Genomic DNA, 144179 nt, shown 5'->3' with positions numbered 1-144179 from the left:
ACACTAAACTTTCGAATCTCCGAGCATGGAACAGCAAAATTATAGAAAAAAAGTGTTTTTTTTTTCTAATAGCAGTTGCCCTCGGCAGGCAATGGCAAGCCACCGAGTGTATTTCTGCCGTGAAAAACCTCCTCATAAAAATAATGTGACATTCGGAGTCGGCTTAAAACTGTAAGTCCCTCCAATTGTGGAACAACATCAAGCGCACACCACAAAAAGGAGTAGAAGCTCAGCCAAATACCTAACAGAAGTGTACGCACCAATTACTTATTTTTTATTTTTAACAAAAGTCGGAGTACCTATAAATTTATAGAATTCCGGTTTCATTCAATAAAACTCATATTTTCTACTTATTTACATACATAAAGTATCGCAGAGCTATGGAAGCAGCATAAACTTTGAGGAGAGCACAAAACGATGTGCCTCTTGTCATCAAAGAAACAATCGGCGCACTCGCGTATCGGCACCCACGTCGCTGTTGACAGTCATGATTTTGAGGTTGTAAAAAACTTATTTATTTAGGAACCAGCATTAACACTGTTAACAATGTCAGCCTGGAAATCCAACGTAGAATCTCTCTTGCCAACAAGTGCTACTTTGGGCTGAGTAAGCAATTGAGTAGTAAAGTCCTCTGTCGATGAACACAACTAGCTGGAAGGAAAAGGTGGAGAAGGAGAAAGAAACTTTAAGGAAGTGTGGCCGTTGAAATCCATTTCAGAATCGAAAAAGCCGAAATCGGATAGCCGATTAGATACTCAACATAGAAAAATTAGAAGGTAAACTAAATAATTAGAATAACTAAAAATTTAAAAAACTAAAAAAAAACAATAGAAAAATAAGAAAAATAAGCAAAAATAACAAAACATATAAAAACGAAACAAAAAAAATAAATAAATAAAAAAAATTTAAAAAAAATTAAAAAAAAATAAAAAGAAAAAAATAAAATAAGTTAAAACAAATTTAAAAATACGAAAACATTAAAAAATATATAAAAAAGAATGAAAAATAAAAAATTAAAAAAAAAATAAGAATAAAACATTTTAAAGTATAATAATACAAAAATTAAAAATATAATATATAAAAAATTAACAAAAAAAAAAAATAGAAATAGTAAAAAACAATAGAAAAATACCAAAAAATTCTGAATAATAATAGAATAAAAAAATGTTTAAGTAAACAAAAATATAAAAAAATTAAGATTAAAAACAAAAACGTAAAAAATGAAGAATAATGAAAAATAATGAAAAATAAAAACAAATACACAAAAAAAAAAAAATTAAACATAAAATATAAAAAATTAACACAAATATGAAAAAATTCACAAAAATATAAAAATTAGAAATATTAAAAAAAATATAAAAAATCCAAAAAAATTAAGAATAAGAAAGAAATTTAAAAACTTAAAAAAAATTAAGAATATTGAAAAAACTAGATAAAAAAATAAGGTAACAAATTAAATTAATTTTACCTGCACTTCCCAGCACTTTTCAGAGTAATTATGGGAATAGATCAGATCTAATCAGCTCTAATAGCATCTCTACAGCAATACTAAGTTTTAAAAAATTTAAATCACCAGGTCCTGACAACATCATTCCAGCAGAACTTCAAGAAGGACTAGAAATTCTGCTGCCTTGGTTAACAAGGATCTTTAACAAGTGTTTAAATCTCTCTTACCTTCCGACAATTTGGAAGAAATCGAAGGTAGTATTCATTCCGAAAACGGGGAAGCCTTCACACTGCAAACCAAACGACTTCAGGCCCATTAGCCTAACCTCTTTTTGCTTAAAGGCTTTTGAAAAAGTCTTAGATGAGCAAATCAAAACCCAACTTGATACTAAGTTGATCTCTGAGGCACAACATGCCTACACTAAAGGGAAATCGACTGAAACGGCACTTCTTTCACTGGTGCAAACAGTGGAAACTTCCCTTCACAATAAGGAGTACTCTCTTGTCGCATTTATGGACATAGAAGGTGCTTTTAATAATATTGAACCCAACGCTATTTTGTCTGAAATTGGGTATTAATTACTCCATCCGAAAGATGATCGAACAAATGCTCCAAAATAGAATAATCACTTCAGAGCTTGGGTTAAGCCGCATGAGAATGTACGCCGTCAAAGGCACTCCTCAAGGCGGAGTACTTTCACCCCTTCTCTGGAATCTCGCTGTAAACAGTTTGCTTCGAAATCTCGAAAAAGCAGGCTGCAAGGTTGTAGCCTATGCAGATGATATTGCTCTCTGCGTGTCAAGCAAACACCTGAATACCCTCACTGAGCTCATGCAACGCTCAATCAATATTCTGTCAACATGGTGCACCGAATGCGGACTAAATGCAAATCCAGCAAAGACAGATCTTGTTCTCTTCAATAGGAAACAACAATCTCCTCCACTGCAAACAATAACTTAAAAAGGGGAATCATTACTCATATCTGATTCAGCTAAGTATCTAGGAGTTATTCTAGATAGGAAGTTGAGTTGGAAATTGAACATCGAAAACAGATGTAAAAAAGCTTTCATAGCTCTTTATACTTGTAAGAAAGCTATAGGCAAAACCTGGGGTTTTTCACCTCGGATCATTTATTGGATATATACCTCGATCATCAAACCGATACTCTTCTACGGTGTGGTTGTATGGTGGACAGCACTCGAAAAACGGTGTAGAGTAGCCACAATTGATCGAGTCCAAAGTACAGCCTGCCTCCTGATAACAGGATGCTTAAGTACAACACCTACTAAGGCTCTAAATACGTTGCTTCACTTGTTCCCTTTCGATCTGGCTGGCAAAGCGATTGCAGCGAAAGCAGCGACTCGCATGAATGCTATATCGAAATGGAATAAGTATATTGGCCATTCGGCCATACTGAACAGGAACACTGTTATCTCTTCCCACATAGACTATCATGTAAGTCTTCCATCACCACCCTTGCTATTCTCCTGTTCTCTCCCAACTAGGGAAGAATGGAAGACAAATCTAACCGAAATCGATGGCCCTCTGATTATATATACAGATGGTTCAAAACAAGACGGCAAAGTGGGATTTGGAAACTTTTCCAATTCCCCTCACATCAATCTATCATTTAGATTACCCGACTACTGTAGTGTATTCCAAGCGGAAGTATGCGCTATCTGGTATGCTGCGAAAACTCTCTTAGAAAATAGAATATCACTAGAGGATATCCGCTTTTTCACTGACAGTCAAGCGGCCGTTCGAGCACTCAGCTCCTCTTATACCCACTCAGATGTGGTTCGATCCTGTCTCTTATCTCTTAACGAGATAAGTGTTCAGAATTCTGTCCAAGTTATCTGGATACCGGGTCACACTGGATTCGAAGGTAACTGCAAAGCTGATGAGCTCGCAAGAGCTGGAGCTGCGCAATCAAATGTTAGTAACTTACCCACAATCCACATTCCGCTCTCAACATGTAAATTACTCATTGATCGAGAATTTCACAGCATTGCTGATCGGAGGTGGCGAGTGGAAACTACTTGCGTCACGACCAGACAAATCTGGCCATCCTACAATCTGAAACAGACAAAAACCCTTATAAGTCTTTCGAAACACGAACTAAGGCATATAATATCTCTTATCACCGGCCCCTGCCTTTTGGGCACTCACGCACGTCGGCTCGGGATTCCTCAAAACTACCTGTGCAGATACTGCGAGGACGAAGATGAGGAAGTAGCGAGCAGACATTTGCTGTGCAGTTGTCCCGGTCTAGCCAGAAGTCGACTCGCTCTTCTAGGCTCTCCAACAATTGACAATCTTTCAGTACTCTCGAACCTGAAAATTGAATCTCTCATCAAATTCTCGAAACGAATTAATATCTTTGACCAAAATCTACAATAAAAATCTCGGTTAGGTGGGGAAATCATATAACATAATGAGCTCTAGGGCAACACAACGGACCCAACTTGCGGTCTATGTGGCACTCCGATGCGGGGTCACCCAACCAACCAACCAAACAAAAATATAAAAAAATTAAGAATAATGAAAAATAAAAACAAATACACAAAAATAAAAAAAAATATGAAAAATATAAAATATAAAAAAATTAAAAGCAAAATATAAAAAATTAACACAAATATAAAAAACTTAACAAAAATATAAAAATTAACACAAATATAAAAAATTAACAAAAATATAAAAAATTAGAAATAGTAAAAAAAAAATATAAAAAATACAAAAAACAAAAAAATTAAGAATAAGAAAGAAATTTAAAAACTTAAAAAAAATTAAGAATATTGAAAAAATTAGATTAAAAAAAATAAAATACAATAACAAATTAAAAATTATAAAAAAAAAATAAAATAAAAAGTGAACAACATTTTAGAAAATTTTAGTCTTTCAGAAAAAACCACTCGGTTGCGTTTTTTTTTTTGTAGATATGTAAACTATTTTTTTCTTTTAGATTTTCGATAGCCCTCTAAAAAGCTGTGAAAAACTAAGTAGGCGTTAAAGCCACTATAAACAAAAGGCCGGTAATAAAAAATAAAAATTAAAAAAATTTTAAAATAAAGAATATATAAAAAATTTTGAATAAAAAATATGAAAAAAATTTAAGAACAATGAAAAACTAAAAAAAAATATAAAAAAACTAAAAAACAATATATAAAATATAAAATATAAAGAAATTAAGAAAAATATAAAAAAATTAACAATAATTTAAAAAATTAACAATAATTTAAAAAATTAACAATAATTTAAAAAATTAACAAAAATATAAAAACTAACAATAATATACAAAAATAGAAATAGTAAAAAAAACACATAAGATAAAAAAATATACAAAAAAAATTAGGAGCAATAAAAAAATGTAGAAAATTAAAAAAATATAAAAAATTTACAATAAACAAAACGATTAAAAATAAATAAAAACAAATATAAAAAAAATAAAAAAATTAAATGAAACAAGTGAACAGCATTTTAGACAATTTTGGTGTTTCAGAAAAAAACCATTCGGTTGCGTTTTTTTTTTTGTGCGTATGAAAAATATTTTTTTATTTTGGATTTTCGATAGCCCTCTAAAAAGCTGTAAACACTAAGTAGGCGTTAAAGCCGTTATAAACAAAAGGCAACAAAAAATATGTACTCATACACCTTAATAACTTATAAAAAAATTATTATTCACCAAATATAACTTTAATGTTTTTATATTAGCTGCATTCGTGAGGGTCCAGTAATGCTTAGATCTGAACATTTTGGCCGCATGCTCTAATGGCAGTCATAAAAAGTGAATGCCATATAACGAAAACAAACACACAATCAGCCAGTCAAAGCAATTTATAAAGCACTAAAATTACAAAAACAAAAACAACCTTAAAATGTTGGAGACATTGGCTGGTGTCATTTACTTTTTAATGTTGTGAATAGTTTTACAAGCTAAAAATATGTATACAAACATAAGTAACGGGTGTTTTTGCAGGCGTATACATATATAGATCAAGCTAGCACTTTGAATAAAAAAATAGTGTTTCTGAAATGTTTTAGTTCACTAAATTCTGGCAAATTACCAAGCAAGGAATTACACTCGAAATATCAAGTGATTAAAAGTATAGTCCATTTTCATCAAGAACTTAACTGCAGTTAAGAAATAGATAACAAATAAAGTTCAACTGCAATACAGGTAACTAAAACAGCTGATTTTGGTTTACACTTGAGGTTAGAATGCTAGTAGAGGAGCATCTTCCAGATTCATGTTTCCAGTTAGCTACCTTAGTATTCATTATTTCCAAGAAAGTCAAATATCAGAGAAAATATGTATGTATATCAGTTATTTATGGTGAAAATGAAAGGCAAAATCAATTTAAAGCTGCATCGCTGTATCTGAGGAATCTTGTAAGAAAAAAGTTGATATTTGCACTGTTAGCATAACATTTTCTGTTAAGTCAGTTCAGTTGGATAGCTACTTCTCTGAGAGTGTTTAAGAGCTGTTTTACACAAGTCATTACATGGGAAAAGCATTCACCCACCTTGATCAAAAAGTTCCCGGAATATATTCAGAAAAGGAAGGCACCTTGAGATCGCTCTTATTTGGGTTATTTATTATTGATATCTATAATTTACTAAATTGTTGCTTTATGCTAATGATTTCAAGATCTTCCCCGCGATCAGGACTCAAGAGGATGCCATTAACCTTAATGGTAGATATACCTATGAAATGAGACTATCAGCTATTAGTCCTTAGATGTCACTAGGAATATTTTTAAACCTTCCTAAATGTCTTGTTTTTTTTCGTCTGTCATCGGTCAACAATATTCGGTTCATTGTTTGTTATGTTTCATACAACAATGCATTTTGGTTGCTCTTAAAAATGTCGAATTTCGTGCCTACAAACTACGATTTGCGGACATCGTTGATTTTCTGTTATCAATTGAAGAAAAACACTTGTCAAGCTCATCAAATGCTTATAGAAGCTTATGGTGGACATGCTCTAAGTAGAGCACAGTGCTTCAGGTGGTCTGAAAAATTTCTAAGTGGAGATTTAAGCGTGGGGAACGAGGATCGTGGCCGGCCACCGAAAAAGTTTGAGGACGCCGAATTGCAAGCATTGTTGGATGAAGATGATGGTCAAACGCAAGAGATGATGGCAGAGCAGTTGGGAGTGACCCAAAAACCCTTTTCCAAACGTTTGAAAGACATGGGCATGATTTTAAAGGTCGGAAGATGGTTGCCGCATGAACTAACAATGTGACAATGCACCGCCACATCGAACAAAAGCGACCCAGGAATTGGTGGAGACGTACGATTGGGAGCCGCTGGCGCATGCGGCTTACTCACCAGACTTGGCGCCTTCCGATTATCATTTATTTGCATCGATGGGCCACGCACTTTCCGAGCAGCGCTTCAATTCCCACGAAGAAGCCAAAAAATGGCTCGATGATTGGTTTACGGCCAAAGACGGCCAATTTTTTTGGCGTGGTATCTAAAAATTGCCTGAGAGATGGAAAAATTTATCGCTAGCGATAGATATTATTTTGAAAATTAAATTTGTAACCATTTTTTGTTAATAAACGTTGGAAATTGAAAAAAAAGTCTCATTTCATAAGTATATATGTTTCTGGTAGATAGGTTTTACTTGTGGTACCAGAATTCACGTCTTTCGCTGAACGTCTCCAAGTGGTTTGAAATGTCTTACATGAAAACATCTAACATTTTGTACACTAAGTACAGTACGTCGACTTGTGTCCTGCAGAGTGTTAGTGAGTTTAAGGACCTTGGCGCTGTCTTTGATAACAAATTTTCCTTTAATAACCACATAAATTATATTACTTCAAAATCTTTCTTTATGTTGGGCTTCGTCAGACGGAATGCCACCAAGTTCTCTGATCCACATACCATCAAGTTACTCTGTACATCATTTGTTAGGTCTCATTTGGAATATGCTGTTTTTTTTTTGGAGCCAATGTTGTCAGCAAGCTATCAAGAGAATACGGCGTGTGCAAAAAAAATTTAACTCAAATGTGCCCCTTCAGTCTCTGAACTTTATTGATCCTGGCATATTCTGCTCGTCTCATGCTTTTAAGACTCAAATCCTTAGAAATTCGTAGGTCCTTTGGGTAGGTGTCTTTACTCATAATATTATTACTGGATTACATTAATTGTCCCTACTTGTTGGAAAGGATTCGATTGAATGATCCCCAGCGATCTCTTAGGAACTTTTACCCTTTTTATGTGGAAAACTTTAAAACTAAGAATACCAGGACTGCTCCCATGACTCGTTCTTTGCGTTAATTAAATTCCATTATTAATAATGTTATTCTCGATTTTTCGCTTTCCAAGGTTATTTTTTTAAATCTCTTGAATTCCGATGGCACTTTGCGTCGGTGCCTTATCAGGTTTCAAGATCTACGATTTGTTTTCCCACAAATCCTTTCTTTTTTGGCGAATCGCTTCACGTAAACATTTCATAACGCCTAAATTATTTTCCTTATTAACTACCTGACCTTCTGGCAAAAGTTCGGGTGTGCAATACCGTTGTAATCTATAAGAATCGTTGTAATCCATAAAAATCGTGAGCATCTGTTTCTTTTTTGACTGAAAACGACGTGGTCTTTTTGGTCTTCACTTACTTGCCTGATGTCTGGATTGCGTGTCGTACTCATAAACCTACGTCTCGTCTCCAGTAGAGAAGCGTTTGATGAATGTTGGGTCGGACTCAGCCAAGGAGATCACGTCTTTGGCGATATCAACGCGGTCCTGTTTTTGCATGAAATTTGGGTCTTTTGGGACCAACTTTGCAACAAACAACCAAATTCGTTAATTGCAAAGTCCTGAACGGATCCATAAGCAATTTCCAAGTCCTCTGTCAGCTCTCTGATACTTAATTTGCGGGTATTGATCAACTTTTCTCTCACTTTATTCATTTTTTCATTAGTTTTCACCTTCTACTACGTTCGTCATCCTCGATTTACTCAGGATATCTTCTGAAGCGTTCATGCCACTCGTGAAAGGCTGTTTTTTTCGCAAAATTTAACTCGTTGTTGCGAATTCAAAGTCATTTTTGAAACTGGAAAAATCGAAAACACATGCAAAGGTAGATTTACTCAGTTACGGCGTAACTTTTACAAATGTCAAGCAAAGGCGATAAAATTTGGGGAGGAATGTGGCAACTTGACAAAAAAGACAGAACTCAAATCAGTTGACTTAGAGCGTCACCTGGGGGTTCTTCCGGGAACTTTTTTATTAAGTTAGTATTTAGTTGAGTTCGTGTGAAGCTGATCTCCTATGAGAAAGGCTGCTAAAAGTCAGTCATGTTTACTCCGCATTGTTCTAAGTCATGCAAACTACCAAAAGAGGACAAGTGGACCATCAATTCCATCACTGATGACAGAGTAGATATAGAAATAAAGCAGAGGGAAAGAATAATCCGTCTATTTTGTGCAGGCTTAAGACTTAATTAAATCACATCTTGCACCATACGAAGAAATCGGATCAACAAAATGAAGCGAGTTGAGAGCGAAACAAAGAAAAAATTTGAATTTGATTTTATTAATTAATAATAATTGTTAATATGAAGGCAAGCTAAAAAAAACGATAGCTCATAGTGTAATTTAATAACTACCGATTGAGATTTGCGTGTCGCGTCGAGACAATGCAGATAGTTTTGCTTTTAGGGAGAGCAGCCTCCCCGCAAGGGAGCCGAGATCGTGAGCGACCAAAAAACACTTGGAGAAGGTGGATGCTGTGCGAACTAGCAGATGCCGACATCCCATGGGACGGTGCAAAAACAACAGTACAGAACCGTGTACGATGGAAGAGTCTTAAGAGCCCTATGCTCCCGAGAAAAGTGAACAAGAAAAAAAAACAAAATTAATTTCATAAGTCGGTTGAGAATTGCACGCAAATGCAGTAGGCTAATGAAATAATAAGCAAATTCATTAATAAGCAATTTACTTAAACGGCAGACAACGTAGAAATTTGGAAAAAATATGAAAAAGTAGTTTAAATTAAGAAACTTATATGAAATTCATTAAAAACAAAATTACTTAAAAGCTATTGACTCACCCTGTACATGCCTTTTGTATCCATAAAAATTATATCGCATTTATGTACTAAACATATGTACGTGCATACTTACACATATGTATATATGCCTGCGCCTGAGACAGTCGAAGTGCGAACTGTTGAGATTTTTGATGTCTTAATAAATTCTAATTTCATTTTCCGCCAAAGTGCCATAAGAGAGCGCCATTTATGGCTATGTATGTAGAAACAAGTGTATTTCCTTACATACACACAAATACATTGCAGTTTGGTACGGGGTTCATAAGAACCAAGTCTACACAGACCGACCACAAACTTGCAGCCGCGTAGTAGCGTAGAGCACTAAGGCAGTTAAGGCACTCAACAGAGCAAAGCCTTTATGGCTGAGCTTTAAATAACAAAATAAAATAAAAAAACTCGTAAAAAAGCAACATTCCATATGTTGTTGTTCTTATTGTATGCTTTTGTGTTTTTCAGTGTTAACAATATTTTGTGAGCATATAATTCTTTTACGATAGCAATTCTGGCGACAAACGCAAATACTGGGTGGCACAAAAAGCATGCATACACACACACACACACATACACACGTTAAATTTCCCCTCACTCGTTCAAAGCTGCTAACAACTCGATTACCCGTACTACCTACACAAACGACTGCATGCATGGAAGCTCTGCGCCTAGTCTAGTGCGTTCGACCTCCTCTACCCCTACGCTGATTGATCCTTTCCCCAGCGCTGCATTGGCGCTTAAGCGCGTACGAGTATGTGGCCGTAATATCACAGGTCGTCTTTGCCATTGTCGCCGTCGCCATTGACTCGTTTAACGACGCACTAACCTCGCAAAATGGTTGCGGGCTTGTGTGGCGCCAATGTTTTCTTCTTGTATTTAGTATATTTTCCATTATTTCTTACTACTGCATATTAAAGATAGCAGATAGAGGTGCCCAGAACGTGAGTTTGCTGCTTTTAAGCATCTAAAAGGCTCCAAAAAAAAAAGCAAAAGTTATCACATTGAGGTCAGGTTAAAATTGGAAGAACAAAATATTGTGGAATGCATTCAAGCGTTGAGTATAAGTTTTTAAAGTTTTGTTGACTCTGATATAGCAGCAACTTTTGTATATCATTAATTATGAACTTTTATTAATATCGCCAGCAAAAGTTTTTGGCGCATTCAGTGGGATTATCTTAAATTTCCTACAATTTCTTTTTTTCTTCTTCTTCTTCGTTACTGCCTTGTTGGAAGTTATCAAATCAAATCAATCGCGCTCACCATGAAAAAATACATTTTCGGTCGTAACGGCTCTGGTGCCATTTATGCCGAATCAGGCATTTATGGTACTAAACGTGCAGCAATTTTAAATAACAGGCACAAAAGGGCTTAAAATGGAATTGAGTCTACACTACTGTAGCATAAGAAGTCTTGTGGAAAGAGCACGTGTATGCAAAGGGAAGGGATTGCAAAAGTTTCTGAGCCAAAATAAATATTTAAAAAATCCTTATAGTATGCAACTGTTCATTACTGCCTTAATATCTACTCTTTTAGGTCCAGTTTTTCAGTGCTAGTTTTCTAGTATAAACTTTCCAGTTATACTCAATTTAAATGCCCAATTTAGCAGTCTTAAACTCCGAGGCCCTCCCAAGCCATAAGGCTTAATAATTTAACAATCAAGAAGAAGATAATAAATCCATATTTCCTCTGGGTTTAACACTTCTTTTTGCACATTTTGATGCGTCAAAAAATATAACTTCCCCTTATTTCATAGCAAAACTTCATGAAAATGCGATTATGAGAATATCCAGATTGCAATTTTAGTGCATACGCACAATCCAAAGATGGACAGACACTTGCCAAACTAAACAGCTTTCCACAAACGAGCATTGAGAAGTATAAAAAGTACTTACATTTTATCAAAGCAGTAGTGATTTGGCATACAGAAATAAGATTACGGAACTTTTTCATTCAACTGCTTTCAAAATGCCTTGGACTACTGTGTACATACATACTTCTCTTCTTCTTCTTCAACAAAAAATGTTGCTCATTCATTTTTCTCCCCCAACAGCATTTTCCTCAGCAGTAAGGCATATAATTTAATTTCAATCAAAACTGTCAAAAGCGCAGCTCAAATGTCACAAAATTGCACCCTTCCTCAACTCGCTATCATTCGCAACTCACTGCATAACAGTTGTGCGTGTTTGTTGTTGTCGTTGCACTGTATAGTTGTATTCATTGTAACAACATTCAAACTGTCATAAAGTCAGTGTCAATTAAAAACGGCCAAAGTGAAGTGAAAATGAACTGAAAATGGAGAAGAAAACAGAAAAGGGGAAAAACAAAAAAAATAGTGAAATAAATGAAATAAAACAGGAGTGCATGCAGATTCGAAACTATCAAAACAAAACGGCAATGATATTGTCAAACAAAAACAAGAGAAGAAGGCGAGGGTGAGCATGACAACCAAGCAGCTATTGAATTAGGGGTGTAGGTGGGGCAAGTATTAATTCCGCACATGTAAGCAGAATGTTATCGAGTGCTTCTTCTACACAAGCAGGAAATATACACATTAATTACGCCGAGAACTATTCTGGATAGCTTGACTTTTCGGCTGTTAAAGCATCTTTAAAGAACTTGTGCTAATAAACATCTTTGCATAACCTGCCTTGGTTAAACAGAGGTATCCCAGATACTTTGATGTCGCAGCCTATCAAACGCCTTGTCAAAATCCACAAAAACAACGTGAAGGGGTAGCTGCAATTCGGGGAGTTCCTGCAGCCACAAGAAACGCGTCGCAGGGGGCGCCCAAAAGCATCTTGGCGACGTAGCTTTAATGAGAAGTTTTTAGAAATTGACGAATCTCTCTCATCGACTGAAATTAAGACGAAACTGAGAAGGAGATTACATAGGCGAATATTTGCTGGCGCTTACACCCTGCTCCTATTTGTGGAGTGTGTCTTGATGTTGTTCCACAAATGGAGGGAACTACAGTTTTAAGCCGACTCCGAACAGCAAATGGTTTTTTATGAAGAGCTCTTTCATGGCACAAATACACTCGGAGGTTTGCCTTCGTTACAGATCAAATGACAAACTAGGCAGCGACAAAGGAATTAAGACCGTCACATGTAAGGAAAATTGAAGAGGGCTCCTTGAACGCAAAATCTGGACTACTCACTACGCCAGAGTATGCGTACAAGTTGATATTGACTGCAATTCTGTTTTTTCTGTGTGAAGAATAACTGCATGGCAAAAACCATTTTTGACAATTCAATAACAAAAGCAACAACAGCAACAACAACAAAAAAGTACACACAAAGCATAACCTTGCCTGCCTGCCATATGCATCAAAAATGCGTTGCACGCAAAGTACATAACTGAGATATCAGGATGATATGCCTGCGAATTTTTCGTGTTGTGTTGTTGTTTGCTGTCACGGCCGCTGCATGTCAAAAAATTGTAAGTGCGACTGATGTCTGTCAAAAAGGTCAGTCAATGTGATGCTTGCTTGCACGACAAGCAGGTCAGTCAGCAGAGGCTATTGAATTACCAAACACCCAGGCGCAAACAGACTGAATGCAACAGAAAGCAAGCGAGGTAGGAGGGAAAAAATATAACAGCAGCTTGGATGTACATATCTACGAATTGATTTAAAGCTATGGGGAATACAAGCGCATACATTTACGAGTATACGAGTACCAACAACTCACAACTCAATTCAGCTCGACATTGACTTACCGATTTCAAATAAAAATGAAATACAACAACACAAACGAGTGAAATGCACTTTGGTCATTTCATCAGAGATTCAGTGAGGGAAACGTGATAAAGTTGGAGCGGGAGCGGGAGAATAAGATGAGCAACGAGGCTGTTACGGCAGCAGTAGCGGTATATCAAAGCGTCCAAGAAAATTAAATCTCGTTGCAACGCATCAAAGGCAAAGGATAATAGGGGAAAAAAGTGTGTTGGGCGAAAAAAAACAACATGAAAAGACTGCATACACAGAGGTTGTCGAGATGTTCGAGCGAGTCAAGAAGTGTGACAAGTAGTATTTCGCTGGCAGTATTTTAAGTGCGCCATATGTATATGTATATGTGTGCACGCACGTACACGCCTATTCACATACACTTTAATGAGTGGGTGCTCAAATTAATGCTCTTCAACTGACCAATCAGGAGCCAATATGCACTGCAAAGCACACAAAAGCTTAACAGTCTGAGAGTCAAGCACTTGCTGACGTAAAACGCGTTTTGAAGGCTCCCTCTTACACCACAGCGAGAGGATGATGGAGGAAAGTAACGAAGGGTGCCTTGAGCGTGTTCATAACAAAATAGCCGAATTTTAGGTTATTTAATTAGTTTCGATTAGTTTTTCAATAGTTTATCAAAATAAAAAATTATGATTACTCAGTGTTGTGAATTTCGTGATGTGTGAGTTCGGAGAAATGAAAGAAGTTCATAGTTAACGAAAAAGCTATCGAGACAAAATTAGTACCGAGTACAACAAAAAAACAAAAAAACGAGTAAACCAGGATTTTTAATGACGCTCGATACTCCGAAAAGTGGGGAATGACTTCAAATTAAAGACACTTAAACATTGTGGTTTCTGATGTTTCTGCACATATGGAAGTTTTCTGTACCAATAAAAAAGAAGATACAGCTGTTGTCAGCTAATTAGAAACGCTCCCTTTTGATAAACGCTTGATGAGCATAATATTAAACTGTTTAAATTTACCGTTATCTTTTCTCTTAAAATCATTTGCATTGCTTTTGTTACTCTATTTACTACCCAATGCGCCTAGTTTTGTAGTTGTGAAATTGAAGTACCGTTAATATTATCCAACGCAGTGCATGGGTTACTTAGTTCAAGGCAAATAAACTGAGACGAGTAATTAGAAACAGTTGTTCAATGGAAGCATATTCGGCAAGTTGTGTTATTTTAATAGTAATATAATCGACTTTTTGGTATGTATATATTTTAAATTGGTTGTTTAAAAGCAACTAAAATATTCGTCTTCAAGATGTGTAATGGGAAAAAGCAGCAGCTGTACACCTGCCCTGCGGAGCTCCAATTTTTAACCTTCGTAAAGCTGGAAAGTCGTACAGTGAAATTTCTAAGCAAGTCAAATTCTCAAAAAAATGGTTTTTAATGCCTTAAAGCATATCCAACTTTTTAAGACTGTTGACAATGTTCCACGTAAGAAAAGGCCCCGGAAAACTTCAGCAGAAATTGACCGCAAGATAGCAATCATCTCCAAAAGAGACCCAAAAAAGACTTCCACTGACATCCAACGGGAAATTCAGGATCAATATAATTTCGAAATATCCAAGAGGACAATTGCTCGGCGTCTGGTCGTTTGGAGCGATGAAACCAAGATAAATCGCATAGGCCCAGATGGTAAAAGGTATGTTCGACGGCCAATCAACCAAGAATTCAATACTCGCTACGTTTCACGGGTAGTGAAGCATTGTGGAGGATCAATCATGGTGTGGGGATGTTTCTGGTGGAATGGTGTTGGCCCAATCCATAGGATTTATGGAAATTTAAATAAGGAGAAACACGTCGATATACTAAAAAATGTAATGTTGCCGTGGGCTGAGGAAAATTTGCCTGTTATATGGAAGTTTCAACAGGATAATGATCCAAAGCACACGGCAAAGTTGACGAATTGTTTTCAATTGTTTCAATTGTTTTCCACTAGTTTTTAAGTTTATCATATGTTTAAATAAAATTGGCAAAAAGTTATGAAAATACGTGTTTAAAAGGAAAATGGAAAATTTATTTTGAAATAAGTGTCGCTTCAACAGCTGTATATTGTAGAAGCTAGAGAGTAACACGCCGGCATAGTCCAAATATCGAACGGTTAGAAAACTTTTATAAAAATGATTTTTTTTTTGATTATCAATTATCAAAAAAAAAAAATAAAAAATAAAATATTTTAACTAATACTAAAAGCTTGTTCCCTTAATTTATACGATTTTTTTATTTGTAACAAAACTTATGTAAAAGCAAGTATTTATGTGTGTGCCACTTATTCTCGTGAAATCCGTTTTCCTGATTTTTTTTGCACACATATTGACATTTTCCATTCACTGGCTCATAAATTTCTCCAAAGTCGTCTTAAATCACTTTAATCCCCCGAAACAATTACCAGCAACCGTAAAAGTGCAATGTTAATAACTGTTGTATGTAATTGAAATTTCGCGCTAAATATACACTTACGCGCATGTGCATATATGCAGCTCTCAATCCCTCAGCCCATAATGCTGCCTCTAACCGCCAACCCCGCGCTTACTTTGTGCGCGTAAACATTATTTCTGCAACATTGCACCCATTCAAGTACTTATCGTGTTAACTTACCAGCACGACGCAGGGCTTTTGTGCTCGGCTAGACTATGCGTGCTCTATAAATTACCAACAAATGCCACAACAACAGCAACAACAACGCCAAGTAACTGCCAGTAATAAGGGTGCTAAGTCAAAGCAGCGGGAGTGTTCCGCTGTTGCTGGTCAATAAAAGAGAAAGGAAAAAAAAAACACATCGACAATTACAACATCATCAACATCAGCCAAGGATACGCACACATACATACATACATGCAAGCATATATGCATAGTGTAAAAGTGTATCAAATCATTAACATTAATAAGATTGCTAGCATTTTTGTAGCCAGTTAGAATGCAAAGCGTCAGTTGGTCACAGCAGCAGGAGCAGCAGGAGCAGCAGGAGTAGCAACAGCGGGTGGTGTGGCCTGCGCTGACGGCAACGCGACTAGTGTGTTGTATTTGTGTAATATTTTGGTGAGTGTCCTTTTTTGTTTTTTGGATTTTGCATCGCGGCGACAGATGGTTTTGTTGTGTTTGTGCCTATCTCTTTATTTTGCTCTAATTTAAAGCACCCGCTCAGCGGTATCTGTTTGCGTTTGCTAAGCCTACCAAAAATTGTGATTTGATTGACTACAGATCGGCGTTTGTCCCGCTGTTATTGTTGCTGTAATACGGCATATAACACTGTTAAAAAAAAAAAAAACTTTTATGGAGTCCTGCCACAAGTTGTAGGGCCTATAAAATTAAGAAAAAAGTTATACGCGAAATTTTCCATACATCACATCCAAACTCTGTTTCATTAACATCTTGGAGGTATAAGTAATCCAAATAAGTCACCTAAACTTCCAATTGACAGACCAAATTCTTGAGAAGCTTCGTTCGCGAAAAGGCCACACCAATACACTGATGGTTTCAAACGCTGCATGGTTAGTTTAGAATTAACATAAAGAATTACTCAGAAAAATCGCGGATAAAAAAAGTAGTGAAAAATTATGACAAAATACATGCCGGCGAAGTGTTTTTTTTTTTTGCAAATATGTAAAGGGTGGGTAAGTTTCAAGGGCCGGTGTTGATTTTGAATAAAATACAACTAGTATGTAACCCCCGAAAATCGGGTGTGCTTTTTTCCCACGGAAAGTAAACAGCATATGTGACACTTTTATAGGTATATTAAAAGTGATGATGATTAGAAAAGTGTATATTTTTATTCATTTGTAATATGTAAGAACTTATGCATATAACATTTTTAAAATTTTTTTCAGTTAAATCACTAATTTTTTTTTAAATTACTTCATTTTAAACTACATTCAACGTCAAGTTTTCGTTATTGCCCATTTGCACTCGTATATTTTCCCAGGATCTAACCCGGCTTAACGCAACATAAAGTTGGTCGTGAGCAAAGCAATCCTCCTTTAAATGAAGCCCCACCCTTGATAATGTTTGCCCCTGGGCCTTATTTATTATTATGGCGAAGGCTTTTGTAATGGGAAATTGGCGGCGCTTCAACGTAAAAGGAAGCGTGGTTTCGCTCGGCTGCAAAATTATACGAGGCAATAGAAATCGCCTTCCCTGAGCCTCTCCGCACAACACTTCCGCGTGCAAACAATTCGGATGCATTTGTTTTATGATAAGTCGTGTGCCATTCACCAACACAATCATACAATTTTTTGCCATTCGTAAAATTTCTTGGATTTGCAAAAGTAAAAATTTTTTTTCACAGATCTCTACGTTTTAAAAAATTTTAAGAAGAATGGTAATAAAAATGTTCAAAGTTCATATTCATATATGATTTGAAAATGGCTGCATACATAAAAATATACATGTACACACATAGAATACAATACAAAGAAAACAAAAAAACACTTAAAAATGTATATCTGTGTCAAAAAGTTCGTTGATTTGATGGGTAATAGTGTTCTTTTAAATGGCGTTGGGCATCGTCTATTACTATAAAATTTGTCCGAGAATAGCCCAAATACAGTTTACCTTTGAAATAGTATGAAATAAATAACAAATTTGTCTCTCTCTCCTCATTTTTTAAAACTATTTAAAATTTTGAGTTTTGCAAAAATGATCAAACGCACACAAAATTTTTAAATACATACATACGTTTATATATTGTAATTCAATTGTACCATATATGAACGAAAACAAAAGTGGATGCTTCTACCAATCATATCCAATACGTGACGTTTCAAAGATTTATCACTTACTTACTTGCTGTATTCCTCCACTTAAAGTAGGAACTCTTCTACGAAATCTTCTTGGTCGTCCTCTAGGCATATTTTAAAGTTAAATATGGATGTACTTTTTTCTTAAATTAAATTATTTTTTGCGTCTGTCCAAAACTCTTTCTAATTTGCACTGTTACCGTTTTTTTAAGTAAATTAACAAATTTTAAGTCAATTGTCAATTCATACCAATTATTGCCATCACAACAAAATTTTGAAAAAAATTCGCAGCACCCGTTGGGACTATGCTCATGAATACATATTTATTAGTAAAGAGAACAAAACAAAACAATTATTGAGAAATGTATACAATGCTGTGCTCATTAGAAAGAGAGCTAAACAAAGCAAACGTACTCATATATGTATATGCGTATATTTGTGTGTCATCCCGCTTTGCATAGACATCGCTGTTATCAATATGAAAATTTTGATAACTTTACACGCAAATATTTCATGAACAAATTAACCAATTTTAATTTTTATAATTTTCCGGAAATATGCTCATCAAAACCTTTCTTTTGATATATGTATATTTCATATCTGTACATATTGTAGTTTAGTCAGAATAAGCGCCATGTTTTAAAATAATACTATAGATTCGTTTTTGAAATTATTGTCATTTCTCTTTATTATGATAATATTGGTATAGCTCAATTACGTATGGAATAAAATATCGGCCAAATGGCATCCGATGGTCCAAATTTTCGATGACGCCAAATGATAATTGAGGTTCTATGCCATTAATGTGACGAATTTTCTTATCCTTTAGCTCTCGAATTGTTGCTGGCTTATCGACGTACACCTTTTCTTTCAAATAACCCCAAAGAAAGAAGTTCAACGGTGTCGTTGACGTTTAGGTGTGGTTCACATTCAACATCGGGGCTTGAAATTTAACCACCCTTTATATTGCAGTGCAAAGTCTTCGGGGAGTATCCTCCGTTAACCGTTTGGTGAAAATCCACTTGAAATTGCTCCACAAATCTGCTTATTTCCTTCGTCTTTAAATGTTTTTATTACGGTTAAGTGGCGTTGATGCTTCTCAGGATCATTTTCATTTGAAAATAGCTACAGCAGTGCAAAAATTGTTAACTTTTCAAAAAGCAGTTTTTGGGAGTATATTAAAATTCCGTAAAAATAAACCAAACGCGAATTTGAAGAATAAGCAGTAAGTCACAGTGAAAATCATAACAATCCTAACAAGGCTGACTTTGCACGGACTTTTTTAACATCTCTCGTACGCTCATTTTACTTTTTGGAACTAAGACGACTTTTGACCTATTCTTCCATGTGTTTGAACGTCACTTTTTTTGTTGTTGTTTTTATTCAACAAAACATCAACCTGAAACATAAAACTCACCCTGTATTTATTCATTCAACTACAAAGCCAAATTACAACATAAAACCAAAGTGACATTTGTGCTAAATTCTATGAAGACTTAACAAATTTCTCTAAGCATCAAACTATTAGATTTCATTGTTAACATTTGCTTAGATCGCCTATTGTTCGTTGCACATTTTGTTTGTTTAGAGTCGAATAGAGACGTGGCAATAGGGGGCTTGTGGCAGCCACATATGTATGAGGTATACAGAGTCTATTCTACTTGGTAAGTATGCACGCCATTTTTTTGAATTTGTATTGAAATCGATGCGATGTTTTTGCGTTGAATTCGCACACAAAGCTGCAAGTATACTAACAAAACAGAAAACAAAACAACAACAAAAAAGTATTGGTAATATAATATGCCGCGTGACTTTTGCAGGGACTACAAGGAGGCATCGCCTTTTCGACAAAACTACCAAGTTTGCACTCACATTTAAACGTTGTGTTGATATCGGGAAAAGTTCCATTAACGAACTAGTTCTTCAGGACACAATATGTAACTAGTGTCAAATGGATGAAGAGTGGGCATAGCCGAAACGTTATGGCACAAATATGTAGATCTAGACGAGTAAGTCGATAGTTTACTACTTTCTCTTCTGCCGAAAGCTATTGATTGCTGATTCAAATAAATACAAGTTTACGCAGATTGAAATCGATTTTTAAGAGTTTATTTGTTATGACGTAATTTTCGAATGGAGAAGAGAAAGAAGAGAAGAAGAAGAAGTAGTTTTAGAAGAGCCAAGAGAGAAAACTGAATGTAAAATGTTTTAATGCTTAACCGAATGGTTGGTGCGTGACTACCATTCATGAGTGCGTAGGTTCGAAGCTCCGTGCATGGAACAGCAAAATGACAGAATAAAGTTTTTTCTAATAACGGTCGCCCCTCGGAAGGCAATGGCAAACCTCCGAGTGTATTTCTGCCAGAAAAAAGCTCTTCATAAAAAACCATTTGCCGTTCGGAGTCGGCTTAAGCACCCGGTTCTGGCCCTTTTTCGCCCTCTTCGAGGATCCTTTTTAAGAGGTTATACCCATAAATTGATAGAAAATTAAATTTTAAGAAGCTATGAACCTGGAAGCTCAAGTCTTTTAATATAATAAAAATATATTAAATTCACGCCCAAAGTCGAAAAAGTCTGGCCAGAACCGGTTGCCCAATGGAGAGTTACAATTGTAGGTCCCTCAATTTGTGGAACAGCATCAAAACTTACACCATAAACAGGAGGAGGAGCTCGGCCAAACACATAACAAAAGTGTACATGCAAATTATTTATTTATTTTTATTTAATAAAACGTTGAAGGCCAAAAATTACGAAAATCACTAATGAGGATCGTAGGATTTGGTAACAAAAATCGAATATTGAAAGATGGAAAACAAACAGGCCATCTTAAAGGCTTGAAGTTTGCTAATCTGCTGTTTATGCGATGTCGATGGCCTTCGTCAGGCCTTCTATTTTGTTGAAGTACTTCCCTTTTGTTGAAGGCTGTTAAAGCCTTTGTTATTCAGACAGTCCAAAAACTAGTCAGGCCCTTAAGACTAACGCAATTAAGTCAGTAGAGTGAGATAGAACCAACAGGACCTTAGAAAACCTGGATAACAGATGTGAACGGATACGAGGAAAAGACCAGAGCGAGTATCAAAAGATTCTAACGGTAAATATATTTCGACTTTAATGATATTTTACATACTCGAGCCCAAGCACAAAAGAAAACGGCCTGCTTACGTAATGTAGGATCTCTGGGGATTGTGTGTTCCAAAATAGCTTTTTTTTTTCGGGACAAGTAGAACGTACAGCACTCAGGCAGCATTAAGTCTATTGTACTGTACAGGATACTCGAGCGCAGTAATTTAATTTTCTTTAAATCTACCCAACCTCCGAAGAAATCTGAGTAGATCTTGTCAAAGACCAGTAGATCAGTGCCAAAGACCTCGAGCTTGATTCGAGAGAAGGCCGGGCAAAGCCACAAGAAGTGGTCCGCGATCTCATCCTCCTCTCCACATGCTGAGCAGAGTGCACTGTCTAAGATGGCTAACTTTTCCATATGCATCGCCCATCTAAAGTGGTCCGTCATCAGTCCAACCAGTCTGCTTAATGGTAGGAAGATCTGCGACATTCGGTCGGACATGAGAGTTAACATCCGTTTTGTACATCTGGTGATGATGTCATAAGATCTGAGCGCCTTGATGTCTTTAGTGAGTCGAATTTCATTCGATTCGCTTCCTACTATGTGTTAAGTTAGCCAAGTTGCTTGCCTAAGACAGCACACTCGGCCCTAAAGCACATTTTGATACCTGCATTTGATTTCCATGCCCTAACTAAGTTACTTAAACCACTTAGATCTTTTTAAGTCCCTCCAGACAGACATTTTGCAAATTTCCCAGGTCATCAAAGAAATAATCGCCAAAATATTTGGCACGGCTTCTTTGAAGTGCAGGTCATTCAATGAGGAGATGTTGTGCCGACTCGATTTCTTCTTCATCTCCACAACTCCTGCAGAATTCAGTGTGAGGTACACCCATTTTACTGGCTAGGGTGCCAATAGCTCAGTGATCCGTTATAACACCGGTGTGGACGCTGGTAGTTGGTCTGTTGAATCCAAGCAGACATTTTGTCCTTTTAAGATTCCATTTTGGTCAGAGCACTTTGGAGACCTTACAGTTAATAGTCAGAGACTACTTTCTATCGGTTTCCGCGATTACGTTCAAGCCAATCGCAATGTATAATTCATTTAGAGGAATGGTTATGTCCTCTATCACTCGCTGAAGGTCGAGCTTAGAGCCTTTCCTCGCACACTCATGCGCTCTTTCATTTCCCCTCAGAATAGCCGAGAACCCAACAATGTGTATTATTGAATCAGCGAGAGCGACCTCCTGCATTCATTAGCACATCTTGAATTGATGCACGTTGAGGCCGGTGCCTTGATCGCTGCGTGACTATCAAGAAAAATGGTAAGGTTTGGCGGAGGTAAGTCCATTAGTCTTATCGTTTTTGCTGCTTTGTCTATAGCGCAGATCTCAGCTTGGAAGACGCGAGACCGCCTTGAGAGTGCGAGTCTAAAAGAGCAATTTAAGGATAATTGTTCCAAGTACACTCCCGATTCAGTGCCAATATCTATCTTTGAGCGGTCGGTATAAATATAGTGACTACTATCATCTGATTTGTCACAGGTCTGCCTATCCTGTCTGTCGGGTATTCGTAGTTTATAGTTTTTGTTCAAATCAATAAGACGATTTAAAAATGGTATTACAAGAAATCGTTTCTAAATGCAGCTGAGTAAAGAAAAAATTTGATGCATTTTACAATTCCACTATGGCCAAAGTGAAAGAAAGTAGGAGCAGGTGGTCAAATAAATTTGTGCTGTTTGTGAAAATTCAACGATTCCAACAATTCTATTTTTGTACTATGGATGTCGAAGATGAGGCACACTCTGATAGGCCAGTCGTATCGATAAAACCATTTCATTGCCTAGGATTCGAAATACCTTCGGAGATTTACCATTGCCTACCGAGAAGCGGTTGCTACTAGAAAAATCTTTTTCTGTCACACACAGAAACCCAACCTGTACACTTGCGAATGGTAGTCACGCACCCAGCCATTCGACTACGGTTGTAGGATAAGAGGCGAAGAATATTAAAACAAAAAAATAATAATTTAGTGAAAGAAGAGCCTCAGCGCACCTCCATATCTTCACAACAGAGAAAACCACTAAACGGGAGCGTACTAAAAAAAAGTCCAATTTCAGCGATCTCCGCAGTTTCTATAAGTACCATTTTGACCCTTGTGATCATGGTAATATGAAGAATGGATGACGAACTGTAACCATACGAAATCTAGTGAATTCCGTCCCATTTTGGAAATAATACAATTTACTACAGGGTAATCATGAATGTTGCTATGGCTGGGTAGCATACATTTTGGGTGCGTTACAACCGTCGTGTAGTGGAGGATCTCACTATGGGACTGACTGCACAATTTCAATATTTACCTAACAGTATTGAATGGTTGCCACAACAGTGGTGCATGCAACATTGACTTGCCCGAGCGACCGCCTATGTACCGCTACGGTAATATGTATTTATGTATGTACTTGCATAGGTACACGAAGCCATGTCAGACGCCTTCACCAATTCATTTTTTGTTTCTATACTTTTTTTTTTTGTTTATTTTGCTTATTTTTCTTCTCTTTTTTTGTTTGTTTTTCTTTTCTTTTTTTGTTTGTTTTGTTGCATGCACATTCCACGTTGCTCCTTTCTTGTCCCCTTCCTCTCTTCCGCTCTGCCATTTTGGTTGCACTCTGCGGATAGTATGCAAGTATGAAAAAAAGTATTATTTTACCTTGCTGTCTATTGTCATCTGCTCCGCTATAGTCCAAATAGTCCATAGTTTATAGTCTACTTTCTATTATACTTTACTGCGTTGCATGTGTCTTCGCTCGTGGCAAGACGACTAACATACGAGGGGCGCACACGTCATAGTACACTCACCTTCATTTTTCTCTTTTTTCCTCCTTTTGTTTGCTACTTCTCGGTCGCTTTTATCCTTTTGTTATTGTTCTGCTTTATTTGTATCTTCTGTCCACTGCACTTCCGCCGTTGTGTTTTCACGCTTTTGTTGTCCCGCTGTAGCTTTGTGCGCTTTGTTTATTGTTAATATTCTTTGCGCTTCTGTTTATTATTTTTGGCCATTTTTTATTATTATTATTTTTGTGCAAGTTGGCGACTTTTTTCTTGACTTCAATTTTATGACTGTTTTGAGGTTTACATTAAATATCTAGTTTCAATTTTCATTCTTGTTGATTTTTCAGCAAAACATTGTTCCAAGTGGACAAAGGTGCACACATTCATACATATATAAATACATACATATTCACATGCACACATATACCCATAGTATATATAGTGGGGTATACAAAAAAAAAATACGGTTATGGAAGTGGTTCGCCTCGTTTAAGTTGGAGAAGAAGATTACTTAGAGAGACTTGAATCTTTATTTAAAGATGTACCGTTAGCTGAAAATTACAACAAAAAAACAGCAATGTAAAACACAAATAAAATTAAGATTTCCACTGATTAGCGATGCCGTTTTTTGAAGGTTCCGTGAAAAACTTCTATTAATATAATAGGTATAGGGTGGTCCTTTTCAAAATATAGTGTTTTCCAATAACAGGTGTTATTGGTGAATGGATTGCGCTATCGAGAGATGATTAACGAATTTTTATGGCCGGAATTGGATGGTATTGATCTGGACCACGTTTATTTTCAACAAGACGGCGCTACTCGCCACACAAGCAACGAAACCATTGATTTTTTACCCGAAAAGTTTCCGAACCGTGTTATCTCTTGAAGAGGCTATCTCAATTGGCCACCGAGATTTTGTGATTTAACACCTTGTGACTTTTTTCTTTGGTGCCACGTGAAAGAGAAGGTCTATGCCAACAGGCCACAGTCGGTTCAAGACCTCAAAGGTGGATTTGTGAGGCTATCGAGGACATAGGACAACCACTTTGCAATTCGGTTATGGAAAATTTCATGAAAAGGATATTGTCCTGTAAGCGATGGTGATAATTTGCCTACTACCGGCATACCTTCCTCTTTATGACGAAATAATCATCCGACCATTTAAATATATTAAAAAATAGCATTTTTCTTTGAATATCCAAATAACACCTCTGTTCGGAATACCCTATACATATAATATATAAAAATTAAGAAAAATAATTTTTTTCCAAAGAGCAAAAAGCATTCCCATTACCATTATTTATCGAAATTAACGTGGCTGCCTTTACCGACTTCGCAATAGCACACCCTGTTAACCCAGTTTTCTAAGACCTTAGTCACGGTTTCTGGCTCTATCTCCTGAATGACATGCTCGATATTCACCTTAAGAGCCTGAATCGTCAATAGATTGTTCGCATAACATCGTTTCTACACGGCATCTCCCGGCGCCAAATCGCATCTACGAAGTAGCCAATTGACATGGGCGAGGTGGCTGATAACACGATTTCCAGGCTTGGTGCGCAGAAGACAGATTGTGAGATACGCTATGTGGCATGGCGCGCCATTCCGCTGACACCACGGACCGCCCACCAAAGTCCATATCTTCAATAATCGGCCACAACAAGTCGTTTATCATGCCCCTGCAGCGCTCACCAATGATTGAAATTGCATTTTCAACAAATTTATCAAAGAAAAAAGGGTCAATGATGCGCTAGCGCTCCAAAGGCCGTACCAAACTGTCGCTCTCTGAGGATGTATTGGATTCCCGATGATCACGTGCCAGAAAAATTTGATTTTGACTTCTTAGCAATAAACGCCGCATTGTTAGGGCTATCCAAAGACTTTAAACTATTGGTTGAAGGGCTGACGGGACACTTTCTCACCCCACATCATGCAGCCGAAATGGGATTAGTCCAGAGCGATGCGTGTAACACATGCAACGAAGCGAACGCTAGGGGTACTTTGGGACACCCACTTTGCCACTGCCCAGTTCTTTGTAGGACCTGTGATGAACATATTTTCCATCGCTGAAGGATATTGCTGACAAAAGGCTGAACGGCTTGTCAAAACTCGCGAAGACGTACATTAAGAATAACATAAAATAATATCTTCAACTCTATATGAATAGCACTGTCAACACAACAGACCCTAAATGTCTAAGTGGGTTCTTACAGAGACCAGCCAACACTACCTAACCTAACCGAAGGTTATACAATCGAGATTTTGGAAATAAGTTTGGAATATTTTCCAATATTTTTTAAACGCAAAGCGATAGACTTCGTTCCGCGGAGATATGATACTGACTTTATGTCAAGATTTCCAGCGGGAAAGAGCTTTTGCTGTCCAAATGGCAAATAGTGAAAAAAACACTACATGAACTATCTTATATATTGGCGCCATTTTGGAAAACATCGTTACTAGATCAAGAAGATCAGTGTTCCATTGTATGAAATAATGGCCCCACCGGTATCTTTAATTATTTCGAAAAACTGAAAAAGCTCCTCGCTTAACGAGAAGCAAAACGTTGGTACAGAACTGTGGCGCAACCTAAAAAAATGTAAAATTCATGGCAAGGAAAGTCCCGAATGTGAGATTGGCCTTGATGAACTTAATGACTACTTTATTAGTGTTGGTAAGAAAACTAATTGTGCTCCTATTTTAAAAGATTCCTCATCTTGTACTACTCTAAAAGAACAGTTTTAATTGTGTGACAGTTAGTGAGGTAGATGTCCTAAAAGCTCTAACCAAAATAAAGTTTAATGCTGATGATGGCATCTCACTAAAATTCGTCCGTATAGTCATCCAATATACTCGTATATGTAATAGGACCCCTTACCCATATAATAAACCATTGCTTGACTAGTTCATGTTTCCCAGCAGTATGGAAAAAAAAGATATACAGGGTGGGCCACATAGCGTTTGCTTTTTGAATCACCTATTTTTTTGAGAATGGTAACACAAATGGCATGTCAAATGTGTTCATAATTTACTTAAAGGTTTGACATTTACGAAATGGGACGCTATACGCTTGAATGCTTGAACAAAATAGGGAAATATTGAAAACCTATTTCCAGAGTGCTAAGTCTTCTTCTTCTTCCGCGGTTACAGTAAATGGCGAGCGTTACCGTGACATGCTCAACGAGTTTTTGTTTCCAAAAATTGAAGAGGATGACATGGACGACATTTGGTTTCAACAGGACGGTGCAACTTGGCACACTGCCAAAGTTACACTCGAACTTTTGGTTACCGTTTTTGAAAACCGAATAATCAGCCGAAATTCCGATATCAATTAGCCGCCTCGGAGCTGTGATTTAAGCCCGTTGTACTATTTTTTGTGGGGAGCCGTTAAGGACAAATGCTATGCGAACCATCCAGAGTCGATTGATGCTTTAAAACACGAAATCGAAGTTGCCATTCATGAAATTGGAGTCCAAACAAACGAAAATGTGCTTAAAAATTGGGTTGATCGAATGGCCTACGGTGAAGCCAGTCGTGGCAGTCATTCGAACGATATTATTTTTCATTCATAAATGACAATGTTCACTCTTCCAAATAAAAAAAAAAAGTTTGAAAAAATATTGATTAGTTTTTTTTATAGCCGATTCAAAAAGCAAATTTTACATGGCCCACCCTATAGTTCTCCCAGTCGCAAAACAGGCAAATGCTATTTATGCTGGTGACTATAGACCTATCAGCATACTGCCCACATTTTCCAAAGTTTGCGAAAACTTGATGGCCACTCAAATTTCATCATTTGTACAGGAAAATTGTCTATTCTCTCCACTACAATCTGACTTCAAGCAAAATCACAATTACTCGACAGCAATGATTAAAATACTGGACGATATTAGTATTAATTTTGACAATGGAGACTTGACTTTACTTTGTTTACTTGATTTTTCTAAAACATTTGAGTCTGTGAATCTCAAATTGTTATGTTTGAAGCTAAAACACTATTTCGGCTTCAAAGGCAGTGCGGTGAAGCTCATGCCCAGCTACCAGTAAATGCACAAAAAACTGAAGTGGAAAAAAAACGGCAAGCAATGTGAAAAAGGAGCCATTTATCGAATTATATTGATATAGAAACAAGCACGTACATTAGACCTTGTGGGAGGTTTCATTAAAATATCAGGTCAGTCCATAAGTTCGTGCGTTTTTTAAAGATGGTTTTAAAATTAATAAAAAAGATGTTTAAAGTATTTATTAATCAATAATATATTTTCCTTCATTATTTACAATGTCTTCCCAACGTTTAGGCAAATTTTTAATTCACTGCTCAAAAAATTGTTTGTACTTGGAGCCAAAATACGCTTCGATGTCCCTTTTTATAGCTTCTTTTGAGGAGTAGTTCTTGTTACTCATATGGGATTGAAGTCCTCGGAAAAGGTGATAATCACAAGGTGCAATATCCAGAGAGTATGGTGGATGCGGCATTAGCTCCCATCCGAGCTCGTTCAGCTTGCCTAATGTTTGCCTTGCGGTATGGGATCTTGCGTTGTCGTGGTGAAACAAAACTTTGCGTCTATTCACTAAAGACGGTCGATTTTTGTTTAGTGCCTCATTCAGGTTTGATAGCTGGTGGGAATAATAATCAGCAGTTATCGTCTGGTTTGGTTCCGGAAGTTCATAATAAACAATACCGGCCATATCCCACCAAATAGACAGGGGTAAAGGCCATCTCTAGAGGTCGGTTCTGGTGTTTCATTTTTATCTAGCAATTGGCGTTTGCGAACAGAATTATTGTAAAGGACCCATTTTTCATCACCAGTAACGATACGGTTCAAAAAACTTTCATTTGCAAGCCGTTACAGCAGCTGAGAATAGACTTTCACTCTCTGCTGAAGGTTGGCGACGGAAAGTCTATGCGGAACCCATTTTCCCAGCTTTGAAACCTTTTCCAACTGAACCAGGCACCTGTGAACTGTTCCATGCGATCAATTTAACCTCTCAGCTATCATATCGACTGTGAAATTTGGCTCAGCTTCCACGAGTTCGAGCAAGGCGTCGGAGTTAAAGACTTCAGAACGCAGCGCGCGGAGCATACTCCACGTCGCAGTTACCACTTCGGAGTTTTGAAAACCACTTTTGCGCAGTCCTTCCACTCCCGGTATCCTCTCCGTGAACAGTGTTTATTTCTACAGCAGCAGTTGTCGCATTTTTACCACTTTTATAAAAAAAAATACAAAATATGGCTCTTATACTCGTTGGAAGATTCCATTTTATTTTTTAACAGCACGTGCTTCTATCCGCGATTGAAATCACTTGTTGAATGCACGATATATCAAAGAAAATATAAATAGTTCCTTATATTCCGCGAATAATTTGTTGTATGCGAAAATCGTACAAAAGTGATATTATGGGTAAAATACGCACGAACTTATGGACTGACCTGATATCAACAATTTTTATTTTTGTTGTGTTTTTTTTTTAATTTGAAATAGTGCTTTTTTAATAAGGGTTTCCTTATAAAAAAACTCGCAAAGTTCCTTCGCATTTTGTAAGCAACGGTCAAAAGTGCAATAAAATGGATTTTTAAACCTGGAAGTGATAATACCTCAGAAAAGCGCCAATGTAACGCAAAAAACTAAGTGCAACAAAGATTACGCAAACCCATATTAGCTTGTCCAAAAAAAAAGGAAAATATTCGTTGGCCTGAAGAATTTTAAGAGTTAAAAACTCACAATTTTAGCTCAGAGCGAAGCGTTCAACAGATTAGAAATTGTGGCGCGAACAAAAAGTCTCGATCCATCGAACAGTGATGAATTATGCCAACTTATGGAGACTTCTTGAAACATATCTACTACGGTCTTCCCTCTGCCAAAACTGCCCAGATGATTTCATCTAATGCTCAAGAAAATGTTTTGCTTTGAAAACATTAAACGGGAAAATGAAACTATTAGCGATACACAAAAATGTAAAAAAAAGAGGTTGTCTGTAAAGTCGGTTTACTGACGATAGTTTAACGTGATAACGTCATAAGAAAATTCTGATTGAATGGTTGCATTTTTCAAAAGAAAATTTTAATTTTATTTGTTTGATAGATATTTTGTATGGATATAAAGAATGAGTTAACATTAACAGAACATAATATACTTTAACATAACATAATTAACATAACATAACATAACATAACATAACATAACACAACATAACATAACATAACATAACTTAACATAACATAACATAACATAACATAACATAACATAACATAACATAACATAACATAACATAACATAACATAACATAACATAACATAACATAACATAACATAACATAACATAACATAACATAACATAACATAACATAACATAACATAACATAACATAACATAACATAACATAACATAACATAACATAACATAATATAACATAACATAACATAACATAACATAACCTAACCTAACATAACATAACATAACATAACATAACATAACATAACATAACATAACATAACATAACATAACATAACATAACATAACATAACATAACATAACATAACATAACATAACATAACATAACATAACATAACATAACATAACATAACATAACATAACATAACATAACATAACATAACATAACATAACATAACATAACATAACATAACATAACATAACATAACATAACATAACATAACATAACATAACATAACATAACATAACATAACATAACATAACATAACATAACATAACATAACATAACATAACATAACATAACATAACATAACATAACATAACATAACATAACATAACATAACATAACATAACATAACATAACATAACATAACATAACATAACATAACATAACATAACATAACATAACATAACATAACATATCATATCATAAAGCATTCACCAACAGCTTTCATTTGATACCCATATTGTACATACACGTCCGAAGGTTACCCGGGTCCACGTTTTGACCTATATCTCGAGACCCTATCTACCAATAGGAATTCAAACTACACGGAAATCATCTTCAATACCTACTTAACAATGTGTGTAAATTTGGTTTAATTCGGTTCAAAGACACGGCGGGTCCACGTTTTGGCATATATTTCGAGACCCTAGTCATCAATAGGTATGAAAATTACCCCGTATTAAAGCACTTATCAACAGCTTTCATTTGATATCCATATTGTACAAACACATTCTAGGGTCCACGTTTTGGTCTCTATCTCGAGACCCTAGTCACGGAGCGGATGGAAATACTCTGAACTAAAGCATTCACCAACAGCTTCCATTTGATACCCATATTGTACATACACATCCGAAGGTTACCCGGGTCCACGTTTTGACCTATATCTCGAGACCCTATCTACCAATAGGTATTCAAACTATATGGAAATCATCTTCAATACCTACTTAACAATGTGTGTAAGTTTGGTTTAATTCGGTTCAAAGACACGGCGGGTCCACGTTTTGGCATATATTTCGAGACCCTAGTCATCAATAGGTATGAAAATTACCCCGTATTAAAGCACTTATCAACAGCTTTCATTTGATACCCATATTGTACATATATAATAAAAAAATTAATAATAATAACATTAAAACAACAGGTATTATTAACAAACTTGGTTTTATTTTAAATTCTTCAAGTGAATCAAATGAATAATAATCAATAAGAAGGCATATGCAAATACAAATACGTGAACTTATATATGTACATATGCGCATATACATACATATATACGCTCACTTAAGTAGGAGAGAGCAAGATGTCGAACGTTGCCGTTCGTTTGCTTTGTTTGCTTTGTCGTTCGTTCCGCGCTTTCGCTTGCATTTCATTCAATGCAATGAGCAAGGTAACGACAAATGAGCAAGGTAACGGCAATGAGCAAGGTAACGACATATGAGCAAGGTAACACTAATGAGCAAGGTAACGACACATTTTTTCGTGCGTGCAGCCTGTTAAATCGAATTATAAGACGTTATCACGTCAAAAAGAGATAACCTAACCGATTTAGAGGAAGCTGATTTTTTCCTCCCGGTAGAGATTTGCGGTACCGCTGCGCTTGGTATTTTTTGAGCTGTGTGTGCATTCAAAAAAACAGGTATTTGGAGCAAATTCTTAAAGTGCCAAATTCAAATGCAGATTGGTGAGCACAAAGAAGGTGGCGCAAACACTATGGTTTTAGTAAGTCAATGTTTACACACTTTTCCGTTACGGGCTATTCAACTGCGCCACCCATTTAATGGCAGCCAATTTGTATTTTTATGCACAGTTTTCCGTTGTTTTTTTTTCTTTTTGCCTCTGGAAATATTCCCAAAAAAGCGCACAAATACAATCCCTCGTATCTGCGTAACTAAAATTTTTATTTGAAAACAAAATAAACCACCATTTTTGCTATTATTTGGTCAGCGCGCCTTATTGTTATGACAAAATTATTCAATTTGTTATTTACGCTTTCAAGCAACGTCCTCCTATTGTGATTTTGTACACTACGTGCAATCAAATTTCATTACAAAAGGCGCTGAAAATTTCTAGGCTTTGTTCGCTGCGGACTGAAGACTGAAAGGAGGAAAGAAAAACTGAATGAGAAAATAAGGGAACAACTTAAACAGAAAAATGTTATTGAACTGAAAAGAAAAGAAAATATGCTTATTGACTTCAATAAAGTAAGAGAATAAATTGAATAAAACCGAATTTCTTTTCTGCAGTCCAAAAAAAACAAAAAACAAAACTTGACACACATATTTTTAAGGACTAAAACACGATGTGCTGGTGTGTCAGCGGAAAATAAATATTCTAATAATACCAATGACAAACGCCCTGCAAAGCAGTAGGACAAGTATGAAACATTAAAATATAAAAAAGTGGAAAATATTATTTGGGGGAAAAAAATTCATTATTTTTAGGTAAAATTTTTGTGCAAATGGTTTAAAACTGTTTTATGAACGATCCTTAGCTCCTGAGCGATGCGACGGCTACTAACATGTCGGTCAACTTCGATTATTTCTGTGATTTTATTGACAATTTCGACGACGGATCTACATATGCGAGGGACATCTTTAACATCGCTAATGTCTGAACGAATTCGACGAAACCAAAATTGCACGAAATTAGTTGTTAGAGTATCGGCCCCACAACCACCATTCGCAATTTCAGCGGCCTGGCTTGCATTTTCGCCTTTATCAAAGAAAAACTGTAAAATGTACAGAATTACCTTTTTGTTGACTTCCATTTGTTAACACCCTGTAACTCACAATTTTTTTAATGTGAAATGCCACGTTGACAACGACATTTTCAATTGCCTGATCGATGCTTTACGAGACATCGATCAGTACAAATATCTACCGTGAAAATAATGGCATTCTTTCTTCTGTTTCTATCTCATTTTTTCAAAAATATTTTGAAACATGAAAATAAATAAACTTCAAAGCCACAGGCTGTCCGGTTGCCGAATTAGGTTTTAAATTCAAATTTGTCCATAAGTGCTGAGCGCATGAGCGGCGAATGCACCGCGTTAGCTTCGTGCGGGTTATTTGGTCACAATGTCGCAGTGGACGGGTGAACAACGATCGCTGGCAATCGAAGCATATTTCAGAGCCAATGATTCGTGTGAAACTGCTCGTCATAGATTTGGTGCACCTTACAATATTCGACGTTTACGTGATGCCCTCTCAAGTGCAGGTTTGATTCGTTCATGGGTGCGAACATTCCGAGCAACAAGCAGCCCTCGTCCGGGGCCCAAACGGACATCGAAAACAGATGAAAATATTAAACTCGTCGCTACAAGTTCGTGCCATAATCCGCAACAGTCTGTGTGCAAGATACCGGCTGCCTGGGGACTTCAAGAAATTATTGCGCATGAAATATTAGGAAAAATCTTAGACTCATCCCCTTCAAAATTAAAATCATACAAGCGCTTGATTACAATTTGCGTAAAAATGTCTGCGATACAAGGTTGTACCGAATTTGTGTACGGTAAACACTATCTGGGGGAGACACATAGAGACAACGATGCCACTTAGACCACGAAATGGATCCGTTGTGAGCCGCAGGGCTGGACTACATTTCCCTTTCCATATTGCACCATCATGAGCGTTTGACAAAGCGTGAAAAGTGGTTGATACCTAAAGTGTATAGATTATCTATATTCGTTAAGTAGGATTTTAAATATCGATTCCTGCTTCTGGCTAGAGCCGGGTATGTGCAAAAAAGGTGTTGAATTGTTTCCAACTCCTCATTTCTTCAGCTACGAAAGAAATCATGCATGTAAACGCCTAGTCTCCTTACACGATTTCCCATGAGACAATGTCCTGTTAGGCCCCCTACTAAAGTCGTAATTAGAAGTCTACTCAATTTTATAATATCCGTGGACAGACGTAGATTTTGCCTTGGCCATGTTTGTAGCATTTTCTCAGGTATTGGCACTAATCCATCTTTGATTTACATAACTGATTAGTGCGTCCATAACAAGAAACTTATAAGTTGCGAGAGGTATCTCCATAAAATAATTTATGTTTGGCATACAGGCACCTTCTCTTGCAAGTTAGTCAGCCCTACAGTTCCCTGGTATATCTCTGCGGCCTGGAACCCAGAATATGATAATACGATATTGTTTAGCCACCTCATTAAGAGATTGATGGCGACAATGTAGACACTCCTTGATGTTATTTGGAATGCATCCAGGGTCCGTAGGGCAGCTTGGCTGTCTGAATCTGTTGATGGTATTCTGTTACCCTCTAAGGAGTCCGCTTAAAAAGCACTACACTGATCCCGTAGTTTAAAGGATTGACTGATAGAAAGCTCTTTGCAATATAACCCTGATCCTACACCGGTGTCCATTTTAGATCCGTGTAGATCTTAACGGGTGCGTGTAGATCTTAACGGGTGTGTTGGGTGATGGATCTTCTTCAAGCCATTCCAGTCTAGAAGGGATTTTCATTAAGAAATTCCTTTCGAAGCAGAGAATGGGATGGTGATAATCACAATTACTCACAATCCGTATAGGAGTCTAAGATGGTTGAATGTCCATTGTGACAGTCTTCCATTGTGAGCCCGCTCTTTTTTTTGAAAATCGTCGAGGTCAAGCAATTTCTGTGGACGCCGCGCACGGTCACAAAGACCATGGCGATACTTCGTAATTGCTTCCCTAACAAACTGATAAACCATTTCGGTGCCATATTCTTGCTACCCTTGCTCGCCCGTTGGCTAAACTTGGCTAGTGCTGAGAGACCTCACGTTTGACGCAACTCAGGGATAAAATAATATATTCTACCTCTGGAATCTCCTGGATATTCCCTGAACCGTCATTTCGGTCATTTCATTATCAAGAATGTGACAATGCCCGCCCAATATCCGGCTAATTCATGGTAACGTTACGCCGGCAGCCTAAATCCAGCTCGAGTCCGTATCGCTGATTATCTATCCAAAAATATGGCAATACCAGTCACGCGCTATTCCGAGGATTTGCCTCCCAAATGGCAAAGACTTCCACTAAATCATGCTTGTTGTTGTTGTAGCATCGTAAAATATTCACCATACATTTTTGGAAGCAGCATTCCAAAAGGCGCTCGATGAGACTGCTAATCGACTACGCTTCTCAATGGGAATGGACTCCAGTAGTTACTCCAGAGTTCATTTTGGAGTCATCGGTGAAGTTAGATGCCACGCTACCCGAAAACCTTTATAAAGGGAACGTCTTGCAAACTAATAAAACCAAAATATAAATTATTTCATTACCTTTTTCTCATTTTGTTAAAAAAAATGCTATACCTCTAAAAACAATACCCGTTAATTAGAAAATATACGCTTTCAAAATGTGGAAATTTTCTTAGAAGAAAAGAAATCTATTGAAGTGTTGAAGAAGACGCCGAAATGTCGATTCGTCGTCGTCCGCTACTTATTGGCCTTTGTCCTTCGACTACGTTGAAAGTTTTACGTAAGCATTCTGGCTTACATGGCTATAAAATACAGCTCGTACAAGAGCTCAGCTAAGATTTCGCTCATGACCATCGCTTGCGACACATTTTTGCGGCTTCTTTGCATTTATTATTGACATTTATTGGAAAAATTAGTCGAATATTTAATTGAACGAATGGGCATGTAACTCGTAGTCGCGACGGACATATGCCGGATATCATATTAAAAAATAATTGCCATGAAATTATCTACCAGATTATCAGATTATAATAAAAAATAGTGCGTGTAGCGTAGTACACATAACAGAAGTGAAAGAGGGAGAGACCCGAGAGAGAATGAGAGAAAGAGAGAGAAAGAATATATATCTAAATAAATTCAGAACATTTTCAGAGAATACAAATAGACAAAATTTACAAACAAGGGAGAAGGGTCGACCGATGTAGGTGAACGCCGGACATAAACCGTGGCAACAATGCGCCAAAAAGTAAGCACCAAAAACAAACGCCAAAAAATTGGAACCAAAAAACGCACCAAAAAGTAGGCACCAAAATTATATTTCCTACAAGTTTGCGCCAACCAACAAGTGCCAAAAAGTAGGCAGTGTTATTTCTCACTAGAACTTAGGAGGCGTCCATAAATTACGTGAGATGTTTAAAAAAGTATACTATTTTGGTCCATTATCCAAATTGTACATGCTTAAGATTTAATCTTAAGCGTAATCGTAGTATGATTAAGATCATTCACTAATTCGTTCGAAAGAAAATAATTTCATTCATACTTCGACGTTATATGTACATTACTACTGTCAAACCACCAAAGTTGTTTTATACCAAATAGCCCAATTTAATCTGAATTTACGGTACAGTGTAGCCCGTCGTTTGTTTTCGCGCCACTATCAGCCGAACGCGCGACTCAATGAACAAGAGCGTACGAGCTGAGTGGCAGCGACACACGGACAGGTTCCAACCTTCTTTGTTTACTCTTGTAAATGTTTTACTCGACTCAGTTAATGCTCTTACTAATTTAAAATGAGTTATCAAGATTTTTATAACGCATACGTCAAAAGGTACGTCTATAAGGCGAAGAAGTCCTGCCACGACGATATGATAAAATTATGAAGAAGAGTTAATACATCACATTAAACATGAGATTGAACGGCTTCTCAGGGAAGCCACTGAGAGAAAAGTTCGGTCTACTTTAGCATTCCTTCAAAAGGTAGGTTAAATATATATTTTTTTAAGAAAATACTTTTTTTATATAAAGTTTATTGTTACAATTAATAGCATAAAAAAACTGAAACAGTGAAATTCTTGATAAAATATGCTAAAATCATAACTACAAAATATTAGCGCGGTCATTTCCTTCACTGTTTTCACATAATTCAAAATCAGCTTCTTGTGATCAGCGATGATGTGGATGAAGCTATGTCGAACACTACACCATCTAACGTACGTCCCACTCCAGCACAAGATACTATGAAGAAACAGATTGCTAAGCTGCATATGGAGCTTGACCTAAGTGCTGCAGCGCACGCCGGAGTGATCTGCATATGATTCTTCACGACCGTTTTCTGCCACCTCCATACCCTATCACTCAGGTTGATGGACGTTTGACAATTTCGGACTTTAAAGAACATGACGGAAAGTCATTCGCTCCATTTCGAATACGCCTACCAATTCAACCGCTGAATGCCTTCATCAGCACGCCTTATGATCTCTATTGCCCAAGTATACGTGATAATTTAGAGAAAAGATGCTGCAGTACATGCGGTATTTACTTCGCTGCAGAGCACAGGCGAGCAGCTCACATTGCACCAGCTAAGCAAGCGACCCTCACGGATTGTCACAAGACGAGCTAATGAGTTACTGTGCGCAAGCGTCAACGGCTTAGAGTGGCTAGATCAGAACGAAGTTGAAGGAGCAGATGATTTTACTGAAAATCATATGGACATGTTGGTCCCAATAGTCTCGCTTGAAACCGCGCATGATTCTCCATGGACTGAATTAGAGTAGATATTCTTTTTTTAATCGCAGTAGTTACGATTTAAGTCTTCTATTGTTAAATTTTTATTACACTTATAACTCTCAGCAATATTGATTACTAGTCTTAACTAATTGTAAATAAAAGCACGAAGCAATTTTTTTTTCTCTTTTTACAATAACAATCCAACGCGTTTACATAAGAAACCCACATTTTGAAAAATCTCACGTGAGATTGGGGGATGGGGGAGGGGGTTGAATAAAATCTCACGACATCTCACCAGGGGGGGAGGGAGGTATAGAAAATTAAAAAAAACACCTCACGTAATTTATGGACGCCCCCTTAGCAACCACAAGAAAAAACTCAGGAAAATAGCCTAAAGTGTATCTACGATATATACAAGGTATAACTCTCTCTCCTTTTCCTCTACGTTATATCTTTTTTCTTCTCTCGAAAATGCCCAAAACGTTGCATGGCCTTGAAATTTTACTCTCCATTCTCGCTCGTCCATCAACGTCTAAAAAGTTTCACTTCAAAAATTCATTCCAACAATATTTCTGTTTTTTATTATCATCCTAAGTTTTTAAGCTCTAAAAAAAACATCCGATGAATGCGCATTTATTTCAACAAAATATATAAATTTAAGTATCATCCACCATCAAATCAGCAATATGCTGAAATTCGATGCGGTTATTCAAAGGGTGGTTCGGTTTAATTAATTTATTGCTCCTTAATAATCATTGGAACACAGATCAAAGTTGCGGGCTTCAGTTTGTCCTTTAGATATGCTGTGGTCTGTTTTTTACTATCCTAGCAGACCTTCTTACGTTTTTATATTCATAAAGAAAATTGAATTAGCTCACACCTATCGCGTGCCAAATCATCATTATTTGTATAAAATTAATGATTAAAGCATGATTGAAATATTTACCGCACAAAAATATTAAGGTTCGAAAAATAAGGGTTGCTGCAATTCAGGAAAATTGTAATAAGTGGCAATATGATAAATTGTAGGAAGGCTTTAAGTATGAAGGATGCAAAAGAGGGGTTGTTGTTACAAAGCAAAAAAAAAATTAATAAGGTTAAATAATAGAAAAAATGCATACTTAATAAATGATTACCAGCAAAAATTAAGAACAAAAAAACATGTAAACTGCATTCCTTATGGCATAATTGAATACAAGAAATAATGATTTAAGCGCAAGCAACTAAAATGGTCAACCTCTCCAAAGGTCAACCGTATAAAAGTGCGAAAGTTGGGGTGGATAGCCGACACACTGCGAAGGATGCAACGGAAGTCTATCGATTGGAAAGCCGCAAGATGGGCCGACCTAAGACTACAGGGAGAAGGCGCTACATCAAAGAAGCCGATTAATGCGGGAAATCGTGGAGCGAACTAAAGTTGCTAGCCAAAAACAGGACCAGGTTGAAATGCTTTATTGGGGCCCTATACTCCAATGGAAGATAAAGGAAATGATGATGATGATAATGATGATGAATCTAAAACATCCTTATGACACTTCTGGACATTAAAAACACGAATCAGGTTTCATAGCAAAACTCCTACTGCTCGTGCTACGGTAAGGTCAAATAGAGGCAGAGTCCTTAACATTACAGTAAGCATTGTCTGATGGATACAGAGAGAATAGAGGAAAACCAGTTCGCCTTCTAGGAAATATTCATGTAAGCTGGATGGAACAATAGGTAAATTTTGAACCCTGGGATCTCGCTAAAGATCTGAGACCTAGTTTCATTCATTAAAGCATAAAACAACTGACAAAGAGCACATAAATTCCCGAATTGCAAATTAAGTTAATTCACGCGCCAAAAAAAATAAGAAAATACAAACATTGGGCCGCTAGACATTTGGATTAGAAGACAAAAATGGAATGGATTGGTCATACTTTACGCAAAGAAGACGGTAACATAGCAAAGAAGGTAATGGAATGAAACCCATTCACATCGAGAGGAAAGCGCTGGCAGGCCAAGGGAAACCTGGAAAAGAACTGGGTATCGGGAGACAGCTCAACTCTGGTTAAGCTGGAAACAGGAGAAGGCGATCGTTAGATATATAAAATTTGATGTAGCAGAAAACGAAAAGGCACTGCTCTTTGGTTGCCCAAGACGCCTTCAGCATCCCTTACGAGCACTAACAGCTCAGCCGTTCGTCTATAAAGAAGTTGGAAGTGTTTTAATATTTACCTGGTTGGGTATTTACAAAAAGAATGTTTATGGATGTCTCATCCACCTTAAGAGAAACCCGCCACCCTACCCCAATAGACAGGCCTTACCGGAGAGTAGCCTAATGTCAGCCCTACTTAACGATTCAATGGATAACTGAATAGCTTCATCTATCTAAGATCCCTATTGTACCGCAGTGGATAGCGAGGGCTCTAGTAAATTGTAAATTGAATACCTCCAGTGAATTGTACATCTGGAAGATGACCAGTTAAGCCTATAGAAAGGTTTTGGTTCATAATGAGGGCCTCGATACTGGTGCAGGTCGAGATCGCTAACTGACCAGTTAAGCTTACAGAATGGTTTTGGTTCGATAACGAGGGCCTTGATGCTGACAAAAGTCGAGCTTGCTGGCACTTAAGCTTGAATCACGGTGACACCTAGGCGAATTACAAAGGAAAGTTTGACGTTTGATTCATATATACCTGCTACTCATCCAACCTTAACACAACCCTGTTCTATTCAACCTATCTGGATCTAAAACCTGTATTTAGCAACCGGTTTTTCAACCGATCTCGATCTTTGTATTTCATGCGAAATCACTCACCGCCAGTCAGCTTTTGCGCGTCCAAAAGAGATTTCCACTCAAAAGAGGGTCACTTCTTCCGATACATAAGATTTGGTATAGAAAAATATGTCCGCTCAAGGGAGGTGTCCGACTAACAGAGTTGTCCATTGGGAGAGGTTACACTGTAAATATGCAAATCTTCATCAGTTTAGTGAGTTCTCTTTAACTCCTTGAACGACAGTTCAGCCAGTGGTTGTAGTCTGTTTATTTAACTGTAGTTTAGCGATTTTTTAATATTTTCACCCATGAAACGACGAAAGCTGTAACAATTGGGCAGAAGATAGCTTCACGAGAATGGCACTGGACTGGAACCCGCAAGAGAGCAGAGGTCGCGGTCGACCAAAAAACACTCGGAGAAGGTCGATGCTGCGCGAACTAGCAGATGCACAGAACCGCGTACGTGGAAGAGTCTTGACGAGGCCCAATGCTCCCGAGAGGAGTGAACAAGGAAAAAAACACAAGATTTATGTCGCAAACATAATCGAATTAAGGTTAGGTTTATATTTTCTTGTAAACTTCTTTCGTGTTTTCACTGAGATCCTCCTAGGCCAACCACGCGAACCAAAGATAATAGGAAAACCCATCTTAGCCAGCCAATCCAATGGCGCATCGCTCTTGCCAAAAAGTAAAAGATCTCATCAAACGGGCACAACTTACAAATTTACATACATACATTCACATTCATAATTTAATAATAAAAAAAATATAACAAACATAAATTAGAAGGAAAACATGAAATTCTTGTAAATGTAAAGAAATTACGCTTTTAATCAAACAAATAGCATTACGAAATTTTCGGCTCAACATTGAAAGTTTTTCAATTTTATTTGCTAACTAAATTTGTTATGAAGCAAGACAGCTATACGCATAGCAGCAAAAACAACAACAACAACAAAAGTGATAAGAAAGAAAAACATAAAACTTCAAAGACATTTATTACGACTAAAAATGCAAAGTGAAATTTAATATTCATAAACAAAAAATATGCGCCATGAAATAGTGCAAAGAAAAACTGTGGAAAGTAGCTTCAAGCTTCAAGTTTCAAGTTTAGCACAAAAGCGTCGAAATTTGCTTTGAGAAATAACTGAATAACCGAATGAAATAAAATCGTATTTTAGTCAAAACTTTACTGGCAACCAAAAGACAAAGTGGACGCCGGAAGGAGGTGCGTTGTTGGGGAGCTGCTGCTATAAACAAAAGGCTCAAACCATATCAATGGTCGCCCCACCCACTCCCCTGCTTGGGAGTCTATGACCAAATCGTATTGTTGGGCAAATAAAAGCGCAACAAAATGCCTGCCTTCCGCCCTTCCCCCTACCAGTCCCGCTGGTGTGGTACAGTAAATTTAATCTAGTTACCAAAACAAAAATCTCAGCTACAAAACAACAACAAAAATAGTTGAATGGCAGCAAGAAGCAGCAGCTTAAAATATATAGTATATATAAATATATAGAAATATACAGTAAACGACAAAAAGCTGGAGTATAAAATATTTTAAAGAAATTTAAAGGAATGTTTTTTTAAAGAAATTTGAAGAAATGCAGCAATGCAGTGGTGCGAAATATACAGTAAACGACAAAAAGCTGGAGTATAAAATATTTTTAAGAAATTTAAAGGAATTTTTTTTAAAGAAATTTCAAGAAATGTTTTTTAGAAAAAGTACAGCCAGATGTACACAACGGTTAATTATTTTGTTTTCGTCAAAATTTTTTTTAACGTACCAAAGCACAGCTATGAGCTGTGACCCACAACGTTGGATTCTATGTTACTGGCATGAACCGAATTTATATCAGGCCAAACACTGTCGCTTTCGAAAATATATGGGGCATGTTTTATATTATTATTGTACAATAGCAACAACAACCGTAACGATTAGCATTATTTTATCACAATTTTGTTCGTTTCTTCGAAGTTTTACTGTGTTATGAGGAGATTAATCAAATAATATTTTGGCAAATAAGAAAATCTCAGATAATTAGGCATAGTATTAGAATTAATTTATATTCATAGGGTCTTTAAAAAGTAATGCTTAGATGTCAGTGGTGAATAATTCCTAGGCGGCAACATTTTATGTCATCTTGACTTCAAAGTGTAAGGATCGGAAGCGTAAAATCGGAAGCAAAACGCCGAATGAAGGCAAGTGTAGAATATGATTTGGCGATGACAAAATTCAAATGATTAAGAAACTCAAAAGTGGAGTCAAATATTGCTCCCAAATCAGTAATTTCATTAAGAGTATTTAGACGCGAATTCTTTATAAAATATGAGGTAGAGATGAAAGGCTTTGACTTAGAAAATGGCACATGAGAACATTTCTTAATGTTTGGTTGAAGTAGACTCCTTCTCTCACACCATGCCACAACGTTGTTGAGGCCTTATTGAAGGTTGTATGAATCAGAAAGGCTTAGTACAGTTTTAAAAATTTTAAGTCCTCAGCATATAAAGGAAACTCAGGGAAATGGAAACGTTCAGATATGCCATTAATAAAAATTACAAAGAACAAATAGAGTGAAACCCTCATTAGTTTTGAGATTAGGGTTTTTTGAAAGTTTAGGAAAAATCCGTATAAACAGCATCAACTTGAAGGCTCTTATTGAATAGTAAAACCTGAAAGAGTCTAAATTATTAATTGTTCTATTTTAAAACAATATCTAGGCGCCGCCATAGCCAAATGGGTTGGTGCGGAATTCACAGAGAGAACGTAGGTTCGAATCTCGGTGGAACACCAAAATGAAGAAAAAGTTTTTTTCTAATAGCGGTCGTCTCTCGCCAGGCAATGGCAAACATCCGAGTGTATTACTGCCATGAAAAAGTTCCTCATAAAAAATATCTGCCGCTCGGAGACGGCTTGAAACTGTAGGTCCCTCCATTTGTGGAACAACATCAAGACGCACGCCACAAATATTAGGAGGAGCTCGGCCAAACACCCAAAAAGGGTGTACCCGCCAATTATATATATATATATATTGGTTATGTGAAAACTACAGCACATTGGGATTTTTGAATCTTAACTGGGCAGCCATTTTTAACTCAGAGCTAACCTAATATTGTCCTACGTAGAAGTAGGTTGTGGTCCGATATAAAAAATGAGAATTAAGCAAGCATTAAAATGCACTATACTTTTAACACTGACTGTATACATATGTGCATGTGCGTGTGTGTGTGTTGTTTTGCATGTACGAGTACTACAGTAATAGTAGTAGCCTGTAGCGAGAAGTGGCTGCATAAAATGAAACTTTGTCCAATTAAAAGTAAACAAAAATTTAATTACGTATCCAAAGTACCAACACAACTGCAAAATGCAAAGGCAAGCCAGCAAACCAACAACAACAACACGATTTTAGAACTCCCGCACAGTATCCACTGTCCTATGTAGGTATGTACACAGGCGTTGTTGTAGTACACAATGGCAAAAAGCCAAAGCCATAGTCAGTCAGCCAGTCAGTTAAGCAACTTGATTGGTGGGCGAAAGGGCGATCGGACGGGAGACGGGATGTTGGTGATGTGATTTCGAAAGAGAAGCGGCGCAGAATTTAAATTACTATAGTAACTCAGATTGTGAGTTTACTTTCAATTTGTTGCTAGTTCATTTCTATGGGTGTGTGTGTGTGTATATACTCGTATGTGTATTGCTATTCAAAAAAGGTGAAGGCACAAACCGTCACTTGGCTGGGTCAAAGAGTCAATACACAAATTCAGACACACGCACACTGACTACAAAAACAATTTAAATACGAATATAAAATGACAGAACAATAACAAAGAGCGCAAGAGTGTATGTGTTTGTGAAAAGGTGAATATGGCTGGGGAACTGGGGGAACATAGATCGTGGCAGCCAACCAACTCATAGCCAATACAAAATTAAAACATATACAAAATAAAATCTGAATTGGAGCAAGTGTTGCGAGGGGTAGTGTTATACTGGTATAAATACACACACACACACACATACATACATATGTATATATGTATAAATTGAAAACTTTGCCTTCTTAAACTAAAAAGACAATTGAGGAAAATTTAGGTTTGCAAAAGTTTAAATTAGTTTCGTGTTTGTTTTTTAATCACAAGCAGATATTAACGCATAACAAAAGCCGACAAACAAAAACAACCTTTTCAAGGAATGAACAGTCTATTGCCAATTTTTGCATTAAGCTTGGCGTCATAACATCTACGAGCGAGTACTTTTACATTAAAATCATTGGCAAAGTTAAAAATTTGGGCAAAGATTTGGCCAGGTGATCTTACGTCATTGAGGCCTTTTAAATTCATTGGCGTCTCCAGTTTCGGCAGACTGGCTACAGGTTGCGAAAGAGCCACATTTGAAAATTTCCCTTGGGGCTGCGGAGATGCGAAAAACTATTTTCAATGCATTTTAATGTGTTTTTTATTTATTAACAAAGTTACTTAAATTTCAGATTTTCAGTTTTTAATATATTCTGTCAAAAAAAAAACAGCGGATCACATTAACATAGATTGAAAAATTATTTCTAAATAAGTTCTCAGCGGTCCATGATTCATTTTTAAATACCGTTACCCGGAAAACTGTTGCCAATCTGACAAAACGGAAGGTGTCGTTGAATATAAAAGGCCCTAATCAAGAGGTAGCCGCCGTAGCCGAATGCGTTGGCACGTGGCTACCATTCGGAATTCAGAGAGAACGTAGGTTCGAATCTCGGTGAAACACAAAAATGAATAAAAAGTTGTTTCTAAAGCAGTCGCTTCTTGGCAGTAAATGGCAAACTTCCGAGTGTATTTCTGCCATGAAAAAGTTCCTCATAAAAATATCTGCCGCTCGGAGTCGGCTTGAAACTACAAGTCCCTCCATTTGTAGAACAACATCAAGACGCACGCCACAAATAGGAGAAGGAGTTCGACCAAACACCCAAAAAGAGCGTAAACGCCAATTATATATATATAGGTATAATCAAGAGGTATCTACTATCCCACCTTTTGTTCAAAAAAACTGGACAATTCGAGTACAAAAACACTAGGATTTCGAAAACTAAATGCAACTCAGGCGTGGAAGAACTTTAAAATTGGACACCAAAAAGTTTTGAATACTATTGTTGAAACTCCTAAGAATCTGAGACGATATTACTCCCTCCATTAATTTGAAAATCAATCATTTCTGGCGGGAATGAGTGCGAAAATGTTGCGGATCTAGACTCGCCAATAGCTCAAAGTTATATGAAAGGGTAAGTAGTGAGATTTACTCAAAATGACTTTTACTTATCATTGCAACGTCTTTCTAGCTGAAGAAACAGTAATGACAAAGATCGCTCTTTTACGCAAGGATTTTACAATACTACAGCAATGAAATCATTTGCCATTTCTTCTTGACACCACGAGCCACCTAGGAGAATGGATTTCAACCCGAAAGAATTTTTTTGGGGCTTTGAGGTTATGCCTGGATAATCCGGACACACTCTAGAGTCAGAAAAACTTCTCATAAAAACTATACAGCCAGAAATAGTGAAAAATAAATTATTTGAAACCAGTTCAAACAGTCAAAAGCTGCATTCAAATATCCCCTGGTTAGCAGCCAAACACTCTACGGATGCTGAGGTCAATTATGATAATGAGGCGATAATTTTTAAATTTTCGCACTATCATGAAAAACTTCATTAAATAATTTTAGCTATTTCGAATTAACAGCTGGGATGATGAAAAATTACTTACTGCAATTCAAAACAAAGAAAAAAGCGCAACACTGCGGTCGAGACCCTACAATGCGAGCAGATTGAGAGCTGCGAGTTGAAAAAGAGAAAGGGGCGTAGACCTACAGCTGAAACTTTTTCATGACAGACACGAATTTTGCGGTTGTTGTTAACCGACAGGTAAACGCTAATAGGAAAAGCTACTGTTTCCGCCTTTTACTTCTTGTTTCCCAATCCTAATGCCTAATCAATATCCATTAAACAACAACAAGGGCATTAATTGTTTAAATTGAGTTAAGAAATATTTTTGAGAAAGCAAAATAAAAGTAAGGTAAATTGTTTTTGTTACCAAAGAACAAAAAAAGTCTGACACAGCAAAACAAAAATTGTTATATGCATCAATATGTAAGTATGTATGCATGGATGTATGTATGTGTGCATGTATGTAATAGGCATCTCCATACCTACGATGGGTAAAATAAAAGAAATACATATTTCCCAAGTTTTCAACACATTCAAATGAAAAGTTTAAAGCAAATGGAAAACATAACAACAACAATTCAATTTACGACAATCAAAGGAAAACAGTCGGGGCATAGCAAGGACAAGATGCTCCGTTATCTGAGAAGAAAGAAAAGAGCGTGCGGTGCCAAAACAGTAGCGAGTGAGTGCAAAGCAAGTACTGAGTACCCAAAAGTGAAGTGGAGCGCAACAAGCCAACACAAACAATGCACACACACCAGAGGGAAGAATACTTGGCGATAGGAGAATTAAAAACAACGAACAGCAACAAAAACACTGAAAATTATTAAAACAACAAAACGGCAAAGTTGTCGACAAAGCGAAATATAAATTTCGAATTTAACGAAACGGAATGACAGCAGGAAGAGCATGCAAGCACCTGAAGCGAAACGCGCAAAATGGCGAACTGAGTAGAAGAAGGGGAACGTTGAACGAACACATAAATGCGGCAATACCGAAAGTTTGAGGCAACGATTTGAAATTTTTGCTGCAGTTTTGAATAAACAAACAATTATATACATATGTATGTATGTAGGTATGCAGATATATACATAAAGGTGTATGCAAATTGCTACAACAAAAAACAAATTTGCAAAAGCAGTGACAGCTCAACTGTAACGCAAAGATTTCCGAGAGAAAAAGGAGTAAAAAGCAAAAGTTCTGAAATATTTGTAGCGGAACGAGAATTTGAAAATTAGTTTAAAATTTTTACAGAAAAATAAGGAGGATAGGACAAAAGTACAAATAAAATAATAATATAAAAAAATTCAAAAATACTTTGAAGAAAAATTAAATTAAATAAATTGAAATAAAATCTGATACACTTAAATAGAATATAATAAATTAAAAAAATATAGTAAATTAAAATAAACTGCAATAAAAAAATAAAATAGAATAAAACGAAATATGTAAAATAAAATACAAAAAGTAAAGCAAAGCAAAATAAAGAAAATAAAGTACAATAAAGCAAAATAAAATAAACTGCAATAAAAATATAAAATAGAATAAAACAACAAAAAAGAATTAAATAGAATAAAACGAAATACAATAAGAGACAATCAAGTAAATTAAAGCAAAATAAAAAATAAATAAACTGCAATAAAGTAAAGTAAAGTACAATAAAACAAAATTAAATAAATAGCCAAAGTCCAGTGGTTCAGTTTTAAGTGGAACTTTTAATTATTTTTGTAATTTTTTTTAATTTTCAATAATAAAAAAATTAAATAATACAATATTAGATGAAATAAAATGTAATGAAAATCAAAGTGTAAAAGAAAAGAAAATAATAAAAGTAAAATAAAAATTGTGCAAGTAAAATAAATCATTTAAATTAAATACGGGAAAAATGGCAAATGGGAAACCTACGAATGGATTTCTGTCATGAAAAAACTTCTCAAAAAAACTATCTGTCGTTCGGGGCTGGCACAAAACTGTAGGTACCCCCATTTGAGGAAAAGCATCAACACGCACAGGAGGAGCTTGACCAAGCACCCATCAAAGGGTGTACGAGCAAATTATATTATATATGTATATACATATGTATATAAATCAAATACAACAAAAATAAATATAACAAAATGAAATAAAATCGTTGAAATTAAATTTAAAAAATGCTATGTAATAAAATAAAAGTAAACTATGTTTAAGTAACCTAAAGACCGTAAGCTACTAAATACTTGAAGCGGAATAACAGCATTTTGAAATTTACATCGAAATTTGGGTTGATGAAAAATATGAAATAAAAAGGAAAAGTGATTTAAAAAAACTGAAAAATGAAATGAACTACAAGATACGAGAGGAAACCAAATCAAACCAATCGAACTGTGATGTAATCCCATTAATATAAAACAAAACTAATTCAAGCGATTTGAATTGCATTAATTGCATAATAATATGATAATAAAAAATAAATAAATAATGATTCATAATAAAAAAATAATATGATAACAAAAAAACATACAAAAGTATAATAAATAATAAAAACATAATAAATAATAGATAATAAAAAATAGAAAAAAATACTAAAAAATTAATAAATAATAAAAAAATAAATAATAAAAAAATAAATAATAAAAAATAAAAAATAATCTATATATATAAATGTGAAAATCTGTCCCTATATTCGCTTAAAACTCGCGAACGGCTGAACGGATTTATCTTATCTTGGTCTTGAATTATTCGTGGAGGTCTAGGGAAGGTTTAAAAGGTGAGAAAAATTCGAATAATTGCCGGGAAAATGGTCAAAACGTGGACCCGGGTAACCTTTGGTTGTGTATGTACAATATGGGTATCAAATGAAAGCTGTTGATAAGTACTTTAATACGGGGTCATTTTCATACCTATTGATCACTAAGGTCTCGAAATATATGCCAAAACGTGGACCCGCCGTGTCTTTGCACCGAATTAAACCAAACTTACACACATTGTTAAGGAGGTATTGAAGATGGTTTCCGTATAGTTTGGATACCTATTGGTAGATACGGTCTCGAGATATAGGTCAAAACGTGGACCCGGGTAACCTTCGGACGTATATGTACAATATGGGTAGCAAATGGAAGCTGTTGATGATTTCTATAGTATAGACTATTTTTCATACCGTTCCGTGACTAGGGTCTCGAGATATAGGCCAAAACGTGGACCCGGGTAACCCTAGGATATGTTTGTACAATATGGATATCAAATGGAAGCTGTTGGTGAATGCTTTAGTACAGAGTATTTTTCATGCCGCTCCGTGACTGGGGTCTCGAGATATAGGTCAAAACGTGGGCCCGGGTAACCTCTGGTTGTGGATGTGCAATATGGGCATCAAATGAAAGCTGTCGATAAGTGCTTTAATTTGGGGTAATTTTCATACCTATTTATGACTAGGGTCTCGAAATATATGCCAAAACGTGGACCCACCGTGTCTTTGCCCAGCGAAGCGGGCCGGGTTTGCTAGTAATATATAATAGATAGTAAAAAACATAGAAAAAAATAATAATAAATAATACAATAGATATAGATAATAAAAAACATAGGAAAAATAATAATAAATAATAGATAATAAAAAAACAATTGAAAAAATGTATTTGCAAACATCAAGTAATAAATTAGGTGGACGGCCTACACTCCGAAAACAAGTTATGAATAGTTTTTACTGCTTCTTCAAGTATATTCTGCTATAAAAAAGCTTTCCGTAAAAACCCAGAATCGGCACAGACTGTATGATCCTACAAGTTTGAAGTGGCTGAAAATCGCATTAATTTTATAATTTTTTTTGCTGACGGTCTTGTGACAAATGTTCTTTTTTTTATATAAGAAAGCACACACTTACACATTATTATAGCAAAATGGACTATAAGCTTGCATACCCGCAATTTTCCTAAAAATTCTGATTAAAAAGTTTGAAAATTTGCTTTTTTTCGAAATTTACACAATTTTGAAACTTGAGTTTGTATGGCTTCTGTAGGAGTATGAAATAGGTATATTAAAAAAATTATTAAAATTAAGTAATAAACAAATAAATTTAATACAAAAAAATTATTAAAATTAAATCATAAACAAATAAATTTAATAAAAAAAGTATTAAAATTAAATAATAAACAAAAAAAATATTTAAAAAAAAGTATTCAAATAAAATAATAAACAAAAAAATTACAGAAATTTGTGCTATAGTTATTAAACGGACTGTGTGTTAAATTGTAGAAATTTTTGTATTTGAAACTTTTCGCTCTAAATAAATCCGATTGTGCCTTTTAAAATTTCAGCTGAAAACTTTCTTACCCGTCATTTTCCAGACTTTAAATTACTAAAACTCTCGAAAATTCGAAACGGCTATGCGAGCGATGCCATGCAGCTATGCATTTCGTAGTAAAATCCAACTGTGAAAATTTTGCAGTATTAACCCAAATTATTTTGGGTTGTACATATAATTTAAGATTAAAGCAAATCAAGTTTGAATATGATAAATAAAATTAAACAGTTACTATGTACACATACATGCATGCACAGTTTATATGTTTATCAAACTTTAGTTGCTCAATGGCAGCTCTTTAATATCGAAAATGTGTTCCATTAAAGCGAGCAAAGCTTTAAGATTTCAGCAGCTATGCGAAATTATCAGTAAATGCTCCAAAAAATTACGCCGTATAAACAAGCGGGTACGATATGGTACGGTATGTGAGGGCGTAACAACAAAAACAACGCCGCAAACAACCAACCAACAACAAAAACAATGATTGTAATAAAATGCAGAATGGCGTAACACAAACAAGCAAAATGGCAACAACTGCCAGGCAGACAATAAAAGCACAAATAGGACGATTGGGCAAGCCCCCAATGCGCCCACTTCGCCGCCAACAAACGCTGCCAGTCAGCCACCAGGTAGATCGTCAGCGGCAGTGGCGGCATGAACGTATTTAAGTCAGCCTACGATGCGAAAGTGCTGAAATTTGCATGAAAACATGCAAACAACAGCGGCAACAACAACAAAAACAAAAATATATAAAACTGCAAAAACGACAAAAAATCGAAGAAAAAAATCACACGATGTCGCGCAATAAGCAAAAAGAAGAAAGAAAAAAACATTTAATATCCCCTCAGCAGTAAAATTTAGCATATGTACGCGGCTGGCAGCCACACAGCTGCAGCGTTGAGCAGTTAGTAGCGAGTGAAATAAGCACCGCGCGGCATTAATACTGTGGTAATGCCGTTACGCGCGCAGCGGCTATAAGGATTGTAGTGTCCACCTACACCAGTGGCGGTGACGCTCCGCGCCCTGCAGCCGACAAAAAAGTAGCCGCGTTGAATGCTGCGAACTGCGAGCTGCAAGTGTATACCTGCCGCACTTATTTACACGGGCGTACCGCAGCTGAAGCAGAAAAAGCACCAACAACAACAAATAGAAAATCGTTTGCCACAAACAGCAAAACACTTATCCCTTTCACGCGGCGCACACACACGCGTATTAATAGACGCGCATTACGTTGCGCGTGGCATGCGGTTGCAGGTGGCAGCAGCAAAAAAAAACTAAATACCAACGCTAGGCCACACCTTTTTTCGAACTCGCTCTTCGCACTACCCAGCGTGGCGTCAAAGACAAAGTTGTGCACAGCCGCACTGAGCGCCATTTCTCATCGCACTATAGTCATTTCTTTCGCTCGCGCACAGTGTCTGAGCGAGCAGTGTATACGATGTTTCGAAGTTCGAAGGTATTTCCCCTGCGAACAACACCCTGTAATTTGCGACGATTCATGCGAGAGTTAAGAGCCGCTCTTAGGCTATCACACAAATATGAATAAGTACTTATTCATAATTTCACACAAACACACACACACCCGTGCATACTCGCTCACGCACTGATTGTTGACTTACCTTATCAAATCCGGTAGGCGTTCCAATACTTTGGGGTGGGTATGCTTCTTCGTGTAGGACGGTGACATGGCTACCGTGCAGGCGAGCATTAATTCAGTGGATAACTCGACAGGATGTTGCGGTGATTTTTCTTCGGGAAGCTGCAAATAAAATGAAAGGAGAAAATATTAAAAGAATAAATAAAAAAGTAACAAATCGATGCAAGGAACATAATGACAAGAAGTATAAAGCAGGAACGGAAAACAATACGGATTATCGCCTTCATCATATTGACATTAAAGCGGATCTGTGAGCAGCAAATTAATAAAAAATAGGAAAAGAACGATAAGGAGAAAAATTAAAGAGGAAAATGTCAAAAAAAGAATAACAGTTGGCAGCCATGGCGCGGATTGCTGAAAGTATCCAACAGCGTAGTAGACAAATCTAAGTAGAATTAAAAAGAAATCAAAAGCACATACAAAGAGATAAGAAAAGCAATAAAGTCCGCAAAATACTAGGGTGATCAATTATTTGCATTATTTTTTCCGCACTCTGAAATTTCGGCTTATTAAATCTCTTGCAAAAGAATATAAATAAGGCCAATAACGTTTATTTTTCTTTACTTTATTTTGGTATAGTTGTTTTAACACTTTAACTGATTATGGCGAATACGAATTTTTCGCATTTTGTTCAGTTTACATATACAGTGCTGGTCAAAATAATAGGAACGCGTCATATTGCCGCACATACATGACTACATTATTTTTTTTAATTAAAAACAAATTTTTTTAATTGTTTTTAAATTTTTTTTTTGTTTTTCATTTATTTATATATATATATTTATTTATTTATATATATTTATTTATTTATATATATTTATTTATTTATATATATTTATATATTTTTTTATATTTTTTGTAGACATTTTTTTAATAAAAAACATTTTTGTTTTTCTTCAAATTTTTTTTATTTGTTTTTACTTTTATAATTATATATATTTTTTTATTATTTAAAAAAAATATTTATTATTCTTTTAATTTTTTTATTTGATTTTAATTTTAAAAAATTTTTTATTATTAAAAAAAAAGTTTTATTATTTTTTTATTTTTTTTATAATTTTTTTTTAAATTTTTTATAATTTTTTCAAACCATTTTATTTTATTTGTTTATAAAATTTATAGTTCATACATAAAAAACCATATCACTCCAAATTTCAAATTTTGTACCAAATTAAAAAAATTCAATAAATTTTTATAGAAATTTCGAACATTTTAGAAAAACTCTGGACATGCAGTTTTGATTTTTCACTCCGCATCGGAGTGCCACATAGACCGCAAGTTGGGTCCGTTGTGTTGCCCTAGAGCTCATTATATTGTATTATATGATTTCCCCACCTAACCGATATTTTTATTATAGATTTTGGTCAAAGATATTAATTCGTTTTGAGAATTTAATGAGAGATTCGATTTTCAGGTTCGAGAGTACTGAAAGATTGTCAATTGTTGGAGAGCCTAGAAGAGCGACTCGACTTCTGGCTAGGCCGGGATAAGTGCACAGCAAATGCCTGCTCGATACTTCCTCATCTTCGTCCTCGCAATATCTGCACAGGTCGTTCTGAGGAACCCCGAGCCGACGTGCATGAGTGCCCAAAAGGCAGTGGCCGGTGATAAGAGATATTATATGCCTTCGTGTACGTGTTTCGAAAGACTTATAAGGGTTTTTGTCTGTTTCAGATTGTAGGATGGCCAGATTTGTCTGGTTTGTCTTTTTTTATATTTTTTATTAAATTTTTTTATATACTTTATTTAATTTTGTATTTTTTTTTAATATTTTTTATTTATTTTTTGTATTTAATTTTGTATATTTTTTATTTAAGTTTTTATGTATTCTATTTATTATTTTATTTATTTAGTATATATTTTATGAATTTTTTTATATTTTTTATTTAATTTTTTTATATTTTTTTATTTATTTTTTATATTTTTTTATATATTTTATTTATTTTTTTTTTTAATTTTTATTTAATATCTTTTTAATTTTTACTTGGTTGGTTGGTTGGTTTAAGGGTGACCCCGCATCGTAGTGCCACATAGACCGCAAGTTGGGTCCGTTGTGTTGCCCCTAGAGCTCCTTATATTATATGATTTCCCCACCTAACCGAGATTTTTAGATTTTGGTCCAAGATATTAATTCGTTTCGAGAATTTAATGAGAGATTCGATTTTCAGGTCCGAGAGTACTGAAAGATTGTCAATTGTTGGAGAGACTTGAAAAAAATTTTAGTTTTTAATTTTTTAATCTTTCTTTAAATTTTTTTTTATATTTTTTTTTAATGAAAATATAGTTCATATCATATAACTCAAAGTTTCAAACTTTGTACCAAATTAAAAAAATCAACAAATTTTGACCAGTTTTATGCAGTTTTGATTTTTTTTAATTGCGTTTTTAATTTTTTGTATCTTTTTTTTAATTTTTTTGTCTTTGTAGAATTATTTAACTTTTTTTAATTTTTTTATCTTTTTTCAATTTATGTTTTCTTTTTATTTTAATTTTAATTTTTTAATTTTATTTATTTTTTCTTTTAATTAAAAAAAAATATATATAAAACTATAGTTCATACCATGTAACTCAAAGTTTGAAAAAAAAATTAACACATTTTCATCAAAATTTCGAACATTTTAGAAAAATTCTGGAAATGCAGTTTTTTAGTATTTTTTTTTTATTTTTGTTTTTATTATTATTTTTATATTTTTTATATTTCTTAATGTTTTTTTATTTTTTTATTTTATTTTTTTATATTCTTTTATTTTTTTATATACTTTTTTTATATATTTTTATATTTTTATGAATAGTTTAACTTTATTTATAGTATTTGCAAATGTCGCCCCATTGCTTAGCATATTATCAATATTTTCTTCAATTAAAGGAAAATTGCAGTTTATATTGTTTTAATATTTTCCTTAATATAGAAATTAATCATTTTTAACCCAAAACTGTGCCTTTTTATGTTGCTAAGTATTTAATTAAAAATTAATTAATTTTTTGCATACAAAGACTAGGTGTGCTATTTATGTGTCCAAGACTGTAGATCTATTTTTTTGGGTGAGACACATTTTTCAACCCAATGTAACGTTCTGACTATATTTACACTAAATAAATGTCAAACTTTGAATTGGAGGCACCAGATTTCAATTAGCAACATTTAATGTTGCATTGGCGCATAATATTTGAAGTAGCCCTCGTACTAATATAGATTGTGAAGGCTGACTAAGTGAGCTGCATGAGCTCTACGACGAAATAGACATAGTGCAACGAATAAAGACCCAGGGGCTTCGTTGGCTAGTTCATATCGTCCGAATGAATACAAACGCTCCGACTCTGGAAGTATTCGATCCAATAGCAGCTGATAGTAGGAGAGGAAGAGGAAAGTTATCGCACCAAACAAGAAGAAGAAGACTACTGACTAACTTATCTTTGACCCGAAATTGGTGCTTTTAATAGGGAAACATTTTAATTTAAACAGTACGAAACCACATAGCACACAAGAAGTCTTGAAACAATCACCCAACTTTTGAGATCTACATTTTTAAATCTTCCTTTGGAGCTCATGAATCAGTCATAACGTCAATGAATAATTAACTCTCTTCGATTGCCTTTGGCGTTTTAAATTAATTTTATTTTACAAACTCAACAAACAAACTTTTCAGACAATGACCCGCTTCGCACACGCGCTGCACTCATAACTCAACCATTTCCTTATTTGCAGGCTATTTTCCTTTTCGTCGGAGCAAAATTTTGCTTTTAAAACTTTTGGCCGCTGCAATCAAAATTTTATTTACATATATTAAAAAAAGTAGGCGACGTTCTAAATCTTAAGCCAGCTAGATCGGTTTTTTATGGCCGCTACTGTAAGTGAAGTATAATAGATTGTATGAAGTATACACATTAGGGTGCAACACTCTCACACAAAAAAAATTAATATTATTCTTTCATCGGAATTATAAAATTCATTATATTTTAAGAATTCCACAAAAATATTTCGGAATAATATTGGGATATACAAGGTGAAGTCCAAAGTAAATGAGACTGCCGTCATAAAAATATTTTTGATGGCGCCATTTTTTTAATGACTTGGTGCGGTGGAAGTTATATCCCTAACTGACTTCCAGTGAAACTTGGTGGCATTCGGTTCAGAAGCAAAGTTATTGCGTCTAAAGTGTCAGTTTGTTTGTGTCATCGGTACAAAAATGGGTTTCGAACAAAGACCTAATATTAAATTTTCTTTTAAAATCGGTAAAATGTTTACCGAAACATTCGAATTGATGAAAAAAGTTGACGGCGATGATTGTCTACCTCGTGCCAAAGTTCATGAGTGGTTTAGTGGTTTACACGTTTCAGAGATGGTTGTGAAGACATAATTGACAATCAACAAAATCACTAATCACCGAAAACTCCATCGAAAAATAAACCGAAATCATCGTTGTAATTCATGGAATCAGAATTTAATATCTCTAAAACATCGATTTATCGCATTTTGACTGATAATTTGGGCTTACAAAAGGTATGCGCACGTTTCATTCCCCACAAGTTCACTGAGGACCAAAAATTGCTCAGAATTCAACATTCGAAAGAACTCTTTAAAGAGGCGAGAAAAGGCGAGAACTTCACTTACAACATTGTAACGGGGGATGAAACCTGGTCTTTCCAACATGAACTTGAAACTAAGCGTGAAAGTGCCGAATGGAAGGCCCCTGACGAGCCACCACCCAAGAAACCGCGTTTGGAGAAGTCAAAAATCAAGTCGATGCTCATTTACTTTTACGATTCCAAGGGAATTGTCCACAAGGAGTTCGTGCCAACGGGCCAAACCGTCAATGCAATTTTGTATCTTGGCCTTTTAAAGCGTTTGTTGCATCACATTTGTCGAATTCGCCTTGAATACCGCGAAGGAGGAAGCTAGCGCTTATTGCATCGTTCCACTCATGTGATTGATTTTTTCACTAGTCATCGCATTTTAACCATCAATCACTCACCGTATTCGCCTGATACGTCTTCCTGTGACTTCTATCTATTCGGAAAATTGCATTTGGCCATGAAAGGGAAACGTTTTGCGTCCGTTGCGACGACCTGAAGGAGATTCTGGTCAATGACCTGAAACACTCTTTCGAAAAGTTTTTATATCGCGCAAAACAGTGTATCGAGACCAGAGGGGACTATTTTGAATAAATAAACTTGAAGTTATCAGAACAAAGCGCCTGTCGTTTCTATTTTAACACAGTCTTGCTTATTTTGACTTCACCTTGTATGTAAACTGGATCGATTTATAAGTACCTCCGAAAGTCGAGTTTTTTATAAATTAAATTAGTTAAAAAAAAATCCACAAAACGTAAATCAAATGGTAGAAGAGCTTAAAAGCTTAATCTTAAGAGGTTTGCATAAAAATGTTTAAAAATTGTATCAACGGAATCAAAATGATGAGATTTTTTATGTTAGTTTTACCTTTTCTTTTGAGATAGGTTTAAGAAAAGCTTGAATAAGTCAATCAAATCCGGACCTATTGAGTCCTTTAAGATATCACTGGAAAGGTAATTTCTCACGCTTTTTATTTTAAAATTAGCTTATTCACATCGCAAAATTCTTGAAACTGTGATAGGATTTATAAAATCTCAGAGGATAAGATGGCTCGGACACGTGTTTAGAATGCCCAAGGCCCTGTTGGAGGCCGAAGAAGAGAATACGCCCAGAAATAAAGGGTTTTTCAATTGGCGCGGGTGGATTTTGGCGCCCTGTGGCAGCCATTTTGTTTTGGTGACAACTGTCAAATCTTTTGTTTATTATTCAGTTGTTTATGCCAAATCATCATGGCAAGTTACACGATTGAACAGGACGTTCAAATGATAAAACTTTATTATCAAAATGAGTGTTCATTAACGCAAACGTTGCGCGCATTGCGCCCATTTTTCGGTACACGTGGTGGCCCTTCAAAGTCGACTCTTCAACGTTTGGTGGCCAAATTTGAGACGACCGGGTCAGTAAACAATCAGCCAACACCCGTACGTTCAAGGAACGCAAGATCAGCCGAGAACATTGCCGCGGTCCGTGAAAGTGTACAGCAGAACCTGAGGCAGTCTATTCCTCGCCGTGCACAAGAACTTGGCCTTTCGCAGACTTCAACTTCGCGAATTTTGCGTCGGGGCTTGGGCCTACACCCGTACAAGATCCAACTGACCCAGCAGCTCAAAGTTGATGACCATAGACAACGCCGTTTGTTCGCTGACTGGGCTTCGAATCGTTTGGAAGAGAACCCCAGTTTTGGGCGAAAAATCAGCTTTAGTGACGAGGCGCATTTTTGGATGAATGGCTGTGTTAACTAACAAAACTGTGTTAACTAACAAAACTGCCTTCACCAAGGACTGTGATGCTAAGGAGAAGGAAAAGACGTCCCAAAATTTTCGCAAATATCAACAAACCTTAGGTGCAATTTTTCTTATATGCCGGCCTTTTAAGGTTAAACTCGTCTATCATTTGAGATGATTTTTTATTTTTAAAAATCTAGGTATTTTGAAATCTGACTTGAGTCTTAATATTATTTCAAAATATTTTGACGGAGGTCTTGCAATAAAAAATATATTTTATAAATCAGGTAGAAAAACATTCACTTTTTCTGGTGAGCCACCCTAATGCGCATATTTAAATGTATGCACATGCACAAGCTTATTTTTCTTATTAACTTTTTTGCTTATTTTATTGAAGTAGCAATTGTGTGCGCCTTTATAATCATTACTATTTTTCCTTCACTCAACTTTTGATTGGTGCCAACCATTTGTCTGCACGGACATAAATCACGCAAGGATTCACACAGTCATCAGATGTCAGTCTCGAAAACAGCATCAGTAGCATAGTGCTTTAATAGCAAACCTCACAGTCATCCAACAAAAACAACCATTCACAGTGTGCCAGTGTTACCAGCAACATTCTCAACGTCATTACGACTCGCTGGCAGGCAAACGTTTCCACCTCTATCATAAAGGCATTCGAGTAAACTTCGCTCACTCCTTTGACTGCGCCTGGTGTTTTTCTATTTTGTCTTTTTGCTCCCGCTAGCGTTTGCTCTTTTAGCACTTACCCTGCAGGAAAATGCCTGCTTACTAGTGGCGAAAAACTTACGCATGGTGAAAAGATTTCTATCATCCTCAATTACTATCCGCAACCAAAAATTCACCGCAGTCACAATTGCAATTTTTTCAAAATTCTTATTTTGGTATTCCTATAAAAGCTCAAACCATCTTAATTTAAAGAGCCAGGTCACAAAGAAAGCAAAGCACAAAAACAAAGCCGTCTGCGTGTTTTTTTTTAGAAAAGCGAATGGCGAGTGTGGAACAAGGAAAGTGCATTTATCTAAAATTTTCGTTTCCCAAAAGTGTTTCGTCAACAACCAATTCAGCAATTGGAACCAAGGATTATGTGATTACCAGGTTTGGCCTTCGTGTATGGTGAAAAACGGAATTGAGCGAGTAAACTTCGACTGCCACGTCATCGGGTACTCGGCAGCAGAATTCTGGCCGCTCATTTCACACGTATTCACACACTCGTCCAATCAGTCGTTGTTCGATGGCAACGAAGAACATGAGCGAAGGCTGCGTTGATTTTTTTCGCACCAACACAATCTCAGTTTTTTCGTAAACAACCCGCTGTCATGACCCTGGTGGCGTCAGCCTATCAGCTGATTCTCTCAAATTCGCTGAGAACCGGTTATTGGTCTGATCTTGGTCACACCTTCTGGATTCTTGTCACCATGAGATGGTCACATTGAGATGTCATTCAAATGTGCTATCAGTTAAGAATAGGTCTATTGGTATTAAATTATACAACTATACTTTGCGCATGAGAACTTTAAACAATTTTTACAGTTGTTGCTTCACTTGCTCCTTCTATGGCATTTTAGATAAATTTGTGGAATAAAATTGTAACGATGGGACAGTATACGGCTGGAGAACGTGCAGGAATCGTGAAATTTAATTTGGAAAAAAAACTCTTCGAATATAGTATCTTAACTCAACGTGTATACCGGCGCAAATACCGCAATCTCCCATCGACTTCAGTGAACCCAAAATCTACCGTGCGGGAATGTTCAAATTGTGTAACAACCATCGCGGAATTTGGAGAACATGGGAACTATTTCTGAAAAGATGTTCGTGAGAACTCCGCGACCTCTTATCGCATAAGTCACATCGCTTGGAAGTCGGTTCATCCTGAGGGATGAAGCACATGTCACTCTCAACGCACTCTCCCAAAAAAATTGTCTGTTCTGGGGGGTTCACAGCTCGGTGTTGTGTGTGTTCTATGAACATTACGGGCCATTCTTTCTCGAGAATGACGAAGGTCGTATCATAACTGTCAATAGTGACCGATATCGGTCCTTAATCTTCGAATTTTTACAGCTATTAATTGAAGACGAAACACCAAGTGATAGAAAAAGTCTTTTTCTAATAACGATCGCCTCTCGACAAGTCATGTCAAGTCTCTGGGTTTATTTCGACCAAAAATCAAAAAACCAACTGCCGTAAAGAGGCGGCATAAAAGTCTAGGACAAGAAGCTCGGCCACACACCTTCCAAAGGATGGAAATAACAGGCGTTTTTATTTAACATACGCTTTTTGTTATTATTATTATTCGAGAAAAACCAGTTGGAAGATTATTGGTTCCAACAAGACGGCGCAATATCCCATACCGTGCGGCAGATGATGTCGCTCGCTCGAATTTACTGCGACGGATTTTTTCCTGTGGCGCTACTTAAGAAGAAAGGTCTAAATTAATAAAACTCAAACCCTTGACTCTCTGAAGGCCAATATTTGTGAGGAAATCAACATCATAACCCCAGAAATGCACCAAAATGTTACGAAAAATGCTGAAAAAGGGTCCAATTGTACGCCCCAAGAAATGGTGACCAACTCCTTGATATTTTTTAGGGTCAGTGGCCCAATAATTGGTAGGAAAATATCAAATAAGACTTGAACCATAGGAAATCGAAATTGATGAATTTTTCTCTAAATTATTCGTAGTTCTCGGGTATCAAGTATAGGTAGAATACTTTAAAGGCTTATAGAGCAAAAATAGCCTTCTGGGTTCGATCTTCAATTTGCGAATTTCAGTAAAGTACGGTACACTAGACAGGGCTAACTTACTGGGGCGGCAGCACTTGGTCGGCAAAAACCCGAGTCATTGTAGAACCGGGTGGGAATGCGCAAATTCCAGCCGAACTTCGTGCTTGTCTACAATGAAGCGAAATATTTTTGCATTTGAGAATTGAGGATGCTGGCTCCACTGATGGATTCAAAACGCTCCGGGGGCTTAGGAGCAGGAATAGTGGGTCTAGAGCACACAAATCTTTAACACTGAGAACAGATTCAAAAATTTTCCATACGGAGATTTCGCCATGATGGAAACAGTGGAAATCGCATCCAAAAGAGGGTTCGAAAAAGTAAAATTTAAAATACTTTCGGACAGCCAAACGGTCCTCAAAGCCTGAAACAGCTTTACGTTTAATTCGAAAATCCTTATAGAGAGCGACAAGGCACTCAGCAAACTGGCGACTCTTAATCAGATCTCCCTGATTTCGGTACCATAGCATGAGGGACACGAAGGAAACGGGAAGGCAGCCTCTTATGCTAAAAAAAAAAGGGCGGAAGCGCCATTTATTGAACCAACCCCATTTTTCGGCTTTAACCAAAACAATCTAAAACAGGAAACCAAAAAAATTTATCCAAATAAAATCCAGAGAATACTGGAACGACACAAACGGCCTTAATCACTACAAAAAGTTCCTAACCTTTAATACCAACAGCGCAAAATCTACTCTAACTCAGAACAAAAGGCGGCTCAGATTACTCAGTGGAGCATTTACAGCTCACAATAGGATTATCTAGCACTAGTTTATGCAGATTCTGCTGTGATGAGGAGAAATCAATGGAACACTCAATCACCAGTTGTGAAGCTTTAGAACACAGGGGGCACAGAATCCTGGGCTGGTACCTACTAGAGGATGAAGACTTGCAAATGCTCGCTCCTCCTAAGGGGCTGGATCGATTCCTCGCAATACCAAATAATTCAAATTAAGCACTTAGGAGCGCACAATAAATCAATGTAGTCGCAGTGCCTAAAGGCCTTAGCCCAACCCGTACAACCATTGGTATTACCACACCGTTTAGGCTAAGTAGCTTACTTTTCCTTTCGCAACAGTACCATTTAAAGGCTATTTGAGAAGGATATTTGAGTTTCTTGTGTATTGCCGATGTACGCAAACACTCTGTATCAAGAGAGCATGGCTGTATGGCGTAATTAGATTTTTCATTGCCTTGAAGCGTTTTACGACTCAGATTCGGCACTACCTGCCTGATCCTATTTGCCCCTCTACGAAAACATTCGCTGCAAACACAGATTTCTATAGAAAACAAAGCGTTCCTTGAACACAATAAAATAAAAAGAAATTATTTGTAACTCACCTGCAAACTCTGGAATAGCACATCGAATAGCGCGCTCAATGTATTTCCAAGTATGGCATGACGCGCGATTTGCGGACAAAGCGTGCAAGCATTGCGGTACAATTGCACAGCGAGCACAACAGCTCTGCAAATATACCGGAATTATTAAAAAAAAAAGAAAAAGTACAAGTAATGCCAGTTTCATGTTGTCATACCTCTTTGGAATGTCATTGTTCTCCTGCATACTTTTGCTTATCACATTCGTGGTGATAACACCCAGCCCATCCATCAGCAGGAAGCACTGAAAATCGAATACTTGCGCTTTACTCATAAGTCGCAGCAGCTGGCTGACAGCGCGTTCCAAGCCTTGAGCGCCACCACCTTTGCTCACGAGATTCAAATATTTCGGCACTTGACTTTCACGTTTCATATGCAATGGCACCGGTTGTTGTTCCTTCATGTACTCCTCGGCACTGACAATAATTTGAAAAAAAAAAAAAAAAATGAAAAACCAAAATTATTATTCTCCAGACTCACCTCTGTGCCATGCGCTGCTTCAACTTTTTGATTTTCTTTTTGTAACCGCGTGTGTGCTCGCGACTACCCACATCTGACACGGTCGACGACAAGTCGCCATCTTCCGTCACTATTTCGCCGTTTTCATCGCGCTGCACACCATTCTCGTCCGTGTTGCGCGTGGGCAGTGTCAGTTCGAGCGCGCGTTGGCGTATATGCTCGATGTTCTCCTCATGACGGCGCGCCGAATCCTGCTGCTTTTGCAATATCTTACGCTGCAGCTCCTCAGTGGTCTGTTGTTGTTGTGTTTGACGTGCCAACAAACGCTCTTCACGGTCGCGCGCCTTCTCGCGTGCCAATGCCTGGCGCTGGCGCTCTTTTTGCTCCTGCATTTTACCAATACGTTGCTCTTTTTCCAAACGCGTCTCATTCATTTTTTCCAACTTACGTTGGCGCTCTTTTTCCAACTCTTGGCGTCGTCGCTCCACTGCTGCCTCGCGCGCAGCTTTCTCTTCCAAGCGCTTTTGCCGCTCCTGCTCCAAATCTTGTAGCCGACCCTCAGCATCTTTAGACGATTCGAGTAAATCCAAGCGCTTATTTTGCGCTTCGATATTTTTGATGAAATTTATCTCCTTTAATTTCTTGTCCTCATCGTGCGCTTTCTCCACTATTTGCCGTAAATATTGTTCGCGGTTCTCTGCGGCGCGCTGCATTTTATCCTCCATTTTTAGCCGTTTGTCCTCGATAAGCTGGCGCTTGGCCGCCTTCACATCTTCTACGCGCGCGAGCAGCTGTTGTATTTTAATGGTTTTCTCCTTTTGCACCTGCTCACGTTTTTGTTGCGCACGCGCATGCTTTGCCTGATATTTTTTGAGTGTTTCGTGCAGTGAACGTCGGCGCGACGGCGAGGACAGCTTCTGATGCAGCTCCTGTGCGCGTCCAGGATGGCGCGCCACATACGCCTGCAGCGTGGCCAATGCCTCCTCACGTTCAACGCGCGACATTTCCGAAAGTAAAGCATGATAGCGCATTTCCAAGCTGAGATTCGGATCCATGCCATCTTCACCGGCTGACAGCAAGGCAATCGATGAGGCGTCATCGAGCAATTGATCTGCCGCTTCGTTGCAATCGTGATCATGCTCCAATGCCACCTCACCATCAGTCTCATCTGTTTCGGTATCAACATCGATTTCGGTGTTTTCCAATTCTCGTATCTGTCGCTCCAATGATTCTTGCTCCTCCACCAGCATGCGCTGATCTTCGTCACAATCTGTTTCACTGGCAAAAGTCTCCTCACTCTCATCGCAGCTTGAAAGTTTGCCAGCGCCACTGGCAATGCCGATATTATTGCTGCCGAATGTGGAGGCCTTGGCAGTTTGGGCAATACTCTCGTAGAGATCACCAATGGTTTTGGAAAAGTCACGATTGGTTTGTATTTTTATGTCAATTTTGTTTTGATCAGTGGATTCGGGGATGTCAGCGGCATTGTCGTTGCTGGCCAGTTCATCACTTGCTGTAATATGGAAAACATTTAATGATGGCATAACTCACACCATAACCACATTTTCACTTACCGTCCACAACTGTCTCGGTCGAGTCGGCGGCTGAGCTCTCTAGCGAACCTGCACGTCCATTTTGCTTGCGTTGCGCGTACTTCTCGCTCCGCATATATTCCTTATGCAATGAAGTCATCTTCAGACCCGTCAAATCAGACTTCTGCCGCTTAATAATCGCCTCGCGTGTTGGCACATGAGAGGCGCGCGCCGAATTGGCGCCATTAGCGCTGCCTCCACTACGCTGCGTTGCGGGCGCGTGTGATGTGGCAGTGGCATTTTTGCGCGGTACAGGCAGTGAATTAACTTTTGCCTTGGCATTTTTTATTTCCGGGCGCGTCACACTTTTCAACGGTTTTTCTGCGCTCTTTTGCGCTTTGAGTGCTTTCGCTTGTTTCGCCGTTGGTGGTGTGGAGTTGGTAGCGTTGTTATTTTCTGGCGTTGGCTCCTTCTTTGGTGCTATGTTTTTGTGGCGTTGGTGTTCTTCCTTCTCGGCTAACTGTTCGTTGAAGAGCGCTAATGTTGGAAGACTGGCATATCCTGTTGGCTGATTGAAGCGATTGGCCCAATGCATGCTGGAGCGACGCCGATTTTTCACTGTAAACCAACCATCGTTAGCTTCGGACGGCAACTGTTTCGGCTCCGAACGACGTTCGTCTATGTGAACAACACCGGCAGCGGCCTGCGATAGGCTATTTCTTGAGGACGATATAAGTTCTGTGCTCGCTTTCAGCGTTGAGCTTGAGCTGCCAATATCTTCGCGCGAGGATTTTCTCGAGGACGCCGCCGTATGTGCATAACGTTGTGGCTGTTGTGGACGTTCAGCGCGTGACTTTTGCTCCTTTGGCTGCATTTCAATCATAGTGCGCGAACGCGCTGACAAGCGTGAAGCGACATGTGTTGGGGGTCCATAATTGTCGGTCTTACTGGATGGACGTGGCGTCATGTAGCGTCCGCCAACTCCGGGACCGGAGCCTGTTCCACTGGCTGATAAACGCGTAGCTGAAGTTTTTCCCAACGCGGCAGGAGTGGCAGAGCGGCGTAAGCTGGTGTTGAACGCAGACTTCTGCGCTTGTGATGGCACTGGCTTATTAACTGCCGAAACAGTGGCTAAAGGACGTGCCACAATTGATGGCTTTGATGCATTCACAGTTGCAGCGCGCGCAGCGGCAGGACGATTCAACACACTGGAATACTTTAGAGGACCATTTGGAGCTGGCGCGGGCGCTGGTGCGGCTGCTTTCTTCGCAGCATCTGGCACGGCAGCGGGGGCAGTAGGTTTTATGTCAGCTATGGGCTCTACCTTTTTAAGTTCAGCTGTTGGTGGAGTTGGCATTTTATTAGCATCTTTGAGCAGAATATCGTTCTCCATCTGATTCAGCCTTTGCACAGTCATCTCTAATGCCGTTGGCTCTCGATGAATGCCAAAATGTGAATCATCAGTATCCGTGGCGCTAGAGTCGTTTCCATTTCCTACAAGCACATCCGGTTTGCTAGTGACAGCTGACGCACCTACTAAGTTCTTCTGTGTTTCTTGCTGCAGCTGTTCATTTGTCACTTTGTGCTCCTCCACAGACTGCTGCTGCTGCTGTTCAATCAAGTGTTGCTCTGCCTTCTCCAGTTCGCGCTGGCGTTGCCACTGTTGGTGCTCCAACTGGCGTTGCCTTTCAAGTTCTTCCTCTTGCCATAAACGTTCTTGCTCTGCATGCTCAGCCATCTGTCGTTCCTCGGCTTCTCTTTGCATCTTAATTCTTACATCTGCCAAAGTCAAATGATCATCTTCAAGATCAGTCTGCGCATACTGATGGCACCTATTTGGCAAATCCATCGGCTCGGCCTCCACATGGGCGTCTGGTTCAGTCTCTATGCACTTCTTTGAATCTGACGCATCTGATGAACGTTCACTACCCGTTCCAGCTTTACTTGGGGCGAATAGCTCACGCACATTAACGCGCATAGCACCTTTTGGTAGCGGATCACATGCGCGCAAGCTTTTTCGTGGTGATGCCGAGTCCCCACAGCAGGGTGATGACTTTCCTGACGTGCACAGACATGCTGAAGGACTTGACTTGCCCGACATAGTGGGACTGGTTAAACTTTTAGCACGTACACGTGGTGCCGGGTTGCTTTTCCGAACTTCCCATGCAAGCGAATGCGGTCGCTGCTGTAAAGGCCGTGACTCGTAATCCCATGAAACCTTGAACCACTCACTGAGAGCTTTGAAATCGCGCACATAGTTTTCGAGCACCAAAATCGCCTCCTGGCACCATGATATGTTCTCACAGCACTCTACCGTCTGATAGATTTCATTGACAGCGCGCTGCAGATTGCCAAACAACAGCGCCCAGTAACGTGCTTGTAGCTCGGATTTTTTGTCGCGGCCTGTGGAAGCACTACGCACACGCGGCCCAGTCTTTTGCACTTTCGCAGTATGTATAGGCGAAAGTGCGCTCTTGAGCGAGTTGGGTGACTTCGAGGGTGCAACTGGCGGCTTGCGTACGTTTAGCGACAAAGGTGAAGTTTCTGGTAAACATTTGCAGAAAATTAAAAGGCATTAATAATATTTTAAAACACACATTTACACCAAATACTTACTTCCCGTAGCGGGTTGGCAGCCATCGGTTGGCAGTTGATCGTCGCGAAATTGGTAGATAAGTAAATTTTTCGCGTCTCGCCCCTCACGATGCAACACATCTTTTACTTCCATAATGGAGCAATTGTTCTTGTTGAGCAACAAAGAGCGGTTTTTGACCCAAGTGTGTGTGTATGCAGCTGTGACTTCACCTGCTTCAGTCGCTGCCGCAATACCGCCCACACACCACACCTGTGAAATATTCACAGTGTTTTAAGTAAACAGGGCCGACAAATTTTGCCCAACTTTAATGTAAAACACTGATTGAAGTAAAAAATGTTTCTTAAAAATCTGCTTTTCAATTAAACACGCCTTGAGAGTGCGTGCCTCCAACGATGGTGTGCTTCCTTGCCTGTTGTTGCTTTTGTGTAGTTGATGTTGCTGTTCTTTATCGTTGTTCTTTTTTTTGTTATTTCCACTTAAAACACTATTGCGCAATTCTTTCTCGCTTTTCTTGTAATTTTACACAAATTTTGCAAGTTTGACATCATTAGCTTATTGTCACATTAGTAATATGATCACCAACTCTGTTTAATTAGTAATTCAAGTCAAGAAAAACAAATAGCGCACGAAAATTCGCACACAATTTAGCTGCTTGCTTTTCACGATGTTTTCCTTTCTTTTCTAATTGTATATTTTGCGTTTGACAACTTTGTTTAGTGTGTGTGTGTGTGCTTAAAGAACACTACAGCTGATAACAGGGTCGCAGTGTTATTCGTTAGACTAATTGGAAAGGTAGGATTGCCTGCATTTAATCTTTACAAAGGCTTAATATAAATTATTATCAGTTATAAATTGCAAGCATAGGATATATAATCATAGCAGGCTGCGAGCATTTACTACACGAGGGCCACTTATTAGGTATATTTGTTTCTATTATATTGGTATAATTATGTAGCAATGCTATCAACCGAACGCATATGATTCCAACCAGTTATTTCTTAGTTTGCCAGTGTGACACTAAGAAAAACCACATATTAAGCCATTCACGCAAAAACATTTCCAGGCAAAAGTTGTACTATATTCTTTACTTCTAAGCGCACGTACCTTTATAAAATCTTTTTTATTCCTGTTAGAGATAAATAATCATTGTATAATTGTATAAATCAATTTCTTTAAAATAATAGTTTTCTGGTAAAAAAATAAGATTTTATAACGAAGAACAGTACTAACTATTTTTTACCTCCAATGTAATTCTTAATATTAGAATTACCGTTATCCTGACTTTTAAGAAAATCCCTTTTGTGGTGAAGAATTTGCACTAAGAAAAATTAATATTGTTACTCAAAGTAATACATTAAATTTTTTATCAAAATGACATATGTTTTATAAAAAATAAAACAACATACCCAAATTAAAAAAATTTTAATAAGGTCAGATTTGCCATCAGAATTACTAAAACATTCTACAGAAATTAAATGACAATATCAAAATAGTTTTAAAAATCATGCGATTCTGAAAATGAGCATCATGTGTTCTGCTTTTGGAATAACATGTTGTTCTGTTCCCATAATTGAATGTCGTCGAAACATTTTCTCTAATATCTAAACATAAATAAATAAATACTAGAACCACAATTGAATACTCTTCCTAATTAAGTTTTTCGTGTCTATTACTCAATTTTAAACATATTTCCAAAAACTCGAAAAATTGCTCTATTTATTTTGCTTTGCCATGTAAAATTTCAGAATTAATACATATGTCATAAATTTTATATCGACAATGTTAGTGACTTTACTGTTATGTCTTTACAAGATTTTATTCAAGAAGTGCTTTGAGTGAAAGCTGAGAAATTTTAATAAAAATTTATATGTTCTAACCATTACATATAATAACTTGAATAAATTTAATAGCTAATGAATTTACTTCAATCACGTTACTATGACTCCTGTTATGTTCCCAACCTTATTCCACATGCAACTCTGTATAATTTTGACATTCTGACAAAGTATACGCAAAAGAGAGAATGCAAAATTTTCACACACACATTCCGTTAGTCACTCACGAAAAGAAAAGACGTGTATAGTGTGAATAGTCTTTTTAGCGTTTTAACAAAGATTTTCCACTTTTGGGGAAATCTTTTATAGAAATCGCAGCAAACAAACCTTTTTAAAGTTCTGCCCTTTAATTTAATACAAAAAATAATAGTGAATCAAGAAAATTTAAGTGAACAATTTCTTCTCATTCCCTGCTAAAGGGGTGGTGAAAAGCCTGTGTGTGTGGAGACTCCAGGTGGAAGTTGACGTATGCAGTGTTGGTGAGAAGTAAAAAGGCGCTCCGTCGTGATGTCACTGCTTCCCATTTTTCGTTAATTGGATCATTTTAATTCAGTGCGTCTTTCAAGTTTTAGACGCATTTATTTCTTTGGATTGGATATTGTTAGTGTTTACTTCAGCTTAATCTACTTGCGCTCATTTACCTCTACATACAAAGCTTGTGTGTTTTCGTTAATTTGGCTTAGTGGAAGTGCATTGTAGCAATTTAATTTAATTTAATAATTGACTACAATTTGTTAATTAAATTGCAAATTGAAGTGAGACCGATGTGACAGGCGAAATTCAATATTCATTCCACTTCAGTAATTTGCAAAACGTTATAAAAAATTACCAAAGAGGGCAATAAAAGCACAAAGCACATAACGTAAAATTAGAGAATAAAGCATGTTACCAAAGAAAGAGTTGTGGTAAAAGATAACGGCAACAACGGAAGTGGAGAGAAAAGTGGAGTAAAGTTGAGGAATTTATAAAAAAATACGTCCAACAGAATAGAGTAGTGTGAGTGCAAAGTGAAATTTTAGTATTGGTTCTAAAACTGCTAGCGAATACGGCTAAACGGGTTAGCAACAAAAAAAAAAACACTAACAAAAGCGACATAAATACATACACGTCCCTCTAAACGCAACGATTCGAAACGCTATACAGGCGAACACATCACAATTCCGCCCACAACAACCTGCCACACCCACTACTGATGCTCTGTAGTCGCCGTTATATAAATTCAAGCACGGCTGCCGTCCACTGCAGATTAAGAACTCAAAACGAGTACCAAAACCGAAATTGGATATAGATATATCCCACCGCTGCAACAAACTATATTTCTGGAGCGACTTCCCCCATTCCGTCTAATACACATCATACATACAACATTAACACAAATACGATTCGTCTGAGCGTATCAACCGTTTGACTATTTAATCCCTTAATCATCCCCTCCAAAAATAAACCACCCGTCCATTACAAAACCAATACACAAACACGCAAGACGGCTGCAGTATGTCTGAATTGGAAAATGCCGCAACAGCCGGTAAAACTAATGAGGAGTTGCGTATGGAAGTTGAGCGGCTGACGCGCGAACTAGATCAGGCGGCCAGTGAGCGAGCACAATCTGCACAATATGGACTGTCGCTGTTGGAGGAGAAATCGACTCTTGAACAAAAATGTGAGGAGTTGGAGACGTTGTACGATCATGCCAAACACGAGTTAGACATCACACAGGAGGTAAGTTGAGAATACATTTGCAAGCATTCTAAATTTATCAGATAATCTTTGTTTGATACTTATATTATATATAGTGGTGGTCAAAATAATAGTAGTGCCCTGAAATACATAGTATATATTTTATTATCCATAACTTTCGTTTTACTATATTACATATAAATTATTTTGGGTTTTCATTTTGCCCATGCATATACCAACAATCGTTTTCGAATACCTTTCGAATAAAGATTGATGAGCTCTTTGAAGTTATTTGGTTTAAGGAAATCATATATATATATATATATTTAATTGGGGCGTACACCCTTTTTGGGTGAGCTCCTCCTCCTATTTGTGGTGTGCGTCTTGATATTGTTCCACAAATGGAGGGACCTACAGTTTCAAGCCGACTCCGAATGGCAGATATTTTTATAAGGAGCTTTTTCATGGCAGAAATACACTCGGAGGTTTGTCATTGCCTGCCGAGGGGCGACCGGAATTAGAAAAACGTTTTTCTTAATTATGGTGTTTCACCGAGATTCGAACTAACGTTCTCTCTGTGAATTCCGAATGGTAATCACGCACCAACCCATTCGGCTACGGCGGTAATCATATACATATTCGAAATAAGCTTATATAAACTCTTGATTGCTCTTTCAGTACCATTATCTATTCTCTTTCAAACAACAATTACTCAAGAAATCCTCGTTTGGCGTCCACGTTTTTCTTACAAATTATTACTGAAGCACTCCCTGTACATGTATGGGAAATGTGTTTTGCTGATACAACAACAACACTTGTGACTAGACAGCTGCAGTATACGAGCAGACAAACAATGGAGCGCGTAAAGGTCACGATAAAGATTTCCATCATTGAAAATATTTGTTTATTAAATAAAAAAGTTATTCGAAATGAAAACTGGATTGATTAATTTCACGCCACCTTGTATAATTAAATCGATAAGCGAAAATTAAAGCATTGTTATGATGAAAAGTTGTCGACGGGGTAGTCGCGCCAAATTTTAACAGCTCACAGTAAATCCTTCACTTCTCATTACTGATCATACCAAAAATACATGACTTATGCAGCATGAATATGTTTTCCTGTGTTCACGGTAGTGAGGCTCAGCGTACTAGATGGGCTAATTCACAGGGCGGCCGCGCTTGATCGGGGAAAAACCCAAGTCATTCCGGTGCGTAGAATTGGCTGGCATGGGAATGGCATTCGTTTACTATTCGCAATTACCGGTCAATGCATAAATGGGTTTTTAGGCTTTCGAAGAAGTATTTCTAGCATATGAGAACGTCACACACAAATTGCGTCACTTCTAACAACTCTAGCAGAGGTCTTCTCTGAAAGGTGGCTAAAACTTCGTCTCTTCCTTGCCGTCAGTGCCAAACTTACAACTATAACTAGCAAGAAGTATGTTCAGATGGACAAAACTGATGATGCCTGTCACGTCCGACCGACTGTCGCAGATCCTTCTGTCATTGAGAAGAAGGGACTGTAGGCACCTGGTTGGACTGATGACGGGCCATTTTCTATGGGCGAAGCACATGGAAAAGGTAGGCATTTCCGACAGCGCACTCTGCCCAGCAAGTGGAGAGGAAGATGAGACGGCGCACCACTTTATATGCGTCTGTCCGGCCTTCGCTCGAATCAGGCTTGAGGTCGACCACCTTGGCTCCTTGACACCATAAGATCTGCTCAGACTTCGTTGGAGGTCGGGTAGATTTAAAGAAATTTAAAAAGGCAACCCAAGTGCAGTACGATGGACTTAACATTGTCTGAGTGCTGTACTTGGTAGTCTGTCCCGAATAAAAATGTTCACCGTAAACTTCCGACAATTTTCGATCAATTTAAGCACACTTTACTTTGAATAGGATAAAAATATTACTTATCTTGTTGTCTTTGCCTAATAGGTACACTTAGATTATCATTTGTTGCCGTCTATGCAGAATTTTTCTTTCAATAGAGACCTGAACCAAATTTTCGCTCAGAGAACCCATCATCGATGAAAGCGGCACATGCATAGGTATCTATTTTCATAAGATTTATTAAAAATCAATTAAATTCTGCTCAAATTTGTAGCCGAACTGCTCGAAGGCTGATAAGCCGAAAGACTGAATATTAGTCAAAACATTTTACATCCATGCATTTGTTGGCGAACTTAATCGGCCGGTCGGCTAACCAAGAATTTGCCTTTTTATGTTTATTACATCTGATTTCTATAAACATTCGCTTCTAATAACCAGCTTGCTTTCAAATGGAGCATCGCCGTGCGTTCTTCGATCTATTATAGCGAAAGTCTACTGTTGTTGGCGCTCTCAGCGTTCAGCGCTCGGCAACAAGTAAGCAAAAAGTTAAACAATTCAGCTGGCTACGAGTAAAAAATGATTGGTATGCTCCACCGCACCACCGTAGCGCCGTACCTCGCGCGCCACCCCTCACATGGTTTAATTATTTTGCATTCTCTTTTTGTTTAACCTCGTTCGTTTACTTGTATTTTATTTTTGCTTTACTTCAGTAAGTTCGAAAAACACGTAATCATCTAAAAAATGTTCGTTGGCTATTTGTTAACAGATTTCGGTGCGCTGTGGGTAGCGTAGTTATTGAACAATGTTTAAAAAAATTTGCAAATAGTTTGCTAATTTGCGAAATGTGTGCGCGAGAGTAGCTATGTACGAATATATATCTTTGTATATGGCGGTGAGTCCGTGTCTTTGCGAAGTATTCGTATGCGGATAAGTCACATGGTTGTGATAAGAGAGAAAATAGATTAATTTTGGCTAACAGATTGTCGCTAGCCCGACTAGAATATTCATAAACTGGTTTACTAAATTATTCAACAACAACTTCCATTGCCCAACTCGCTTGCGCAACACAACCAACTGGCCCACACTAAATTGAGGATAAATAAATCGAATTTATGGCATTGGCATGCAACCGCTTCCACCCAAAATGGGATGAGTATATATGCACGGTGCAAGGACACATCCACGCCCTTCACTACATAGTCATAAATTTGATTTTGCCACTAACTGAATTGCAAGCAAAAAAAAAAACAAATACAAAAATGCGCCTCCGCTTTGCCACTACAGTCTTGTCCATACATACATATATACGCATATACGTTAGAATCGCTTTGGTTATTTACCTGTCTACTTGGTTAGCTCCGTAGATGCAACAATTTACACCGGGTAATGTAATACAGCACAAGAACAACAACAACAAGCATAGCAATTAATTGTATACATTGCACTTGTAGTGCAATGTTAGTGTATCTGTTAATTGCTTTTCTACTTCGTATTAAAATGGGTAAGAGGGGGCGTTGGAGTGTGCAAACAGGTTCCACGCAAACGCAGCACTTTTTTCCACCTTACTCAGTTTTGTTGTTACAAGTATTCGTACGTCGATTACTTGTGCCCACAATGCCGTCATGGGCATTAACCAAAGTTGGAATGCTTCCAATTTCGACAGTAGTTTATTCATTTGTTTGTATGTGTGTATGCATGTGTTGGTGTGCATTCCTTTGCTCGGCATAAAGCTACCTCATTAATTTTTATTCCCTACTGCATTGCTTGCACTCGATTGGTTGGAAGAAAGAATTACTCATAATTAGGAGCCCACTTCGTCGGGATTCGTAATTAGAGGTAAAATAACAATTAGAAATAATGTACTAGCCTATACTGAGGGAATTTTTGTATTCTGTAAAAGTTGTTGCAATGTTTGTGGTCACCATTTATAGTATGGATAGTTGCCCTAACCACTATAAATTCATACCCTTACGACGTACACCTCTTTCAAAGTTATAAACACACCACTATTTTTTATAAAAATATACTTCATAATACAACAAAAACCATATAACGCAACGTTTTAAACTTTTTATAAAAATTTTAACAATTTTATCATGGTATAGAGTTGATTAGCGCTTCTTCTTCGCAGCGAAGCGGAAATGGCATCGCTCATCGACGTTTTCATGGCTCTTCGTTTCGATATAAGTATAGGTGTTGGTGAGACAAGTGACATATTACAAAAAACTGTATACCTAACGAAGAGTATCAAGCGAGACCTGTTAAATATTACTAGGGAAGGTTTCGGTAGAGGAAAAGTGATATCATCTAAGAACATGGAGTTGCTAAGTCTACAACTCCCAGCTACCCAGAGATGATATCGCCAAAGTCATCAAATTTGAAAAAAGTTCAGAATTGAGCTGGACGACTAGGTACACCTGCATTTGAAAGGAAATCCCATTAGTGTACTCTGCACTGGTATACAACCAGATAGCTCGAAGTCACCAGAAGGCATTGTCGCTGGAATATATGGCCGCAGAACAAAGCGTTTTGTGCCATTGGGATACAACCAAAAGAGGTTTAGAAAACGCGTACCCCTCCCAAAGAATAAACTTATAACGCTACACTCTCACTGCATACAGCACAGTCATCTGCACATGATCGTGTTATGGCCCACTAATTTTCTTGTAATTTCTGAGAGCAGTCCCAGGAGACTCCAATGCACCTTTTCCTTGAACGCAACATTATAGCGCGGAGAACTTTGAGACATCTCGGCATTTTGCAGTCAAAAAGAAAGGCACATACGCTCAGTCCAACTCAGCGCTAACCTGAGTTTAATAAGGGAAGTGGGTCTGGACGAGGTATTGTGATGAGTAGAGGGAACGAAAGACCATGAGGCCGAAGTGCAAACCTTAAATTAATCTGAAGTTATAAAGGGAAGAAGTGTGCTAGATCACTTGAAGAGGACATGTTAAAATTCGGTAGTATCATACCAGGCCTATAGAAAATAAATAGATGTCTAACTAGACAACTTGAGCTTTTATTGCTGTTGTTGCTGTTGATATTAATGCTGCTGGACTGGCATATATATATATACCGATATAAACCCGGGTCGTTCCGGTTACGCAGAACCGACTGTCGTGGGAACATACTCAGTTTTTCGTTTGTATTGGTGAATGATGATTTCGAAAACAGCACACACGCAGCGAACGCTTGTGAATTTGTTATTTGTTCATCAGTGGATGAACTCCTTTCGATAGTTTTTACACTTCACAGGTAAGAGAAGAACAATACCTCGAAAGACGATGTGAGAAAAAAATTAATGATTGGGATAGTAAATATGTAGTAAAGCCTCCATTTGTGCTAAATGGTAAAATGTGACGATGTTTTAAGGTATTTTGCTCAAGAAAGTCACAGAAAAACTGGACCTGGATTGAAGTCGACCTTTTGTCCCACATTTTTTGCTCGTTTTATATTTATGTTTGTTATTATTATGTTTTATACATACATAAATGGAGAATTCTTAGATGCCAGCACTGGACGGCAAGTAACTTTTGTGGGTAGATTTTTCATGACAGAATTGCAGTTGCAGGCCAACCTTGGCCCTTTTGGAAAACTTTTGATATTTTGTGTGTGGGAAATTGGCATCTAAAGCATAATCTTCAGCGCATTAGTTGATGAGCCAAGTAAAAATAGCTTAAGTAAAATAGCCATAAATTTAAAGCATTGGCATTTTAGTTTAACATGTGTCCATTTATTTATTTATGTGCTTTTTTGTGTATACAATTCGTATTTGTATTTGTGTTTATACGCAAAAACCCAATTTAGTTTATGGCTTTAATTGTTTATTTTCAAAATAACTTTACTTAAACAAAATACACCAAGTAATCATTCAATTTAGACACATTGAGTCAGAAAAGCTTTGGAATATTTTTTTCCAGCGGTTTGCGAACTAAATTGTTTATTTTTTATTTTTATTATTTATTTTTTCAATATTTATATATTTTTATTATTATTTTTTTATTATTATTTTTTTGCCACTATTATTTTTTTTATTATTATTATTTTATTATTATTATTATTTTTATAAAAATATCGTTTGTTTTATATTTTACTTTTTTTATTGTTTAGCATAATACAAACCCATACTGTTTTCTCTTTATTTTGATTTGTAGCTTCCAAAACTTCACTTATAGGTCTATTTTTTCGCCAAGTGTATGTTATTAGTTGGCATACGTAAACTTTTTTTATACACTGTACATAGATTATGAAGTCGAGTGATTGTGTGAGGCGATGTGTCGACTTTAGCACAGATAAAATTAACGCTCTAACTTTTGATGCTTTTCGCACGCTGGTGTAAATTGAGAAGAATTAATTAGATAAGCTATAAATACGTTTCTTCATCTGTAAAAATGCGCTGAGCTCAATATTCTTCAAATTATTATATCAACTGGTACAGCATTTTACAACAAAAAATTTTGGAATGCAATTGAAAGATAACAATATTGAAAAACGGTTCCCAGTCATTCTGCAGGTCCAAACTGCTTATGAATGAAAGTTTTTTATTTTTATTATTTCATTTTGTAATGTCTTTCTTAGTCTAAAATAGTACTTGTTGCTTTTTATAGTAGAGCGCACTAGTGTATCAATGCAACGTTGACTTTCAAATATTAAAAAAAAAATTCTAAAGATTTCAGTCATTGCTGATGAACACTACTTGGTCACTCCATACAACTATAAATATATGTAGAATATATATATGGATATTCAAACTATGGAGAAAACTGAGTGATTGCCACGGTTAAGTTTCTTACGCCAAAGATCAGTATGTTAACGGTTACGATAACCGTTGAACAGGAGAAGCAATTATTCATAAATAGCCTGGTCTATTCAAGCAAGGTAGACAGTGAAGTCAACACAGTCAGCGCTCACGCCGGCTGATCGTGGCGAAATTACCCTCAGATATTGTGGAAAAGTTCAAAAACTTGTTTTGGAAGATGCCCGTTCGGAACAAGAAACGAAACGCAGAAGTGGTTGGAGTATCAACCATGAAAGGTTTTGAACACCCTCCATAATCATCTCAATATGTTTGAGGCATGAGCAAGATGTGGAATGAGAATGCATACGAGTGTTTAAGCGAGTTTTTTTTTCATTTTTTATTTATTCTTATTATTTATTTATATTTTTTTATTTATAATTGATCTTTTTTTATTTTTTCCTTGTTCTCTCCACTCGGGAGCATATGGCCTCGACAAGACTCAGGCTTGCGTTGGTTTCGTTAATCTATTTTGATTTCTGACAGAGTAGGTGATTAGCCTGCCGCTACCAGTCCTAAATAGTGGGAATGCCCACCTGTCGTTGCTTAGGAGCAACGCCTTCTAACCGTTTAGAGCGCCATTTGTGTTTCACATTTTTCTAGCAGAAGGATCGCACAGATGGTTGAGGACTTCGCTCAATTTGATATGTCTGCACTATTTAAGCGGTTGCCCATTTCCTCTTGCTGGCGCCAGTGATTTAATGCGTAACTGTGCGCTTTTCCTTTGGTTTTTGCTTGTTTTAGCGTCCACAATGCAAATAATGCGCTCACTATTGTGTGGGAGTAAGGATGGAAAGGATAAGTTTTTGGGTTGAGGAATGAAAAATGAAAAACGGATCTTCAAGCTTTTGCTAATGATTTCTGCATGTTTGGAACGTATCGACAAATTCAGAATTTTTTTATGGAAAGTTCGGAAGTCTTTTATAAGGGAAAAATGCACAACATGGCGCAAAATTAATCATCCTCTTATTATGATATTGATATTTGAATAATTTATTTCTCTCTTTTTAACAAGTTTAACAAAGCGCGTCAGTCGTTTCTTTCTCGTGCTAACCGGCGCCAATTGGACACACCAAGTGAAGCCAAGTCCTTCTCCACCTGATCTTTCCAACGCAGAGGAGGCCTTCCTCTTCCTCTGCTACCACCAGCTGGTCCCGCATCGAATACTTTCAAAGCCGGAGCGTTTGAATCCATTCGGACGACATGACCCAGCCAACGTAGCCGCTGGATTTTTATTCGCTGCGCTATGTCTATGTCGTCGTTAAGTTCATACAGCTCATCGTTCCATCGCCTACGATATTCGCCATTGCCAACGTACAAAGGTCCAAAGATCTTACGCAGAATCTTTCCGAAGTCCTTTACAACCTCGAAATTATAACTGTCAACAGTGACGTGAGTGCCGATACGAGTGCGCCGACTGTTTGTTGAAGACAGGAGGTACTTCGTTTTGTCCTCGTTCACCACCAGACCCATTCGCTTTGCCTCTTTATCCAGTTTGGAGAAGGCAGAATTGACAGCGCGGTTGTTATGGCCGATGATGTCAATATCATCGGCATACGCCAACAATTGTACGCTCTTATAAAAAATTGTGTCTGAGCGATTAAGTTCTGCAGCTCGTACGTTGCTCTCCAACATTAGGCTAAAGAAGTCACACGACAGCGAGTCACCCTGTCTGAAGCCTCGTTTGGTATCAAACGGCTCGGACAGGTCCTTCCCAATTCTGATGGCGCTGCTGGTGTTGAGCAATGCCATCTTGCATAGCCGTATTAGTTTTGTGGAGATACCAAATTCAGACATCGCGGCATGCAAGTAACACCTTTCCGTACTGTCGAATGCAGCTTTGAAATCGACGAAAAAATGTTGTGTCGATTCTCTTTTCATGGGTCTTTTCCAAGATTTGGCGTATTGTGAATATTTGGTCGATGGTAGACTTTCCAGGCTAAGGCCACACTGATAAGGTCAATCAGTTGGTTGACGGTAGGCTTTAGCCTTTCACACAATATGCTCGCTAGAACCTTATAGGCGATATTTAGAAGACTAATCCCGCGGTAATTGGCACAGATTTCAGGATCGCCCTTCTTATGGATTGGGCAGAGCACACTTAAATTCCAATCGGCAGGCATGCTTTCATCCGACCATATTTTGCATAGGAGCTGCTGCATGCACCTTACCAGCTCCTCGCCGCCATGTTTGAATAGCTCAGCCGGCAGTCCGTCGGCGCCCGCGGCTTTGTTGTTCTTTAGCCGCGTTATCGCTATTCTTACCTCGTCATGGTCGGGTAGCGGAACGACAATTCCGTCGTCGACGATTGGGGTATCGGGATCTTCATATTCTTTGTGACATGCGCAGCTATCACTGCTTAACAGGTTCGAGAAGTGTTCCCCCATAATTTAAGATTGCTCTGGATGTCAGTCACCAGTTCGCCGTCTTTGTTCTTACAGGAAAACGCCCCAGTCTTAAAACCTTCTGTAAGCCTCCGAACTTTCTGGTAGAATTTATTTACTAAATAAAAACTAAATTATTTTGAGTGATGAAAATCTTTATTTGACTTTATTGACTTTTACGCGCTCCTTTGCTTGTCTGTTTGTATGCTGCAGGTGTTTAGTTTACAAGTTGACGTACGACGTCAGTTTTCCAAAATTGTAAATCTTCAAATAGGATGATTAATTTTGCACCACCTTGTACTAAAATTGAATGGGATAAAAAACTGAACATATAGAAGTTTTCTAAAAGTTCTGAAGTTGAAAAAATGTGACATTTTTTAGAAATTCGTTGAATTTTTCTGCATTTTGTACTAGATTTGGAAACTTTAATTAAAAGGTTTTTGTTATACAATAAACAATATTTTTGTAAAAAATTAAGAAAAAAATGTGAGCACAAGTGTACATAAACTCTTTATAATTCTAGAAAAGGTCTAGCTTTGAAACAGAATAAATCAAACAGAAAAGAAATTGTGAACTTTTTCACTTCCACTCGCAATGGTTTTTTGCTAGATGTCCGGGCTTGCAATCCCACCAACTATCATTTGATATGAAGTTTTAGATCGTTTACTACGTATGAGTCCCTCCAAAACTACTTCGCTTTTGCATAGAAGGGTTTTCGGCTAATTACTTCCATAAGTCAGGGCATTCACAGAGGAAATGGAATGGCCTGCCTTATGGAAGTAATTAGGCCATTCCATTTCCTCTGTGAATGCCCTGCCTTATGGAAGGAAATAATGTCAACCCCTGGCAAACCACTGTTCGAGAGTTTCGAACAACTGTCAGGCTTAGACATCAATGCTGTAAACAGCCAGTCAACAAGTTGGTTGCGAGGATGTGACAACAAATTGGTGCGGAAGTGCTAGTTGGATTCTGGATGAATCACCACTTCAACTAACCAACAGCTTGCGCAAAGCAATGTTCAACACTTCAATATTTCGTAATTAGTAGAAGAAGTCGGTAACAAGAAAGCTTTTCTATCTTTTAAAAGCTTTTCGGTATTGAAAACAAAAAATGAATACACCTCACAATGCAAGCTGGGATTGTTTTCTGATAACAATGAAATGAGAACAAGAATTTCGACCGAAGAGTTTTAAAAACCCCCTGCGAAAACGAAATGCACATCTAAGTGGCTGCTCATTTACTGCTGCCTCAAGGTATCAAGAGTATAAAAATAGTTTTCACATACACAAAATTTGCATATCTTTTATTTTATAAAATATGCTGGTTACTATTATTTGAGCGGAATTTTTATTTTTGTATAATATGTACATACCGCAAAAATCGCCATAAATGTGTCCTGCGTCCCTCAGTCCAAAGTCAGTCTATTAAGAATAGTTTCTTTGCAAAATAAACAGACACATGCAGAAAATTCAACCGTAGTTTTGTGACCTCAATCTGCCAACAGCAGCAAAGTTTAATTAACTAAAGCAAACAAAAGACATTTATTGCACCCAAAACACTTGAGCGACTCACAGGCGGGCAAGCGGACGGAGACAAGCCTCCAACACCTGCGTTGAAAAGATGCTTAAAAATTATATGCCTTCTCTAAGGGATCCTTATTAAACAACAATTCATGCGTCGAGCTGTGAAATGACAAAAGCAAAAATAACAAGTAAAATATCCGAGCGAACTACTGGTGTAAGCATTTTCGCTAAAACAAAAACAACAACTAAAGTGAATACATTTCCTTTACACTTTAAGGCCAAAACGGATTGGCTTAATTTCTGCTTGCCAACTAACTACCCCAACAATGTAGAAAGTTGGCTAACAAACTATGTGCACTGTATGTATGTCTCAAAGTAAGAGTATAAATTTCGTCGTAAAGGCGGTTGGGCGCAGGATAAGCACAAACGCAGGCACAAACATACAGATAAGCGCCAAGAAAAACTTACAATATATGAATTCCATGAATAAATCAGCCAGTTTATAAGGATGTAAGTATTTTGGTATGTACAAATGTGAGCATGAAAGTGTGTGGAAATATGTTCATATGTATGTATGTATTTTTGTATGTACGTACATGCAAGTATGTGCCCTTGCCCGGCAGTTTGAGCTCTGGAACTGTTGCCGTTTACTGATTTATTTTGCTAGTAGTTTTTCTTGGTCTCACAGCGAGTACACACGAACTTGGACAAGTGCATGCATATTATGTGTGATATACAGTGGCGAAGATGAAAATAGCAGAGTCATTATATTTTATATTTTAGAGTCAAATATTTAGTAAATCTGAACTTTTCATTTTATGAATACAAAACTTTTGATTTATGATTATTTTAAAGAAAAAGTTTTATCTCTTTTTACACAAAGGAAAAACATAAAATTCCAATGAATACTAATTAACAAAAAACTAAAAAAAAATTTTAACTTAAAAAAAAAAAAATTAATTAAAATTAAAAAAAATTTAATTAAAATTAAAAACAAAATTAAATTTAAATTAAAAAAAAAATTAAAACTAAAGAACATCTTATAAAGAAAAAGGGTTATCTCTTTTAGCACAAAGGAAAAAGTATTAAATTTAATTAATATTAAATTTAAAAAAAATTAAAAACAAAAAAAGTGAAAAAAAATAAAATTAGAATTAAGACATTTTTTAATTTAAATTAAGATTAAAAATATTAAATTAAGATGAATTAAAAAAATAAAAAAAATTTTATTTAAATTAAATAAAAAAGCTAAAAAAAATTAAATTATAAAACAACTCATAATTCTCATAAAAACAAACTCAATAGGTGGTGCAAGGGTCTAGAGAAGTAAAACAGACACAATGCACATGTTTACGAATGGTTTCAAAACGGTAAAATTGATAGTAGCGACTCTGATCTGGATATCAGCAGCTCCTTTAAGCTGCCGGATTACTGCAATCTGAGCTTTGGAATCAGAAGATGACGAACAACAGTGGCTATTTACATTAGTGTAGCGAAAAAAGTGCTAAGAAAAAGGTGTGCGAAAAAGGTGCTACGTCGTCCTTCAGACAGTTTCTGCCGAAAGGACTTGAAGCAATCACAAGTCTCACCGCATGGACACCTAACGGACAATGTCCGGTAAGGATGCCTACCAAATTCGAGAGCTGCAGCTTTCTTAGTTTTAGAAGTTCCTCGAACGCCCCCGATCTACGCTCGATCGCCCCACACTAGCCCATCGCTCGCTGAGTTGACGCGAGGCCTATGTTTCCAGGAGGAAACCACAGGTTCTCAAGGGATAGTAGGCGAGTAAACTTTGGAAAGTTTTCATAATAGTCACTTGACTGCTAAGGCACAAGACTGCAAAGAGGTTAGGAGGCTTTACTGGATTGCGGTACATAAATGCATAGAAGGCAATGTAAAGGCCTGATAAGCTAGACAAAGGATGGGTATGACTAAACGAGTGATATCATGAACGACATAACTACCAATTAGCAAGTATAACGAACGCCAGGCAGTCGGGTGCACGTTACTGGAACGACTCGAATCGATATCCGGTCGAGGACTGTCACTCCAGCAGCATTTCCCGTACATGTATGGGAAATGTTTATGCTGCTGCAACAACAACTATACAGGAGTTGAAATGTTACAACTTCTGTCTGGTCATGGTCGGACATTTACACACATATGCTCGTACGTCTCATCATCCTCAAGACAAAGCCAAAAATGTCAACAACAACAGATAGCGGGGCGGTCGCCGTAGCCGAATGGATTAACGCGCGACTACCATTCGAAAGTGCACGGGTTCTAAAAGCGACCGCTCCTTGGCATGCAATGGCAAACCCCCGAATGTATTTTTGCCATGAAAAAGCTCCTCATAAAAAATAGCGGCTTAAAACTGTAGGAGGAGGAGCTCGTCCAAACATCCAAAAAGGGTGTGAGCGCCAATTATATATTTCTACCAAAATTGCTTCGCCTAATCTGCGCTTCAATATTATTCGCCAGTGCTTACTCCGCTCTAAGTTTACCCATTCTTTAATTTTAAATCTAAGAATCTCTGTAAGCTAAGGCCACAGAATAGTTCCGGTCTCATAATGCTGTTTTCCGATCCTCTTGTCAGCTCATCGCTTGCCTCATTACAACGAAGTGCTACACCAGTTTATTTTAATTGAAAAAGTTATACTTTTTCCGTTTCTCAATTACTATGCACAGTTTCGAAAAGAAAAATTCATAAGTGGTACTAATATTTTCATCTTCACAGCTGCCTGTATACAAACTTGAATGAATGCCAGATGCAGTCCGTAGTTGAGCCTGAGCAGTGGCTGTGTAACCGGGTGACGGTATGTGGTAAAAGATAAGAGCATTTAAGGAGCAAGCCACAACATGAAACGTTGTCGACTGAGATTTGCCACATTGGACAAATATTGCATGTAGTAATTGCAAGGAGGTAGGCAAACACGCGCACACAAAACCACACATATACTCGCACACTTCTTATGCAAGTGTATGTAATAAGCGTGTAATAAACTTTGGCATTGTACGCTGCTTGCCACGCGCGGCACTGCAGATTGGAATAATGCAGGCTGTGTAGTGCTGGAGCGGAGAGTACCGTACCGGAAGAGAAATGTCATGCAGCACAGGAATCTGTTGATAAAGCGCTCGTAAATGTCATATTATATGTAAAGAATTGCTTACAAAAGCTACCGCACAAGCATGTGTTTGTTTTGGAGGTATGTGTGATTATAGTAAGTATGGAATGTGCCACACCTCTTATTCTACTGCCGTGCCACTCTTGTAACAAACAATGGCATTACTGTGACCTGCTCACCGCTCACTGTTCACTGTCAATGCGAGTCAATTCGAAATCCAATTACGTTGCTATTTCTATTATAAAAACGCCGTATGCTTATAAACATACATACTTGCATATGTGGAGTATGGGGCCGAAGCGTGTTTGTACGTTACATATGCATGTAGGATAAGGCAAAGGCTACAGCAGCACTTCCGTCACCGCTGGCATGCGTGCTATGCGTTTGTGAAACTTTTTTACTTTCTCATTGATCAAAAGTGGAATAATGTCGTTGAATTTTTAAATAACTTTTTTCCATTAACGTTTACTCAAAAGTTAGTTCTCATTTACTGTAAGAAGATGTTGAAAATAGCTAGTAACACAGAGTAGAGCGAGCCAACACTATGCAGGTGCTTAAGCTACAGCTTCATACCATGCGTTAAGGGGGCTGTAGCCTTCAGCAAGCAATTCCTATAGCTGAATAGCCTATAGCCTAGACAGACGGCAGCGTTAATCCGGATTACGTATGGGCAATACAGGCGGGCTTTCGAGTGCCTAATAAAATAATATATTTAATACGGCTACCCCGTGTTACATAAAGGGAAACTGTCTGACCCCTTTGATATACTTGTACAAAGCGGCGTTCACCATCGAAACTGCGGATTGAGATGGGACATGTTTAGCCATCTTCAACTGACGACGTATGGTTGAGTCATTAGAGACAAATGCTATAACTGCCGACTTAAAAATGAATTTGCAGTAAGATAAATATTTTAAGTTTGTCTAGCAACTCAACTGCAACTGTAAATATGTCGGGCGCACCAGTGGAATATGTTAAGCAGCTTCCAAGATATGTAATCTGCAGCTTAAGATGGCAAATCTCGCATTGGTACAGCTAGAGCCACCTTTGCTATGATGTCTTCCGTGTGGCGCAATAACAACATCAGCGTTCACACAAAAATGAGAATTTTCAAATCTAAGGTAGTGTCGGCTATACTTTATGCTTGCTGTACGTGGAAAGGGACCAAATCCGTTACTACGAGCCTTCAGGTTTTTATAAATAGCTGCCTGAGGAACATCTTCTTTCTTTGGAGTGGAACTCTCTCACGAATGTTTGTCGCAAGCCTAGTAGACCAAGGGAAACTTGGAGGCGAACAATTGAAAGAGAAGCTGGAAACATCGGAAAGAGCTGGAACCACCAATTAATGTGCATTGCCATAAATCGCACAAGATGGCGCGCAAGCGTGTTTGGTGCCCTATGTCCCACGAAGGATTAAGGAGCGAAGAAGAAGGACTGGTTCAGTTAATTCTGATTAAAATTGTAGTGTGACAGACGTTTGTTATGTGTTTTAGTGAACTGCTGATTTGCTTATTGGATAGTTCTGTCAATGAGCTGCCCTGGTACTGAGAAATAATTATTTATGTAAAAAAATCTTAAATTGCCATTTCTCAAACTGCTCCGAAATATCAGAACAAACTGCAAACTAACATTGCATCCAGTCATTCTTTTTCTTTAAAAGATTCATTATTTTTTATTAACAATAGATATTAGCTGTAATTTTTGGCAATGTTGCCATCGAAAATTCGCCTCATCCGCTTACATTATGAAAATTAAGTCCAGTTGTTAATCCTCATTAGTTGCACTTAATTCCTAAGATAATTCCGAATTAAGTCATTAATCCCGATTAACACCACCTTCTGTCTAGGCCATTGTACAAAAATGCTAATAAAACACTCTTATTCTTCCTATTTTTTGATAGACAGTCTTGATGTGAGTTTGACAGGTAGTCAAGTGTGTGATGGTGTGAATGCTTGGTCTTTTTGCTGAAGCATATTGGCGGGGTTACTATACCAAATTAGAATTTTATGCTAATATTAAGAACAATAGAATATCTACAACCAAAAAAATACAAAATAATAGCTTTGACTTAAAATATTTACAACAACAAATATTTCTAATATATTTCTTAGCTATAATAATGCTTTTTATTGAGAAATATCTTTATTTTTACGTCATTATTTAGACTTTTTGATACATTTTTTAATGAAATTTAATAATTTTTTATGCAACCCTGTTACATAAAAGAGCGTTTTGGTATCAGGTGATCTCAGCTGTGCGCATTTTGTGTTTTTACTTGTGGATCTGTGCAATGGTCTAGGCCATAAAGCGTTGAAAGCCACAATGCCTGGGACACATCGTACGGGGTTCTAGCTTTAAGCCGGCACCCTTCAATCTCTGGCCTGCTTCTTGATTCTGTTCTATAAATGAGGAGTCTTGAATGTCAAGGCTTCTTCGAATTGCAAGTGGATTTTGTGAGAATATTTTTCGTGGTAGAAATTTACTCCAAGATTTACCATTGCCGAGTGTTAACTGGTATCAGAAAACAGGATTTTTTTACTTTGATTTTCGTTGTTCGTTGTCTAGTATAGTAAGCCACATGAAGCACTAAGCGACTTTGGCGGCTGATAATGAAAATTATAATCATCGATAACCAAAATCATAATTTTCAATTAATAGTTTATCAGTTATTCATGCATTGGCAACCTCTGTACTTAGTAGGGAGTTGCTTGTATATTTGGTTTCTTTGTCATAATAAAAGTTTATTATAAATTATCATTTATTACGCAAGAAAAGTGTAGATATAACTGCTCTAGATTTTATTAGCTCGTACCCCTACGATTTTTTTTCCTATACACCCCGTTACAAAATTATAGACACATATTGTCCTTCTAACGCAAGGTTTCAAACTTTGTAAAAATTAAAAAAAAGTAAAACTTTTTAATCAGAATTCTTTAAAATTTTCTGTATGTGAAGTTTTATAAAAATTACTATAATAATTGGCGCGTACATTTCTTCTAAGTATTTGGCCTAGTTTTTCTTCCTATTTCTGGCGTGCGTCTTGATATTGCTCGAGAAATGGAGCGACCTACAGTTTTTAAGCCAACTTATCGCAGAAATACACTCGGAGGTTTGCCATCGCCTGCCGAGAAGCGAACGCTATTATGTAGAAAAAGCTTTTTCCATAATCTGCTGTTCCAAGTACGGAGATTCGAATCTACGCACTCCCGAAGGGTAGTCACGCACCAACCCATTCAGTTACGGCGGCCCTTAATAGCCTTTGGTCGGATGAAATTTGAGTCACTTCGTGCTAGGATCCGTTAGTCATAGAAGCAAAAGGCTAAAAAGGCTTTTCGGGTTTGGAGCTGTTTTACTACATTAGAAACCTGCTATTCCACCATAATCCAATGAATACCAATTAATCCTAAATTATTAGGAACTATCTTTGACAGATCTTCGTCTGATGTAAAGCTGGGAAAAAATCATCGATAATCAAAGAGTTAATACAATAATTGAAATTAAATTTTTAGGTTTTTTTTATTTAATAATTATTCTTAATTTATCATCAACTTCATTATCATTAACTTTATTCCTCTTGCCCCTTATTTCAGGCGCTCGCCAAATTCCAAACTTCACAAAAAGTCACCACAAAAACTGGCATCGAACAGGAGGAGTCACTGCTCACCGAAACCGCAGCACTCGAAACAACTTTGAACAGCAAAATTTTAGACTTAGAAAATGACACGAAGCAATTGCGCCACGAATTGGAGCGAGTGCGCAACGAACGCGATCGTATGCTGCAAGAGAACGCCGACATTGGGCGTGACAAGTCGGACAATGAGGCCGAAAAGTTACGTCTTAAGGCCGAGCTGAAGGATCTGAAGTTTCGTGAGACACGCATGCTAACGGAATACACAGAACTGGAGGAAGAAAACATATCGCTGCAAAAGCAGGTGTCAAGCTTGAGGAGTTCACAGGTAAGCGCGATCGAAACAAAATTAAAATACGAAACGAAAAGTGAGTGTAGGTTATATAAATACTTTTTACTGTTTTAAGGTTGAATTTGAAGGTGCCAAACACGAGATACGTCGCCTCACCGAAGAGGTGGAACTATTAAATTCACAAGTTGATGAATTGGCCAATCTAAAAAAAATTGCTGAAAAACAAATGGAAGAAGCCTTAGAGGCTTTGCAAGTAAGAGTCGAAACGAAGTTTTCTAATTTGGCTTTTCACTTTTAAAATATCTACTTTGCTCATCCATCTATATATTTTTCGTTTTTACGCTTGTATAGTGTGAACGTGAGGCAAAATATGCACTCAAGAAAGAATTGGATAGCCATTTGAATCGTGAATCCATGTACAAGATAAGCAATTTGGCTTATCTACGTAGTAACATGGATGACAACATCAGCGCCAATAGTGATGGCGAAGAGGAAAATTTGGCTTTGAAACGGCTTGAGGCCGACTTGACTACTGAATTGAATGCAACCGATGGCACCAAATGTGATCTCTTCTCGGAGGTGCATCTCAATGAATTGAAGAAGTTGGAAAAACAACTGGAATCCATTGAGAATGAGAAAATGTTACTCACTGCGAATTTACGAGAGGCACAAACCAGTTTGGATAAATCACAAAATGAAATACAAAATTTCATGGCTCGCTTAGCGCTCCTAACTGCACATGTCGATGCACTACTACAGCTGAAGAAACAGCTGGATATCAAGGATGATTCCATGGAGGCGGTGAAGCGTCGCAATGATGAGCAAAATGTGCGACAACAACTATTGGATATACTCTCACAGTATAATAGTTGGTTCACACTCTCTTCCAAGGAGATTGACGGTCTCAAGACTGATTTGGTTGAGCTGCAAAAGGGTTTCAACTACACTGACGCAATGACAACCCTCCGTAATGAGGTCACAAATTTGAAAAATAAACTGCTTGCCACCGAGCAGAAATCACTAGACCTGCAAAGTGACGTACAGACACTCACAAGTATTTCACAAAATGCCGGACAAAGTTTGGGTTCGGCACGCTCCACTTTGGTGGCCTTAAGTGATGATTTAGCGCAGCTGTATCATCTAGTTTGCACCGTGAACGGTGAGATACCGACACGTATTATGCTCGATCCGAAGAGTGATGACATGAGGTATGTTTAGATAAATTTTTATATTATACTTTTCGTTATTTTATTTACTATTTTTTTCTTTTTTCCAGTTTTGAAAACGATTCGCTTACTGCCATACAGTCGCAGTTCAAGTCCGATATTTTCACTTCCCGCTCGCATACAATTGAAGATCTGCAAGGACTTGCCGATTCTGTAGAAATTAAAAAGTATGTCGACACTGTGGGTGATCAGATTAAACATTTGAAAACCGCTGTGGAGCACACAATTGAACACAACAAAAACAAAGTGCGCGGTGACGTTTCTGAAGGTAATTATTGTGCACTTCAATATGGGGATATGCAATTTTTACATCTATTTCTTTATTATTATTTTATTTACTCCGCATAGCTGACAAATATAACCGCGAAGAAGTCGAGGAATTGCAAGAACAAATCGTACGACTCAAGGGCTTGCTATCACTCAAACGTGACCAAATCGCTACATTGCGTACTGTATTGAAATCAAATAAACAGACCGCTGAGGTGGCACTCACCAATCTCAAATCGAAATACGAAAATGAGAAGACAGTGGTCAGCGAGACAATGGCCAAATTGCGCAATGAACTGAAGATACTCAAAGAAGATGCAGCGACATTCTCAAGTAAGTAGTAGTGAATATAGGAAGAAGAGTAGCGAGAGAGAGAGAGAGAGTAGGACTGCTTTTTTCACTCCGCTCAGGCGCAGGGCGAAAATCAAATTTAAAATCCGTTTGTGCTTTGAAAATTGAAGAAAGTTAGTTAATCCGGGGTTTGTCGATAGGCAAATACAAACACAAACAGTCGCAACCGGGTAAAAAATTACCATGGTATACCATGTATAATTAATTAAATATTTATTTTACGTAGGAAGCGCGTATTTTGTTTCTATGCAGAAAGGTACTTGAAGCGGCAGGTCACCATATTTTGTGGAAAAAATTATTACCTGTGTAATATTTTTACTCAGTAACGACGAACGCCGGTTTAAGAAAATCCAATTAAATGGAGAGTCATTAAATTGCTTTATGAAAAAATTTAACAGAAAAAAATGTTTACTCGAATTATTCAAATTTTTCAAATACACCTTCCCCCTTTCAAATACAGCTCCCCCCTCCCATTTGTGGTGTGCGTCTTGATGTTGTTCCACAAATGAAGGGACCTACAGTTGCAAGCGGACTCCGAACGCCACATATTTTTTATGAGGAACTTTTTCATGACAGAAATACGCTCGGAGGCTTTGCCATTGCTTGCCGAGAGACGACCGCTATTAGTAAAAACTTTTTCATTTTTGTGTTCCGTGCACGAAGATACGAACCTGCGCACTCCCAAATCGTACTCAGTGAATTAATTTTAGCCGATTCTTTAACACGGAATGATATCAGAGAGAGAGAGCAAATGTAACTCTTTAAAATTTAAATTATTAAAATAGGCGTGGCACCGTCTACCTAAGTTTATTTGAGGTCCTTTTAATATTATATATATGAAGTTGGATTTCGCCGAACTTAGACGATTCTTCTATACTTGTTTGTTTATGATTTTATTACAAAAATTCTAAATTACTTTTTACCGCTTCTTCTTTTTTAGGTTTGCGTGCCATGTTCGCCGCGCGTTGCGAAGAATACGTCACACAAGTGGATGATTTGAATCGCAAATTGGAGGCAGCTGAAGAGGAGAAGAAGACGCTGAATCAGCTGCTGCGTCTGGCTGTACAGCAGAAAATTGAATTGACTCAGCGTATGGAGGAAATGGAAATTGATCGGTGGGTGCCCATGCGACGTTAGGCTATATGCCCTTAAAGTGTATATGCCTAGAAAATCAGAAAAAGAAACAAAGATATACTACAATCAAGCCAACAAAACGCAGACAATTTCCCCCTGCCCCCCATAAATTATATGCTCGAATACGGTTTTTTAAATCAGAAATGTGCGTGTGTCCGCGTCCAAAATTAGTGCTTAGTGCTTGCTATCCATATGTATATATATATCTATATATATATATTTCTACAATAAGTATTTTGGCAAACGCATATTTTGTTTTGTCGTTTATCCTGTTTCCTCCACCCTGCCAACGAACATTAATTTAGCCTGTACGTTTTAATTGTGTCCATCTTACGTTTAACTTTACCAACAACTATACACTTTAAGCCGTATTTCGAATTGGTAAGCCGCAAAAAAAATTATGACAAAGATGCTTATATATGGAAAAGAAAAAACACGAAGATTATATAAAGCATGTTTTGTAAAATACGAATGAAATGCTTTTGATGCGTCGCACAACAACAGAAAAAATACTCGGTTATTGGTCACAAATGAACACTGTAAATTATTAAAAAAAAATCCGAATGAAAGTTGAAGCAGTTATTGAGCGTATGATAATATTTATTGCTAGGAAAAATACAAGTGCTAACACATTTTTGAGCAGAGGTCTTTTATATGCATAACAACAACGTAATATTTTCGAAAATGTAAATTAATGCCAAAAAGCAAACCCTCCACATTACTATGCATTTTATATACTTAGTCTTGCCATAAATTCTGTGACAAATTTTACAATACATACGGCTAGAACAAATTCGTAGAAAAAAGTTCTGTTAGTTTTGCTTTTGTTCGTATGCATTGTCTATGCATAAATTATACTCAGTTTCGTGGTGAATTTCGCTTGTTGACAATGGAGTGGATGATTGCATTACAACAGTGTGGTGAAAGTGCAAGTGAGGTTTACGAATTGCTGAAAAAACTTAATATTTCGAGAATGTTTGTTTACCGCACGATCAATCGCTTTTCACAAACATCTGAAATGACAGACAGAAGGAAAAGTGGTCGTCCTCTCGTGGTTCAAACCAGTGCTATAAAGCCGTTCGAGAAAGAATTCCCCTTGGAAAGCAGAACATCTGTCCAGGGAAATGAATATATCGACCAGATCCATGTAAAGACGAGTTAGAGATGATCTCCACATAAAAGCCTTCCGTCGCTTAACCGGTCATCTTTTGACAACGCGCTCGAAGACAATTAGAATCGACAGATGTAAGTAGCTTCTTCGGCGGCACATGGTGAACGCTCATGAAAATATCCTTTTCTCATATGACAAAATTTTCACTGTTGAAGAAGTTTTTAATAAGCAAAACGACAAAGTCAATGCTAAAACTTTTAAAGATGCAAAAAATGTTATTCTAAAAGTTCAGCGCGGCCACCATCCAGTCTCCGTTATGGTTTGGTGCGGAGTGTCTTTCAAAGGCGTTTCTACGAAAGCGCGGTTAAGACCGGGGCAAAAGTGTACCAGAGGAATGTCTTAGAAGGCGTGCTAAAGCAGTTGAGCAGTACCCTCTTCAATGGAGAGCGTTAGATCATCCAGCAAGATTCCGCTCCAGCTCATAAGGCACGCAGCAGTGGCTAAAAAATAATCTTCCTGGGTTCATAGCCGCAGAAGATTGGCCGTCTGGAAGTCTAGATCCGAATCCATTGAACTACAGTTTGTGGTCAGAATTGGAGAATTTGGCCTGTCGAAGACCTCACAGAAATTTGGAGACTCTAAAAACTCTTTGGTTCAAGCTGCGACGTCAATATCCATGGAAAACATGCATGCTGCAATAGCTGAGTGGCCTGGCCTAATCATTTGTGCTTGTGCAAAAGCTAATGGTGACCATTTTGAATGAAAATTGGAATTGTTTTTTTTTTTTTAATATTTACAAAATATTTATATTACTAACTGCATTAAAAAAAAAGTGTTATAATTTCATATTGATAACGAACTTAACTTGTAACAGAACTTATGGCAGGACTAAGTAGAAGACGCTGCATGTGCTTTTGTTTTGTTTGTTTAAGAAAATCTTATCTACCACACTTCTAAAATGTCTCTTCTATGAATAACAATTAACTATTTTGCACATTTATTTCATGCATATTTTACGCTTATTAATTAAAGAAAATCTGACATTTTCTCCATTTCACAGAGAAACTCGCTTTGCGCGTCGTTCGATGCCTCCACAACGCGGCAGCAGCGGCAAATCGTTCTCGTCACGGCCCTCAACACGCAATCCGACTGGCAGCAATCAGAATCAATTCTAACATAAAATAAGCGTGCAGCGAAAACTTTTAGCCTTAGTTTATACACTGCTTAAGTTATAAAGTCATTTTTTATGCAAACTGTCACACAGTCACGTGCCACTTCTACGGTAATGAGGTATCTTATATGCACCACAGCAAAATATTAATGTGTAACGTGATAAGTTTTAGCACGAAAGATAAAAATAGGTACGTTTTTTATACAAAGACATGGGGTGAAATGAAAATGCACACAAAAAACAAGAGATGTTTTTTCCCGAAAAAAGCACAATGATTCTGAAACTTTGAAGGATTTATGACAAGTTGTGCTTGCAAGACATTTTCAACTCCTATCTGCGTACGAGAAATACTTCCGCCCTTAAAATGAAGGCTCACAATGCATATAAATGCATAAAAGTGACTGCAATCAATTAATTTGATTTATCAACTTTGTATTAATCATTCAAATATCATACAAAGCAGGGTCTTTTTTATAATACTGTATATTCTAACGGCACAATTGGGGGTAAAAGTTAATTTTTTAGGAATTATCAGGTGACGGCATAATTAGCATTGAATGTATTGTAGCGCCTCGTAAAACTTTCCAATTTGTTTTTTATCCCACTTTGGACTACAAATTTCAATAAATATCATGGCGTGGGCGATGATAAGCAACATAGAATTTGTAGAATACTGTCAAGTGACATGCAACTGGGTTTGCTTTTCTGCTGGAATTTAAAATTGCTGCTCAGATGCATGGCACGGGCTTCAAGGTTTAAGCTAATCGCTAAAAAAACCTTCGTCCTGTGAGTAATGGCATCAAAGATTTAGAAGTGGTAAATCTAGGACCCAAAGCAGCCGTCGAAATTAACTTCTGCCCCCAATTTTTTGAACATTAATATATTATATATGTTTTTGTTGTTTTTGCACACAGCTGTACCAGTTTACAACAAATGAGCAATTTGTAGAAAGAATTTAGGTACACAATATATTTATTTTCGATATCTGAAGTAATAATAATTTTTTTTTTTTCATAACCCGCAAATTGTGCGCCATTACTTTAGTACGACTTCGCGTGTGGTGAATTTTTGAGCTAACACTAAGCCTACGAGATGGGATGTTTAACCCTCCATTGGACACACGGGTCTGATCAGACGTTTCTGAAAATTGAATTTTCTATCGATTTATGGAAATAACCTTTTAAAAAGGATCCTCGAACAGAACGAAAAAAGGCCAGACCCGGGTGCCCAACCGAAGATTTTAAAAAAGGTTTCCAACGGAAGGTTGAATTTAGTTTACTTGGTGAGCGGAATTAAACTTACACTGAAAACTGTTCCTTAAATATTTTTTAAAACGAATGAACTTAGAACTGTTGATCACTTGATCACTAAAAACTGAAATTTACATAAAGCGCTCTAAACAGCAGCGAATTTGGACAATTTTAACTTGCAATAATAAAAGAAAATTAATTATTAATTTTTCTAGTGAAAACCAAGCTGTGATGAATATTTAAACGGCGTTCAAGCTGGGTCAGTTTTTCAGTGCAAGTTTTGCTCTGTTTTCCTGGTAAATGTCAAATTTTGAGAAGTTAATCTCTTGGGTACATTTCACGTCCGACACACGTCATGCACTTGTTTGCCCTAGGCGCCGATGACGTGTTTTGTTTTTATTAATCATTCTTTGATTTTCAATTCTAATTACCTGAAGTCATCTTAAGACTCAGTATTTCACTAATATTTTAGAAATAAATAAATTCTTACGTAAAATGTACTGCTTTTACATACAAATCCAAGCAAACAAAAATTCAATCCGTTCCACATGCAAATATAATATTTTTTCAAATAAATTCGTACGCAAGGGGTTGAACTCAGTTTAAAAATTCACCACCGTTAAATCAACACTAAAAAAATGTGCCTCATTAAAGCTGGTAAATAGCGCTGAAAAATCTTGACGATTAAAACGCATTTGTTCGGCACTTTTTAACTTTCTCCAAAAGCTCAAGCTGTGCAAAAAGTTTTTCAAACTTTTAGAAAATCACTAAACAGGTTGAGTATCTCTCCGGAATACTTAATGATGTGCAATAAGTATAAACGAGTTGAGGTGTTACCTGTATTCTGCTCGAAAAAGCTGAGGTTTTCTAGAAAAACGTTTTTCTTCATTGTTTTGGGTATCCTATTCAACATCTTGGCGCACAAGTAACTAGAATATCTTTTTTTCAAAACATAAAATTTAATTATGACCAAGCGAATAGGAGGGAAATGTGGATTATCACTATAACCTAGCTCTCGAAAGCGACTCTACGCCTCTTCAATTCGCCGCGTCTCTGCTCCGCTCACTTAACGAAAAATTTGCCTGTGAAAGCAAAAACAAAGTTATGGAGCAAAATACGCCGCTCGCGATTGTGGTTATAGGCCTCTTCTATTCGCCACTTCTCTGCTCGCTGTAACTCTGTTCAGCTCATTTGACGAAAAATTCGCCTGTGAAAGCAACAACAAAGTTATCGAGCACGACTTTAGCGAGTATGGTTTTATCTGATAAAACTTGTTGAACTCACTATTTTCAGTGCTGTGAAATCTCTCTTCTGCTATTAGGAAGTTTCATTAGACCGCATTCATACAGAGCAAAACTTGTTGCTTCAACTTTGCGAATTCTCTTTTGGTGTTGCGCCTCTTGTTCATGCAATTGTTTAGTTTTTGGTCTACGAAATCTATATTCTGATCGAGAAGAATGTGAACTCAAAGAGTGTTAGCAGAGCATGAGCAACGAGTTCAAGCAACAAATGTTTCCCTGTGTGAATGCGATTTTACTAATTCTCATTAAGAGCTTCCAAACAAATGTAATTTTAGGCAGCTCTAGTCCAGCGGGGCCTAGATATGTTTATTTATACGAGTACTAGTTGTGTTATCTATTTGCTACTTGATAGCGCTTTGGTGAAAAGAAGAGGCCTTCCATAAAAATAATGATTTCGCGCAACTGAGCCAAATGCATTCGTATAACAGCCCTTTTTTCAGACCTGTTCAACAAACCGCTTGGAATTGTACCCTGTTTGTGGACAGCTTTAGCGAAAAGAAGAGGCCTTCCATAAAAAATGATTTCCGCCAACTGAACCAAATGCATTCATATAACAGCCCACACATTTAAAAAGAGTTATAAGAGTTCCCTTTCAGACCTGTTCAATATTTAAAATTTGACTGATTTAATATAGTAAGCTAAGATTTCGTATGCCATTACTGTTGGCACATGGAAAATGATAGCAAACTACAGCAGCACCAAACTGTACTACGGATTCCTACGGCAGTTGGGGGTTCTACGTTACTGGCATAACCAGGATTTATTTCCGGCAGCATTCCGCAAAAGTGTATGAGGAATGTTTTAAGCTATCACGACAACAACAACAATAACAATGTCGATCAGATGCTAGCTCACATGACGGCCAGTTTTCTTGTTAGAAGAAACGCACGACGCCAAGTCAAGGCAATAAACCTTTAATTTGTTTCTTAATATTTTTTCTGCAGACATTTTCTCATTTGTGCTGTTAGATTTAAAGAAACACGTACTGTGTGCAATTTTGTATTTTTATTTTTATTATTTTTTTTTGTTATTGTACTTTCTTTTTGTTTTTTGTACTATCGCATAGCAGTTATGTCTGACACTATTGCTACTGTTGAGTTGTTGGTCAAAGATAACTAATAGTATTGTTTAGAATGGTTTGTTACTTACATTTGCTTATATATGCATATATAAATTTAATTATTATTAAGAGATTTTTTCTAATATACATACAAAAATATATTTATAAATACAAAACTAAGTTCCATTATTGCTCCAAAAGCAGCTAACCGCATATTAAATTTATTATTTGAACAGAATTAAAAGCTAACCGAAACAAGAAGAAGAAAAAAAAAAAACATTTTGAAGTGCACTTTATATTTTTTTCTTATACAATGAAAAATTCCTTTCTTCGGATCGCAGCTGTACGCTAAAAAAAATTATTGTATTGAAATATTTATGTTTTAAAAAGTTAATATTTGCGCATTGGAAATTGTAAATGTAAAAGCAAAACGCAAAACGCAAAAAGCGAAAATGAAATTTATGATTAGAAATTTATTATAAAGCGAAAACTTGAAAAGTATTTATTTGTAAAGCAGCTTTAGAGCAGCGTACATTTTTGTATGACTAAGCCAATTAAAAAAAAAAAGAGACAAAAAACATTCGTAGCGCTCATGAGCAGCATGAAAAGTGTCAAGTGGCTGCTGGGAATTTCACTATGGACTTCTAAGAATGTGAATTGTTTGCAATTCATATCAGAAATTCGCTGGCATTCATTTACCACCTGTGCAGGCTGTTCACCGCGTGCGCCCAATTAAATCCATACATACAAACATACAAGTATGTGTGTGTGTTTAATCACCGCGTTGGGGCGCTTAAATTAGCAATTTATCCAAACCTAATGCAAACTTACTATGCATACATATATAGTTAGCCGAAACACACAGCCACACACACAACATCACAACTGTGAGCGTCAACGCTTGGAAAGCTGTAGCACTGCACAACGTCCCCTGCAGACACGCGCACACGCTTGGCTTGGCGCAAGTGCAGCTGTATTCCTAGTTAAAACTAAATAAAATGAAAAATAAAAATAAAACACAATTATTTGCATAAGTAATTTATGATATAACTATGCTAAAGATATTATTTAATAATACTTACGAAAAATATTTTGTTGTAGGCAAATATGTTGTATAAATAATCAAATTAAATTAGTTAAACAAAACTTAAAGAAAACCAAATAAAAACCTAAAAAATACTAGTACACAAATACATAAAAGCTATATAATATATAACGTCCAAGGAAGCAGAAAATTAATTCGATTAATATAATTTTTTATGCAGCAGCACAAAGCTAAACCCGATGTTTCATAGAAAGTATGGACAAGGTGGCGCAAAAGTAATCATCCAATTGTGTTTTTGAATAACTTTTTTGTTAAATGCAACAACAAATCGTTTTGAGTGATAGAAATCTTTACTTTGGCGCAAAATTAATCATCCAATTTTGTTTTTGATAAAATTTTTTACTAAATGCAAAAACAAATCCTTTTGAGTAATGGAAATTTTACTTACTGCCGCAAAATTTTTGAATAACTTTTTACTAAATACAACAACAAATCGTTTTGAGTGATAGAAATCTTTACTTTGGCGCAAAGTCAATCATCCAATCGTGTTTTTGAATAACTTTTTTACTAAAGACAACAACAAATCATTTTGAGTGATAGAAATCTTTACTTTGGCGCAAAATTAATCATCCAATTGTCTTTTTGAACAATTTTTTTTACTAAATACAACAACAAATCATTTGGAGTAATGGAAATCTTTACTTTTGGCGCAAAGTCAATCATCCAATTTTGTTTTTGATTACATTTTTTACTAAATACAAAAACAAATCATTTTGAGTAATGAAAATCTTTATTTCGACACTCACCCATTCCATTGCTTGTCTGTTTGTATATTGCAATCTGCAGCTGTCTAGCTCACAAGTGTCAAATATGATTGACGTATGTCGCCATCAAAAATTATAAATCTTCCGATACGGTGATTAACCCTCCTGCATAGTCCGCGAACAAAAACTCTCTCTTATCACCAAGAGCGGAATAATCCGTGCGAACAAAAACTCTCTTATGCCCAAAAGCGGAATAGTCCGTGGGAACAAAAACTTTCTCTTATCACCACAAACGGAATAATCCGGAATAAATGATTTTTGTTGTTAAAGTTTGAGGAAAATAAATAAATTTACCGATACCACCTGAGACATTCTTTTTCATTAGAATAAACAGTAAACGTCTTGCCAACGCAAGGTATTTTGAGTACATCGCGCATTTCGAGCGGTGATGCAAAAGGGTTCATTTTGCGCCACCTTGTTGTACCATGAATGTTGTACGTTTTTAAAAGCATTCTTTTTTAATGTTTGCCAAGCCTTCTACAGTGAAAATGGGCAAATGAAAAATTATATATTTGTATTACGCGTGCGTCAAATTGAGTGTGAACAAGAGCTATCATCATTAAGGTAGGGTTGCGAGGGCAGATCGTGTACATGGGAAACTCATACTCGCACGCATTATTTTCCATTGAGAGTGCCGGGAGGAACGCCACGGGAAAGAATGAAAGTATTCACATTGCATAGCACAAGTTGATTGAAACCCCATAACAGTTGCGTCGACATAGAATTTTTCCCGCCTAAAGGTGCTGACTCAATGCAGGCTGGCTTTGCTTCCTGTACTTGTTTTGCTTGGGTTTGACAACTTGTATGGCTAAATAAGCGTTTTGAACGTTGTTATAACAATCAGATGATTCTTAAAAGAGAAAAGGTAACAGAGATGTTAACCATATTCAATTACACATTATACATTTTTCAATGATGATGTTAACTAGAAGCTGTGAAAAAATATTAATAGTAAAAATATACAAGATAAGACGCCAATCACGCCAACAACGAAAGTTTTGGGTGCACGAATTATATTCATATATCAAATTAAATGAAAGGCAGGGGGTGTTCAATTCCTACTGTCAAAAGCGCTGCAAATGGATCATTTAGCTATTTGAAACTTCGTCGTACTTCAGCGCTTCAAGCAAAGTTGCTTTTGGGCTCATTTCACATATTTCAGTATTGTTCTATTTGTTTTTGACAGTTATCGAAGCCAAACAAGCAAAGCCAGTCTGCATTGGACCAGCACTTTAAGGCAGCCGATAGCCAGAATTGCCAATTATGTATGTATCGACCCCAGCTCCCTAGGGCCGACAAGTGTGGCAGTCGAAGCAGCAGATTTCCCAACTCTGTAATAATTTTCTGCTCTTACTAGAATGACTGTGGTGAGGTTAGTTTTTTCTTTGGAAAAATGTTAAACATTTTAGTGAATTTTTTAACTTTAATCGACTACTTTTTCCTTCTTGAATGAAGTGAGAATATATTTGTAGAATATTTAATCTCTAACACTACCTTTAGGAGTCTTTTTGACATTCTCATTGAGAAGTGATATTTTAACCCTTTGAGCATTAATACAGGAAGTCAATGCGATAGAGAGGTAATAGGAGCTCATGGTGAAAAAAATTTAGAAAGTGTGTCCAATATCAGACCGTTAATCTGCTTTCAGCGTATTTAAAAGAATTAGCTGATTGGCTGACGTAACCTTGGTCATGATAACGGTTTGTTTGCAAAGAGCTGAGATGGTGCTGAACAAAAAAAAAAACAAAATCAACGTAATAATCACTTATCTTACCTTGTTACCGTCTAAACAACGACTAATTGGACGAGTGTGTGAATACGTGTGAAATGAGCGCGCAGAATTCTGCTTACAAATACCCGATCACGTGGCTTGTGCGAAAATTGCTAAAACTCAATGCACTTTTCCGGCAAAATTCGTTTAAACTAAGTGTTAAAACACACCACAGCTAAGCTCGCGCTGAAAAACTGGCATTGAGAAATACATAAATAATATAAAAATTTAACAAAAAAAAAAAAAAAAAAAAAATAGTGTAGACATTAAAACTCAGTTTTTTTAAGAAAATATAACCTTTGAAAGTGAAATGATTTTCAAAAAGACAATTGATCAAATGGTTGAGTTTCCCAGGATTCTGTGATTGATTCTGTGCTATCGCAAGGATTCGCTATTACATAAAGAATATATATATATGTATATATATTCGATTAAAGGCCGTCAACCTAGAGAAATTTATTTGTTGAAGTTTGTTGCCCACCGCTTTCTGCTTTTACAGCAGCAATCACTTTTTGCAGCTTAAAGTTAGGGCTTCAGATCGCAACGCACTTTCTATGGAACAGAAAAGGTTTAGCGTGCAAGTAGTTTTTTGCTTTTTATGATGGGAAGAAATGTTCTTTTTTTTAATATGAAAACTATTAGCTGCTGAACTTGCAATATTGCAGCAAGCGAAGTCCATCACTAAAATAAATATGCAATGCCTGAAAGTATGCAACATAATTTTTATTTATTTCTATTACAGTAATGGCTAGTAAATTACACTTGAAACTTTTTAAATACAACTTTATTTTCAATAAGCGTGTTCTATCTTTAAAATTAAAGAAAAAAAAAAAACAAAAAAATATTGATATAATTGAGATAAAGCATTTTTTGTTTCTTTTCTTGATAATTGTGACTATGAAATTATTGTAATAAGTATAGTATTATTTTTATTTTTTGTATGTGACAACTTGATCAACATGATTAAAGGTGGTGTGTCGTTAGACCAACAGCAATATTTATTACGTTTGATACTCAAAGAAAGGTATTAGAAAGTAGAAAACAAAGAATGAATTCGCTTTGTTTCACTCTGCACTGACAGCCGCATGGGCACGGCGAAATAAAAAACATAAATCAGCTGATTTACCGTTACCACCTTTAATAGATCCGTCTCGATTTGAAGATAGAACACCCTACTGAAAAGCCTGCTTAATTAACCGGTATGACGGCCAAGCACCTAACAGGAGTGTAGGCGCTAATTATTCATTATTTATTTTTATTTATGTCTTATGCACCTTATATTGACAAAACTTGTTTGGCGCGCTGATCATAATCGATATAAAGTTGTCTCTAAAGTTGGCGTTTGACTTCTAAACGCGAAATGGCTGCTTCTGAGCGCCACTTTATTCTGATCAGAATCAAAGTTTTTTAATATTTTGATGTTTAATATTTTTTTAAATTTTTTTTATCAGTTTAATATATGTGTATATGTGACAATTTTAAGTCTTATACGTACATACTTTATATATGTACTTACATCTGTATTTGTAAAATCACCTGAACACATTTTGTACTCATACCGAGCCATTCAATGGAATTTCGTTGAAGTAAAACTCTTAACAAAAACTAACGAATATTATACGCATTCGCATTTGTTCTAAACTATTTATGTATATTACATATACTCTATTACATAAATATACTCTATACATACTATACATATGAGAATACAGTGCAATATGCACTTGAACTACTTATTCAAGATTAAGAATATGTTTTGTTGAAAAATTGAAACTTGGTGTTTTTTTAATTATTACTAAACCACAAAAAACTCTTTTGATGAGATTTGAAAGCCAATACGAGCAACTTTTTGAAAGTACACAGTTGAGAAAATAAATTTCAATATAATAAAATACTTTCATAGGTAAAAATTTTCACGTTTACTTAATGGAAATTCCCCAAAAAAAAGTTTGAAATTATTACACAACTTGAAATTACTTATACGAAAAACTTGTACTTCGAAATTAAAGCAGTAAAAATGATTTTAGTGTAAGTAAATTTTACCGTCCCTTTTTGAATTAAAAGCCGAGTTTATTTTAAGTCCAAAACTCGGTGAAGTGAAGAAAATATTTATTGCAAACACTGAAAGTTGATGTGATATGCTATCAAACAAACAGAAACAAGTAAAAAATACAGGATACGCAGCCAACAACAATAAAAGCAAAAGCAGAAAAAAAAACAAAAAAATAAATAAATAAAGTTGAAATATTTGGGAAAAAACTTAACCTATTTCCACAAGCATTTCTTTATTCAAACTACATACATACATATTTGAAATAACAAAAAAAAAAACAAAAACAAAAAAAATCGAAATTATAAAAGAGCCCTAAGCAAAACATAAATAAATAAAAACAAAATTACATAAATAAATATAAAGAAAAATATTTTCATACTTGCATTAATGAGTATACATATACATACATGTATGTATGTATGCATAAAACACATACGTGCACACATATGGTACATATAGAGATAACGAAAATGTTTTTATTGATGAATAAATTAAATATAATATTAAAGTAGGTGCATACAAATTAACCAACAAAAAACACACACACCCACACCCACACACCCACACACTTATAAATAAGATTACCAAAAAAAAACTCAAAATTTATGCATGCGATAGATCAACAAAACATAAATACATATGAGTGCATACCCACGACAGTCGGTTCTACGCTACCGAAGCGACGCGGATTTACATCCGGCCAAGGACTGTCGCTACAGCAGCACTCCTTTGCATACAGTGGCGGACAAAAGTATAGGCACAATAAGCTTTCCCCATTCATTTAAGGAATTACAACATTTACGTAATGTTCTCCGTTTTCGTTTCAATTACATGCTATTCATCCTTTATTTCAATTTTTAAACCTAGTTTTATATTTATTATAAAGGGTGGCGCAAAATTAATCGGGTGGCGCAAAGTTAACCATTCAACTTTTTACTAAAAAAAAAATTATTTTGAATGACGGAAATCTTTATTTTGACCCTTAGGTGCTCCATTGCTTGTCTGTTTGTATGCTGCAGCTGTGTAGCTCACACGTGTCAAATATGATTGCCGTAGGACGATATTTGCAAATATTATAAATCTTTCCATAATTGATTAATTTTGCGCCATCTGTTATTTGTTACGAGAAAGGTGATCTAAGAATCTAAAATGTAAAATATGTGAGTTTTCATGGGGACAAAAGTATAGGCACAATTTTTCACAATTTCTTTTCCCATTTCAAACACTTTGTGTATAGCTGGCAACTCTTTTTTAGAAAACATATGTTCTAATATACCGTTAGTCAAATTTTACTAGCTTAAAAATTTAAATTTAAATTTTACTAAGTAAAAAATAATAATGTGCCTCACAAAATAGGTATATGTACAAGGGTATTTTCAAATTAAAAACTATAAAGAAGCAGGATAAAGGTTCAACCAATAATTTTAATATATATTTAGGAAAAATGGGAACAAAAAATTATACAACAAAAATTCAACTTGACTAAACCTATTAAATTAAAAAAGAAATTAAAATAACTTCATATGAAATAAGTATATGTGTATTGGCATTTCTGTACATCTTTTTGAACGTTTCTATAACTTTCGATCTTCTAATAAGTAATATGTTTTCCATTTTGAGAAAGGACATCATTTATACGTTTAGGCAAAGAGTCTGCCAAGTTTTGAAGAGTGGATTAACCTATCTTATCCCAATCTTCCACTAAAGCACCTTTCAGGTCTTTAATTGTCTCCAACTGCCGACCATTTTTATGTATAAATACGGGCCGACAATATTCCCCAGAGGTCCTCAATTAGGTTTAAATCGGGACTTAGTGCTGGCTAATCCAGAACTGAAATTTTTCTTGACGATAGGAAGGCCTTAATTAAACGAGTCGTTTGGATTCAGGCGTTGGCTTGCTGGAAAACCCAGTCGTCTCCGTATATGTTTCCCGCAAGCTCAATGAGAACATCCTCTAATATTTCAACATAGAATTCTGCGTTGCTTCTTGTCGGAATAAAACAAATTGGAGACTTGAAAACTGAAGACCCGCTACCGCGATTCCGCTTATGCCGCGTTTGCCGTGGTTGCCTAAGGCCCCGCCAATATTTCTGGCAACCATCTGGCCCATCTAAGTTGAAGTTATTTTGTCCCAAAATACAACGCTTCGGAATTCGTTAGTCCAAAATTTATATTTATATTTTCCAGCAAATGCTAAACGAGCCTTAATGTGACGTGCTAATAGTCTTGGTACCGGCTCCCGCAAACAATATTTAAGTGTTCCGTCCTCTACCAAAATTTGATGTATTCGTCTATGGTTGACCTTAAGACTTAAATGGTGTTTGATTTCCTTGCAAAACATTTCTTTTTGAGCAGCCAGACGACGAATTTCTCGTTGGTATCTGCTGTCGATGTTAGTTGGCCTGTCGCTTTGTTTGAGTTGACCATATGTTTCTGGATTTTTAGAAAGTTGCTGATGGTATTTCTATGCCGATTTACTCTAGCAGCAATTTCATGAATACTTTTGCCACTTTCGCTTAGCTCTTTAATCAGACCACGCTCTTCAACGGATAAATGCCTCCACGTGGCATTCTACAGATTAACCCATCAATAATTCAATTATTCTTTGTTCAAAAGAAGTTATCTATTTTACTTAAATTTTTCTTTATGATACCAATGCAAATAACACACAATTTTTTGTTAACTTGCTCTCTATGATTGCACATATAATTATTTCATATGAAAACCAAATCTTGCAACACAAATTTGTAATAACGGTACTAAGAATAATGACTAAAGAAGAATTATGCCAGCGAATAGTTAAGTAGGATTGCAAATACAGACGTTGGCATACCAAACGAAAATGTACCGTTACTATCAAGAAAGATATCGGCATAAAAAACTTTGCCCATATACTTATTTCTGTGAGGTATTTATGATACATAAAATAGGAAACTCGCTTGCGAAGATCGCAGAAATGATGAATAGAAGCCGTTTCACCATTCGCACCATTGTTAACCGCTTCAAAGGGCAAACGGATTTCACAAGTTCGCAACGAAGTGATCGTCCGCGCAAATCAACAGACCGAGAGCGATCGCAAATTGTGCGAAAAATGAAAAGTGATTCGAAAATTACATGAACGCAGATCGCGGTGGAGCTAATACAAGATTTTGACAAAAGTGTCCATGCCAACACAGTTAGACGAGTACTGCATCAGGCTGGGTACAAAGCATGTGTGGCTAGGCGCAAGCACTTCATATCTGCAACCAACCCAAAGAAAAGGGTGGCATATGCAAAACAATTTGAAAACCAGCCTCTTAGTTGGTGGGACAATGTATTGTTTTCAGATGAAAGCAAATTTGATATTTTTCGTTCAGACGGTCGCATAACTGTGTGGCGAATACGTAACACAGCTTACGCTGCACAAAATCTAGCACTACGTATGAAGTACGGTGGTGGAGGATTAATGGTTTGGGGATGCATGTCTGCTGCAGGTGTGGGGGAGCTTGTATTTATTGAAGGACTAATGGGCAAATGGGCGGCCGCCGTAGCCGAATGGGTTGGTGCGTGATTACCATTCGGAATTCACAGCGACGTCGTTGGTTCGAATCTCGGTGAAAGCAAAATTAATAAAAACATTTTTCTAATAGCGGTCGCCCCTCGGCAGGCAATGGCAAACCTCCGAGTGTATTTCTGTCATGAAAAAGCTCCTCATAAAAAGATATCTAACGTTCGGAGTCGGCTTAAAACTGTAGGTCCCTCCATTTGTGGAACAACATCAAGACGCACACCACAAATAGGAGGAGGAGCTCGGCCAAACACCTAACAGAAGTGTACGCGCCAATTATTTATTTTTTATTTTTAATGGGCAAATCAGTTCATTTGAATATATTGAAAGAAAATCTCAAAAAAAAGTGCAGATCAGTTGAATCTATCAAGCTCCTTAACATTTCAGCATGACAATGACCCTAAGCACACGGCGCATGATGTAAAGATGTGGCTTGCTTATCACACGGCGCATGTTCTGCCGCATCCCCCCGCCCACAGTCTCCGAACCTCAATCCTATAGAGCACTTGTGGGAGGAATTCGAACGACGAGTCGGAAAATGTGCGATTTTCACGAAGCCTGAGTTGAAAGCATCATTAAAAGTAGAATGGCTTAATATTGACAAAGATTATACGAAAAAATTAGTGCACTCAATGCTGAATAGATTGAAAGCCGCATTAAAACAAAAAGGGCTTCCAACGAAGTACTCACCTTTAAGTATATCTTTAAATTTTAAACATACAAAAGAACTGTGCCTATACTTTTGTCCAGCATATATTGCTTTACTTTTGCTTTTCTTTTAATTTATGGCTTAAGCGCTGTAAATTTTCAAAAATTAAGACTTGATTTCTTAACTAAAATGTATGAGTATGCGTAACTTATGCGGAATAAACAGTTTTTCTTTTGTTGATTGGAAAAACTTGATTTTTATTCCATTGTGGTTATTGTGCCTATATTTATGTTCGTCACTGTATATGGGGATGTTTATGCTGCTATAACAATAACAACAACATACCAACACAAACAAATGTACGTTTAAACACAAAATTATTATTACTATTATACAAAAATATGTACGTAGTCGTATGTGGCATGTTTGCAGAGACCGTCACATGCATATGTATGTGTATTAAATATGAATATACACTTAAAAAATATGTCTAGTTTTCATACCGAAACATAAAATATTCGAAAGTTATACAATAGCGATGTTTTAACGAAATTACAAAGTGACAGTAGTAGTTGTCATGGATATCTAATAAATTTACATACAAACATACATACATAACGAGTAAAGGAAGTCTGGTATATTTGCAACTTACCTAACAAACATTTTAGTCAAAATATCAGTAAAGCGGTGCTTATGTATGTATGTGTGTACATATGTATGTATATGAGAACCGTTAAATACACGCTAATATTAATATCATAAAACTACTTATGGATCGTGGTAGAAATATTTAAGTTATAATGCCAAAAACATGACAACAAAATAATACAAAAAAAAAAACGATTAAAATAAAATGAAATTGAATTGAATTTGTCAATTATATGTTTAGGATTTATTTATTGGATATGGGAATAAGTTTCCGCCTTCGCAAAAGAGGTGTCGCTGTTATCTTTTTAAACAGTTGGTTTAAGCAGCTGACGCAGGTTTCGTGTTTTGTTTCACTGTCAAACATCTTCAGTTTGGTCTATAATTTAGTCATGAATAGTCTTACAAACGAACAACGCTTGCAAATCATTGAAATCTATATATATAAATGTGAAAATCTGTCCCTATGTTCGCTTATAACTCGAGAATGGCTGAACGGATTTATCTTACCTTGGTCTTGAATTATTCGTGGAGGTCTAGGGAAGGTTTTAAAGGTGAGAAAAATTCGAATAATTGCCGGGAAAATGGTCAAAACGTGGACCCGGGTAACCTTCGGATGTGTATATACAATATGGGTATCAAATGAAAGCTGTTGGTGAATGCTTTAGTTCAGAGTACTTTTCATGCCGCTCTGTGACTAGGGTCTCGAGATAGAGACCAAAACGTGGACCCTAGAATGGGTTTGTACAATATGAATATCAAATTGAAGCTGTTGGTGAATGCTTTAGTACAGAGTATTTTTCATGCCGCTCCGAGGCTGGGGTCTCGAGATATAGGTCAAAACGTGGGCCCGGGTAACCTTCGGATGTGTATATACAATATGGGTATCAAATGGAAGCTGTTGGTGAATGCTTTAGTTCAGAGTATTTTTCATGCCGCTCCGTGACTAGGGTCCCGAGATAGAGACCAACACGTGGACCCTAGAATGTGTTTGTACAATATGGATATCAATTGGAAGCTGTTGGTGAATGCTTTAGTACAGAGTATTTCTCATGCCGCTCCGTGACTGGGGTCTCGAGATATAGGTCAAAATGTGGGCCCGGGTAACCTTCGGATGTGTATATACAATATGGGTATCAAATGGAAGCTGTTGGGGAATGCTTTAGTTCAGAGTATTTTTCATGCGGCTCCGTGACTAGGGTCCCGAGATAGACACCAACACGTGGACCCTAGAATGTGTTTGTACAATATGGATATCAATTGGAAGCTGTTGGTGAATGCTTTAGTACAGAGTATTTCTCATGCCGCTCCGTGACTGGGGTCTCGAGATATAGGTCAAAACGTGGACGCGTGGACCAAGAACCTGTATCAAATTTTGTGTGAAAAACGAAATTAAGTGCGCGGTTGCATTCCGAATGTTGACTGTGTCATACGGAGAAGCTGCTTTGGTCCAACAACGTTTATCGGTGGTACAAAATACTCTCAGAAGACCGAGAAGATGTGAACGATGAAAAGCGTGCCTGACGTCCGAGCACTTCACAAAACAGACAAAAAAAATGAAGAAAATGATATTGGCCAATCGTCGAATCACCGTTAGGGAAGTTGCTGAGGCCCTGTATATATCGATTGGCTCGTGCCATTCGATTTATTTCAATGATTTGGGCATGAGATGGGTCGCCGCAAAATTCGTACCAAAACTGCTCAATTTCGACCAAAAGCAGCGTCGCATGAACATTACTAATGAGATGTTGGACTCTGTCCGCAAGTTATGCGCAATTTGCGCGAATCAATCCGCCAGAAGCGCCCGGATTTGTGGAAGAACAAAAATTAGCTCTTGCATCACGATAACGCGCCTGGTCACACATCGTTGCTTGGGCGGGACTTTTTGGCCAAAACAACACACTAATGATGCCACATGCCACAACCACCGTATTCCCCAGATCTGACCCCCTGTGACTTTTTCTTATTCCCGAAACTGAAGAGGCCCATGAAAGGACGACGCTACGCTACGATTGACGAGATAAAGACGGCATCGAAAGAGGAGCTGAACAAGATAAAAAAATGATTTTTTGAAGTGCTTCGAAGATTAGAAAAAACGTTGGCACAAGTGCATAATATCTCATGGGGATTCCTTTGAAGGGAACAAAATAGATATTAATGAATAAATTAATAATGTTTGAAAAAAACACAAAATTCGCGATACTTTTTGAACACACCTCGTGTAACTTGTAAAGAGTGGTTTCGACGCTTCCAAAGTGGCAATTTCGACTTGAGTGATAAAGATCGCGGAGGGGTACCGAAAAAATTCGAAGATACGCAATTGCAACAATGCTTGGATTATTTTGTTTCAGATATTTCTCTGAAATACGGGTATAAGGAAAAAACTAAACATATTATCTATCTATCTATCTATATATATAAATGTGAAAATCTGTCCCTATGTTCGCTTATAACTCGAGAATGGCTGAACGGATTTATCTTACCTTGGTCTTGAATTATTCGTGGAGGTCTAGGGAAGGTTTTAAAGGTGAGAAAAATTCGAATAATTGCCGGGAAAATGGTCAAAACGTGGACCCGGGTAACCTTCGGATGTGTATATACAATATGGGTATCAAATGAAAGCTGTTGGTGAATGCTTTAGTTCAGAGTACTTTTCATGCCGCTCTGTGACTAGGGTCTCGAGATAGAGACCAAAACGTGGACCCTAGAATGGGTTTGTACAATATGAATATCAAATTGAAGCTGTTGGTGAATGCTTTAGTACAGAGTATTTTTCATGCCGCTCCGAGGCTGGGGTCTCGAGATATAGGTCAAAACGTGGGCCCGGGTAACCTTCGGATGTGTATATACAATATGGGTATCAAATGGAAGCTGTTGGTGAATGCTTTAGTTCAGAGTATTTTTCATGCCGCTCCGTGACTAGGGTCCCGAGATAGAGACCAACACGTGGACCCTAGAATGTGTTTGTACAATATGGATATCAATTGGAAGCTGTTGGTGAATGCTTTAGTACAGAGTATTTCTCATGCCGCTCCGTGACTGGGGTCTCGAGATATAGGTCAAAATGTGGGCCCGGGTAACCTTCGGATGTGTATATACAATATGGGTATCAAATGGAAGCTGTTGGGGAATGCTTTAGTTCAGAGTATTTTTCATGCGGCTCCGTGACTAGGGTCCCGAGATAGACACCAACACGTGGACCCTAGAATGTGTTTGTACAATATGGATATCAATTGGAAGCTGTTGGTGAATGCTTTAGTACAGAGTATTTCTCATGCCGCTCCGTGACTGGGGTCTCGAGATATAGGTCAAAACGTGGACGCGGGTAACCTTCGGATGTGTATATACAATATGGGTATTAAATGGAAGCTGTTGGTGAATGCTTTAGTTCAGAGTATTTTTCATGCCGCTCCGTGACTAGGGTCCCGAGATAGAGACCAACACGTGGACCCTAGAATGTGTTTGTACAATATGGATATCAATTGGAAGCTGTTGGTGAATGCTTTAGTACAGAGTATTTCTCATGCCGCTCCGTGACTGGGGTCTCGAGATATAGGTCAAAATGTGGGCCCGGGTAACCTTCGGATGTGTATATACAATATGGGTATCAAATGGAAGCTGTTGGGGAATGCTTTAGTTCAGAGTATTTTTCATGCGGCTCCGTGACTAGGGTCCCGAGATAGACACCAACACGTGGACCCTAGAATGTGTTTGTACAATATGGATATCAATTGGAAGCTGTTGGTGAATGCTTTAGTACAGAGTATTTCTCATGCCGCTCCGTGACTGGGGTCTCGAGATATAGGTCAAAACGTGGACGCGGGTAACCTTCGGATGTGTATATACAATATGGGTATTAAATGAAAGCTGTTGGTGAATGCTTTAGTTCAGAGTACTTTTCATGCCGCTCTGTGACTAGGGTCTCGAGATAGAGACCAAAACGTGGGCCCTAGAATGTGTTTGTACAATATGGATATCAATTGGAAGCTGTTGGTGAATGCTTTAGTACAGAGTATTTCTCATACCGCTCCGTGACTGGGGTCTCGAGATATAGGTCAAAATGTGGGCCCGGGTAACCTTCGGATGTGTATATACAATATGGGTATCAAATGGAAGCTGTTGGTGAATGCTTTAGTTCAGAGTATTTTTCATGCGGCTCCGTGACTAGGGTCCCGAGATAGAGACCAACACGTGGACCCTAGAATGTGTTTGTACAATATGGGTATCAAATGGAAGCTGTTGGTGAATGCTTTAGTTCAGAGTATTTTTCATGCCGCTCCGTGACTAGGGTCCCGAGATAGAGACCAACACGTGGACCCTAGAATGTGTTTGTACAATATGGATATCAATTGAAAGCTGTTGGTGAATGCTTTAGTACAGAGTATTTCTCATGCCGCTCCGTGACTGGGGTCTCGAGATATAGGTCAAAACGTGGGCCCGGGTAACCTTTGGTTGTGGATGTGCAATATGGGCATCAAATGAAAGCTGTCGATAAGTGCTTTAATGTGGGGTAATTTTCATACCTATTGATGACTAGGGTCTCGAAATATATGCCAAAACGTGGACCCACCATGTCTTTGCCCAGCGAAGCGGGCCGGGTTTGCTAGTTACTTATACTTAATAAATCAACAGCATTTTTTAACGAATTCTTTTGTCACAGGGATTATTTTCGGAGGATGTCTTATTTTCGGAAAACGACGGTATTATGATATTTAACCTGCTAGACCTGCAAATAGCCGAGGGTTACCAAATAAGTAGTATGATACAGACATATAAAGTTACTGGTGGCGTCCCTCAGGAATCAGTCCTTGGACCCTCACTGTGGAAGCCATGTACGATGGAGTACTTAGCTTAAAATTGCCGTTGACATTGCTCACGTGGTCACGGACAAGAAGCTAGGTCACCTGCAGGAGAAGTATAATGATGCAGCGGCGCTGAAGTTGGCTGTACAAAAAACAGAAGCGGTCCTCGTAACTGCGCGAAGAAAAAAAGATTTCATGAAATTGCGAATAGGTGGCCATGAAATACTGTCGCAAGAGGCAAAAAGTATCTAGGCGTAATGGTTGATGCACGGCTCTGCTTTTAAGCAACATTTAGCAAGTGTGGGTTCCAAAGCAGCGGCATTCAACGGTGTCCTTACAAGAATTCTTCCAAACATAGGCGAACCGCAAGGCGCCAGAAGGCACCTCTTGGCAGTGTGGTGGATTCAGTTATCTTGTATGCTGTTCCTATATGGGCAGGAGCTAAGCCATCGAATGTTAGATCAGTAGCTCAAGTGCATCGACGAAATGCAGTAAGAGTCGCGTGCGCATACAGGACCGTATCAAACGACGCGGTTTGCGTCAACGCTGGAAAGATCCCAATAGATATACTTGTGCAGGAAATGGGGCAATTTTATGACAGACAAGGAGTAAAGCCGACAATTCAAGCGAAAGCTGCAGAATGTCTGCATTTGTTAGAAAAATGGGACTCGTCTGTTAACGGACATTGGACGTAAAGACACGGATATTTCTTAGAGTAGCTCCATCGTTTTCACATGGGGGACATTTTGTTCTGTCCAAGCTGCAACAATGTAATAGAAAGCGCTGAGCACGTCTTCTACTAAAGGGTGGTTAAGTTTGAAGGGCCGGTGTTGATTTTGAATAAAATACAATTTTTTACGAATTTATTGTCATTTCTCTTTATTATGATAATATTGGCTCAACTACGTAAAGAACAAAATATCGGCCAAATGGCAGCCGCGGCCTCGACGGCACACCTCCATCCAATGGTCCAAATTCTTGGTGACGCTGAGGCATAATTGAGGTTCTATGCCGTTAATGTGCCGAATTATCTCATCCTTTAGATCTTGAATTGTTGCTGGCTTATCCACGTACAACTTTTCTTACAAATAACCCCAAAGAAAGAAGTCCAAGGGTGTGAAATCACATTATCTTGGCGGCCAATTGACATCGCCGCGACGTGAGATTATTCAGCCATCAAATTTTTCGCGCAAAAGAGCCATTGTTTCGTTAGCTGTGTGACAAGTGGCACCGTCCTGTTGAAACCACATATCGTCCACATCCATATCTTCCAATTCGGGCCATAAAAGGTTCGTTATCATCTCACCATAGCGAACACTATTCACAGTAACTGCCTGACCGGCGTCATTTTGGAAAAAATACCGCCCAATGATGCCGAGGGCCCATAAACCGCACCAAACAGTCACTCCTTGTGGGTGCATTGGTTTTTCGGCAATCACTCTTGGATTATCATTCGCCCAAATGCGGCAATTCTTCGAAAATTAGTCATCCACTGTTGCCATTTCCTGCCACCATTCTGACCATTGACGACGTTTGAAATGGTCAAGAGGCTTTAGTTCTTGTACCTTAGTACATCAATTGCACCTTGAAAATTTGAAAAATGTCAAATGAAATGCAGAAAAAAAATTGACGTTTAGGTGTGGTTTACATTCAACATCGGCCCTTGAAATTCAACCAATCTTTATTACTGCAACATCTTCTTTGCGGCAGATACAAAAGAAACCTCGATAGCGTATAACATCCATACGCCCAGGTGAGAGGGGCCTGAGAGCATGCCACACATACCACTGGTATGACGCTACCGAAGCATTAGAAGACGAGCCTATAGCATGAAGCTGGCTGCAAATATGTTGGACCCAGACGTGGGTCAATAGGATTGGTCCATTTAATGGACACCGTTCGGGGCCTTCCCGAAATAATGCAAGGTAGTTCGGGGAAAGGAGTCTTCCCAAAAGAGGAGGAGGGATTGTTTTAGTGACTACACCATTCGACGCAGTTGACGACGGTCGCTGTAAGTGCGAAGGCATTTTAAACCATCCTCATCCACCACAAAAAAAGAAGAAAAAAGGGTTACCACGTAAAGACTTTTGTTGAAGTTGTCAAGATACTGAAGAAGAGGAAACTGTGGAACACCGCCTGCGTACATGCATTGCTCTATACAGAAAAGGGCTTTCCACACGGTTTTCCACAATCGGATTCGCCTTTTTTGACAGCATTGAAGAGGTCTCTCAAATATGGCTGCCGAAATTACCTAACGAAATGCGTTAAATCCACAGGTTGGTTCGGAGAAAATTCAGAAGTGTAAAGGATGGGATCCAGTGGTATCACAATGAGACTATTCAGAACTAAGTGCGCCGAAAGACAGCCACTCAATATAACCTAATCTGCTAGAGTAGCAATAAATTAAAAGGTAGTAAAAAGTGTTTTTTGTTTTTTTGAATATTAAATATTTTATTAAAGTATTTTATACTTCTTAGCAACTTCTACATATACTTCAAGGTGACTTCAATAGTGTGGTGCTCCTACTGATTTCCTTTGCAAATACAAAATATGCAATTTGATGTGCTTGAACTAACCACTGCTTATGCCAAAAATCTACGTATGAAATGCAAATACAACAATTTGCTATATAATATTATTAATCTATATATTTTTTTGAGGATTTCCAATTAAATGAGCGACAATTTTTCGACGCGCGTCAATAAGGGCGAATCGCAATGATATTCCAAATTTTTCACCGCAAAATCACCAACATTATTGGTGAAACACTTCAGTGTCGATATGGCAAATGTGCGAATAGGATAATTGTAGTAGGTAAAATATTGGCCATTCACCGCAATTATGAATGCCTTGTCGCCAATGCCGAATGCGATTTTGAAGATCTTGCCACGTTGAAATGGAAATTCGCCATCAGTTTCCTCATCATCCGACGAAAAACTGGAAATAGCAACATGTAAATTTTTAATAAAAAATTGAGCGAAAAAGCAGAAAAAACGAATAGGAGGGTAGAAAATTTTTTACTTGCCTGTTATCGGGCCGCTCGTAAGTGCGTGACACGGTTGTAGTCTCAAAATTCACATGAAACTTGAGCACAATGCGCCCTGTGTCATTGCATTGGAAGCAAATGGAGAAAGCCGTATTCGGTGGACCTTTAGCAATGCACTCCATAGCAACAACGGTACCTGTTGTAATATAATGGAATTTAAAGTGGGTGAAAGTGCAAAATATTTTAAGGTATAAAATTAAAAAAAAAAATTTGTTTGATTTTTGGAAATGCCAAATTTCTATTAATTTATTTACGAGTACATACTTTGAAACAAATTCTATTAATAATGAAAAGTAAGAAAAACATGTATAAATATAAATCGTGATGGCGCAAAATTAATCATCCTATGTCGTTTTTCAACGACCTTTTTACTAAATAAAAAAATTGTTTGAGTGATGAAATTTTTTTTGAAATTTACGCGCCTCATTGCTTGTCTGTAGCTGCCTACTTCGCAGGTGTCAATTATCATTGACGTACGATGCCATTTGCAAAAATTATAAATCTTCCGATAAGGTGATTAATTTTGCGTCACCTTGTGTATATACTCTTTTAATGTTTATTTTTCTCTTTCACTCTTCCACTCTCTCTCTCTCTTCTCTCTCAATCTCTCTTTTTAGCTTACCAACTTCGTATTTCTTTGGTACATCACTTTGAAAAGCAATTTTCTCCGGACAAATCAAACTTCTCGGAAAGACGAGCGGAAATAGCATTCGTTGATGGAATTGTGTGATTTTTTCAAAGTCACCGTAAACCATTACGAAATTTATTGGTTTGGGAAATTTCACAAATTCGAAGGCTCCATAGAGATTGTCGTTTATGTAGATTTCGAAGCATTTTTGTAGAACAGCAATGCGAAATGTGAATGTTTTTCCTGAGGATACAATAAAAAGGCAGGAAAAATTATTTGATTTTTAAATGTTCATTTAATTTACATATTAGCGCAAAAATATCAAGCTTATACCTATGAAACCGGAACTACAAAAAAAAATACACACACACCCTTTTTATGCAATTAGGGCAGTAAACACACTGGCGATTTCCGCTGAATACAACAAAGGTAATTCATTTACCTTCCGCGTGCTATTTGGCGACAATTAGAAACACCCAATGCCAACCTAAGATCTTCTCCACTTAGTGTGGTCAACGCAGAAAACGTCGTCAACTTCTTTTAGCACCACCAGCAGGTCCAAGTCGATTACTTTCAAAACTGCATCATTTGCATATCTTAAATCTAATTTCTGTTATTTTTTTTTTATTTTTTTTTATTTTTTATCTTTATTTTTTTTTTACCTTATTTTATTTAATTGAATTTCATATTACTTTATTCTATTTGTATTTATTTTCATCCAGTTTTATTTATTTTTTATTTATTTATTTATTTTTTTATAATTTTTTTTTACTTTATTTTTTTTTTCCTTTGCATACATTCCTATCATTTAAAAGCTCATATATGTAGGTCATTCTCCCTTCATCTGCGGTTCACAAATCTTCCGCCGAATCATTCTCTCGGACGCTTCACATTTGAGTTCACAAAGTGCTTGAGAGAAAAATATTCGAGGGATATTTTTGCGATGACGAATGCCGCACAAGGGAAAATGAAGAGAGTCATGAGTTTCATGAAGACCAGCGAATAAAGGCGGGCTAGGTCATGCTGTATGAACACCTCTGAATGTTTATTATTTTTTTTATAGTATCCTACAGCTTGAAACAGTGTAACGTAATAAGCTTCTTTGGATAGACTTGGTTTCATTTGGTGCTTTTGATTGGTATCAGCTCATCAACATTTCAGAAGAAGAAAAATACTTCTTTCATATATGAAGTAAATTTGGTGGACATATTTACTAGCACTTATTTGTTTTTGTTTTGTTATATTTTGGAATGATTTTTATTTTATGAGAGTGACTAAAAAAAACGTTATTTTTTACTTTCGAGCAAAATAATGAAAAAGCAAAAATTACATATCCCTACGAAATGTGAAATGTTTTCATTTAGAGGTTAGGTTAGGTTAGGTAGTAATGGTTGCACAGGGAGAAGTTTGGTTCATCCTTTGTGATACCAGAGGGGAAAAAGAGGTGAAACGATAGGACGAAAAGAAAAGGGGTGCGGAGGGTTGAGTGTTTGTGGACTATGAACGGTGACTAATTTGCGGTTGTGTTAGCCTCTTTATACTGCTGATGAAGTTCATCAGATTTTTGATATTAAGACCTGCTATATCAGCAGGCGCAGAAAAGAAGTGAGAACCAAGATGCTTGAATCTTAGTCCGGCGAGAGCTGGGCAGCTAAGCAGCAGGTGCTGAGATGATTCCACCTCATCCTCCATACTTCTCTTCTTCTTAATTGGCGCGATAACCGCTTACGCGATTTTGGCCGAGATTAACAAAGCGCGCCAGTCGTTTCTTTCTCGTGCTAACCAGCGCCAATTGGACACACCAAGTGAAGCCAAGTCCTTCTCCACCTGATCTTTCCAACGCAGAGGAGGCCTTCCTCTTCCTCTGCTACCACCAGCTGGTACCGCATCGAATACTTTCAAAGCCGGAGCGTTTGTATCCATTCGGACGACATGACCCAGCCAACGAAGCCGCTGGATCTTTATTCGCTGCGCTATGTCTATGTCGTCGTAAGGCTCATACAGCTCATCGTTCCATCGTCTGCGATATTCGCCGTTGCCAACGTGCAAAGGTCCAAAAATCTTACGCAGAATCTTTCTCTCGAACACTCCAACCGTCGCTTCATCGGATGTTGTCATCGTCCAAGCTTCTGCGCCATACGTTAGGACGGGCATGATGAGAGTCTTGTAGAGTGTTAGTTTTGTTCGTCGAGAGAGGACTTTACTGATCAATTGCCTACTTAGTCCAAAGTAGCACTTGTTGGCAAGAGAGATTCTACGTTGGATTTCAAGGCTGACATTGTTATCGGTGTTAATGCTGGTTCCTAAATACACGAAGTCTTTTACAACCTCAAAATTATAACTGTCAACAGTGACGTGGGTGCCGATACGCGAGTGCGCCGACTGTTTGTTTGAAGACAGGAGGTACTTCGTTTTGTCCTCGTTCACCACCAAACCCATTCGCTTTGCCTCTTTATCCAGTTTGGAGAAGGCAGAACTAACAGCGCGGTTGTTAAGGCCGATGATGTCAATATCATCGGCATACGCCAGCAATTGTACGCTCTTATAAAAAATTGTGCCTGAGCGATTAAGTTCTGCGGCTCGTACGATGCTCTCCAACATCAGGTTAAAGAAGTCACACGACAGCGAGTCACCCTGTCTGAAACCTCGTTTGGTATCAAACGGCTCGGAGAGGTCCTTCCCAATTCTGACGGCGCTGCTGGTGTTGACCATACAGCTGACGCAAAAAGGACTCGAAGTAATTCCGATGCCCACGAAATTTGAGAGATGAGATTTTGCCATCCTGAGAATATCCCTGGAACGCCTCCTATCTAAACGTGGCCAGATGGACTTCGCGACTTTACACGTTCGCTGAGTAGGTGCAAAGCCCATTCTTCCGGGAGTAGAGCGCAGGTTGTCAAGGGAATTCTGATCCTCTCCTTTCGCGGGCACACTACCTCACTGGTCCCTTGTCTGGCCAGCTCGTCGGCTTCGTAGTTTCCAGCAATGACATTGTGACCAGAAACCCAAATTATCCTTATGTCGAAGAATTCTGATGCAATCGAGAGAGAGACCAGGCATTCTCTGACCAGTTTCGAATGCACCATAATAGAGCCGAGGGCCCTAATTGCCGCTTCGCTATCGGAGTAAATATTTACCTTCTTAACAGTTCTTACGCAAGTAAGTAGCTAGTCAGCTCCTTCTTTGATTGCGGCTACCTCTGCTTGGAACACACTGCAGTGATCCGGTAACCTGAATTTGAGTTTGATGGGGAGCTCTTTGCAGAATACTCCTTCTCCAACCCTACCGTTCAACTTTAGAGGAACAAATATATTTCCGCGCTGAATAAGAATCAACATCAAAAATTGTCCACCACGTCAGGAATAATTCCAGGACAATAATGAAGGCCACCGTTATGACGCTGACCTATTTCAAATCCGTATCAAAAGCATCCTATGCACGGTGGATCTAATAATAATGTTTGGTTAATTTTAATCTGAATTAAAAGAAATGCATATCATTTTATCGGTTTATAACTGAAAAAATTGAAAACAACAAAAATTAAAATATGAGAAAGCTGGAAAATAAGAACGCGCGCAGTCGTGTTGAGGTGATAAAGGAGACGTTTTGAATGATGATAGTCAAAGATTAAAAAATATTAATTTAGCAAAATGATACCTTTTACCACACTATATTAAATTTAGAAACCATTTTTATAAAAGTTATAAACATTTAATTTTATGAAATTTGTTGTCATAAATTCAAATATTCGTAATTTTTATTGTAAGTCACTTTTTGAAAATGATGTTTAAGGGTTACGAGTATCAGAGGCCCTGACTTTCAATAATTTTTTTTGCTAGTCAATTGTTTTATTTTACAAAAATAAAAATATAGCATTAATAAATTATGTTTCGACTTGACTTAGCAAAATTTCAAAAAAAAAAAAACAATTACTAATTGTAAAAGTTATCGCTGTTTGTGTGGAACCCGTTTCTCCAGAAGTCCCTTGTTGTCCTTGGAGATTCATCTAAAATCAATCGGACAAGAGAAATTAGTTTCATTAATAGATAATCTTGTGCCTGGTCGAAGCTTTTTTTCAAAATTGAGAATATGGTGACCTCAGGAAATATTTTTTCAGATTTTCGAGAAAAAACCGACAATTACTTGTTTAGAAAAAATCAACATTTTTGAAAAAAATCCTTCGATCAGGCACAAGTTTTTTCTGTTTTTCACAAGCAGTATAAATTTTATTGAAATCTACTGAGCGGTTTTTAAGTAACAGTGATCACCAATTCAAAAAGCATAGTTTTGAGAAAAACGCATTTAAAGTTTGCCCCGGAGCGCCCGAGTGCCCTTTGTTAGTTGTTGAATAATTCGAAAAGAAATTTTCGTATTCAATTTAAATTTTCACACAATATTTTTAAAATATTATACTTTAAGAAAATGCAAAAACAAAAATTCCCATTTTTTGAAAATTCTGAATACCCCTAACCCCTTGAAGTTAAGAGTGCGTACTATGCATGCATTATTTAGGGAAGCTACAAAAAAGTTGGTCTGCCAAAAAAAAAAAATATTTTTGGCGCTAAATCACTCAAAATTCAGCCTTGGTGAACAGTTTGAGGGGTCACGCGTACAGCGTGAAAAGATACACAATAATTGTCACATTATAGTTCTTGTAATTAACACTCGCAGACCTGTCTTATCAATATCAAATACATTTTGTAATCAAATAATGATTACATTTTTATACATCATTTTGGTAATTATATTATTTTAATTTAATTTAATTTAAAACTTTTATTTTATCTACTTTATTTTTTTTATTTTTTATTTTTATGTTTAGGTAGGTTTGGCAGTCGCATCGCACATAGAAACACCGCACATATATAGATGCCACTTAGACCCCGAAATGGGTCCTTTGCATAAAAGGTGCTTGATACCTAAAGTGTTAATTTTTATGTTTACTTTGATTTTATTTATTTAATTTAATCTTATTGAATTTTATTACATTTGATTTAATTTTATTAATTTTTTTGTTTGTTTTTCCTTGTTCACTCCTCTCGGGAGCATACCTGTAGGCCCTCGGCCAGACTTGTCTTGCGTTGGTTTCGTTAATCTATTTGTTAATTTTACGTTATTTTATATTTATTTCTACATTATTTTTCTTCATTTTTCTTTTATTTTTTAGTTTTTTTCATATTATTTTGCCTTTTTGAATTTTATTACATGTGGTTTAATTTAAGTAAATATAATTTATGTTACTTAATGTTATTTTGTTTTTGTTTTATTTTACTTTATTTATTTTATTTTTTAAATTTTTGTTGTTGTTGTATTTACTTAATTTTATTTAATTTAATTGAAGTTCATATTACTTTATTGTATTTGTATTTATTTTCATCTTGTTTTATTTATTTTTTTTTTATCTTATTTTACTTTACTTATTTTATTTTTTATTTTTATTTTGGTTTTGTTTTTATTTAATTTAATTTAGTTTTATGTTATTGAATTACATTACATCAGATTTATTTTTTTTGAGCTAATTTGATTTCATTTTACGTTATTTTATTTCGTTTTTTGTTATATTTATTTTTTACACATTATGTATTTAATTTAATTTTTATTTCTTATTTTTGTTGTATTTACTTAATTTTATTTTATTTAATTGAATTTCATATTAAATTTGTTTATTAAATTTGTATTTATTTTCATCTTGTTTTACTTTTTTTATTTTGCTTTTTATCTTATGTTATTTTACTTATTTTATTTTTTGTTTTTATTTCTGTTTTTTTTTATTTAATTTAATTTAGTTGTATGTTGTAGAATTTCATTACATCTGATTTATTTTATTTGAGCTAATTTAATTTCATTTTACGTTATTTTATTTCGTTTTTTGTTATATTTATTTTTTTCGTTTTATTTTCCTACATTGAGTTTATTTTAGTTTAATCTAAGGTTTTTTTGTTATTACGTAATTTTATTTTTATCTTATTTCACTTTATTTATTTTATTTAATTTTAATTTTAATTTTTATTTTTGTTGTATCAACTTAGTGTCATCTCATTTTATTTATCATTTCATTTATTGAATTTTAGTACATCTTATATTTCATTTAAAAATATTTTTTAAATTTATTTTTACTAATTGTATTTCATTCTAAATATTTAGCTCAATTTCATTGCGTTGATTTAATTAATTTACTTTTTATTACGTGTTTATTTTTTTCATCTTATTTTATTTTATTCTACTTTATTTTAACCTATTTTTGTTTTATTTTAATTCATTTTTTTTATTATGTTTTTTCTTCTTCTTATTTTATTTTATTGTTCTTGGTTTGAAGCTATTTTTGTTTGATTTAAAAATTTTTTTTTTTTGTTTTCTGATTGAATTTCACTACTTGAATTTAATTAAATTTTACTTTATTTTACTTTTGCTTACTTATGTTTTATTATTATTTTTTTCATCTTATTTTATTTTATTCTACTTTATTTTAAGCTATTTTTGTTTTATTTTAATTAATTTTTTTTCGTATTTTTATTGAATTTCACTACTTGAATTTAATTTAATTTTACTTTATTGTATTTTTATTTATTTTATTTAAACTTAATTTATTTTACCTCAATTTAACTCCCGTTCAATCCATTTCATTTTATAGTACATCCCCATTCGCTTCTCACTCAAATCACATAACTCATACGCCCCGTCGTCCACACTTTGTACTCATGATTTGCTGTACTTGCCTGGCACCAATGGATTTTTCGGTCCATCAGATTTCCAATTCTTTGAGATCTCTTCTTGTTGCCAACCTTCGCCGGGCATAAACATACTCCTTATTATTTGATTCTCCCTAAAATTCGCCTCAATTTTCAAATAAACCGTTTCGCTCTCATTTTGACCCTTAATATTATCGGTTATGTCCAAGCAAATTCTTAAAAACAATCAGAAACATTATTGAAATGATTACAATATTAGATCGTCAAGCTTTCATGTTTACTTATTCGGATTTGGTTTCACTTTCCCACTCACTATGAGCACATTACCGAATGGCACATCCGCCAGCAATTTTCCTTTCCAAATGTTCATTTCGCTTTGACTGCCACAGAAGGACTGATTCAAATCATCTATCGACGACATTTATTGGTTGTTAACTGGAAAATGCCACTTGCACTGCGACTATGAATTTTTATTTATTACAATTCGTAGGAATTTTCGTAGGTTTGGAATTTAAATATCTATTTTTACGTATGCGCTTCTTCACTCATTGCCGTTAAAAATAGCAAATGGATGATTATGTAAAGGAATGTACCAAGTATTTATTACGATTTGAAGCATAAATGCAAATGGCTGCACGCGGAAAGGATTTATTAACTCACTGGCTGACGAGTAGCAGCAGAGTGGATTGAATGCGAAAATGAAATGCTGTAAATGCCTATGAAATCGGAATGACTACTGCTTGTTTTTACCTATTTTTTTTCATTTGGCTACAAATTGGTAAGCAATTGTGTTTCGTGTCACCCCAAGCAGCCTTGCCTCCATCCATAATACCACGAAATGGCTACATTGTCTTGCTGTGTTCAGCAGCTTTTGTTGGTTCTTTATTTATATTAAAATACAATCATTCTTCCACGGCATACTAAATAATCTGGCTCTCGCTCCCTGCCTCGCCAACTTTGCTTGTCAAAACATTAATGCACGTGCATTCATATATATATACATACATACATACATGTCAAAGGGTATCTTCTATTGGGTATGTGCTCGTATGATATGTACATCAATCTGTATAACTTTTCTTGCTTCTTGTTGTTGTTCATATTGTTTAATTTAGTTGCTACTGTTGCGCTGTTTGCTGTTGCGTGTCTTTGAAATCACGAAATTGATTCCCTGTCTGAAGTTTTGCATTTTCACCTCCTTCACAACAAAACTATATGCATACTTACATATAGCTGGGAAAAGCAATAGTAAATCTGCAAATCTTCGTATATGATTTTGTATACATATAATGCCAACAAGCCTTATTTGTATAAACCGCTACTTCACCTCTAAACTTACCGCTGTTGCATGCCACCCGGTTACCTGAAGACTTGGGCAACTTTCAGGGTTTTATTTTTGAAGGTGAGGTAGTTGTCTCAGCTTGTGCAGTATAAGTAATTCACTTGTTAGCCCACTTTTGTGTCAGTTCTGAGAACATTCGCTTTCATGTCATTTCCTTTCGAACCAAGAACATTATTAAAATGTTAAAATATTTGCCCATATAAAGGGTGGTTCAAACATATATACCTTATGCTTATAAATATATATTTGATAATGAAATAAAATGAAAAAACAGATTCAACCTGTTTCAACCCTTTGAAACGGAGCCGCTCGACGGGTGAGCGTCGCTGAAGACGAGAGGTATTGGAGAGCGCAGTAAAAAAACTAAATACGTTGAACGATATAAAAACTAAGGTTTTATTTAACACAAAAAAAATTTTTCATAAAATCGAAAGATAGTTATATTATAAACAAACAAATTGGAAAAAACTCACAAAAAGAAGTTTGGTTGTATTTATGTATACATTATATTCCGGCATTGTGTGGTATCGTTCAAATTGACGAAGTAATGCCGTCACCTTCCGTCTTTGAAATTCAAAGTAATATTCGTCAGAACTGTCACTATCTAACGTATCATCTCTAGATCGCTTAGCCATCGTGCGTAGGATAAAATATATTAAAAGCCTGCTGGTTCCTCTGCCAGAGATCCTGAGAACTGAATCGAGGAACTGAAATTCATTCTGACTCCACCGTCATCTCACATCGTAAGTTTACATTATAAGGAAGATAGGACTTCATCGCTAATGGCCCCTAATGTCTTTGAATGAAAACGTGACTCCTTTACTACACCTCTTACACCTATACCTACCGCTCAGAACTACAGAAATCGCGTGCCTTACAGCTACGAATTAATTTGGGCAACGTTAAACGGCTTGGGCAGTTATATGCTGACACTCGTCCCCAAAGGATTAACAAACGATGTGTGGTTAATAAATAACGAGACTGATGCTACTACGTGTAGAAGAGTACGTCTGTGCCAAGCGCCAGCGATTGCCAGCTTTTTAACGTAAAGCCGTCCGATTGATTGCCAAAAATGTGGTTAACACCATAGGGGCTCAAGTGGGATTTGTGACATTGTAAGCTATTATTTATTTATTTAAATATAAAAAGTCTATGAACAACAAATTCCTACCGACTACGAACACTAATTAAATACGATTCTATACAAGATTTCGGAAGTTTAATGAAAACAACATTAGACAAAGAAAAATCAAGGTCGATAAGAGATGAGATCCAGTAAGAGCGCAAGGAATTAGCGCGTTTCGGGGATAATTTGTTTTGTTATTACTTCCACAAAATGGGTAGGAATTTCGAAGTTCACTTCTTGCAACATTAAAGTTTAGTTTTTTCAGAATGGCAGCACAGTCAAAATCTCCCTTTGTAATGTCATATACAAAATTTATGAAGAGAGCAGATTTTTTTTTCCATTTTTCTTTATTTATTGAATCTTTCTTGTATAAGAAACTAACAATAAGTTTACAAATCTTATATACTAGAGTAATATGTTTCCTTGCCAGTGCTAAGAAACGAATTATTTGCTCAAATGAATATATAGGTATTTAGATATATGATTAAATCGGTTGTGAAACTCCAATTCTTTATAGTTGGGAGCTGGAAAGGACGGATTTCCAGTCTCCGATTCTTCGTAGCTGGGAGCCGGAAAGGCTTAGTTTCCAGTCTCCCTTAGAGATTCCGTTGTCCCTCATGTCGATTGTGAAAATGTTATTGTTTTTTGTTTTTTTTTTTTTTCGAATGTGATAGATGTGGTTGGAGGAAGTTGCGGACGGACTCTCGTGTGAGATGAGATAATTAAGATAGTGCAGACTTGAAGATGTCTCTTTTTTTCAATCGTGTGTGACCTTCATCTAAAAGTAGATTTCGCGCTAGTTTATTGGAATGGAGAGCAGATCTTCTAATTTCTTGAGGTTTCAGATTTAAAAGAGGTAAACGAGCATTATATGAAGGAAGAAATGCAGTAAAGAAAACCTTTGAATTTTCTCAATCCCATTGATTGATAATTGATAATAAGGCCACCAAATAATAATGGCATACTCAAGGTGAGAATGCATAAAAGATATGTAAAGCAATTCTAATGTTTATGAGTCAGAAAACTCCGAGCTATTCTGCCGAATGAAACCAAACATCGCATAAGATTTTGAAGTCAAAACTCGTGTTGAAACTCATATCTATCTATCGATCTACAGATCTCATCGTTGACCAAAACGATGCCATTACTCCAAAATCTATACCAAACTGGCACTCTCAATGAATGCTCTGGGTTTTTAACACTTACGTGCGTGTATGTCGATCAACAGATGGGACCATTTTTTTAGGCACGAAAAGACTGATTTCGTTCCACTGTGTTAGCTGACAGCCAATATTTCGAGCGAGAAAGAGCTGCCAGTGTTAAAAAAATCTTTGATTGAAAAAGATAGCCGTATTTGGGCCACCCTACATGTAATTATTTCCTGAAAAATGCGAAATTTCTATAAATATTTAAAATTAAAATAGAAAATTAAATATTGAAAGCAAAGGGTCTTTCAAAAGGCGCGCCTAGATGTTGTTTTAAAATAAAACATGTCAAAATGTGATTCATTACTTCAGGTTTCACTATTTTTTTTTTCAAAATACGGCTCTTAACTTAAATTACACAGCCCGACAAAATTTAACCAACATTCAGACCCAGAAACCAGACTATATATTTCCGAAGGTTTATGATGCGCTGAATCCAAATCTGGCCCCGGAATTGCTCTATCTGCTCTGGTTTTCGAGATATCCTAATCTAAAAGTGCAAAAAACACCATTTTTGCCCATATTTGAGGCTATGTAGCCTTGCAGATGTTTTCTTTCACCAAAAATAAGGGATGGCATCTTTAAATACAAACCTTTTTTTTCAAATGGCGTTAAGTTTGCTCAAATATCATTTTTATTCGCTGATTCGATCGATTGAGATAACATGAGATAACATTCTTGAATTGAGTCTTATTTTTCTTAAAATTTTGTCTCACACCATAAGTGTGCTGACTCACCACACCCCTACACTATCTAACCTTTGGATACCGAGTCACACACAGCCCTAACCCCTAGAAACCACCCCTATCATACCGCAAGCAGGCTAACCCACTTAACCCTGGGAACAGGGTGACACTGCTCAACACCAGCAGCGCCGTCAGAATTGGGAAGGACCTGTCCGAGCCGTTTGATACCAAACGAGGTTTCAGACAGGGTGACTCGCTGTCGTGTGACTTCTTTAACCTGATGTTGGAGAGCAACGTACGAGCCGCAGAACTTAATCGCTCAGGCACAATATTTTATAAGAGCGTACAATTGTTAGCGTATGCCGATGATATTGACATCATCGGCCTTAACAACCGAGCTGTTACTTCTGCCTTCTCCAAACTGGATAAGGAGGCAAAGCGAATGGGTCTGGTGGTGAACGAGGACAAAACGAAGTACCTCCTGCCATCAAACAAACAGTCGGCGCACTCGCGTATCGGCACCCAAGCCACTGTTGACAGTTATCATTTCGAGGTTGTAAAGGACTTCGTTTATTTAGGAACCAGCATTAACACCGATAACAATGTCAGCCTTGAAATTCAACGGAGAATCTCTCTTGCCAACAAGTGCTACTTTGGACTAAGTAGGCAAATGAGTAGTAAAGTCCTCTCTCGACGAACAAAACTAACACTCTACAAGGGTCTCATCATTAGACCGGAGTGAAATACGTAAATTTTTTCAAATCATATCGTAATAGCAGGGAAAAGTTGCTACATATCAATACAAATTTAGGAAAAAAAAGAAATTTCAAATCGGTTAATATCTTCCGTTCGCGCATTGCATTTAAAATTTACAAATTTTATCCCAAATCTAGCTGATTTACGAAAACTTGTAGAAGTGGTAAATGATTAAAGATCGATCTCCCTTTTTATACATAGCACTTTCAGCATTGAGTAGTAGATTTTTAATTTACTAATCTATCCATTTCTGTGGTTCTGAGCGATTAACTTTTACCAATTTTACACCAAATCTACTAAGGAAGCCTATGTCAAATGAGGCTTGCGTGAAAGCGGCTTACGGCTACTACAACACGTCTGTGCTTTAGATCGTCTTCCATATGGTTACTTGTATTCCATCGTCTTTCTTTTCATTTTGCTTTTGATTCTGGCATACCGATAAACGAAGTGCACGGAAGAGCTAGTACTCTCTGGTCATTACCAGTTCTGCTTTCACTCTTGTCGAACAGCGCTGTTTGGTCAAAAAAAATTCTATTCGATGTTCTTTTGAATTACATAGTTTACACAATTACTTAACATTAAATCTCTTGAAACATTTTATTCATGTCTCTTACTCGTAAGGACATACACTGCCCATTTTTTTGTGCACCTAAACCACTGCTGTCATCGGTCCTTCCCACTAATACCGACATTATACAATGTTGGCAAGAAGTGAGGTACAAAATGCCAGTAGAATCTTCTGCTGCCAGTTCTGGTCAGAAGTTAAGCTTCACAGTTGTAGCAGATACTGTAGCTCATCAGACTGAGTCCCTTTATTCCAAGGCTTCGATTCCAATAGTTTCCCACACAAGAGTTGTACAAAAGATTAAACATCTACATGATCGATACTACACTCTTCGTAAATCTTATTCAAGGGACAAAGACACACCTGAGAAACAAAAGAAGTACAATGATTTTATTGAACAATCTTCAAGTACATTATTTGACATTTCGTCCTGCAAGTGCGAGATGACACTCAATTGCTTTTGTCAAAGAAGCTTTGACAAGTGTATTTGTCCCAGGCCGGTAACTATCAACTGCACATGCCCTAAAGATAGAAAGATACCGCCATTAGAAATCAAATTTCTATATGCTCAAAGATATCTCGGACAAGGAAAGATTGGGACAGTAGATACCAAAGAAACTCAAAAGCTTACATTAAAATTGCAGAGAAAAGCTCGTCACTTAAGTCAGACCAACCTACCTGGACCTTCTTGTAGTAGTATTGATTCTGAAACAGAGATAACTCCTGAAGTTGACAATGATAAGAATGATCCCGATTTTCAGACCCCACGCTCTATTTCCTCTCAGTCAGCAAGTTCAAAAAATGCACAGATGCGCTTATCACTTCCAGCAACGGCCTTAACAAGTGATCATTTTGGAGTATCTGATAGAGCAGCAGCAGCTATTGTGTCTAGTGCATTTAAAGACGTTGGTCTTATAACGGACAAAGATACTTCTTTTGTTGTTGATCGAAGCAAAATGAGAAGAGAAAAAGAAAAATGTAGACTAAAACTTATCGAATCGGGGAATGCAATAGAGCAATTAAACGATCCGATGTGTGTGTATTTTGATGGCAGGATGGATGACACTTTAGTTTTAGTTGAAAAAGGAAACAAACGTTATCAATCTATAAAAAAAGAAGAGCACATTTCAGTAATAGCAGAACCAGGCTCAAAGTACCTTTGTCATTTAGTACCTACTTCAAAAAGTGGAAAGGACACAGCATACAGCATTGTAAATTATTTTGAAGAAAATGGTATAAATAAATCTAATGTTGTAGTGATTGGATGTGATGGTACGTCAACAAATACTGGGTGGAAGAATGGTGCAATAAAATTCATTAAAACGCGTTTAAAAATACCAGTACAATGGGCTATCTGTCTCCTCCATTTTAATGAATTACCTCTGAGGCATCTAGTTGAAATACTTGATGGTAAAACAACAGGTCCTCAGTCTTTCAGTGGGTTTCTTGGCAAACAGCTGGCTAAATGTGAATCTTTGTCCATCGTTGCTTTTCAGAGGATCGAATGCTCTCTTCCACGAACGCTTGACGCAATAAGCTTAAGTAAAGATCAGAAATACTTACATGACATTGCCATTGCTATTTTTGCTCCCCAGATCTAGCAAATCGAGATCCGGGACCAATATCACACTCTCGGTGGTTGACAATTGCAAACAGGTTCCTATGATTATACATTTCTTTGCAGGAGCCATCTAAAAATCTCATTCAAATTGTAAAATACATTTTGACTGTATACGCACCTCTATGGTTCGAAATCAAAACAAATTCGTCAATAGTTGACGGACCTAAACATATTTTAGAATGTATTAAAAAATGTAGAATCTTATCTTCAGAAGTCCAGGCAGTAGTTCATAAGGTTATTCAAACAAATTCCTTTTTTGCCCATCCAGAAAACATTCTTCTCTCGATGGTGGTAGATGACAGAGAGCATGTCCGCGATCTTGGATTGAGGCGAGTTCTGAAAATAAAAGAAATCCCTTCAAAAGACAAAAATATTAGAAACTTTTTGGTTCCTAAACTGAACTTTGGAGCAAATGAATATTTTGAGTTAATTAATTGGTCTGAAATGAAACTTACCTGCCCTCCAATTTTAGACAGCCTTTCTTCTGAAGATATCTTGCAATTAATTTCTGATAAAGAAAAACCTAAATTAACCATAGATTTAACAAATATTCCATGCCATACGCAAGCTGTGGAGCGTTGCGTAAAACTAGTAACTCAAGCGTCCTCAAAAGTGTATGGGAACGAGAGACGTGATGGGTTTATAAGAGCAGCACTCACTTCTCGTACAGTTATGCCTCAATTTGACACTAAAGCAGACTTTGCCACTCCCGAATAAATAATTTTTCATCTTTGGTTGGTTGGTTGGGAAGGGAGTGGGTGGAACTCGTCGTACAGTCACCTTCACGCGGTGAGTTCTGAGTCGTCCAAAAAGGGCGGGCCAAGAGCTGTACAAAACTTCTTTAAGATAGTGTGGTCAGTGGGCGCGCTAAGAGGGGAATAATTTATTCTACTTATATACTCAAGAAGACTTATACAAAAATTAAAATAGAGAAACTAACCACCCGCAATTACGTAAATTTATACAAAAAATGACATTTTCCACTTCTTTTCAGGGGCTGTAGGGGCTTTGATAGAGCGGTAGACGTTTTTCTTTTCAAACTATACCTGATGTTGTAATAGTCTACAAAAAATGAACTTTATCTAACATCATTTCCACCTCTTACAATTTTTCGAATATTTGTTCAATTTATTATAAAATTTGTAAATTTTAAATGCAATGCGCGAACGGAAGATATTAACCGATTTGAAATTTCTTTTTTTTCCTGAATTTGTATTGATATGTAGCAACTTTTCCCTGCTATTACGATATGATTTGAAAAAATTTACGTATTTCACTCCGGTCTACTCATCATGCCCGTCCTAACGTATGGCGCAGAAGCTTGGACGATGACAACATCCGATGAAGCGACGCTTAGAGTGTTTGAGAGAAAGATTCTGCGGAGGATCGTTGGACCTTTGCACTTTGGCAGCGGCGAATATCGTAGGCGGTGGAACGATGAGCTGTATGAGCTTTACGACAACATAGACATAGCACAGCGAATAAAGATCCAGCGGCTACGCTGGCTGGGTCGTGTCGTCCGAATGGATACAAACGCTCCGGCTCTGAAAGTATTCGATGCGGTACCAGCTGGTGGTAGCAGAGAAAGAGGAAGACCTCCTCTGCGTTGGAAAGATCAGGTGGAGAAGGACTTGGCTTCACTTGGTGTGTCCAATTGGCGCCGGTTAGCACGAGAAAGAAACTTGTTAAACTCGGCCAAAATCGCGTAAGCGGTTATCGTGCCAATTAAGAAGAAGAAGAAGAAGATTATGATTTTCAATAATTTTTTTTTTGCTAGTTAATTGTTTTAATTTACAAAAATAAAAGCAAATTTTCCAAAAACTAAGTAATAATTGTAAAAATGTTAGCTGTTTGTGTGGAGCCCGTTTCTCCAGAAGTCCCTTGCGGTGATCATCACAAGTCCTTGGAGATTCATCTAAAATCGATCGGACAAGAGAAATTAGTTTTATTAATAGATAATCTTGTGCCTAATCGAAACTTTTTGCTTCAAAATTAACAATACGGCGGCATCAGGAATTTTTTTCAGGTTTTCGAGAAAAAAACGACAAATAATTGTTTAAAAAAAATTGAAATGTTTGAAAAAAAAATCCTTCGATCAGGCACGAGTTTTTTTATGTTTTTCAAATGCGGTATAAATTTTATTGAAATCTACCAAGTTACAGTGATCACCAATTCAAAAAACATAGTTTTGAGAAAAACGCATTTAAAGTTTTGCTACTTGCTCTCGAACTCTCCGGAGCCCCCGAGCGCCCTTTGTTAATTATTGAATAACTCGAAAAGTATTTTTCGGATTTACTTCAAAATTTCACACAATATTTTTAAGAATGTATACTTTAAGCAGAAATAATATCAAATTTTTTGAAAATTCTAACTACCCTTAACAACATGCGCCGGCCAAAAGGCTGTTATGCGAAAGATCCACCAAAAAGTCAATTCATGAATGCCTGACTGTTGAAAACGTCGATGCTCGAGAATATCGATGTTGAAGGTTGTTCAGCAACACTGTGCTAAATCACTGTGCTAAATAATCTCAATGGAACATCCAGTTTTTGGTCTGCTAGTCCTTTGGTTTGAATTGTCGACTCATTCGGGCGATTATTTCCACCAAAAAAATCACGAATTTTGCGATATGTTGTTTTTAAACTACTACTACTGCTCTTCGACTATTTTCATAATAAGTTTCATGTACATAAAAAAGGTATCGTATAGGAATTACCCACTACTGCACCTAGGCGTCGCTTTTGAAAAATCCTTTACCGGAAGCAGATTACAGTTCTGGCTCTAATGCTCATCTCGCCTACTAAGCAAATTTCCGACCATTGTTATTACAAGTCCATATGACAATTAGAAACTTCAAGCAAGCAGGAACCTTCTCCACTTAATCATGTCAACGGGGAAGGCTTTGCCTTCTCCTTGTTTGTCAGTGAAATGCTCTAATTTTGGCATATAGTCAATACATAAATACGCAGTTGGTGGCTGACTCGCCTGATACGGTATCACGATTACATGCGATATTAAGAGACTTTTTTCGCAATAGTTTGCTTAGATTGTAGTATCACTTTGCTAATGGGTGGGTACAAGTAACACATGGGCTGAAAAGTCCCAAGCCTAACACATAGATGGCACTAGTTTCATTGTATTCACCTATTTTTTCGTTAGTACTAAGCTTAAAAAGACAGTTGTGAAAATTGAATTATATTCTATTCATCAGTGTGAGAGTTATTGTGCTAAGAGTGACGCTACTTCTGTTATTTCCAAAGCAATGGATAAACAAATTTTACATTTCTTCTTGACGGGGAAAAATACTGTTCAAGCGAAGCAATGGCTTGAAAAGTGTTATGGGGACTCCGCTCCATGAGAAACAGTAATAAAACGATGGATTGTTGACTTCGAACGTGGCCGTAGATACACCGATGCAGAACGCAGTGGATGTAGAAATGAGGAAATGAGTAACACTAGAAAACAGCAAAAAATCCACAAAATCGTTTTGAATGATCGAAAAGTGAAGTTGGGTGAGTTAGCTGACATCGCAAAGATATCAAAAGAAGGGCTTGGCTTTATATTGTATGAGCAGCTGACTATGAAAAAGCTCTGTTCAAAGTGGATGCCGCGTTTGTTCACTTTCATTACAACACAGCGTGCCACAAGTCAATAAAAAAGGTGGCGAAACTTCTTAGATTGAAATTTGAAGTGCTCCCACATCCACCCATCACCCGCCATCGCCAGATTTGGCTCCCAGCGACTACTGGCTGTTCGCAGACCTAAAAAGAAATTCTCGCCGGTAAGAAATTTCGCTAAATGAATGAAGAGGTTATCGCTGAAACTGAGGCATTTGAGGATTTTGAAGCAAGAGATAAATCGTTCCAGAAAAGTGGTATTGAAATGCTAGAGCGGCGCTGGAATGATTGCGTTGTTCTTGATGGAAATTACGTTGATGAATAAAGCTAATTTTGAACAAAAAAAAACGTGTTTTCTTTGTTGGGACCGGGGCTTTTCCTCCCATGTCTTATACAATACAAATACAAATATAAACCTACCTTATTTAAATCAGTACTTGCTACTCCTTTTTTGTTGTTGTTTTTTTTTTTTGCAGACGTTTACGTCATAGGTATGTATGTATGTACTTATATATGCTGAATTTGCGTTGAATTGCTAAGCAGCAAATATTATCTGCTAATACTTGATACTAAAACTGAAAGTGAAAAAGTATTGAACTCAGATAGTGGGCGGTGCAAAAGTTGTCACAAGCTCATTGTCCTTGAGCAAACTTCAAATGCGATTATACAGTCTGTGTCAGAAGAAAAGAACCGGTTTTTTTCTTGTACCTTCGAAATATATTTCGGTCTGCTTTCTGCTGCGCAATAGTCCCACTCAAGAGCTACGACGCCAATGCTAATTCAGGTTAGTGTTGTTCGAAACTTTCTCATTAATGCAACCAAACAAAAATGAGTGAAAAGTACGCGATGCATTTTGAGGCGGTATTTTTATGCACGCATTCGAAAGGGCCAAAATTGTCTTACGCCGCGGCTGCAAAAGTAATTAAAAAATCAAAAAAGTTTGTTGTGATGTGGAATCAGCAGTATTAGGTGTACAAAAATGTTGATGACTTTTCCGAGCGGGGCTTCAAGCGAGTGACTCCAAAAAAGCAGGATAAAGTGATCGTCCAACGTTTTAAGCGGAACCCTTCTTTGTGACTACGCCCAGCACGATCAGTTCTTGCTAAAAAGGGAATATATGTGAGTATCCACACCATCGAACGTCGACTGAAGAAGGCGAACATATCCTACCGTCCCACATCATCCAAAACCACAGCTCTTAGAAAAACACATTGAGAAACAGCAAAACAAGAAAATGGCGTCACAGTAATGGATGGGCCTTCCAAGTTCCAAAACGCCAACCCCATTGAAAATGTGTGGAGAACTATGAAAACGTATGTTGTCGGAAGGCCAGCCCACAATTTAAAGCATCTCATGCGTGAAGTTCGCAAAATCTAGTCCTGTTTGTCGACGAGCTATGCAGAACAGCTGGTTCAAAGCATGAAGAAGATGCCAGGCTGCACTCGACAACGATGAAGACTACACAGCTTATTGAGTAATTGTGACTCGTAGTTTTGTACATACTTTCATGTTAACATTTTTTAAATATATATCTTTTATACTTCACGAAAAAACGCGGTTCATTTTTTCTGACACAGACTGTATATCCATACTTATGCACAAACTTGATTTATTTTATTTGTATGAGGTTACGTATCGAATTGTTTATTAATAAGCGTTTTTTGACTTTGACTGGAATGCAAGGTCGACTAATTTACCCAAATATAGTTACATATACAGTGAAACTGGTGGCCGCCGTAGTCGAATGGGTTGGCGCGTGACAGCATGAAACACCAAAATGATGGAACAAGTTTTTATCTAATGGCGGAGAGGCGACCGCAGGCAACGGCAAGCCTCCGAGTGCATTTTTGCCATGAAAAAATCCTCATAAAAAATATCTGCCATTCGGGGATGGTTTGAAACTGTAGGTCCTTGCATTTGTGGAACAACATCAAGACGCACGCCACAAATAGGTGGAGGAGCTCGACCAAACACCCAAAAAAAGATGTAAGCGCGAATAAGTACATAAAATTTCTGGTATAAACAGAAACTCATCCAAAAATCGCTTTTGTCACTGAATCAAATAGTTTCTGATTTTTTTTTTCACTGAATAAATTATGGCTTCACATATCGGGAGAAACCAAAAGTCATTCTGTAACATTCATCTTTTGCTCTTTTCTTCTTCTTCTTCTTCTTCTTTTTCTTCTTCTTAATTGGCGTGATAACCGCTTACGTGATTTTGGCCGAATTTTACAAAGTGCGCCACTCGTTTTTTTCTAGTGCTAACCGGCGCCAGTTGGACACACCAAGTGAAGCCAAATCCTTCTCCACCTGATCTTTCCAACGCAGAGGAGGCCTTCCTCTTCCTCTGCTACCACAAGCTGGTAACGCATCGAATAATTTCAGAGCCGGAGCGTTTGTATCCATTCGGACGACATGACCCAGCCAACGTAGCCGCTGGATCTTTATTCGCTGCGCTATTTCTATGTTTCATCGTAAAGCTCATACAGTTCATCGTTCCATCGGCTGCGATATTCTCCATCGCAAGATTTTTGGACCTGCGCAGAATCTTTCTATCAAAGATTCCAAGCGTCGCTTTATCGGATGTTGTCATCGTCCACGCTTTTGCGCCATACGTTAGGACGGGCATGATGAGAGCGTTGCAGAGGGTTAGTTTTGTTCGTGCCTAGTTTTACTACTCAGTTGCCTACTTAGTCCAAAGTAGCACTTGTTTGCCAGAGAGATTCGGTGTTGAATTTCAAGGCTGACATTGTTATCGGTGTTAATGCTGGTTCCTAAATAAACGAAGTCCTTTACAACCTCGAAATTATAACTGTCAACAGTGACGTGGGTGCCGATACGCGAGTGCGCCGACTGTTTGTTTGACAACAGGAGGTACTTTGTTTTGTCCTCGTTCACTACCAGACGCAATCGCTTTGCCTCTTTATCCAGTTTGGAGAAGGCAGAACTAACAGCGCGATTGTTTTGCCTAAGCGATTAAGTTCTGCGGCTCGTACGATGCTCTCCAACATTAGGTTAAAGAAGTCACACGACAGCGAGTTACTCTGTCTGAAACCTCGTTTGGTATCGAACGGCTCCGAGAAGTCCTGCTGGTATTGAGCAACGTCATCTTGCATAGCTGTATTAGTTTTGTGGGTATACCAAATTCAGACATCGCGGCATACAGGCATGCAGCTTTGAAGTCGATGAAAAGATGGTGTGTGTCGATTCTTCTTTCATGGGTCTTTTCCAAGATTTAGCGTATTGTAAATATTTGGTCGATGGTAGACTTTCCAGGTCTAAAGCCACACTGATAAGGTCCAATCAGTTTGTTGATGGTGGGCTTCAGCCTTTCACTCAATACGCTCGCTAGAACCTAGGTGATATCTAGAAGACTATCCTGCGATAATTGGCACAGATTTCAGGATCACCCTTCTCATGGATTGGGCAGAGCACACTTAAATTCCAATCGGGAGGCATGCTTTCATCCGACCACATTTTGCATAGAAGCTGATGCATACACCTTACTAGCTTCTCACCTCGTCATGGTCGGGTAGCAGATCGACAGTTCCGACGGTATCGGGATCTTCACATTCTCTGTGACATGCGCAGCTGCCACTATTTATCAGCCTCAAGAAGTGTTCCCTCCATAATTTAAGATTGCTCTGGATGTCAGTCACCAGTTCGCCGTCTTTGTTCTTACAGGAAAACGCCCCGGTCTTAAAGCCTTCTTTAAGCCGCCGAACTTTCTGGTAGAACTTTCGGGCGTTGTTCCTATTGGCCAGCATCTCAAGCTCCTCGCACTCACGTAATTCGATCTCTCGTTTTTTCTGTTTTGCTCTCTTAGTCACTCCAAAGTTCTACATGAAGTATGACCACAGCGATAAAATCAAATTCGACTGTATTGAGTTCCTTGAAAGCCACAAATGTAATAACCCGATTACAAACGAGTAACGACAAGGTAACGACGCATGAGCAAGATAACGACGCATTTTTTGGTGCGTGCAGCCGGCTACATAGAATTATAAGAATTAAATTCTTCAAGTAAATCAAATTAATAATAATTAATAAGAAGGCATATGCAAATACAAATACGTGAATTTATATTATATATGTATATATGCGCATATACATGCACATATACGCTCACTTAAGTAGGAGAGAGCAAGATGTCGAACGTTGCCGTTCGTTTGCTTTGTCGTTCGTTCCGCGCTTTCGCTTGCAGTTCATTCAAGGTAACGGCAATGAGCAAGGTAACGACACATGAGCAAGGTAACGCTAATGAGCATTGGTAACACTAATGGGCAAGGTAACGACACATTTTTTCGTGCGTGCAGCCTGTTAAATCGAATTATAAGACGTTATCACGTCAAAAGAGGGATCGTGAACTCTGAGCGCTAATGAACGCTAGCATATCACAAGTGTTTCATAGAAACTTTGCTTCTAGAAACTCTTTAGCTCTTATCGTGAGTCCCGCCTGTAGTTATGAAACCTATCTACTCCAGTTCTCTTCATCTATTTTGCATTTCTTCAAATCATCAAAAACATCACCTTATAATTTTGTTCTCTTTGTCATCTAAACTTGCTCTCCATTCACGCTGTAAGCATCTTGCTTGCTCGTTTTACTCGATTGCTTCTTCTAATTTTTAATTAAATTTGAAGAAACGAACTTTTTTCCGTAAGCAAAGTCAACATTTTGATTTATTCCACTTCCCATAAATGTGTGCCACGCGCCACTTTTAGGGTGGATGTAAAAATTTACACACATACATTCCCGTTACGATTGAATGGCGTTTGCGCTTGTTGTTAATTGTTTAAGACTTGATGTTGTTGTTTGTAACTGCAGCAAAATGAAAACGCTTTGATTTATTTTAAACATAGAGAATAATCGAAAAATTAATGGTAGTAGAAGTTTTTTCGCATGGAAATAACGAAATACCGCACGTTTGCTGAAAGAATGTCGTAACTCAAAAATGCGAGAAAACGGCCTCATTTTATTTATTTATGTTTTTGAATAACTTTTTTACTAAATAAAAAAAACTACATGTTTGAGTTAAGGAAATTTTTATTTTGATTTTTACGCACTCCAATGTTTGTGTGCTGCAGCTGTCTACTTCATAAGTGTCAAATGTGGTTGACGTACGACTCCAACAATACATACAAAAAACCTCTTCGGGGTATACAGGGGGTTTTAGAAAAGCTGAAGTAGCCGTTACCAGCAATCTAACTCCTTAGTTCCTACTCTCACCCCCACGTGGTACATCCTGGTAACCTGAGCAACCATACTGAAGATGGGGTAACCAACCACCGCATAGGTGGTACGGCCAGGGCTAACGAGAGAGGGGGCTTCGGAAGAGCTACTTCGTCATATATGATATAAAGGTCCTCCGAAATTTTCCAGCGTCTGTATCGGAGCGAGCGGCTGCAAAATGCGTCTGATCCTCAGGTTAGAAGCAGCCTCTTTTTATAGATTATTGGGTTATCTTATAGGTGGAGCTTACCAGATCCTCTTTAAGCTTAAAACTTTTTGATGCACTCCGCCTTTCTCGAACTAATCGAAATTTCAGATCCAGCATTCAAAAGGGCGAAAAGCTTCACCAACCTGGGATGGGTAATTTCTACGGACGAAAGTGCAGCAGACGACATACAAAGCAGAATCGCAAAAGCTCGTAGCGCGTTCGCTCAGCTGAACAAGATATGGAATTCTACATGGATTTCCACTCATATAAAGCTGCGTATTTTCAACTCTAATGTCTTAAATCGATCCTTTTGTATGGCTGTGAGACCTGGCTTATGAGAGACTTGCACGCAAATAAGCTGCAAGTTATTGTCAACAAATGTTTAAGACGTCTATTGCGAACTTGGTGGCGCAGAACAGTCAACAACAGAGGCCTTTGGGCCATTTGTAAGCAGTTACCCATCCAGAGTGAAATAAAGCAGAGGAAGTGGCCATACTCTTTGAAAGGATCCCACAGAAATATGTAGGCATGCACTCGTTTGGAAGCCCCAAGGTAGTAGAAATAAGGAGCACATGGAAGAGAACTCTCGAAAACGAACTTAAAGCTGCAGGGAAATCTTTCAATGAAGTCAAAGTCATCGCGAAGATCATGACCGTTCGAAGCGTTTTATGAGGCCCTATGTCCCATCAGGGAGGACAGGAATAAAGAGAGAGACCTTGTAGAACAAGGGCTGGTAGTTTTTTCTATCTAACTTAGAAAATTTGCTTGCTTGATTATAACATCCTTCCAGCGGACGAGTGGTAAGTAGATAGGTGAAAAGGTTGATGCACCACTCAGGCACTCCCCAAGTAGTACTAAATCACCGTTTTTATACCATTATGAGACCTCCAACAGGCAGATATCTACAGCCAGCTAGAGCTACTAGTGACCTTAGTCGTCTACCTGCCAAACCCGGACATTTACGGAGAAAATGCTCTACAGTCTCCTTCACTGAAAGGTCCCCACAGCTTCTGCAATGGGGGTTAAATGGTAAACCTAGCGTTTCCGCGTGTGTGCCGATCGTCCAATGACAGGTAAACACAGCTACGAGTTTGAAAATTGAGTGGCGTGGAATTCCCAGGAATTTCTGAGTCTTCCGCCTATTGTATTGGGACCTCAGGGTTTTCGAAATAGTACGTGAAGAAATGGAGCTCCATCTTTTCTCCGCTTTTCTAAGAAATAAGTTGTGCGATTCCACTTTAACAACAGTCAGGGCGATGCCGATTACCGAGTCGGAGGTCTCTGAGACCAATTCAGTCGACCGCTTCCTGGCAAGCTCATCAGCAATTTCACTTCCTTCTATGTTCTTATGTACTAAAACCAAGATCGGAGAAATGTTAGCTGCATGCCCAAGAGATTTGATATCTTCCTTACAGGAACTGACTAATTTGGATTCGCACCATGGCGTCATCAGAGCTTTGATCACGGCTTGACTATCGGAGAAAATGTTGAATTTGAATTTGAAAAGGTCGAGCCAAGAAGCACCAGGAGATTTGGTGGCTCCTAAAACACTCAGGCTAAAAAGCCCATTGTATTTATGGTAAAGCTCTGGAAAGGGGGTCAAGGAGGGAGGGAGAAAAGTATCAGAGAAAGAGATAGGAAAGAATAGAGACAGAGATAGTTGGTCCTGTGAGAATTTTCCAGATTCTTTGGCAAATCTGTAAATATCCTCCAGTTTTAGAGAACGAATATTACTCATTCTCATGACATCGGAACCCAATACTCGTAGTCGCGATCTAGCAAAGGCAGGGCACTAACAGAGAAAGTGCTCAGTGCTATCCGCCTCCTCCAAGCACGACAGACAAACCGGGTCCTCGATGATTCCAATGGTGGTCATATGCTGACCCCATGGGTTGTGTCCTGTAATGATGCCGACCATCAACCGAATGTCTTTCCTTCTAAGAAAGGAGAAAATGTTAATATCTCCTTCGCTCCCACGTTCCTTAAGCATTTTCCCTGCCTGCAGGATCGCAAAGAGTTCTGCCTGAAAAACACTAGCAGTATTCGGCAAGTTTAACGAAATAGATAAATTGACTAATTTAGAGAAAACCCCTGCTCCGACTATCGATTCCATCGTAGAGCCGTCAGTGAAGACAGAGGTACCAGCTTCGGTGCAGATTTTCCTCTTATTTCAATCCTACCTACTTGAAAAGATTGTCCTACCACCAATATTAAACTCCAGTTTGCGGGTAAAGAGATCTGTATCCGAAGTTCAGCGAAGTACGGTGGTAACTCCTAAAAATGCTACTATGTCTCTTAAAAATTAGCTCCAGAGGCCAACTTCCTTTAACCTGATTGCCATTTGAGCAGCGATGGAAATAACGTAAAAGTCGATGGGAAGTACCCTATGATCAAAAAGTACCGGGTTGAAGAATATTATTTATCCGTTTTGAAGCGTTTGAGAGATGCTGCGGAAATGTGCGCAAATAATTCTTGGATTTTGCATGATGATAACGCGCTATCGCACCGATCCCAAATTGGGCTGGATTATTTGACCAAACCCCAAGTAAATACCATCGTACAAGCACCGTATTCACCTGATATGTCCCCGTGCGACTTCTTTTTCTTTCCCAAGTTGAAGTTACTACTTCGTGGAAAAAGATTTCAGTCAGCAGAAAATGCGACGAAAGAGCTGAAGAGGTGCATGGAGGATTGGATTAAACGTTGGCACATGTGTTTTGCTTCAGACGGGTCATATTTTGAAAGAGATAAAACAAATTTTCCTGAAATTTAACTCTGTTTTGTTTTATTTAAACATCCCATTCTGATCATAGGTAAGTGCAAAACGACATTCATGGCGGCACTGGGGCAAGTTCTACATGCTGCGGTGATGTCAATAGTGCCACCTAAAATGTTTTGTACTCTAATCATACATTTGGGAATTACATCGATTTGTGCTCTCCACTTTATCACAGGCCCTATCAAATTTTTTCCTAGAAACGTCACTGGAGGTAATATCCAACTCACTAAGTAGCCAAGCCCCCACAACAGCCGTATGTGAAATTCTGCGAGTACACACACATACACAGATGCATATAATGTTACTTACAAATGCACATTTGTATTCACAAACATAGGTGTGATATGACATAACAACTAAGTAATTACAAATTTAACAATCGTGTTATTTTGACTTTAATTTCCGGTTGTCACTCAAATTGATAAGTTTTTTCCGAGTTTTGTTCTCTAAGATTTACATATATTTCGCACACGTGCCGACGTGTGGACGTATGTGCACATGTGCAGACATTTATATACATACATATAGACGAGTATATGGAATAGTGATGCAGTATAAACAGAAATTCAGTGCCATACGAGACTAACTATAAATATATGCGCGTACGTGTGTGTCATGTATGTATGTGTGTATATGAAATTATAAATTTTTGAAATCAGTTATCAGCGTGTAAAATTTTTTAAATCAACAATGTGCCACACAGCAATGCGGCGGAATTGTAGCGTGCAATTTATTTGCTCTAACGAAGGCAGCATTCAATGTCAAGAAAGCAGAAAGAAAAGACGACAGCGGGAAAACGACCCTGTTTGCGGAAAAACTGGTTTTTTAATGATTGTTTCAAGTGCTGAAGCTAATTGAGTTATAATATCGCTGGATATTAGTGGATTGCATGGACATATATATACATATATATATATGTACATACATATACATCGCGATAGCAGACAAGTAAAGAACTATATATCTTTCATGGGTGGCCTATATATCTGCTATGGGGGAAATGGCAACTGTTTTCCAAACGGAAATTTCTGCCATCCTGAAAGTAGCCGAATGGATAATCGAGACGAGATGGAGCGGGAAACAGATCGATGGTTTCAGTGACAGTCAGGCTGCACTGAAAACCTTGGAGAACGCGAAGCAAACCTTAAAGATTGTTCAAGAATGTAAGAAGAAGTTTAATTCTGGGTTCCAGGACACTCCGGTGTTCAAGGAAACGAAATTGCCGACGAATTGGCCAACCGTGGATCAGCGGTGCCCCACAAGGGCCAGAGCCAAAAATCGGAATCAGTTCCGCAGGAATCACGAATTGGATCAGCGAATGATGTAGGCAATCTACATAAAGAGCGATGGTCCGGTCTAGAACGCTGCAAAACTGCAAAGTGTTTTGTGACAAGCCCGAATAGAAAACTGTCAAACTTTCTATTAAAACTTGGAAGGAACGACGTTCGGTTGATGGTCGGTATGATAACAGGTCACAATCTATGGGGTCAGCATATGACCACCATTGGAATCATCGATAATCCGGTATGCCTGTCATGCTTGGAGGAGGCGGACAGCACTGAGCACTTTCTCTGTGAGTGTCCTGCCTTTGCTAGAGCAAGACTACGAGACACGAGGTTTGGGTTCCGATGTCGTGAGAATGAGTAATATTCGTTCTCTAAAACTGGAAGATATTTACAGATTTGCCAAAGAATCTGGAAAATTCTCTCTGATACTTCTCCCCTTCCCTCCTTGACTATCTACCCTCTTTCCAGAGCTTTAAATACAATGGGCTTTTTAGCATGAGTGTTTTCGGAGCCTCCAAATCTCTTGGTGCTCCTTGGCTCGACCTATTCCAATTTCGAATGTCAATATATCTTTCAAAGAAGCTTTCCATTGAAGTATCGAGGAGCTCTTCATGAGATCTAGTTGTTGTTAGTGTAGCAGCAAATATCGGGTGTTTTTGAAAACTTGGGAGCTTAAACTGATAATGCAAATATAAATACTGTTGGAATAATTTTTTTTATTATAGTTTGGTAGATAATTTAATGGCATTCATTTTTTAAATTCGATATCCGCCATGTGCACGCCGTGGCTGCGAGTCGCATTGTCCATTCGATCAGTGTACAGGTAAAATCCGCCAAACAGTCAATTCATGAATGCCTAATTGTTGAGAACGTCGAGATATCGATGTTGAAGGTC

The 144179-nt window shown here is 37.2% G+C and overlaps 3 protein-coding genes across 3 annotated transcripts; 1 reads left to right on the top strand and 2 right to left on the bottom strand.

Annotated features, from left to right (window-relative positions):
- Window positions 1–51382: 51382 nt before the first annotated feature.
- On the bottom strand, window positions 51383–67866 carry LOC129248935 (calponin homology domain-containing protein DDB_G0272472). Its single transcript, XM_054888548.1, has 7 exons — window positions 67220–67866; window positions 64646–67147; window positions 63093–64584; window positions 62771–63028; window positions 62577–62700; window positions 52097–52236; window positions 51383–51500 (listed from the first exon to the last, which is right to left on the bottom strand). Exons 1-7 carry the CDS (start codon window positions 67329–67331, stop codon window positions 51383–51385), a joined length of 4746 nt encoding a protein of 1581 aa, XP_054744523.1. The 5' UTR covers window positions 67332–67866.
- A 1394-nt stretch (window positions 67867–69260) lies between these two features.
- Window positions 69261–96409, top strand: LOC129247095 (protein bicaudal D). Its single transcript, XM_054886017.1, has 8 exons — window positions 69261–70753; window positions 87964–88329; window positions 88409–88546; window positions 88645–89501; window positions 89570–89787; window positions 89868–90119; window positions 91078–91252; window positions 93443–96409. The coding sequence occupies exons 1-8, from the start codon at window positions 70529–70531 to the stop codon at window positions 93555–93557; spliced, it is 2346 nt and encodes a 781-aa protein (XP_054741992.1). The 5' UTR covers window positions 69261–70528; the 3' UTR covers window positions 93558–96409.
- An 18615-nt stretch (window positions 96410–115024) lies between these two features.
- On the bottom strand, window positions 115025–123502 carry LOC129248549 (uncharacterized). The gene is made up of 5 exons (XM_054888137.1): window positions 123145–123502; window positions 122891–123078; window positions 116169–116417; window positions 115526–115682; window positions 115025–115437 (listed from the first exon to the last, which is right to left on the bottom strand). Exons 1-5 carry the CDS (start codon window positions 123282–123284, stop codon window positions 115170–115172), a joined length of 1002 nt encoding a protein of 333 aa, XP_054744112.1. The 5' UTR covers window positions 123285–123502; the 3' UTR covers window positions 115025–115169.
- Between the last annotated feature and the right edge of the window lie 20677 nt (window positions 123503–144179).

Source organism: Anastrepha obliqua, chromosome 5 (assembly GCF_027943255.1).
Source record: "Anastrepha obliqua isolate idAnaObli1 chromosome 5, idAnaObli1_1.0, whole genome shotgun sequence".
Taxonomy (NCBI): Eukaryota; Metazoa; Arthropoda; class Insecta; order Diptera; family Tephritidae; genus Anastrepha; species Anastrepha obliqua.
This window is presented reverse-complemented; position numbering and strand designations above follow the sequence as displayed.

Coding starts and splice junctions, on each gene's coding strand:
- LOC129248549 (XM_054888137.1), bottom strand. CDS start 123,284: ATGTCGTCGATAGATGATTTGAATCAGTCCTTCTGTGGCAGTCAAAGC. Junction 116,418..122,890: donor GAAAAATCCATTGGTGCCAG/GCAAGTACAGCA, acceptor TTGTATCCTCAG/GAAAAACATTCACATTTCGC. Junction 115,438..115,525: donor TACGAGCGGCCCGATAACAG/GCAAGTAAAAAA, acceptor TGCTATTTCCAG/TTTTTCGTCGGATGATGAGG.
- LOC129247095 (XM_054886017.1), top strand. CDS start 70,529: ATGTCTGAATTGGAAAATGCCGCAACAGCCGGTAAAACTAATGAGGAG. Junction 88,547..88,644: donor AAGCCTTAGAGGCTTTGCAA/GTAAGAGTCGAA, acceptor ACGCTTGTATAG/TGTGAACGTGAGGCAAAATA. Junction 91,253..93,442: donor GAGGAAATGGAAATTGATCG/GTGGGTGCCCAT, acceptor TCCATTTCACAG/AGAAACTCGCTTTGCGCGTC.
- LOC129248935 (XM_054888548.1), bottom strand. CDS start 67,331: ATGGAAGTAAAAGATGTGTTGCATCGTGAGGGGCGAGACGCGAAAAAT. Junction 64,585..64,645: donor GACCGAGACAGTTGTGGACG/GTAAGTGAAAAT, acceptor TCCATATTACAG/CAAGTGATGAACTGGCCAGC. Junction 52,237..62,576: donor TGCTATTCCAGAGTTTGCAG/GTGAGTTACAAA, acceptor TTTTATTTGCAG/CTTCCCGAAGAAAAATCACC.